This window comes from Cygnus olor, chromosome 1, assembly GCF_009769625.2.
Source record: "Cygnus olor isolate bCygOlo1 chromosome 1, bCygOlo1.pri.v2, whole genome shotgun sequence".
Lineage (NCBI taxonomy): Eukaryota > Metazoa > Chordata > Aves > Anseriformes > Anatidae > Cygnus > Cygnus olor.
In genome coordinates this window covers 23,188,701-23,332,879 of record NC_049169.1, presented here as the reverse complement: position 1 = coordinate 23,332,879, position 144,179 = coordinate 23,188,701, and the positions used below count along the sequence as shown (strand labels likewise).

Sequence of the window (144,179 nt, the reverse complement as noted above, 5' to 3'; positions counted from 1 at the left end):
GCCGGGGAAGGCGGGGGGGGGGGGGGGTCGCCTGTTCGCCTTTCAGAGGAGGCGGCCCCCACTCTGAGCTGGGCTGGGGGCAGCCCGCATGGCCGCCCGGCTGCGGGATGCTCTCTGCTCGCCGCCTCCCGGGGCAGAGCCGGAAAGTTGTGGCGCCGTCTCCGCCGCGCCGAGTTAATAATGTAGCGGCTGCGGAGCCGGGAGGACCCCCCTCGGCGCTCCGCCCTTTCCCGGGACCGCTGCCTCCTCGCCCCGTGCCGCCTCTTTACAGCCTGCCGCCGCTGCGGACAGCCGCCGGCTCCATTGGCGAGGAGAGGTCTCCGGTGGGAGACACCTCCCCTCTCCCCGGGTAATCGCCAGCGCTAATTCCTCCTCCTCCGGCAGCCTCGGGGGAAAAACAGGTTGCTGCACGGGGCTCGGGCTGTTCAGCGGCTTTGCAAAACTCCGACCGAGATAAATCACGCAAACGCTCGCACGGCGGCAAAGTTGCTGTCGGCGGTGCCGGGCTCCGGGGGGGCACAGCCCGGGGAGAGACTCCTTGGGATGCTCCCACCCGGCAGCAGTTCCCGTCTGGCCAAGCTCTGCCCGGCTCGGTTCGGCTCGGTTCAGCCCGGCTCGGTTCGGCTCGGTTCAGCCCCGTTCGGCTGCCGGGTATGCGGGCGCGGCGATCCCGCAGTGCTCAAGCGCCGCCCGGCGGTGCTGCGGGTCCGGTCCGGCCGCGCGGGGACAACGGGACCCAAGGGGGGCGAGGAGGGGAACCCTCGGGAAGGCAGCTGGAGCCTGACCTCCCGAGAGCATCTTGCTGGGGTGCAGAGGGCGGCTTTCCCCCCGGGGAACCAAGCGCAGGGGTTGCCACTGATGGAGACGGTGCTGGAAACATCACCCCCGCGGCTGAGCGGCATCAGAAGCGGCCCCGGATATTTTCAGTGCCTGGAGAGAATGCTCCGTGTTTCTCTCCTGTTCCACGTGTTTTTAAATGGTTTCTTTTTTTTGTTTTTGTACTGTCTGGTAAACTTTGCAGCACTTTCTTCTTGCTGCTCTGATTTTTGTTTAATTCGGGTGACTTCATAGCTTAACAAATTTGAATGCACAAAACATTTTGTTGTAAATAGCCTTAAGGATCCTCTGTCACTCTAGTTTCTAATTTAAGAGGCTTTGTGTAGCTTATTCCCAACAGGTTTAAAAGTTTAAAACTTTCCCCATAAAGCAGTTTGAGAAGCATTCATCTATATCTTTTTATAATTATTATTTTATTTTTTTCCCAGCTTAAGCTATTTGATTTAGAGATCACAAACTTAGACAAAGCTGCCAGAGCTCTGCGTTTCAGGGCCTGAAATCAGGACTGTGGATATAATAGTCCTCTAAACTCTTCTCTTGTGGGCCAGTCTTTAAAGTCTTTAGATCCCAAGCATGTGGGATGTGCTTGCAGGTTAGTGCTCTGACTTTTTGTGTTGATGATCAACAAAGAAAACCACGTGAATCTGCAGAAGTAGAAAATACCCTTCATGTACACACTGAAGCCAACCTGTCAGATGCAATAAAAGAGACAAGACTGCTGCCACTTTTTCTCAGTGGGGTAGAGTCAAACTGTAGTGTCGAAAGGATCCTTTCGTATGAATTGTTTGTTCTTGTTTGTATAGACACAGCTGCACAAAGTCACCCAACTGGCAGAAGGGTAGGCTTTGGGTAGAGTACTCGCTAGGTTGACCTTGCCATCAGCAGAGAGAGAAAAATGCCATCCTGAGATCCTTTATCCCTCAGAAATGTCAAATGTGTGGTATAAATTGATGTCTGGAGATGCCACTCGTGCACTGTCCAACCTAGAAGGGACTTAGAAAATTATTTTTGTTTGAAAAATGGACCTTTCTGTGTCTAAAATTAGTGAGTCCTGTCCACTCAAACCCAGGTGTCATGCCATTCCACGGGGGTATGGCAGTTGCACAAAACACTCAGAACACAAAGGTCTTCCTATTCCTGAAACTGTTCTCTCGCACATGGAGCTGGGTGTAATTGTGGGAAGCTTAGGGTGTTTCTAAGTGTACGAGAACAACTGTAATAAATTTGGCACTGCTGTGCTGAACGTTCCTTAATGTAAGTTAAGCAATTTTATTCTTGTTCTTCCTTAGCAATATAAGTGTCGTCTCATGCAGTTAAATAGTCAAACTAATTTTCAGGCTTCCTAATAAATAATATTGTTCATCTAACAAAAATATCTATGAAAAAAAAAAGGCAGGAAAATAAGAGAATGGTAAATGTTAGGTTTTTTTTTTTTTTTTTTTTTTTTTTTTTTTTTTTTCCTTATTTTTTCCTCCCATTTGATTCTTTGGAGCTCAGCTGGTCTATAAAAGGAGTTAATGATGATAATGAGCTTACATTTACTGCGCCTTTCTTCCTGAAGAGTCCCAAAGGGCATTACAAACAGATATGATAAATTCACTGCTTGTTCTTAAAGGATACTGAGGAATATTGCTTCTGGCTTTTATATGGAAGGAGCAGACAGCAGTTAGCAGACATATTGCCCTTCTGCATACTCCTGGAAGAAATATGGATCCTGAAGAAGAAGGTTAAGCAGTGTTTGGTTTACGTCACTGATCCTTTAATGGTGAGATAAGAACTGAGTCCTGCATAGGTTTTCCAGTGTCAGCAGTCTATCTGCCTTATAAGAGAAAATTGATTTCTGAACACAAAAAAGGCCTCATAAATTATTGTTCTCTGCTTACTATTTTGTCACATTTCTCCTACTTCATTAATATTTGGGTTGTTACAAAGAACAGCACATGCAAAAAAAGATTTGGGTTTTGTAGCCTGTAGCCATACAACCCTGCCTGAAATGGAGGATCTTGTCGTATTTATATAGGAGTGATGGAAGTGTTCTTCTGGGCTTTTGTCTTGTTAAAACATTTACATAAAAGGGAGTCAGAGGAATGATATTCCCTAGAGGTTTCTTATCTCATTGAGGCATAGTTTTGTGTAGAGTTAAGACTGACATACTGTCTCTGCACCTTACCATAATTACTTAATTCTGCCAGTCTAGAAAGGCCCTCTTTTGATGGCTTTAAGAAGAATTACTTTGCTGTTATGATAATCCCCTGCTTATTATTGCTGCCCTGTAAGATACTGAAAGTTAGCATATGAAGGTTTGGCTTTCCCAGTTTCTTTGATCTCAAATATTTAATCAAAAAATTGCTGCAATCTCTATAATTTCCAGTTTGTTTGCTTGTATTTTTGTTTGTTTGTTTTGCGTATGTCCTGTGTCTTTCCAATCAGTTATTTCTTATGATAAGATATTCCTTTAGGATAAAGCTCCTGCTCTGTCATATTGTGGTGCTGCCTCCAGTTCAGTCAGGCTTTCACAACTCGTAGTGTGCTCTTCTTCTGAAGGAGTTATACATGTTTTGACAATCTTTCTACCCATTCATGCATCAGCCTAGAAATAGTCTCATGAACCACAAGCAGACAATTATGTTTATAACATATTAAAAAACAACAACAACATTTTTTCACTGCTAGATGAGGGAACTAAAACTAAAATTTGGAGATGTTTTTGCAGCCAAAAGCTATAATAAGAAATCTGATAAACATGTTCCTACATAAAATAAATAAATAAATAAATAAATAAGGAATTGGAAAGTTTTCCAAGCATTCATTCTTCTTTGTTGGTGTTCTACAACATTTCAACTATGATAAAGAAATCAATAGGCTTTCAGTGCTTGCAGTGTGGGGTGTTGGTTTCCTTTTTGACACTTCCAATACTCATTAACAAAATGAGTGATACCCCTTGCCTGAATGTTACTGAGCTGCAGTAAGAAGGGATTAGTGTTGCCCTTTCTAGCCCTCCTCAGGGTTCATATTCAACAGTTTATCAATGAAGAAGGCAAAGAGCAAATTACCAAATACAGTTTTTGTTCTTTGATTTTAAACTACAATATGCTCAGACGCCTTACACTACACTCTCCTTGCTCATTTAGGCAAGTGTAGTAGGATAACATTTTTCCTTGCTTTTGATAAACTGATCTGTTGACACTGTCCTCTTACATCTCACTGGGTTTTGATGTGTATCACTTTGTCAGAAACATCAGTATTCAGAGATAATTTATTTCTGTGATCCAGTATCATTGGGACTTTTTTTCAGACAGACCAAAATCCCCTAATCAATGAAAGGCTTTTGTCGTGGAACTCAGTTGCTTATATGGCCGAACCAGACTCAGTGATAGTGAATAAATGTTGAAAACTTTAAAGTTGAAATTCAAAAAGGAATTTAAAGTTTAATGATAATATTGGGTATTTCTTGTAATTACTGGTGTGATTCTGTATTTCTTGAGGTCCTTTAGGAAAACTTATGATGACTCTTGGGTATAGATTGCTATTTCTTTCTAGTTCCACATTTTAAATTATAATACTCTTCCTTTTAGCCTTTCTCTTCCTCTGAAGTTTGAATTTTGTTTTAAAAGTTAAGCACTATATGCTCGTATCGCATAGTACAAATAGATTTATTTTTAAGGTTATTCTTGTTTTAAGACATGATTACCAGCAACTTTTCTGTTATTGTTAGCAATTGTTAGCAATAAAAAGAAAAGTGATCTATATTACATGGAAAACTAAAGTGTGATTGGTACTTGAATTACTGCTTTTCAGTCCTATTTTATTCAAATGACAGAACGATATACAGAATATCTAACAACATTCATTGTTGGAGACAGATGGAGTCAATAATATTTTAAAGGTGAATTACTTGGAGAATAGGTTATATTTATATAATCTGAAGTCAGGGGAAAAGAGTATCTATTAGTGGTGAATATCCTTGATAGACCATGAGGGTGAAACCATGAGTCATGTCCATCCGCATCTAATCATTCTGTTTCAGGCTGTCATGTTTAGCATCATCCCTTTTACCTGTGATCATCTTCACAAGTTTCTGTGCAGGAAGTATTCAAACAGATAAAAGATCAGTAATCTACAGTACTAGAGGTGAGATGTGAAGACTTTTTTTTTCTTTGCCTAGCTATGAAATTCAAATTCTTTTCAGAACAAAAACTTTCCTTTTTTAGAGTTCATTCAAGATTTTTGTTCTGCAATTGACAAACGATGTAGAGAGGCGATAAAAGTCTTATGAGTACAGGTTGAACCCTTATGGATTTATTATTTTTTTTAATAGTAGCTGGTGTCAGCTTTCAATATAGCAGATTTTCTACAATATCCACCATACTGAAATTCTTTTGATTATCGTATTCTAGAGAATTCATAGAAGTTTTTGCTTGTTTTGCTAGTTGCTTTATATAAAATGAATTTTCCTATTCTTTCTAGTCTTTTTACTTTCCTTATGCAGAAAAATGGCCACGGTTCTCCTCACTTTCTTGGTCTCCAGGTCTGAATATTTCAACTCATTTGGATTTGAATCATAAGCCCTCAAAACCACAACCTGGCATTCATGTTTTCAAGTCACTCTGCCCTTGTGATACAGATAATCATCAGTTAGGTTAGTCACTATTTGCATTGGTTTATTATTTAATATAAACGTGAAGTTCAAAGGAAATTAAAAGTCATGAACTGTGTGAACTTCTAAGCTGTGCTCCATAAATTAAAAAAAGAAATGTGAAGCCATAATAAATGTTTCAGAGCTGGTCTGGGAAACCCAATGGAAGAATGAGAGCTCCACCATTTCCAGTCAAACTGGAAACTCCAAGGAAGGAGTAGTTCATAGGCCCAAAAGGTTTTGGAAGCACTGCTGTCCTTGGGATGGCCCAGATGGCCCAGTGCTTCTTCCACCACCATGTGCGTTCCAGCCCAGATGGTGTTAGCAGTGGTTATCTCTTTCATTAGCTATGTGTAGTAAAGAAGAGATGACACATTGTTATCAAGCATGTGAAATCATTTTCTTCATTTAGTTCTCAATTTTTTTTATTGTCTTCAGTGCATTTCATATAGTGACCATTCTTCTGATGGTTCCGATGTAGCAATGATTGCATTAGCTAATTAGCAAGAGAGTGAGAAGAGAGAGAGAGAATGGGTAAAGAATTGTACAGTGTGAATGCAGGTTTGAGTAAGAGAAAAGGAGGCATGATAGGCAGTGTGCGTGTGGCAGTTGGTGGTGGGGTCAAGGAGTATGTATGTCTCAGGGTGGCAGAGGCAGTTGAATTGCATCAATGTGTTAGCTTTGAACAGCCAGTGCAGCTATAAAGAGAAATGAAGAAAGTGAGGGGAAGAGGTACAGCAGACAAGAAGGCTCCGGAAAAAAAAAAATTAAAAAAAAAAATTAAAAATCATCATCAGTGAGGAAGAAGGAATTCTCTGGAGAGAATACGAGGAAAAGAAAGACAGTTTAAGGAATAAAATGGAGCAGGAGGGCCTACAGAGATGGTGTAGAAGCAACCTCACCCCTGGAGAGCATGGAGGAGACAATCTGTTGTTATCTTCCAGTGCTGTGGTCTTCTCTCCCTCCTTTGTGGCCCTTGAGCTTTTTCTCAAGTTTGAAATGCTAAAATGTACTTGCTTGTAAACACTTAAAACATTATGTTTGCTCCATGCATTGAGGGTTTTCTTCCTTCCTGTTGCACATAAGGCTACTAAATATGCAGCCCAAGCATACATTAGGTTTTGTGTCTAACAAAGTGCACTCCAAACCCTCATATGTATGCTGCCTTTCATTCCTAAAGGTGAGTTTAGGTCACTGTTTTGCCTACGCAAGATATTTGGTTTTCTGTTGTGGGCTGTCCTTTCACTAATGCAGTACCTTAGTAGCTTGATGCTGTCTTTTTAGGGTTTTTTTTCTTTCTCTCTCTCTCTCTTTTTTTTTTAGACCTCAGTTTGTTGTTTTCTGCCTGTGGTTTTTTGATTTTTTTTTTTTTTTGCCAGTTTAGAGTTGCTCCAACTGTAGTTTCATCTGCACAGATCATTTACACTTTATTTACCTTTCCTTGCAGCTTTTTAATGAAGTTATTAGAACAAGACACAACTTTATACCTTGCAGGAGACCCACTGCCTACCTCCCCACAATTTAGTGCAATCCACTGCCCTTTCTCATCAGCCTGTGTTTGTGATCCTTCAACCTGTTTTCAATTTACATGACAGTGCTTATGTCCAAAGCAATTTTAATTCATTTTGGGAGATTTAGTGAGACACTGTATTAAATCCTTTATTAAAATCATGCTGTGTATCTTTCATCCAGGATTTCTGCAGTTCTATCAAAAAAGCAATCACGTTTCCTTGGCACAACATGTTCCTTATGAACCCATGCTGCTTATTGCTTATTGTTCTATTATCCTTTGAATCTTTAGTGAAGTGTTTTTTTTTTGTTGTTGTTTTGTTTTCTTTATTTTCTTTTTCCCCTAAGCACTTGTTCTGTTCTTTCGCATAACAGAATATACTTGAAATTAGACTCTTGTTTAATAAACCACTCTTCTTTCCTCTATTGATGTTTGAGGCTATACTTGCTATACTATGTAACTTTTTAGAAATAATTTTCAAGGGCTTAGTATTTTCAGTGTGTACTCAGGGGTGCCCTTAACCTGGGCTATTTGGCAAGATGTTACTGTTTTCCTTACTTCTGTGCTACTTACAGCATATTTTTTTATTACTGATTTTCTATCAAAACTTCTGCTTTCAGTAAGGACAAATAATAAGTACATGTATCTGGGAGTCACGATTTTTGCTTGCCTCACTCCTATCAAATTAGCCCTACTTTCAGACTATGTTTGCATTTATTTTATAAGTTTTAACAATTCTCTTGGGTATCATTAACTTCCTGGCTTTGTCCTGAAAGCCACTGAGCACTTTGGCGATGCTCTAACAAAATGTGTAAGAATGTATTTACTTTCCATCACCAAAAACATTTGACTTTGAATGACGAAAAGTATTCCCAATGAATGATTCTTTGGAAATGACTCTTTGGGAATATTTATAGATCCGGGTTCAACACAAGATTTTATGCTTTGCTCTTGCTCATACGAATTCTCTTCTCCAGTTCTTTTCCTGAATACCAGCCTACTCTGTATATTTTGTTTACTTTCTTCTTTATAAGTAAATACTTTGCCTTGGGGAGAAGAGTTATTTAAAACTCTATGATAGATTTCATATGCATTCTCCCTTTTGTGTCATCTTTGTTCAAAGTTATGCACAGATCCAAAGTCTGTTAAAGTCAGAGAGATTATTCTTAATCACTGCAATGAATTTGGATCAGGCCCTTAGTTGTCAAATCTCATATTTTCTTTAGTTTGGGGTCCTCTTTTCTATTCTTTTCATTTCTCTCTCTCTTTTTTTTTTTTTCTTCTTCCTTACTCTCCTGCTTTTATATCCCATTGTAAATTGATATCTTCTGAAGGTTTACAATTACTACTACAGATCTACTAAGTGCATCTCATCAGCTGGAATGTTATTTTTAGTGAATTTTCATGTTTTTCCCTTATGAGGGACTATTACCTCTTTTAGATGTAGCTTGATTTTCTATATTTGCATAATTTTCTGTATTTGTTTTACAGGCTGAAATTCTTGCCTTCTATAGCATTGTTCCAATTTGCCAGCATCTGTTAATGAGGACATAGTATAAATCCACTTGTAATGTCAGAAGGTCATTGAGGAGAAGAGGCTGTCAGGGACGCCAGCTCTTCTGTCACTGGTCTTATGAATCACAGATGTCCTGGACCACACAAGGCTTCTGAGAGCATTGGTAAATGCTGCTTGTGCTCATGTTATATTAAGCTGTGCTTTTTTCTACCTAAATAGCATCATCACTATTTCTGCTTAGGTGGAAACCTCAGCCTGCTGCATGGGCTAATATATTCTTCCCTTAAAATTGTCAGTGAATACCCTACTTTAAGCACACACCATCTCTGTCAAATGAAGTATAATCAGAAGGCACCTGTTACCTGTGCCCATCAATAGATTGCAGGATGCTTTTTTACAAGACAGGATATCTTCACATTGAGAGTGCTGTCGTTCTCCATACCAGAAATATCTTCACTTGAGTGAATGACCAGTAAAATGGGCCAAATTTTTGACTGTAGCTGTTCTATGCTAATTAAGCCAAAGACACAGGGATGGAGTAAAAGCAATCTGCCTTTTAACTACTCTGATTCTAGAGCTTCTAAACACTGCTTTTTGATTCAGGGATGCTCACACAAGTGTGCTGTGTACCAGTATCTGCAGCCCTCTTTCTTCCTTGGGGGGTGTCACAGAGCCATCCTAAATAGTGTTTGGCAATCAACAATTTTCTTAAATCAAGAAAAATCTCACTTGTCTTGTTTTATCTGCTTTTTAATATATACTTCGTGGTATAAAGGGACCAGGAAAACAAGGACAAAGATCTGGTTTGGTGGCTATAAAGAGCATTAGAAATGTATTATTGACCTCCCAAAGAACTTAATTCCATTGGAGCATGAAGAACCTATTCCTCTGGCTGGAAGAAGAAACGGCTGGAAGAAGTGTTTAAAATTGCCTTAAAATACAAATAAAATACAAAAATACAAAAAATACAAATAAGCCAAAATACATCAAATAATCTAAAATCCCTTATATATATATATATTTATATATATGTATATATATATACAAAACTATGATTCAAAAGAAAGCTAATAGCATTTATATTTCTCTCTAGTTTTCCTTGCAGGGTGTAAGTTAAGAATTATTTTAGTTTAATTTATGAAACAAACATTATCTGTTGATATGCTCATTTTTTGCTCTTAGCAGCCATTGTTAAACTGTATTTCATCTGGGTGCTGGCAAAAAAAAAGGCAAAGGAGAACTAGCTTGCTGCAGAGTCAGACACATATGCATGTGCATACTTGCATCATATATCTTCAGCCTGGCTAACTTGTACTTTACTGTGAGTGAAGATTTCTGTCTTGTCCCCTCTGACATTAAAAAAGTAATAGACATCAGGAGTGGTTTATGTGAAGAACTTAAAAAATATATTTAATGAATATTTTAGACTGGCAAGGGCTGTGCATTTGTGTTTGTGAGGATTCTGATGCTTTTTTTTTTTTTTTTTCTTCAATACAGCCTCATAGGTTAGCTCAAGCCACCCACTTGAGCATTGCTTAAAACAAGGAGTTGCTCTTTCTTAACCACTGGCAGGGAAGGCTTTAGCTGGAGCCAGGAAGCAGAGCACAACCCAAACTGCCAGCTTGTTAGCAGGAGGATCCTGCCTTCATTGAAGGCTTTGGATTAATGACTTCAGACAGACAGATGTGAGACTCTTAGGCCATGTGTGGGGGAGAGGGGTTCTCTTTGGAGGGCCCTGGAGTACTCTTGGTGGTAATATTCCCTGAAAAATGCAAGGCAGTAACAGAGCAGCTGTGAAGGGAGGCTGGCAAAATGGAAGGAAGAATATAAATATTGCAGATGTCTATGTGGGGATGTAATGCACAGCAGCTACTCTGAGTCCATCCAAAAACCCTGTGCTTTCTTTATGTTCGCTGTATAAATTTTGAGCTAAAATGGGTTTCCAACATCTGCGTACAGTAACGTTACCAATGTATGGTTGTTAATGGCAATGATCTGAGTTTCCCATGAGCCTTTGCTGCAGGAGAATGGATATCTTTGGGGTAGAAAATTTTATAAAACACCAGATCTGTCACAGCAAATCCGTCAGGATTATTTCCTGCACACTAGCTTTCCTGCTATGCTATCAAAAATAAATAATATAAAGTAAAATTTAAACATCTTCATCAAGCACTTATAAATTAGGGTATACCCTCCGGGGCACAAGTCACAGTATGTGCATTTTATAATAAAATATTTACATATTCTGGGACAGCTGTATAGTAGAAGAGAGTATGATATTAAGCAGCATTTGGAATGTAATTGTGCACATAGAAGAGCAAATAGAAATGTTACAGAGTATTTCATAGTGTGGTTATAAAAATATTATGGGAATATAAAAATGCATAACACTAACATCCTGAAATCTAGTTATAGATTTTCTCTTTTACAGATTGCATAGTCCAATTTAATATTCATTTTATTTGTATAATAATGTATGTTGTAAATACACGTATGCACATATGCTGTTCTACACAAACACATGCTAAGCCACACGTTTGCTAAAGTATATTTATCACACTTTTTGTTTTGTGTTGTATATTCCTATTAAAATCAAGAAAGTAGAGTCATATTTTCCCTTTAAATTCATAACTCCAGAAATGGATAAATGGGAACAGATGTGATGTAGAAGGAACTTTATTCTGGAAGACTGTCATAACAGTATTAAGCTCTCCAGCTGACTTCATATTCAATGGTAGAAACTTTGAACAGTGGGTGGTGTATGAGCACAGAGGCACACCAGTTTAGAGCACAGCAAGTAGTTCTTAAATATAGCCAAAGTAAAGGCTGGTGGAAGATTTAGAAATAATAATCAGCAGCTGATGCAATAAATAAATAAATAAATAAAAATGCTGGCTGGACATAATGTGTCACAACAGCCCATCACATTGAGATAATGTACAGCTGCAATGACGTCAACTGCCCTATGAAGAGTCCTGTGATGGGGTCTTAGAATAATTCAACTGAATAAAAATAATAAAACAGGCTCTGTTAGCATATGCAGCATGGTGATAGGCTAGGATTTTTGAGTATTCTTTCAAGATAGATGACTTCTGCCAAGAGCATGGGTCTGCTCACGTTTTGGGGATGAATAACTGCTGATTCATTCAGTTAGCAGTATCTTTCAAAATTTCCCATAGAGCAAGCCCTGCATCTACAAGGCCAGAAGAATACATCCTGCTTCATCAGCATAATGATGATTTTCCATCCTCTGTATAGTAATAATCTCACTAAGAGATTTTGTATTTTAAGCATGAGAAGTAGCAAAGAAAGAGAGCCTTGAAAGGTGCCACATTTCAGATTCTTTTACCCTGACACATAATTACCGAGAAAAGCCAGTTATCTGCCCCCGTTTTTTAGACAGCTAGAAGAGGACGATCTTGTGGGTAAGGCCTTGGGAGATACAAGCTCAGTAACTTGTTCTGAGAAAACATTTTAGTGTGCCCTTGAGCAAATGCTTCAACTGGCCACTCTTCAGTACCCCTTACTGATAGATCACTGTTAATGGTCTTCTAATTGGCTTGATATTTCTAGGATCTTTGGGTTGTTAGTAGGCTTCAGCAAAACACCTATAAAGTGTCAAACACTTAATGTTCCAATGCTGTTTGGGCCTTTGTGCATTACTAAACTGCACATAACAAACAGTGAGTTAGGCCACTGGAGAACAGCTTTGGAAACACCAGCAATTTCCTCTGGTTACTAAAATGAAATATTATTAGTTAGAAATATTATTTATTTTTAAAATTCCAGCCAAATCAAAGCAATATTAAACTTTTGTAGGGACAACGCAGGTAATGTCATCTGTAATTAATGCTGCCCTTAACTTTCATTTGAGGTTTTCATGTTCCTAGAAATTGGCCAACTGGGATTCAGCTTCAGGCTGATTTTTTAGTCTGTTTTCTTAGAAAATTTCTAGGTAGACTAAGTAAACAATCTATCGTTTTAATCATTATGAAGTGCTGACACCTGTTTCCTTTGGAAGCTTTCAAGCAGAAGCTTGAAACACATTGAAGAAAGGCAGAGAAAGAGGAGGTCTCTTTCTCTTGTTTCCTCAAAACGCTATTCCACTCAAGCTGTGTTTTATCTCTGTAAGATGCCTGGTGCACATCTTATTTTCACTGCAGATGCTCCAGCACTCTGACCAAGCCATACATGTGCCAGCACCAGTGTTTGTGCATTGAACCTGAGAGAACAGCATCAGAAAAGTTCAGAGTGCAGGACTTTTGCAGGAAAATCACCTAGAAGTGGGGGAACTGAGTGGAAGGGGACAGGAATGAGGATAAGGCTGAGAAAATGACAACTCATGAGTCTGGAGAAGGGGGTCATGGGGCGGAAGACTGGGATTTGACAGAGAAAAGAGGATATGTAGAAAACATGGATGGGATGCAGGAAGACTGGGAAGAGGCTGGGCAGAGGCTCCTAGGATCTGGAGCAGAGCTCAGAAATCCTGAATCTCAGCAGCCCTTTGCTGTTCATAATGTTACCCTCAACCCCCCTTTTAACTGGAAAGCATTATGGAGGATAATGGCTTTCTACTACTGCTTCAAAGCCAGAGAACTTTGCCAGGAGCATTATTATCTCCAGTCAAGGGTCTGTCAGGGGAATTCACCTTCCCCACTCTGAGCATTTTAGTCTCAGAAATATTGTGGATAGTATTCAGGGAATGTATAAGTCACATGCTCAGAAAGTAGCTGAATGAAGGCTACTTTCTCACTCTTAACCACCTACAGCCTGTGAATTATTGAGCTGCTTAATGTATTTACAGAGCAGGGAGTAAAACTAACCTGCTTTATTTTGGCATCAACCTTCTGCATTTCTTAAACACTCAAACTTATAGATTTGAAAAGATTCTTTCTGAATTGGGTCCACACCCAAATGTGCACTTCCAAAAATAACTGACTACCTAAATGACGACTACCCATCCATGGGTTTACCCAGCCATATGTTCCAACAGTTCATTTCTTATGGTATGCCATTTCTGGAGCTCTGAAGAGGAATCCTGACCTTTCTAAAAGAGGTCCCACTTTGGATATGGGGCCAGTTTATAGCACTCACATAGTATTGCTATTTGTGAGATTTCTGATCAGGAATTGCTGGGATCATAAGTTTTCAGACTTGCTTAAATCAAAACCTGTTCAACTGATTTTTCTTCAGCTTTCCAGACTCCCTGTGAGACAGAGCATGCAGAACAGAAGCCCCAAGGGAGCTTGAGAGAGAGTTCTGAGCAGTGCAGGTGACAGGCTTGAACAAAAGCCACCTGTCGCAGTTAAGAAGAAAAATCATTACAACATACACAGTATGGTGCAGCTCAAATGCAAAGTGAAGTGGAGAGGTGCACACACCTATGCTGAATGGCAATATGTTCAGGAGGAAGGTATGGTGGTGTAATTCATCACTTGCTACTCACAGACAAGGAAATCACCAGATGATGGTAAAGAAGTGGGGCCTGGTTGTCACTTCTCAGTCCCCAGCCACATGTTAAAAGGGAGATGGGACACCAGGCATAGAGGATAATTAAAATTAGAAAAAAAAAAAAAGAAAAAAAAAAAAAGATCTGCTGCAGTCCTATGCAAAACTTATACCAAGCTACAAGGGACAAAGAGGAGCTCCTAAGCCTTAACTCATCCTTGTACCTATGTGGTGACGCTGTATCCTCTTTCTCTAGTCAGCTCTATGAATTACACAAAAAAGGCTCAAGCATTTATGTTAGAAAGGTTCACACAAAATATGCTGCATTTAGAAATATTTCAGCCAGAAATATCATTTGCAGCCCTGCACAAACACAGAAGTATTCCAGAGGTGAATGTCCTCTTATTTTGCATTACTTATCATAGCATCATAGGACGGTTTAGATTGGAAGGGACCTTAAAGATCACCTAGTTCTGACCCCCCCAAGTTGGAACCATCAGTGTATCATTGGCAAAAGCCTGGACCAGGTTCCTACTGCACAGCAGGGGCGAGAGGAGCAGGAAGAGCTCTTGCCCTGAGAACTCTTGGGCCACGAACATCTGCTGCAAGCAGCAACCCCCCTGGACCCAGGAAGAGCTGTCTCAGAGTACCAGTTAAACCTGAAGGGCTACAGCAGTGCTGAGGGTCCACTGTCATTAGAGCCATGCGTGTACTGCAAAGGCAGCCTGGGCTCTTCTCTCTTGCTGGTGTTAGGGCAGGACCTTGAGGCACTGCAGGCCCCTCCTGGCAGGGCTGCGTTTGGAGTCCTCCCCTTGTGCACACAGACATGCACCCAGACACAGACACACGCTGTCTTGGGCAACCTGTCCCTGATGTACCCTCTCAGGAAATTACACTGTATGTCTGCTGGTAGCAAGAGCAAAAAATATCCATCATCAAATTTAGGGCAGGGCCGTGAAGGCTCGATTAGCGGCTTCCCCCAAAGGACTAGCAGCTCTCTGACCCCGTGCCTGCTGCATACAGCAAATACACACCAAAATGGCTTGTGAGCCATTGAAATGTGAGATCTTGCCCCTTCTAAGCAAAATGCCCTTCCATCTTGTCAATATACATTGCTAAAGATCTTTTTCTTCTGTCTCTCTGACTGGTATTCACAGGGAGAAAGAGAGGGGTGTGTCAGCACGAAGGAGAAACAGCAGGACCTTGGCAGCAGTGAGAGCTGGTTAAAAATCCAAGTGCTAACATCTCCTGCAGCCCCTCCATGGGGTGATTCGTTGGGTAAAATACCAGGGGACCTGCTGTTATTTTAGACACTAGCCTGTTAAATGAGTGACCACCTTATCAATCTAATTCATTATTGTGTCTGAGCACCTCTTTTTGATATATTTCCATCCACATGTTCTAGAACGCCTTTTATATCAGAATGACATAGACTAATAGCTTGGTAGATTATCCAAGCAAGCAGACAACAACTGAGAAAATTATTGGTGCCTATTAATGTGAGAATGCTCACTATTATGCTAATTGTATATTCACAAAAGAGCCAGGGGGCAAATACACTGTACCTTCACTTCACAAAGTGTTTCAGCTGACGATATTACTGATTAAATTTGAATTCACACTTTTCAAAATACTTGTGCTTGACAGCAAATTTCTAAAAATATATTTGGTGATGCATCTTGGTACCAACTGTTTGTGGTCTGCAGTAATTTGTTATCCTACAGAGTCATTGTCAAGTTGGATGACCCAGCTCAGTGTGGCAGGACTTTGAGGAATGGTAATGTCATTTCATTAACATGTGCTCTAGTGTTTTATTTTTAAGGCCAGTTATGACCACACACAAATACACACACACACACACAAATATGAATGCTGCATTGCCCCTGTAGAAATATGTCAATCATATTTCTGCAACTGGAACATTTTGTGTCACTCATGGATTCTGGTACATAGCTCTGTATAACTGAGACACCAAGTTCTTAGTTTTTCTTGCTGTTTTTCCCTGCTGTATATAATCACAAGAAGTGTAGGAGTGCCCTTTTTAATCCTGTTACTGGATTATTGCTATTTCTGATATCTTAACATATAGATGATGTAAGGAAAGAGCAGACAAAAAAGTCTTGTCCTAAGCTGCCATGTTGGGATACCAGTGTAGCATCTTCTCTAGAGCAGAGGGCTGGAGAAAGACCTTCAGAAAACCTCTAATTCATTCTCCAGCAATGAGGTGAGATAAATATTTGTTGTGTCCACTAGACACTTGTGTAGCTCATTTCTAAAATGCTTCAGCAAAGATCCCCAGCCTGTGTGGGAGCAACCTCAGAAAACACAGGATTCTTGTTTTATATTAATAAGTCAAAGGAACCTGTGCTGGATGGCTTGGAGATAAAGACCAAGTAAGGAGAGCAGTCCTGAGGCAAGATAATGTGCCTGCAGAAAATTCTTTCTACCTTACATGCATTTTTTTCTGAGGCTACAATAAGTTGGAAGGAGATATGATCACTCTCTTAACAAGCAACCAAGGATGTTCAAAGGCTATTGGAAGATGCTCCCACTTGCTGATCATTCTGCTAAATTTTCTACCTGATATGATTAGGCATGGCTGAAAAAAAATAAGTAAAACTAAAGCCTGATGTAAAATTACTATTAAAATGGGAAAGGGGGTCAACACATTCTTCTCTTTCCCTGGGATCATTGCAATTAATTCACAAGGGTTTTATAAATCCCTCAACAGCTTAGTCAGAATAAGAGTGAAAGTTTTTAGCCATTTCTGCTGAGATGTACTTTAAAAAGAGAAATGATGTTTCATGAGATACTTTGGCAGTTCTAAAAAAAATATACTCACCTCATTGTGAGATTGATGAAGTTGGAGTACCATTAGGAATAACCATCTCTGAATATCCTCTAAGGATGTTACTGTTATTACATTGAACACTCAGCAATCCAGCTGTAGCAGCATAAAAATTAAACTGATGAGCTGCAACTTAAGTATTTAACAATAAGATATCTAGTGAACTATTCAAATATGCTGCAGTTTAGCAATTCACAGGTGTAACTAACAGAGAATGCAACAACAAGTATGAGAGAGATTAGTGAGAAGCATGCAGTGTGAATGCTGGGGAGGGCATAATAGATGGCAGGAGAACTGAAGAAGCAAAGATAGATAATTACTGAAGGGACAAGAGATTGTGGTAGCTCTGAGGTTGACAGGTAGTAAAGCATTAAATGTCTGATCCAAAACCATTGAACTTGATGATACTGTACCCATAGCAGCCAATTTTCCTGTTATCTTTTAACAGCTAAGGTGCTTGCCCAGAAAGATGACTGTCCTCAGCCCAGTGCAGATTTTTTCTTCCTTCTTGTAGTCAGGAATGTAGAAGCTACAGGCACAAAACAAAGGGAGGAAAGAGCAGCTCCAGAACTAAGAGCTTAGATGCTCACCTTTTCCATAATAGGTTAGGGCCACGTACCTTCCACCAGGAAATAACAACCCTCTTTCAGTTCCCTCCAGATTCTCTCGGACACCTAACTCCTGCCTATGCCTTATCCTAGGGCAAGGACTCACCTAGGAAGCAAACAGACACAGATACCTTCTCTGCTCCCCAGGGAATTTTTTCACGTTGCATTGCCCAATCACTAAGAAATAATCCTGGGCAGCCTGTGCTGTAGAAGCCTGCTGGGAACCGAGCAGCAGTTGAGCAGCTTGCTGCCCATCCATCCTTTAGGAAGATGAAGTGCCTTTTGAGCATAATTTGCAATAGGAATCTTTATGTGGGTGGAAAAGGAAAATTATTTGTGACAGAGCATATGAGATGCTTTAGAAGCTGCACCCCAGAATGTGGAGCTGCAATTCTGTCTCAAGGGCTCCATTCAAAGATTAAGGTATTTGGTTTTGGCTTGAACTCAGTCCAGTACCTTTTCATTATAAATGGGCATTTCAAAGAGCCAGAAAACAACAACAAACAAACAAACAAAACAAAACAACAACAACAAAAAACATCAGAAATGAGAAAAGCATCTGACTTGTTGCTGATTGTTGCTGATCTGACACTTGTTGATACTATTTTTCATTGCCTCCAGGCTATTTTCCCTATTTTCACTCAGGGAAATAACTGTGAGTGAAATCAGAATCAATCTGTTCAAGTTTAGCCAACAGGATGCTTTTTTGCCATCATATTTAATTACTTGTCCATCTTCTGGAACCCCCAGACTGATGTATGCATATGATTATGTATCATATTGCTTTGACTGACAAGAGGAATAAACAGAACTTCAAATCAAGATCAAAAAAGAAAAAAGGGCCTAAACATATGTATTGGATAGCTTTGAAGCTCCTGAAGCTCCTTTTTTCCTGGTCAGTAAAAATCACAACAAAAAGTAAAATGCAAAAAAGTTTATTATAGTGTATTTGTCATAAAAATAAGTAAATTATTGCAATATCGAAGAAAGTGTACTGTGCCAAGAATGGCATATAAATATCACTTTTAAAATGCAAATATTGAACATGAATCTCTTTATTATTATTATTATTATTTATTTATTTATTTATTTATTTTAAACTCAGGAAGGCCCTTAAAATGCAAGGCTATATCAGAAATGTTTGTATATAAGTAATAAATAGTTTTAGAATGGTTAATAACGTTAGGTTCCTAGACAAGAGCAAAGGACAGCTATTTTTCTAGCCTGAAGATCCTCTCTGTGTAATAATGAGCACAATTCTCACATTTTTCTCCAACATCAATGTGTTTGCTATAGGCACAAACTGAGCTTTAAAGAGGATTTTGCAGACAATTTATACTGTAGCTGGTTTTTGCAGAAGAATTTGAACAGAAATAAGGTCTATTAACATCCATAAGTACAATTGCCCAAGAGAGAAAAAAACATAAAGAAGAGGAAGATGCCATTCAAAATGATGACAATCACTGTAAAAATTGTTCCTTCTCTGTTTTCTATAACAACCATCAGTTGGTATGAAAGTGAATTGTCTTCTTTATTACAATTATTTTGATCTATTTTGTGTCCATATTGGTTTGTTGAGATAAATTGGTGGACTTCTGGCACTTCCCTTCAGAAAGTAAGGGAAAAAAAAAAAAAAGAAAGAAAGAAAGAAAAAAAAGACAAGATTTTTAAAATTACATGAATATTACAGAGAAAAAAAAAAAAAAAAAAAAGATAACAGGGGAAGTTACCTTTCAGCCCTGCCAATTTCAGCAATGTTTTCCTGATTTGAAATTGCAGAGGTTCTATAAACCTCAGTCATGCTTGATTTTTTGCTTGACCTTTTGTATGAAGAGTCAGGTGAGAGGGAATCATCAGTCCCTATGAAAGTGTTAGACTAATGAACACAGTCTTGGGAAGGGAAAGCAAGGGTGTGAAGGGTGCTCTAAATTTAAGAATTTATTTTTCCATTCCCTTGACTCCCATCCAGAGGGTGTTCAGTGCTTTTTACAATGTTCAGCCAATACAATCTATCCTATTGTGGTTTTCAATTTACAGTGCAAATGATTGACTCATGTTGCTAGTTAATGTAGTGAATATGTTTCCACATGTTTCATCTGTGTGGTTTAGGCTGTATTGAAATCCCATCAGCTTGCAGTGCTGACTGTCATGCAGCATAAATAGAAGCTGCACAGAAATTTGAATTGGAAACTAAATGAAAGGGGGAAGAGATGATTTCAGCTGTCAATATCAATATTTACATATTTATTTATTTATTTTTATGCATACTTCTCACATTTTAAGTGCTAGTTTGGGGCTACATATGAATAAAAGAGGAAGCCATTTTTTGACTCAGATGTTGCTTCTCTGGGTACAGTACAAGCAGACAGACTGATGGAGACAGTCAGTGCTCAACCAGCATTGCCCGCTTTCTGACCTGCACAGAAGGCATGTGCTGTCTGCCCTGACCAGAGTCATGTGCTACTGGTCCTACAGATGAAGACACTACCAATAATACAGACAACTTCTTCACCACTTTGTGACTCTCCAACTCATAGTTAAGGGTCCCTAGTACAGTCTCCTGTTGGGATTCACCCCCTAACAGGACAAAAATCTGGGATAGAAACCTTTTACCAGATGCCAACAAATAGTGACAATTTGGTAGAAGAATTACATTTATTTCATTAATTACATTGCATTGCATTTGTATTGGCAGAAGAAGTTTGTGGCATTACCACTATCATATGTATGCAGACAAATTTATCTATAAACAGTCTGGAAGGCTCAGCTAAATACTCCTGTCTCAGTAGATGAAGTAGGGACGTAGAGGCAAAGAGAGTGGTTGGAATACGCTGTTAGACTGAAAATCTGCAGGAAAGAGCATTTCCTCTGTTCTTATCATCTCTATTTTTCTGTTTTATTCTTGACGGCAGAAAAAGACACAATATATATTTCATAAGTATCCTTAGCCTATCCTGCATAGCTGCACTTGCTCTGTGGTTCTCTTTAGCACACTAAATGCTTTCACACATCCACATCTTAAAATATGTAGGGAATAGCTCCCTCCCCTGCAAAATAGAAGGCATTACTGCAAGCCAGACGGAATCAATCTACTACCTATTCTTTAAGTGTTAAATGAAAAAAAAAAAAAAAAAAAAAAAAAACAGGGACCTGTTTAATTGGTCTACAGCAGCAAACTGCACTTGCTGATCCATTTGCACTGTATTTGCTATGTTAATGGCATGTAATTATAGTCAGACATCTAGGTTGTAACTTCATTTACAAATACAATAAGAGTGTTTAAGATGTACGATAAAAAGAGCTCATTAATGAAATTCTTCTCTAAGAATAAACAAACATTGCGCCTCTTAGACTTCTCTGGTTGGAGGGCTGATATGTTTTTCCAATAAAAAGGAGATAAAATAAATATCTGTTTCATAGTCAGCATGTAGCGAGAACAATGGTGTAAGAATACAAAATCTACAAGAACTACAGATGCTGGACCAGTCCACCTATCACACAATATTTTGTCTCAAAAAGTATTTGATGTTCAGTGCTTCAAGAACAGTGTAAGACAAGCATATTCAGAGAGAGATCTTTTCCTAAAAGGCCCACTTCCCTGTAAGATCAGGGCTTGATATTTTAGAATTAATTTTGATGAATTCTAACACTTCATGTGTTTGCAAGAATACAAATGAAGTAGTTTAACAGATTATGCACCTTCTGTAAGAGGTACGTCCTGTGGTCTTTCCTAAGAAGTAAAATAATTAATTTTTTCACCAAGGATGAGAAAAAGTATTTTAGAGATTATTTTATGTTTACATTTGCTCAACTGGTGTTTGGAAATATCCAAAGATATTGAGACCCCTGCAATACAAATAATAAATATAATGTGAGCATTGACCAAAGTCTCCCTTCCCCCCTACTGTTAAGATTATAAGTATGAAACTATGAGAAACACAGGAATGTATTTCAAATAAATTAAAATAATATCTACAATAATAAACTCTATCATTATCTGGCAGAATTATAAAGGTATTTTAACGTTCAGCTAATGGTGCCAAGGCAGGCTAAGACCAACAGCTGAGAGGAGGTTCTTATCAAAGTTATGATCTACAGGACCTGGCATTTTTTCTTTCTGTCCCGTAGGTCGCAACATATTTCAACATCTGTTCTTTTAAGGCACATCTGATCTTGGACTGCTGCAGATGTTAACAGGCATAGCATTCAGAGCCCATTTCTCCTCCCACAAGTGCTGATTACAGCACAAGTAGCCCACAGCTAAGTTCAGGTCCTCAGCGTGCTGTCTGAAGTGGCCAAGAACAAGCTTGTGAGGTACTAGCAAACCACTTACCTAAAACCATTCTGTTCCAGTTGTTTTCTGCATCCAAGCTTAGTCCCTCATATCAGAGACCTTCACAGAATTAGGAATTAAACCAGAAGTCTATAATTTTGAACATACTCCACTGATATCTAGGGAAGTTTTGCCATTAACTTCAAATAATGCCAGGATTAGATCCCAAACAACCAGAGCTCTGCTGTAAAAGGGCAGGTCCATCTGTGTGGCATGCAAATCTGTTCACATGAGAATCAAAATGCTTCCCTTCTGCTGCAGGGTAGGTAGAAGGAGTGAGACACTCAGATTTTAAAACTGAACAAAAAAGTTTATATGTTAACCTTAGTAAAAATTAATATTATATTAGTTTGCCTGATCCTATACATTTTGCCAGCCCACATTTGTAGAACAGACTATTAACCTTTCTGTATAGTACCTACTGAAGGGCCCATTATTTTTATTCCCATTATGTTTCTTTTGATATTGACAGTGTGATTGCAAAGGAGTATTTTCTTACTCTTAGAAATTTAAACACTGGTTCTCAAAACATCCTCCCTGGAGTTACACAAATGGGAATTGAGTCTGCTTTATTGGAAACAGTTAATAAATGCCAATTTCAGACCCTTTTGCTTGATTTTCCTAAGTGAATCTTCATAATGTTTATACACATCATTCTCAACATATGCTTAATATAAATGAGCAATCCACTAGTACCAAAAAAGTAAATCCAGACATATGCTGTTTTAATAAGAAGCTATTAAATCTGTCTGACAAAAGTGAATGTCAATCATTTTCCAGCATCTGATTTTCAAGATACCAAGGCATGTGTATAGGAAAAGCACACTGCTAAGCTTCTTGGTTTCAACCATGATTTATGGCCCAAGACTAGTAAATAGGAAATCTTCACTCTTGCAATTAGTAAAGCATATGAATTTATGAAGAAGTTGGCAGGAAAAAAATGATTAAAAAAAAAAAAAAAAAAGAAAAACCTGTAAAAAGTTGATGATGAACAAGTTTCATCTCTATTATCATTTTCCTGAGAACTGGACACTAGGCAGGGCACAAGATATAAAGCAGTTTAGGTCTCCATCTGTCACTGCTGGTACATAATATTCGCTGATACTTCTCTTTGCTTCCCAAAGAACTTTTCCAGATGACAAAGATGCACCAGAAATTAAGATCTGGCTACAATCATTACCAAAACGTCACTGCCATAAGAGACATACCCCTTCCTCTGCCAATTCTAATGGCAGAATTAGTAACATGGAATTGTTGATGCACTTTTCTTTCTTCCCTTTTCTGTTTTTATCCAGCAAATATTTTAAAATCCACAATTACTTTTTGGTGTCCTTGTACAACTGGTGGGTTGCACATCATATTTATGGAGTTTAAATTGTCAGCCACAATAAGGGGTGTAGCCTTACTTAGACTGATTATGCTGTCTCAGTTTCTTTCAAATGATGAACTGGCTGAGGGCACAATGTATATGTATATCTTCCAGTGCTGCATATCTGATTTTTCAGATATACCCCTTTAGCAAAAACAAAATAATGAGAATAGTTACTGATACAAGAAGCCAAACCCATTTTACAATACAAAGGCAGGATTTATTAGGAAGATTGAAAAGATGGATGACCATTTGGGTAATTAATAGATGAATAAATATACTACAGTCTTGTAAAACAATTAGACAATAATGTCTCATTAAGAATATTATCTTCTTTTGCACTATAAGACCCCATAGTAAACTATAATGGGATATGCGGAGACATTGTAAGCAATGTGAACTAAAAGAATAGTTTGTTCAGTCATCACAAATTTACAAAGGGAATTTTAAACAGGAATTTTTTCCTCCAGATATAAATGCAAGATAATTTCAAGTCAATTAACTGTAAAATCTGATAAGATATAGCCTTGTCTCTTCCATCTGATGAAAGTTGAGGAGTATAAGAAACAGCAGTGATGAAAAATCTCATTTGATGTGCCTTAGTGGTCCTGTGCCAGAGAGTTCATATTTACAATTTGTCAGGAATAGCCTGGAAGTAGAAACTGCTAAGCAATTTACTGTGGGCATAAATCCCACCAGGAGTCAAGCACAGGCAAACTTTTAGTGAAATCCAACACTTCTTGAAATTAATAGGAAAACATACCTCTTGATTTCAGCAGGTCCAGGAATGTGTTGACTGTATCATTCACCGGTTCATCAACCATTTTTTCCCTGATCTGTTGCTTTTTTTCATCCTGAATGTATCCACTATGAAACCTGCTTCCCGTTTCATGCTAGAAAGAGATGTGAAAAGAGGCTGTTTAAATTCAGAAGAGCAAAATGTTAAAAGTTTCATCTGATGGCCTACAGCCATGGTTTGATCCATCTAGTGTCTACAGCAGCGAGGTGAAGTGATTGCAGTGGGAAAACACCAGTCTTGGCTGCAAAGCAATCTTCATTCCTTGTGATCTTTGGAAATGAAAAAAGGCAAAACTGAAAGCAACAGGGTGAACAATACACCTGTGGTGCACTGCTTGATAAATCCTTCTCAGTGGACACTGAAAACTGAGGACTCTGTGCTGGGAACAGAAGGATTGGTGGGCTTGTATCATGACCACATTCAACTAAAAGTCGTATTTTAGTTGTTTTGTTGTTGACAACATCCAGAAAATCTCTAAATGTTTAAAGGGAAATATGTTATGGATTTGCAGTCTTTACTCTAGAAAGAGTTATGTGCAACGTTAAACTTAAATTGATTTTTGGTGTTTGAGCACTAGCCTGGATAGTGGGCCTAATTATTATCTGCAGTTACTTAAATAACGATATTGAATGCCTGTGTTGGAACAGTTCCCATCTTTATTTAGAATTATGTTTTGTGATGGAAACTCTTCTTGCACTTCTGAGAGATGCAGTTACTGGGGAATTGCAAACATCCAAGAAAATTCACTTTTGTTATTTAATCTGTGGTAGTTTTGCCTGCATACCCAGTTTAGAAACAAGTGAGGAAAACAGAATCTGAGCCATGGAGAAACCCATTGCTGATAAACATTTCTAATGGGAACATAAATCCTTGTTCACAAAGAGCTTAAACTTACCACCATCTTCTGATAATAAACCTGGTCTTTGGTTACCTTTTCCACTAGCTTTGCACAAAACAGCCTGGAAACTGGCCTGAACTGAGGCCCATCAGGAAATGCAAATCCACTACAGTCTAAATAACAACACCATTCTCCATCCTTTGTACAGAAGGTATTTTGGGACAGAAAATTTGCTCAGATGGAGCCTGGGAGGGCTATGGATATGTGCTTTATGTTCATGCAAGAAAACAGACCCACATATTAAAACATCGGTCAAATCAGAGAAGAAAAGTGTCTGTGTTACCCTGTCCAGCACTCCCTTGCTATCCTGAGAGTTGTTTGGCTACTACTTACATTTAGGGAAAAAATGTGCTTGGTTATTATATGCTTACTTCCTTTCAGAGTGAGGAAAAATAGACATAACTATGTGTGGCAGACTTCTCACCTAATCCTTCAGCTTCTGAGTACCTCAAGTTTCCAGTGAAGGCACACAAAACATTCTCATCACAAATGCATCTAAGAAAATATTCAGGGGTTGTGTGTTCAACAGAAGCAGTGACAGAATTTGGGTAAGGGTGCATCACATTTTCCTTACATTGTTGTGGTAGAATTTACTTTCTGAATGAGTCTCATTTAGATTTTTTTTTCTTTCCAAAAAACATTATGGATTTATAATAGCAGAAAAGGGTATAATTTCAGCCTCTGTGCTCTGAGTGATGTTCCTCTAATTTGCAATCACTTAATTAAGGTCTGACATCGCTCAGCTATTCTTTACACTTATGGTGGTTGGCCATCTGGGCTTCACTAATAAATAAGCACTTTAATGGCTGAACCACTTAATAAACTTTCAGTGAGAGAAGAGGGAAATTAAGTCAATTCTTTCATTATGAAAATATGCTATGCCATCTAATTGTTCAAAAGCAGATGTCACTCATATTCAATTAAGCTGTTTAATGACCTGCATGCTTATTACTAACTTGACTAAAGGTTTGACACAATTAAATATAAATGCTTGGTAAGAGTTTAGCTGTTCATGTTTCTGATTTTCACTATTTCCCCAAACTATCCACTTCAATCTGTGGGTTTTTACATTACAAATTTGTACTTTCTCATCTGAAATCAGGGTTTTTGAAAATAGTTAGCAAACGTATTTTTCTTATTTTAACTTCCAAATGTATAGTTTTAGTCTCACAAAGAATGTGTCAAATAATTAAAATGTGAGGCAATCAGCAATGATGTTGGTTAGACAGAGAGAAAAGTTCCCCAAGCAAGATATTTGTTTAGTGATTTAGCTTTTTTCATTAGTGACAGATTGGAAGAGATATTAAGGCTGCTTTTTTTTTTTCCTAAACAACTTCTTTTAATAGGCCAAGTTTTATAACATGTGAATGAAATCTACTTATATATATATAAATTCCTCCTGATTAATTAAGAAAGAAAAAAAAAGGGAAGGAAAAAAAGAAAAACATGCAATGCATGGAATATGCACTGATTATTAAACTACTATTCATCACATTTTTTTTTATAATGTGTTTCCCTCTGTCTTGTTCATCTCATCCTCCTGACTTCTTCAATTAGCTAATTAGTACTTATTGTTTACACAAAATTCAGCATGGATTATCTCAATTATGAACTTAAATCAGAGTTGCAGATTTCATGGACATAAATGCATTGTGAAGTGGCTCTCACAGTGTTTCCTGGCAGAAATAATGAAATTGTATTGATTAGCTGTAGGTGATCCTGGCTATGAAGTCGTACAGACTTTATGAATGAAAGAAACTTTACGAATGTTGTGCCTCCCACAACAATGTGTGCATGATAATTACTGCCATTCTGCATAACTTAACCTCACAGTATTGTGTCCAAATCCTTTTCTTAACCTTGCCATGGGCACTAAGGTCATTTATAGGCGGTCAAAAAATGTTTATTTGTAGGAATGGTCTAGACATTGCCTAGGCATGGTCTAGGCTGGTCCTGCCTGGGGTAGGAGAAGGACTAGAAGGCCTTTTAAAATCTGATTTGCCATTGGATTCACAGTAGCCATCTATTTATTGTAAGCAAATTAAATTTTTCAGAGGTGCTGAAAATTTCAAAATGGTTACTTAAAAAACAAAAACAAAAACAAAAAAAACACATTTCATCCCTAATGCAGATGTCATGGGTGGAGGGCTTCTTGATAAGGGGTGGGAAGCCAAGCCCTGAGATATTCATCGTCAGTGATCTCTTTATTTCCAGACTCCATGATGGGAAGCAGATAACCTGGGAGCCCTGGAGGCCCAGAGCCACCCACATGCTGATGCAGCCCTAGAGCTTTAAACCCTGAGAGCTCAGGCACTTCAGCATCTGGTACTTCAGCCAGCTGGCAAGCCTCCAGCTGAACACTGTCTGCGCTCCAGCAGGCAGCCTTCAATGGGATGAGTTTCTGCAAAATATTTGTGTTTAGATATAATTATCATTTCCATTTTACTAAGGAATTTTTAGCCTGCTCTTGCCACATCAGAGCCCATTTTTTGTGCTGGGTCAACAGCCCACAGCAGCACTTCTTCTGCCCATTTCTCTGTCTCTGTGGGAGTGTGGGGCTACATATAATGTGCTGCTCTAGCCTCTAATTGTTAGGTGTGTCTGTGTGTTTCAGAAATGGCCAAAGGTACCCTTTGAGTAAGGGCTTTGCCATATGGGTGTTCAAGGCCACTGCATTCGTTTTTGGAACCATCTGTAAAGAGTTTAGACTGGCACTCACCTCACCTGTGCTCTTCCATGTTCAGAAGTCATCCATCTCTGTTAGGAAGTAGGCACATTTATTTCCTATCCATCAACTAAAAATAAACTTGTAATTATGAGGATTTTACAGTTCAGACAGGGCTAAAATCTGTGATGTAGAAAATATTTTAGGTTGCTCTGGAGGAAAATACCGATATATTAATTCAGATACATATGAAAGAACATAGCCAATCTCAACTCACTGACAACTAAGCTTTTTTGGAAGAAGAAACACAAACAAGTTTTATCCACTTGTAATGTTGTTCTCTTTTCTTCCATCTCTTCTCCTTTCTCTATTGCGTACAACTTTCAGTTAGGTTCACTGCGGATTAGTCAATACAATCCTATTGGATTATTCTAGTGCACTTCTTAATGCTTCTTAAGAAAGTCGCTTTTCTCTCCTCCCTCATCTGGGACTCATCTGGGTGAAATCTCACTCTGCCTTCTTCAGAGTACAGTAAGTACAACAAGCGTCTTTTCACAGGGCAAAAGGCTACCCACATCTTTAAAAGGATGAAGCTCTCTGCACTAAGTGCTGCAACTACTCATCAGAGGAATCAGTCTTTCACTTGTGTTGTTTCATAGGAACAGGTAAGCTTGTCCTGCTAGCGCTCAGTGCTGAACATCCATGTCAGTGTGGTCAGTACAGTTCGGGGCTTGGTATGGTGATTCACTGTGCTAACATAGTCCTGTAGCTTTTGGCCCACTCAGAGAATAGGTGGTATATAGCATGTGAAGTACTGTAAAACACTGTGTTTTTTCAATCTGAAGAGAAGGGCTGATATTATCTAAGAATCTTATTTCTGAAAACCACTCTGAAATTAACAAAGACAATTTTGAAACTTGAGCAGATCTCCAATCTTCCTCTAATACAAAAGATCTGAAGAACTAATCATGAGTCAAAACAGAAAGTAAGTACAAATATTTGTGGTACCTTACCCAAGGCTTACCCTGCCCATTTGGTCTTTCTAGCCATGGCTACCTGTCACCATATGTTCATCAGTGAATCCAGTTTAAGAGGTGACATCCCCCATTTCCACCAGTTAGTTATTACTGTTGTTCCTTCTTAGTCCTGGTAAAACAATGTTTTGTGTGACTGTTCCCACAGCTGCACTTGTGGGAACACAGACTAAAGTGATCACATTTTATTTCTTTTTAAGGAAATTTTGTTTTAAGCCAAGCCATTTAAAATTTTTTTTGGAGAATGGCTATGATCAAATCCAGAAGAGACAATTTTTTTTTTGAGAGGGAATGTAGGGGAAAACAGCAGGGTACAAATATAACTATGGAAGTGAATTTTCTGCCACAGAAATATCTGTCTGTGTGGAGAGAGGGTTGTTTCCCCCCCCCACACACACAGCAATCCACTGAAATTTAAAAATTGAAATATTCCACTTAAGCTCTCTTTTTATCAGTTTTTCTTTTAATGGACAAATTCTAAAAAATCAGAAAAATTCGCAGAACAGGACAGGAAGTAAGAACCGTAAGGCACTTGGCTTCTGGAAGCAAGAAATAATCTACAAAGCTTATTTCTGAGCTACATCAGGGAGCTGATCAGCCAGATCATGCAACCCTACTGCTACCAACATGACGGAGGGCTTGGGAACTTATGACCAGGACTGATTTTGGTGGCAGCATGGACTTCCTTGGGTTTAAATGATTTATGGAATTGCATCTTTAAAAAGAATTGTGTCTGTGCGAATCCTAATGCCTAGGCCTTCCAGGGAGAGGTTAGAGAGCATCAGTTGTTTTTAGGGTCCAGTGGTGACAACTCAGGGTATCAGCAGTGATGTGTGCGAGCACAGAAGCAAACTGGATTCACAGAACCCTGATGAAATTTGGAGAACTATCTAACCCTAAGCATCAACTAAGCACTGTATGTGTGGGATCCTTGAACCCACTTCCCAGACCAGAAAGTCTGCTACACTTCCACAAAATCAGTTCTCAGTTTAGGGCAGCATTTCAGAATGCAGTGAGATAAGTAGAGGCAGCTCCACTGAGTTTAATATCAAACCAGAGTTGTCAGCTCCTCTTGCATTCAGGTGCACCAATTCCATCTAGGTTCTTTGTTACAGATGAAGGAATTTCAAATGAATTTCTGGACGAGCACTAAACCTATTAAATATATACACACAAACACCTTTTTCCCAAAAAGGTAGAATGTAACGGACAGCTTATTTGCTAAGGGTAAAGTCTGGAAGAGGATTTAGAGAAATTCTTTTCTGTGTACCAAACCAATGCACAATAAATTAGACAGTTTCATATATAATAATTGATTTTCCATACTGGAAAGAACTGAGCTCTAGCCCCTTGCCAATTAAATAAGTTTGAAAGGTATTTTGTCTGTACTCATATAATATCCTTACTCGCTTTCCCATGATGGTTTCGGTGACTGTGACACTCTAAAAAGATTAACATCATAATCATTCAAGTTTTTCTCTGTGTTCACATGAAATTTTGTTGCTACGGCCAAATGTCTAATCAGCAATCAGCTGGAACATTCTGAAGCCAACACTAAATCTTCACTATTAAGTACAATAGTTTTAAGTCTTCATTCTATTATCTAGAAAGAACCATACATGGTGAACTGATTCACGAGTTATCTGACCTATCTGTAGTGTAATTGCTTTGTAATCATCATAATTATACAGGGGATGAATAAGGCCCATTGGGTTTTAAGAAGCAACAAGAAGACTGATTTCTGTATTTCCAGAGATAAAATGTTCAAGACGTGATCATTCATCAGGATTCAAAGGGCTATGTCAATCTCAACTCAAATGCTATGAGTGCTGGCATAAAAACATCTTTAATTTGCTTGAAAATGAAGAACAGCACTGTAAACCTTGGGCAAACTTCCAAAAATTGATTCCTGCTTGACTTGGATGTACACAAAGTATGATCAAAAAGTTGTAAAAATTCAGTTCTTAGTTGCTTCTCAGACCAACAGAGCATTATGCACAATATCAAGACTTTTGTATATAACCCCAGAACGTAAGAGCTCAAGGATCACCTTCAACTTCTAAGGGAGTCAGAAGACTTTGCAGGTAGTGAGTTTATGTTACATTTTCTATTAGATAATAGGCTAAGGTCTCAGACTAATATATTCGTATGATCATGTCAATGTAAAAGGTGATCACAAATAGCAGCTACCACCAATACACTATTCATGACAGTTCGAGTCAGTATGCTGAAATTGTTGAACAGTAATCTTTTGCCTGAATTTGAACAAATTCTGACAGTGGCACAATGTATTATATTCAGAAATCTGGATCCTGGTCTTTCCTTATAGGCATTAAGTGCAAATGTACAGTTAATTGAATCCATGAATTGCAGTAACACTGAAGACTCAAGTACATATTCATACACATTTAAACAAATGAACAGGAAAAAAACAAGCCAGCAGAAAGACCTGTAGTGATTTATCTTCAGAAGCTGAAGTGCTGAGGTTAAACAGATCGTTAACATTTGTATACCACCTGCCATCTTAATAGACTTAGCCCATAATAGGATGCAAGACTTAGTATGAATTGCTGTTGTATCTGATCCCATAAAACTCAAATTTGTGTGGCACTCGGACATAAGCAATAAAAGCTTGATTCTTCAAGATAAGCAAAATCAGTCTGACTCAGAAAGGACAGAATATGCTTAACATCTTTCTTGAACTAGGCCCAATGTCTGACTTTGTTAAATCTGAAGGAAACCACCTTTTGATGTACTTATATATGGAGTTTTAAATCAACACCTCTTTTTTATTATGTATTTTAACACTGCATTTTTTTACATTGCATTTTTGCATAAGTATTACAGGGTAATTCTCATGCAAAAAGCTACCTACTGCAAACTTAAAGCAATATCTAGTAGCTTAACACAATTTGGAAATGTTTTTGAAATTAAATAGGATGTACATATAGTGTTTTTAAAATGATATTTAACATATGTCATAGCCATGAGTTTTTTCTATTTCTCTCAGAAGTGTTAAGTGATGAACATAAATTAGACTTGTTTTTCTCCACACACATGAGCTTTCCTGGTATAGTTTTAGCACAAAGGAAAGGGCTATTTCATACTGTGTGTATGACGTCTAATTGCTTTGAGCCTGTTTCCTTAGGAAAAGGAATAACTCAGTAATGCTTTGGAGCACTGAATGAAAGCTTCTAACAAATTAATGATGCAACACCCTAGCCAGCTTTCCAGAAGACAAGCTGAACAGCTCTCCAAAAAGTGCTTCAAGAATGTAGTTACTTTCTTAAGTGGCAGATGAGCAATATTTGAAATCTTGACTATCTATCTTTAGCAAAACTAAGAACAGAAAACAGATCTCTTGCAGTCAGTGGACTTGAAATGGAATGCTGCCCCTTCAGGGAAAACGAGCACAGTGAGCTGGCCTGTAGCAACGCAAGTTTGTTAATTATACTGTTATCTTGACATCCTTTCTTTCACATCCCTCCCTTTCATCTGTTTAATTTGTGTGTTGTATCCGATCATAAACATGCACAATCTATGACAAGGATTGTCTCCATATGGCTGTCTGTGAGGGGCATAACACAAAGGATTCACAACTCTGGCTGTGGTCCCTGGCTTGACTACCTTAAAAAATAATGTGTATTAGATGTTTTCTGTCCATGGAGATCAAATAGCAAATATTTCAGATGCACTTCTAACAAGATAACATGATTGTTTAGGCTGAGGTCTTACTCTTTTAAGTAAATTACAATGAAATATGTACTGATTGTCTGAAGGGAATTTTTATGACTAAGCCTTGTTCCCTTACAGCTCGTTGTGTCAGAATTTATTTTTTCATTCTTATTCTGTGTGTGATCTTCTCAGTTAAGTCTGAAGTATGAATATAGTGAATTAAAGTGCTCTTCTATCACTGTGATGATGCTAGTAAAAACAAAACAAAGCAAAACAAACAGAGCTGTGAATGTCTATTTCAGATATTAGCAATTTCTTCAGATACTGAGAAACAGTAACTGAAACCTGACCACTCATTTCATTCATCTGTTCTAAACAAATATCTGAATTTACTGATACGTCTTGAAGCTAAGAAGCTCACTGGTTCACAAAGCTCTATCTCAAGTGGCTGCAAAAGATAATAATTGAATAAAAAGGACTGGACTGTCCAGAAGTTAGACACTGCCTCAAGAAATATAGGCTTTGACTTTGGATTTTACCTAGGTGGACAGATGGCTAGCCAAATGAATGAGCCCATGGCAAAACTTAAAATATGTGTTGTAGTTTTGTTGGACGATTACGCAGAAGAATTCCATGAAGTCTTACTGGGACTGTATCTATCTGCAAATAATGATAAAATCCAAGTTAAGAGAAAGCTGTGGAGAATTTTCTAATGAATTCTTTAGCACATTTATAAATGAAATATTTCATTTCAGTGAGTATGTATACCTTTGGGGCTGTGATAGTTTCAGTACCACTAAAAGAAGAAATGTGATAATCATTTGCTCAATTATTTGAAGCCCTTTCCTTCCACTAGCACATTGCCTAGTAGTAGATGAGTTAGCAGATAATAGTGCCACTGCACAAAGTACAGCTGGGTAGAAGTGGCAACAGATTGTCTAATTTCTAAGGGCTTGATTTAGCCTTAAAAATATCACTCTGGTTCTGCACTGTACAAGACAGATGGGTTATTTGCACAATTAGGCCTTAAGTTCTTCTCTTGATTAAAATGTCCAAGTCCTTCATTGCCAACTACCATTTAAGTTGTGTGCGTCTATTACAGGGAAGAATAAACTTTTAAGTATTTAATAATGTGTTTTTCAGTTGATAAAAAAGAGTAGGGTAGAAAATTGCACATTTCTGTCCCACATTATTTCTGCACTTAATTTGAGAAATCAAGCCCTTTATGGATCACGACCAAATATATTTCTGTTTACTGAAACCTCATTTCTCGTTAAGAGTCTGGCTCTGCTCTATCAGTGAACAGACTAGAATTTTTGAATTAACAGCTTTCTGACATTGTTTATTACACTGTCAATTTTCATGCAGTTCTCTTTAACTAAAATCAGAACATCTGAGCCAGCAATAGCAAGATGTCAGTATCTTATCAGCTTGGGAGCCTGGGCTCTGCCTGTATAAAACGCCTTCTACACTGCCAGAGGTACAGAAGGGAACATATGGATGAAAAAGAAAATTACATCCATCAGCCTTTAATACCCTTGGTCACCTGCATCCCTAAGGATGAGTAAATAGGCTTCACAGACTGCCTGTAAGCTTGCTCCTATGGCTACAGAGTTTAGACAACATGCTGTGCTGTGTGTGCATGCCCAGGTGCTGGCAGCAGGGCTGCCAGGCTCCTGTGTAAGGATATACCCTGTCCGCCACTCTAGTCTGCAATGAAATACAATGGGATACTGGGTATGCTTCTTGAAAATAATTCTACTACCTTTGATCCCATCCATTACAGCACCTCATTCTCTACTGTCATCTAAAAAAAATTAGCTTATCTACACTGAAACAGTGCCAGGTGACAATTGTTTTCCTCTACTCCCTATGCAAAGATCAGAAATATAATTTCTAAATCAAGATTTTTTTTTGTTTTTATTTAACTCAGAATAAATTTCTTTTACAACCAAATAAAACCTGGAACTAAGCACAAATTGTAAAGGAAGAATTTAAGGGGCTATATTGCCACATTACCACCTGGCATTATGCATATTTGTCAATGCATATTTTGGAACTGTGCAGAGACTATTGTAAACCAAGATTCAATATACTGCCTTTATTTTGAACTTTTCAAGTGCTCTTCATTAGATCATGACCAACAGTTGCATTTTTTTTAATATTCCACCTTGCTGAATGGATTTAATGAAAAACAGGGAAGTACTGGTATGTTCTAAGAGCAATGGTGTTTTGCACCAAGGAGGTGCCACTTCTTTCAGGATCTCCGTAAGAAAGGCACCAACACTCAAAGCTAGTTACATGGTTTATTGAGCTAAGAATGGAAATTACAGAAACGATTACAGCAATCTGAAGTCTCTCCTGTAGCCCAGAACTACAGAATCAGACAAGCCCCTCCTGGTGGACCATGGCATGCTGCAGAGACCGTGTCCTTGGTGAGGTTCATCAACTGTTCTTCAGTCTTGCTCACAAGATGCAGCTTGCTTCTCTTCTTTTCTGTAAAGAATAGAATGAAATTACCTGAAAACCAGTGTTAAAAATAAACCCAGGGCACAGGATGGGAGGTGCAGGGCAGTCCCTGTGGCCGAGGGGCAGCCTTTCTCTCTGGCAAGCCAAATGGCCCGTGGTAGCCAGCCCCAGAGAAGGGGCCCTCAGCCCCGCCCCCCCAACCCTCCTCCTTGTCCACATGTGGGCATCTTCCAGGCCACTCCCAACACAGCCGCCTTTGACCACGTGTGGGCCACCCCATCACAAAAGCTTGCTGAGGTCACAGTGGCCACCACTGCCCCGCCTTTGCTGCGGGCCCTATAAAACAGGGCCCCTGCAGCTGGCCCACCACTCGCTGAGCATCGCTCTGACTGCCAGCTTGTGCGGCAGGAAGAAGACTAGAAGCAGCAAGGCGAGTGGCAGGCCTCCTTGGTGTGCGAGGACAGCGATGCAGTCCGGTGAAGCACCAAGAAGGAATGAACCTGAGCAGAAGGAGATGTGTTGTGGGTGGAGGGATAGCGCCGGTGGCACAAGAGACACCAATGCCCAACAGACCTCTGGCGCCCAGCCCACAGACAGATACAGGTGGTATCACTGGCACCGCAATGATGTGGGGAACAGGCCGGCCCCTCAAACACCCAGCAACAGGGGGCCTAGGCCTTACCATAGGAGCAATGGTGATATAGGGCGAAGGCAGGAACATCAGGCAGACAGCCGCAGGGAGCAGAGGCGTGCCCATAGTCTGGGGCACAGTGCGGGACCCAGTAATGGCCGTAAACCAGACGGCAGCGTCGGACCCATGCATGAAAATCAAGCTGACAGTGGCATGGGACCAAGGTGTGGAACTGGACAACCCCCTGGTTCAGCACCCTGGCCTAAAAACATTCCCGATGGAAGACATCCCGTTTGGGCAGTTCTGGGCAAAGACTGGCTTAGCCTTCTGCCCAGCACTGTGGAGCCCATGGAGCTGGATCCACCAGATGTGGAGGAACAGATGGAAGTGGATCCACCTTGGCCAGAAGAGAGCTGGGACTACTGTGGCATGTCTTTGTGCTCTGCCATCCGAGAGCACCAACAGCATCGCAGGAGTGCCCAGCGAGCCCCCTACTCGTTGCTCAGGCTCCATCACAAGCATTAGCTTGGAGCCACCAAACACCACGGACATCCTGCAGGCTTACCTGCAAGATGTCCTGGCAATAAACAGCTCTTAAACAGCTCTTGCCAATTCTCAGGGGTTGTGTGAGTGCTTTTCTCTCTCTTTTTTTTTTTTTTTTTTCTTTTGGGGTGGGGGCTGGAGAATGGAATGGGCTAAAATTGCGCCAGGGGAGGTTTAGGTTGGATATTAGGAAAAACTTCTTTTCCAAAAGGGTTGTTAGAAATGGGCTGCCCAGGGAAGTGGTTAAGTCACCATCCCTGCAGGTCTTGAAAAGACGCTTAGATGTAGAGATGCGTTTAGATGTGATATGGTTTAGTGGAGGACTTGTTAGTGTTAGGTCAGAGGTCGGACTAGGTGATCTTGAAGGTCTCTTCCAACCTAGGTGATTCTGTGATACAAATGCAAAAAGCACTGACGGCTGCTGCATTTGGAATCCAGACCTCATTTTGAAGAGTCCCTTGTACAGTACATTCCAGTGCTCTCACCTCAGTAAAGATATAGTTCCCAGACAGGTGCATATAGTATTTGAAGTACACAAGACAATGCACTATACATACATTTATTGAATACATATTGAATACATGCAACTTGGTTACTTATGCATCGATTAAGCATACCCTGATTAATAATACTGTTGTATAGAGCAAGTTGCGTGGCATCCATGGTACAGAGGCATACACCAGAGTAATCATGGATCACTCTGCTGATAAGCACTCACAGGCTATTCGGGGTGCACCTACATACATGGGAAGGCAGCAAGCATGCATATCATTAACTCCTTGTACAACAGTCTTCCAGTTGCATTACTACAGATAGGAAAAACTGCATGGAGTAGTTGTTAATGAACATTGGTGGCTTTTCTTATCACCTGTAGTGGTCAGGATCCCAAAGCGATTACAGTCTCCAGTTCTTTGCTGACACAGATAGCTAGACTTCAGTTCCTATAAAACAACTAGCTGACAGCCTTGCTGGATAGACTAAGCTGGAAAATCCAAATGTTGGTTGGACTGGATTGGGAACCTAAATAAACTGACTGCCAGAAGAAATGCCTACAGAATGAAACATTTAGGGAAGACAAGTCAATTTTCAATAAGAAAACAGCAATTTTCAGTGCAGTGTCTCTTGTGGGCTCTCTAATCTAAGTAGTTTCATTATGCTTTTTGTCATAGTGAATTTTTATTTGTTATTTGGTTTAAGTTTCAGACCAGAATTCTCTACCAAAGCTGAATTACCGAAAGCAGAATATATCACTGTCACATTTCCCTCTGCTTTAGCTTTCCTTGTGTCAGTTTCAACTGGAATTGATTTCCAATTCTGATTTGCTCTGCTGCATTTGCTCTTGACAGGAGTATTTGGTACAGCTCTATGCTTTCCTGACACATATTAGCCAATGACCTCTATTTAAAATGAGGTTATGAGTAGTTTTGCTGTAGCCACTAAGAAATGAGTTAAGAATTCCCTGCCCTATCATATCAGATCAGCCACCTCTTTACCCAGATTGAAAAGTAGGCCAAAGACATTCCCGTTTTTCCAGGTCTTAAAGAACAGATAAATGAGCTTTGAAAACTATTGCTATTTTTACAATGATTTGGTAAGCTTGCTGTGACAAGGTACACTTCGTATCATTGTGTAATTACCAGAAAAAATGATCTGATGTGAGCAGGCCCCTGTCCTTGGAGAAATGCAAGAATGTATCCAGTTAATAAGGGATTGGTATTTTTGCAAGATTTTTTCTCCCATTTGGTTTTTAGAAGAAAAACAACCTGATCTCTCCCAGGTCAAATAGAAACAATTTCCAGGAACAATGCCAGAGGCATTGAACAAGTTTGCAAATAAGACAGTGAAATAGTAGTCTAGTTAATCACTTGCATGCAGATTGGAATAATATTCCAAAAGTTAATCATTACCAAAATCATACAGCTCATGGCAGGCAACAGCTCTGCATCAAGATTTTCAAGTTGCAGTATCTGATTTTTTTTTAAAAAGTGCATTGTTAGATAATTAATGGACACTCCTTGATCTTAACTGTCCTTCAAGGTTTCATGAACAACTTCTGACTTTTCCCACGCCCTCAAACAAAACTTTTGAAGATTCCTTTTTTTTTTTTTTTTTTTTTCCAAGCAAGGACCCAAGCAGCAGCACAATGATAATAAATGAATGACCCTAGTGGAAAATCATGCTGCATCCTTCTCCGTTACTTGTGTATCACTAGTTGCTTTACCTTCTGTTGCCCACCTTGACAAAACACAGCACACAGTGGAAGAGTAATTGAAGCCAAATGCCTTACCTTTAAGACAACCGTAGCTTTATGAGCAGCATGACCTTACGCACATCACTACACATATGTGCTAGGGCACCCGAGCACAGTGAGACCACAGGTGGCATGTCAAGATGATCTTTGACATTTCTTTAAGTTGTGCACTTATGTCAAACTCAGTCACTGCAACTCCTCCAACTTTTTATGGGGTTTTGCACCTTTAGCACAGTAAATGGTGACAGAAGTTTCCTTCAAGCTGGGGTATCGTATTAAAGTACAGTTATGCCAGGGTAAAAGCATTAGATGCTGCTCTCTGGTGCACACCCTTTATCCCTCCCCATTAAAAGCAATAACCCCCCACCCAACTAATACACACCCTGCCTGTGACTAGTCATATTTGTCACTTGAAACATTGATTCAGAGCGGCTCTGAGTTGCTTCAGGAGCCATTTGCAGAGAGAAAGAAGAAATAAAGACTGTACTTAAGTCTGTTTAATCAGCAGATTTTATTGTTCATTTCTGCTGCTCTTCTAGTCACAAAATTCAAGCAACATTTCTAACCTGCTATCATTCAAAGAATTCATTTCAATGAAGTAACACCATAATTCAGATTCATAACTCCATAATTCAAGTCTACCTGATAGTCTTTGAGCCAGTCTTCAGAAATGTGGACTGCATTGTGAAGATGTAGCCAGCACCTCACAAAACTGTATTTTAATCAGTGGTAGTTCACATGCTGTACACATACAGAAGGTATGGAACAAATTTCTGCTCAAAATTTTGCACATGTAATATAACAGTTATGAGATAAAATATTCACACACACACCCCTAGAGTGTCTATTTCCATACTGACCATATTTCCCCCTAGCTTACTAACAAAATTCAAATTAAAGCAAGTATCTACTAAATGGAGATTTATTCCTAGACTTTCACTTTGCTGGGTTTATGAAGAAGACAAATTGCAGATAGGGCAGCAGTCTCATGGAGTTACCATATAGCGGAGTTTTATCAGAAAAAAAGGAAAAATACATGATAATGTCTTTCTGGGGTGCAGGAAGTTCTGTATTCCAATCATGTCTTTGCTGTAGATAGGCTCATTAATTATAACATAATTCTGCCCTACTTTTATAAAGCACTTAAGACCTGGTAATCCTTCATCAGGTGGATGTTTCCACAAACTGCATTTCTTTCTGGAGATTTCATATATAAGAAATGATGTGAACAGGGTCTGTAGCTATCAGTCTCGTAAAGCCTCCTTACAATCACTTCTTGCCTTTGCTGCTGTCCTCTGAAACTGTTTCCTTTTCTTCCCCATTGCTACTGAATGTTTCCAATCCTTACATTTCCAATTCATTGTTCAGTACACTTGCAACAATGCTTATTTGAAGAAAATTTCAAGCAAGCATTAACTTCAATGCTCCTCCCATTCTACCCTGACCTGAACTTAAACATATCATTTTAAAAAATATATTTTTATTTAACTACTCCATGCTCCTTGTTGCAGTATCACAGTTCATGCTGGCCTCTCATATTTTAACACGATAAATCTACTGTGATGTAAAACACTGTGGTTCAATGAAGAGCTAAGCACTCATCTCTACTAAAACTCTCTTCCTTCTGTTGCTAACTTAAGGCTCTTAGCCTGGGCTCCACTGTTTTGTTTTTTTTTTTTTTTCCCAATCCCATTTCCTGCTGCTCTGTAGCCAAAGGATTAGCATTAAGCACAGCATTTCAGTCTTGTCTGTGAATCTCTGTATCCCATAACAGCAGAAGCTGATGAGAAAGTTCAATCACCACTGAGCAGCAGGATCACTTACCAGAAATGCCACCTTCTTTCTGTAACGTATGTTGTTATTGTACATTCTTTTCAGTTGGAGTTTCAAAATTTAATTAATTAAATTGAACTGACTGGAAAGACTTCCAACCATAAGTGTTTAAACCACCTTAAAACAAGGACTTCAGGAGTCAAGCATATGGGAATCCCTCAAAATACTGTTCCACATTTATTTTGCTTTCTTGCCTTTTTTTTTTCCCCTGAAGTCTCTCCTTAATTACAATTTTATCATTTCTATGCACTCACCTGTGCAATTAATTGGTGGTGGTGAGGGGTGATGAGTTCATGTTTCCTTAGTGCTTTTTTGTATTTTTCTTATTTTCCTTCATACTTCCTCCAAAGACGGAACTTGCACTTGCCAGTGGTGATGTTGCTGTGTGATATATACTTTGTTTTCCGTGCATATTTGTCATTTACTCCACAGTTCTAGCAAAAAAAAATAATGTTTTTATGCAGTTACCCTGTATGCTGTGATGTGCATAGGTGGAGGAAGATGAGACATGAGAAAGATATGCCTGGACTGTTTCACTGGTTCTGAGTGCGCAGATATTAATCTGATCTGTTGTTTCAATTCTGGAGTGTTTTTGAATATATATAAAAAAAATACCGAAACAGGTCAGAAACTATTAAAAACAGACATATGGTATTTTAGTAATATTTTAGAAACTTAAATCACATATTTAAGAAATCGACCATGGGAAATGTGACTTTTACTTCTATTACAGAAGGTTGCTAATAATGGCTAAGAGTAACTGCTCTCTGAAATGCACAGCTTCCAGAAACCTCTCTCTGTTGATGTTCAAAGTCCAGCAGGACACAGCAATCTCAAGATTTTCAACCATCATTCAGCCATTCACAGGTCTCAGTGTTGATGAGAACAGGTAAATTAAAGGTCAGTGTCCCATCTCAATGACTTCCATCGCTCCATATAAAGGCTACCAATGAAGCAGACATTTTCAACTCTGTGCATGAATTCTTTTTTCTATACAGTGATCTCTAGTATTGTAAAACACATTAATGTTTCACTACTAATTAAAATTATTTCTATGAATTATATTTGGAAAGAGAATTAAATGTACATGTTTCAATCAACAAACTATACAAACACTCAATGCATTTTGTTGGAGGAAGGCTATTCATGACTAAGTTTTCACTGTCTTATGAACTAGGAACTAGAATTCAAATACAAAAAACACAGTATTTGGAAAAATCTTTAATAAACGTTTTAATACAATATTCAACAGCAGAAAAGCGTCAGTTTTCTGACAGGCATCTCAGACACAGGATGTGATGAAAAGACTTATTTACAATAAAATGTACATTATCAATATCTGTTATCAGTTGTTAACAAAAATTTAAAAATCAAAATATATTCAAAAGTTTTCATGCACTATATACAAGAAAAGCAAAAAAGATTGCCTTCAATTTAAATCCTAACTTCTGAAATCACTGGGATCCTGCCGGTGTCTAAAGTTTTATAATATCCTTTATAATTATTTTTTCTTCTTATGTGTCTGTTCACAGATTCGGGCAATGTTTGATAAGTCAGTACTGCTCTTTGGTAAACTGCTAGCCCCATTCCAAAGTTGAGTTTTTCCCTAGCTTTTGAAGTAAATATGCAATAACCACCCTTTAATATTCGTTCTCCCCATACACTGATCAATAAAGAACACATTCTCAAGATTTATGGCATGTAAACTCACTATAAATTTTTAGAGTATCAGAAAATATGTAGACTAAATTTTAAATTGACAAATTGTATAATCTAGTAAGCATCCCATAAAAATTAAAAAAGAAAGTGTCATCTACTATCAAAATAATAATCTACTTACAAGTATTGCATCTTGCTTCTGAACTCCCTTAAAAAACAGCTGTTGTAAATATTAAGTGATTTTTCTCTGATGGGAAGCATTTGATTTGACAGGGATTTCTACATTAATTACCACTGAGGAAACATGTCCCGAATTTGTCCTATGTACTTCTGAATGCAAAGTAAAACCATCAAGTAATTTTCCTACTCGAGCAGTATTTTCAAGCCATGACATCACTATATTGGTTTGGTTTCTCTAAATTTAGTCATACAATCTCATTATGAAAGATAGAAAAGTCAGATACGGGCACTGTAATCTGACAGAAAACTTACCCCGGTATGTGAGAGCCTTTGAAAACACAGCTAGGTAATAAACATGATAACAACGCTGGTCCCCAATAGGGCCACCTTAAAAAATCATTACAATCTAGTGAATACCAATATTCAGTTTACAATTTTCCTTCAGCTTACTTTCATGACTTGACTTTAACTTTAGTGATAATCATTACATGATCATATTTGTTACACCACCAAAACGCTTGTAGAAAATAGTTTGAAAGTTTACTGAACAGCTCCTATTCCGTATCTCTACTGACAATGCTTATTTTAATATAGAAATGAACTATGCAGCATCATTCTGACTGCATTTTCTAAGTAAAATTCACCAGTTTAAAGTAACCTCATCACTGCCTTTTTGAAAGATAGCAGGATACTAGATTGCTTCCAATTGCTTACCACGTCCAACTGCACTCAGATCACAAGGCTGTGTGCCAGGAATATAGTAAATACATCAAAACAAAACTCCCATTCACCTTAACTCAATACAGAAACTAAAACTTAATGCACACAGGCTGAATTCCTAAGAAAGGAACATAGGTTTTATTATACAGTCTCCAATCCAAAAAAAAAAAAAAAAAAATTCTTACTGAATTACTTTCTACTAGTAACACATTACTATACAACATCTTCAGCAACCGTAGTGTCAAAAATTTGGTAATAAACTTGCTGTTTCTTCCCATCTGTGATGTTATAGGACTTGATGAAGCATTCCAGCCACGGCAAGTCATCTACAAATCAAAACCAAATTATGACTTAATATTCATTTCTAACTTTTATAGAAGTAGAACTTAACTAGGATCTAAACATGTAAAATATTTAAAGAGAATAAAAATCAATTACTAATTTGAAATTAAAATTCATAACTAGTATTCCAGTTTGTGTGTTAAAATTTACTGCACCATCTGAAATGGTATTCAGTGACAATCAGCCGCCCAGACCACTCCCACCCCCACACCACTTGGTTGCAGTTGTACAACAGTGTAGCATAAAGACCTCCTAATAATAAAAACTCATCTCAATGATACTAAGACTAATGAAATTGGTCTCTAAAGGGAATCCTTTACACCCTTTACAGTAGGACAGTCTTTTAAAAGTAAAGACTCTGGTATGGTTGTCATCGATATCCATGTACTTTGTGGAGTATGCTCCTGAGGTTGAAGCTGTGGCTACCTTGGATGTGTGTGGTTTGGGCATAGATAATTTCTGCCACAGCAGAAATACTGTATGAAAATCTCTTTGACTGAATCTGGATTGAAGCTTTTTTGCTTAATTTCCATGGATGTTTCCTGTAGCAAGGGATGCTCTAAATCAGTATGTGCATTCAGAAGAAGAATCTCACCCACAGCATGAGCAATACACCGAATTTCCTTTCAGTTTACCCTAATGTGCTGTGACATTCAGTGCAGTTCCGGCAAACTTCTGTATGAATACAATCAACATGTTAGTGCATACCTAAACACGACTGTATTCACACACCACTGCATGCCACATGAAAATTTACTGAACCATTACTTTTCTTGCTGCTCAAAAGGGTCTTCTATTATTCTTCTACTATTGAAGAAATACATAAAAGCAAATTAATTGGAACTCCCCTTACAGACTCCCTGAATTTCTTGGTTCAGAGTTTTACCCATGCATAAGTTCAATTCTAAGACTTTGCATATGTAATAGCAGACAGAAAGACCCTTTCCCTTCTCCCCCCCCTTTAAAATAACATCAACCTAACCTAATTTTCTTCCTGGAGGACAAAGTGTATTCATGGTCATCTGCATCTTTTGCTGAAGAAAATTATTACTTAAGATTTCAGAGGCAGGAATTTGGAAGAACTTCTCCTGAAAGAGAACAGAAATTATAAAGTGTTGGAAGAAGGGTAAGAAACCATTAGCCAGAATCATGACTGCTTGTCCTTTTAAAGAACTTAAATTATCCAGAGAGTTAAAAGAAGAAAAACATGATTTTTAACAGGAAGACAACAAACTGTCAGAAAAAATAGTAGCCTGTGTTTCAGTATTCCTTAGTATTCAGGGACTACAGCCACGCAGAAAACACTATATATATTACTAACACACCTGCATATATGTGTGTACATGCAATTGGCAAGTATATCTCATAAATCTCCATTATCAGACAATGTTAAGGTGAGAGAGGACAGTCAGCCCTTTGAAAACAATGGGGCATTGCAATTTGGCTTCATACTTTCATACCTGAAAGGGAGTTCAAGTGGAATTCTCTTCCACTTTTTGAAAGTTTAAAAACAATGGAGAAGGGCTCATGATGCAGGATGCGTTTCTGCATGGAAGAATAAAATACAAATGGAGCAAGGAAATGTTAAATAAACCTCTTTGTATTTTTATTTTTTTTTAAACTATATACAGTAACATCACTGACAAAGCTCCCATTTATTTTTTCCAAGCTTGTTACCTAATCTTGTACCTCTCAGGGCTATTCACCTTATAACTTCCAAAATGAGTTCAAATTTTTGATGGGAATTTCTCCTTTAAAAAAAAATAAACAGAGAATAATCTACTTTTTGTGTAATTTTTGTATAAGACATTTAACAGAACTGATTGGTAGTTAGCAGATAATCCTGTAGCAAAACTGACACACACACACAACTACTTTTTCCTCTCACTCCAAGTTCTTCTGACTATTCACCTTTTCAATGTTTTCCTTCAATGATTACATGAAGAAGAAAGAAAAGAACTGAGAGCATTCCTATAAAAGTGTGACTGGAAGCTGGTGTAAAGTTGTACTTTAAAGTAGCTCGGTTCCATTTCAGGTGATGCTAAAGGACCAGAGTTCAGGCTTGGAATGTATTGGTTGCCTTTGAAGTTACCACCAGCAGGAATGGCAGCTGGCACTTCAGAAAGAACCGCTGGTTCTTTTTCCTGCGGCTGAGCTATAGTACTGAGCAATATCTGATAAGAATCCAGGCTACTCTGAAGTAAAGATTTCTGGAATTCTGAATCAAGAGTTGGTTTAAAATCTTTTTCCCCACCTCCCTTTTGCAGTTTAGTTTCTGTATATGAAAAGACAATGGACAGCAGAAGAAGAAGATGACTAGTTCAAATGAGGATTGCAGTCTTTGACATCCTTTGCTGCTAATACACTGTGGTATTTAAGAAAACATTTTTTTTCCCATTATTATTTTTACTTAGAGTCTTAAAATTAAACAAGGAAAATCATTCTCTTCAAAGTCACATTCAACATTGTTTAGTAAAACAATATATAAATTTAGTTCAATAGATATCTAATAGCATTTAATAGTACTATGTATTAAACTGCAGGGGAAAAAAATCCCACTGTTTCTGTCACACTTTGAAGAAAATTGTAAGTCCTAAGTGGCACTACACTAACTCATTTCCACTTGGGCAGATGCGTTAACTCCAGTTGCGTATTCTGAGATCCTAATATTCCCAGCTATGAATTACTGGAATAAGAAAACACACAGATGCACTTATATAAAGACAAAGTTAGAATGTAATGCCAAGTTCTTCTCACTTCTTTACCAAATTCTTCTCACTTTTTTGATTGCTTTACCTTTTCAAAATGGTCAATCGACCATCTCAAAATCTATGCCAATACCTAAAATGTGTGTGCATGTGTATGTTTAAAAAAGTATAGACTGACATATATTTTTGTTGCACAGAACAATATATTTAAAGGAGCAAACTCACTAAGGCAGATTGCTAGACTAGTATCATCTTCTGCCCTAGACTGGAGATATAAGAAGCAATGACAATCTCTTTTCAGTCAGAAATCCTTCACCTTCAGTTCTACAGACAATTCTTACTCAAACCATCTTTGTGCATCAAACTGGTAATCTAATAATAAAGCTTATGAATTAGGGTAAAAGGAGAGCAACAACAAAAAATCGTGAAGAGTAGTTACTGGTAGTTTACTGTCAAAATGGGAGACCATCTGACATTGATTATGCAGTGGACTGTCCTAAGTCTGGTGCTTTTGAGGATTTTTCATGTGACATGCTTTATGGAATAACAAATAGGTCTACTATGTTTACAGGAAAAACAACACTGAGGGAACTGCAAGTATACAGGAGGGAAGAATATATTTTTTTCACAAACTGGAAGGGCATTAAGACAGAAACAAACAAAACAACAACAAAAACTTTTCACTACATACTTATATAACATACTGGATTTAAGCAAGTCGAATCAACTGCACAAAGAATGTAAAATAATTTCTTAAAGCTGAGGTTCTGCTCAGAAATGAAGGGAGTATACCAAGCACGAATGAGGAAGCAAGAAATTCAGTGATCACCATTATAGTTACAGACAGATGCATTATCTGACAATGACTCATGCTAGGGTACTGGGCTAGCACTTCAGGGAAAATGTGGGCCAGCTGAAAAGAACCCAGAACAACACTGAGAATGATCAGAGTTTACAAAGAACTCTGATATGGAAAAAAAAAGATAAAAACTCTTACACGTTTGTGTTTTATATGTGCATAACACCATTATATGTGTTTTTTCAGTCTTCAGAAGGAAAACTCATTCAGTGTGTAGTGACAAGAAAAGTATGTGTTCTTCAGTGTCTCAGTGGCCTTTAGTTGCTTCAGAGAAGACTGAAAGATTAATTAGGTTAGCAAAGCAGTGGAATAAACTGCTTCAGGAATCAAAGACTTAGCTGTATGGCTATAGCTACAGCCTAGGATCTGGGGAAGGAAGGCCTCTTCTACTTCATATGGAAAAAAAAACACAAACCAGGAATTACTAAATGGATAACTAATATTAGATTCTACTAGGAGTTAAAGAAGTCATGAGATTTTGAACTAACTGAGAAGCTACCTGTGTAAATCCTGAAACTCATTCACACAGCATTCAGGCTCCATAATTTAACACCGCCAATAAAAGTGAAATTACGCCATGTATAAAAGTCTATGGAAAGATAAAATTATCTCCTAGCTCCAGCTTTGTTATTCTATACTTTGATATTTTATTGAAAAATTACTAAAAATTGCATTCTGTGCATCTTCATTGATGCACAGTACCAATAACATTATAACACTTGTAATGGTCACCATAAAACAATGCAGGTAACTTAGAACAAATACTTCTATATATACGCATTTGCTATATATATACGCATTTGCTATTCTAGTAACAAATAAACTCCAAATGCACATGATCCATATAGTCTGCCTTTACCGAGGTTTACTTACATAATCAAAAAGGTATGCATTTAGTGCTCCTGTTCCATCAACCAGTGTAAACTTCATAATAAACACATACTGGAGTAGTTCAATACCTAAAACTGAAGAAAAAAATGGACCTGTTTTATGTAGTGAATATGCAAGACAAACCATAACAACTGGAACTGACACTATCCCTCCTTTAATAGTAACTTACTTTGAATACTGTAATTAAAAGCATAAGTCAATAGGCCAAAAAATAAAGGCTCTCTGTTCATACTTTGAGAGCACATTGCAATTTGCCTGGAAACTTTAACAAGTGAGGCTCTACAAATACAGAGATGTTTTAGAATACTCTTACCCCAATAAAAGAAAATATTTGCTTAGATCAGGGATCCTATCTTTTGGTAGGGTCCTCCTACTCTTATTCTCTTATTCATGGAAGATTAAGAGAGTTGCTCTTAATTCAGTGGTAAAACAGTATTCCACCTGAAAACATATCTTCTGAAGAAAATGCTTTTTTTTTTATATGACATAGTAAAAGTTACCAGGTAAACCCTTACTCAGAAGAATTTTACTGGCAGTTCTGAAAATAATCCATTTTAAGTAAGTGACTATATTCATTATCTCGCTAGTAACAGCAACCATTATCCTGCAAGCACCTTAAACTTACAAAGTTACTGCAACTCAGCATCAATCTTTTCTGGGCACATTTACTTAAATTGGCTAGCCATTTTATGTTTTATCTGATATACTTGCTGGTTATCATTTAATCTGAAAATACAGATGATGAAAGAATAATATACATAAAATAACGTAAATGCTGCAAAGCATTTAATTAACAATGCTTTCATTTTGAGGATTGCATGTCAGTCATAGCTGCTGCAATACAGTTTGCTATGTTTTTATATTTATTTAACCGAATGACAGTTTAAGATAAACACTGTATTGCTTGAATACTTTTTTCTTTTATGAAGTATTTATCAAGCTTAGATACTGTTAGACATTCCAACTTAATATATAAGAACATGAATTAATATGCATGAAAACATGCTTTTATTTTTCCTTAATGTGTTATGAAGTTTTAAGCTCCATTTTCCCTTCAGCATTTTTATGTGTTGACTACATGAAGTAACAGAGGGAAAACACAAAGCAAGAACACACAGATTATTGTGTATTTCCTCTTATCTATTACTTCTTTCAGACTCTGCAATATGCTTAGCATGACATGGCTTGCAGATGAAAAGTTTAACTTCATTAATCATTAAATAAGATTTGCTTTAGTCAGGTCACAAAAACTGCACGTTACTAATTTCTAATACTGCAAGCATGTACACAGCTTAAAAAATGACATCTGTATTGATGCAACCAAAGATTAATTACATCTGCACTATGACAAGCTTTACTAGTGACAACTATGGTAAAATAAACTATTCAACATATAGGATATTTAATTCATACTAGAAAAAAAGGAAATATTTAATTTCAGTTTGTAAAAGGTGAATAAATTTTACAGCTTTGTACTCAAAGGTAGCCATAATTTATATGCCTTCTATACAAAACTGCAACCTGCAAACCAAGCTATTTTGTATACACACTTAAGAATCAGGACACAAAACACTTTTAGGACAGTAGCACATCAGCTGACCTTGTGCTATTTCGGTTGGTTCCCATGATGGTCGTGGTTCTGCTGCCAGGGAACTTAGATTCTTAATAGGCTTTGGAGTTGAACACTGCTTGCACCTAGCATTGAAAACGAGATGGTAAGACCAACCAAGCACAGAAAGGTTAATACTAGAGGCCTTCTGCACAGATCAGAAATCATTCAGATTTCCTTACTCAATGGGAGCACAAAAGTATTTCTATTGCTGCTTTCAACAACTATTTCACTGGACTCACAAGCTTTAGACTACATCAAAATCCTTAATGCCGCTTTTGAATCATCCCTGAGAAGAAATATCACCACTGAGTTATTCAGCAATACAAACAACATCTCATTTTGTAATAGCAAGAATTAATCTGAACTTACAGCATCCTCTAAAAACAGAACAGGGTTAGAAGAGAAATTTGGCTTTACCTATGTTCAAACATTAATTGAGCTATTAAAGCTATCTCTTGATTTAATGCTGACATATTTACATATCATTATGAATTTTACACAATGTGACATAGTAAGTAAATGCTGCAAGTGGATGAAAATATTGAAAAATTTCCAAAAGTTCTTCTCATTTTCCTCAAGAAGCAAAATACCAGAATAGCTATTTTTTCCAAATTAAGCTTCTGTGCTAGCATGTTACAGTTAGAAATCAAATTAAACATGCATTATCTATTTGAGCTACATGTCAAAAGTCAACAGGCCTAATTCCGTCCAAGGGATATGAAGCCAAACTCAATGAAGTTAATTTTATTTATTTCAAAAAGTTGTGAACAGCCACATTTGGAAAGGTCAAAACAATATATGGTAAATGACATCTGTATTCATTTTATCAGGCCCTTATGGGAGGGCATTAGGGTTCACATAAAATATGCAATATTTCTGCATAGATTTTTTTAATTTATTTTTTTACTGCCTACAGGCCTGAAGTAGTGCAACACATAGCTCTGCTTGAAGTTATTAGGACTGCCAAGAAGGAGGACTTAGTAGCTTGCATGAGGTAAACTGGTATTTCTGAGTTTTCTGACCTGTATGCTGCTGTGCAGTACTGGGAAAACATACTGCTGCTAGCACTCATTGAACAGGAATACAGTATTCCAAGTCACAGCACAGACAGCAGACCTAGATGAGTGTACCACATTCCACAGCTCTGGGAACTGTGGAATTCAGACACCTGTTGAAGTTGTTCCTACAGCTACTGTCATCCACAAATAGGCAAGGTATTTTGCAGTGTTGTGGATCTCAATATACAGCAAATGGTGAGAAAAGGTCGTCCAAAAATCAAGCTTTCCCAACACTAGGAATTAGAGAGAGAACAAGACTTGGATCGACAGCCTGAATTCATTTTCTGGGGTCTGTGTTATCTATGTGGAAAAAAAAAAACAGCTTACAATTTTAAAGCAACATACGTTTTGATCTTAGTCTACTGAGTAAGACCAGAAAATGGTATTTGACTGTCCAGAAAATAGGAGATTTGGACTCAAAATGAAGATTTAGGCATTCTGCAGCCTGAAGAGGCTTATATGCACATTTCTGCCTATGTAGTCAACGCTGTAAACACAGACCAAAGGCAAGACTGAAGCTGGGTTGCTGTGTAATTAAAGGTGTATGTTTTATAGTGCAAGTGAGCAAGATACCCAACTACAGTTCAGTCAAAAGGATGCTTTTATACATCCTTTGTATCAAAGATTCTTTGGACACATTATTACTTGAGCACTGTCGTGTTTATTACTGAAGGAAATGATCTCCATTTAATACTGCAACTCTTAACGTATTAATAAATACACATTTAACCTACCCATAATATTTTACTTTTCCTTGTAAAAGAAAAGGAGCTGAAAGATCTAATAATTCAAGATCATTCTTTGTGGATCTCACAGGAATAACACATTTAAATCTTCTTGTAAGCTTCCAGATTTCTTTTGATGTTCCACCTATTAAAAACAGAAAAATGTTTTCTTAAACTGTAATCAAGAATAAATTGAACAAGTTATGTTTCCTGGCTGCCTGGATGTTCGTTTCAGAACTTCCACTATAAACTAAAACCCATTATGGGAAAAAAAAAGGAAAAAAGGTCCATTATCTTCTCACTACCTCAACATCAAACTCAATAAAAAAAAAAAAAAAGATGGACATTTATTAGAGCAGATGTCTTAATATCTTCCTTAGAGTTATCATGGTAACCATGAAGCTCTATTTAGTTAAAATCACTTCCATATAATTTCTACTGTGATTTCACTAGTAATTGTCTTAAAAAAAAAAAAAAAAGAATAAAGAAAATGTGCAAATTCATCTTAGTAACTGGTTTTCCAGCTTCTAAGTGGCAAAAACCTATTAATTTTCAATCATCAGTTTATGAAAAAGTACCAATTTAAACACATCACATTTGACAGGAAGCCTGACCAGCACAGAACAGTGAACAAACCCTTCCCTCAACTGGCTAGCAATGCTGTGCCTGATGCACCCCAGGGTACAGTTGGCCCTTTTGGCTGCCAGGCCATGCTGCTAGCTTATATTCAACTTGTTGTCAACCAAAAACCCTAGATACCTATCCGTGGGATCTAGGAAAGGGATCTCTCCAGCATCTTGTGCCCCAGTCTGTGTGTGTACCCAAGACTCCTCCACCCCAGGTGCAGAATCTAACACTTGCTCTTTTTAAACTTTATGCGGTTGGTGACTGCCAAGCCCTCTAGTCTGTCAAGATCTCTCTGCAAGGCCTCTCTACACTTGAGGGAGTCAGCAGTTCCTCCTTATTTATTTGGAAATAGCAGTTCTACAAAAATATACTTTTTAATCAACTACCGAACAACACATAATAAAAGTGAGCAAACAAATATTTTCTACAACTGTTTATCACTAACTCTAATTAAGACCTTTCAAAGATTTTATGACAAGCTATTATGGCACCGGGACGTAAAATATTTAATGTATATATTTGTAACTTGTATTGCAGATGTAACTAGAGAAGAAATCAATAAAGGTGCATATCAATAAAGGTGCACTGGTGATACAAAAATGCACAATAACGTGAAACATCCTCAATGAGCAACCGATAAAAAAAGTTTAAGGAAAAAAGACAGATATATCTGAAAATAGCTTCTCCAAAGGTCCTCCAAGTCCAGTGATGTAGTTAAAGCCTCTCATATGCAGCCTAACTCTCATCAAAGGAATAAATATACTGAAAAAGGAATAAATATACTGAATTCAGGGTAGTTTTAACTATGGCATTGCTAAAAGGCCTCCAGACTTTCAACTTTGCTCTAATATGAAGTTGCATCAAGTGAATGTATTCTGGCTCCTATGAGACTAGCATAAAACATACAGAATTACCAGGGGTTATGTGAAATCACTGTGATTCATATCATTAAAAATAATGAGAATATGCAAGGAGCAATAATCTACGTGTTAACTAACATTTCACTCTTCAGTTCAACTGATCTGCAGCAATGGTCATAGATTTCCCTCACTCCCTATGAAGGCTCACCTAAAAATTCTGTCCATTATCCAACTATTTCCTCAATCCCAGTGCAATAGGTGCCAAACACAAGACAAGAAGTTCTTGCTTCAGTATAATGAACATAGGGAAGAACAGAGTCTCATGTTAGACAAGAGAAATTTGCTTGTGTTTAACAAGCAAACAGAAACTTGACCGTGCCTGTCTATTAATTGTCATAATGCATTTCGCCTTGGAGTTTGGTCTGTATCTGGAAAAGTATTAGGAAGATTTCTAGGGAGACTTCAAAATCTTAACCTCCAAAAACTTATAAGATGAAAGTGAAACTAGCACATGGCTTGGAAAGGGTTCATGATCAACGTCCTGGGAAAAAAAGGAGCTAAAATACTGCCTATGCTCCAACATGAAGCACGTATTTCCACATGCACAGATACTTAGTTGCTGCCATTTTAATATCTGAAAAAGAACAAGTTGTTTTAGTTATTTTAAAAGAACACAGTAGAAATATTTTATTATTTCTTTTTTTTTTCCCTACAAAGATATGATTGGATTACACACACACACAAATCCAGTTTGGAACATCTCAGAGACATAAACCTGCTATCAGAATTAGTCAAACATAAAACATAGCAGGAAACAGAAGTGGTTTGCTATTGACCCTGATGCAAAGGACCACCTGACTCACATTTACTTATTCACACCAATACTTCAGGAAAATTAAGGACTTTGTTTTGTACTGAGAATTTATTATTCTTATTCTATCAAAAATATTCCTTATTTGGATTCTTGCTAAATTGCTTTGTTTAAACTTTAGTGGATATTTCTCTTCCCTGAAGAAAATCTGATTAAAAAAACAACATGCTGCAAGAAGCTCTATTTGTCTGAAACAACACTGACATCCAGAGGCTGACAAAGTTAAATGTAAGCTTCTATCATACGACTTCCAAACCTTTACAATATCAAGACTAAAAATTATTTTTAGAAGGCTCAGCCAGACTTCAAATGTGACCCGAAAAATCAGTAAGCACAGCTGGAAAACAACATAGCCAGATATTAATTTCAGGAGAACCACCAACAAACTTACTGGTATAGCTTAGAATAGGTAGAAGAAGCACCTGACCAATCTTATGAGCCTTCAAAGATTACATTTTCCTCTGTGGCTACAACATTAACAAAGTTCCAGATGAGTTTTCCTTTTTCTAGGAAATGCCTTTGATTATTACTACTTACACTGAATGTAAATTGAACATATCTTAACTTTGTTTTATTATTTATATATACACCCAGAGCAAACACTGGGCCTTAAGAAGTGATATATTTGTATTTTATTTATCTTACCTTCTATCATAAGCAAAGTATCTTCAGGATATAGAAGCATTTCATCGTGCTTTACAAAATGAATAGTTATTTTCCTTTGTTTCTGGTCTTGTGTTGTCCACATTACAGATTCATACCAGGACGTACTGTGTAATTCTGGGTTTGGGGGAGTAACTGCAGAGCCTTGCAAAATTAAGTCAAAGGCATCTCCATCTGGAACTTCTTGCCTAAAACCATTTCCAAAATTAATATGTAAATGCTAACAGCAATCTAGCAACAAGGAAGACAGAACTCTGAATAAATATTAAAAGTCATGAGACTTAAAGTATATACAGGAAAATATATATTTACATCAATTTAGGCATTAAGAGCTATACAGCAAATTATATTAAGAAAATTCATTTCCATTTTAACAAATATATGGAGTAATGTAAGCTTACCTATGAGCAAAGGCAGGCTAGTGGCTTTGTTCACACATGTAAATCCATGGAAAAATGAATAACAGATTTAAGGGATTTCAGTTGGGCCTTAAAAAAGCCACACACCGTTGCACACCGTTTTAGAGGAATTAAATGACCTTCCAACCTCATACAAATTCCAGTTTTATGTTCCTGCCTATTTTACTTTGTGTATTTTGGAGAAAGAAAAAAGAAGTGCAAAAGAAGAATTGCTTCACATATGCATTGTAAAAGCAAAATCTGCAACTCTGCGTCACAGAGGTTTTTTTCTGTTGTATTAGAGAGCACCATTCATACATTTCCAGTTGTCACCCACAGGGAAATAATGCAAGGAATTCAAATTTTAACAGCAAAAATTTTACCAGGAAAAGAGCCAACAGGTGGTACAGAAAGAAAAAAAAAACATTAGGATGTTTTCTCCTAAGCAAGACAGACCTGCCTGGGCAGAGCTTGGGCTATTTCATAAATATTGGAAGAAAGTAGATAGCAACCTTCAGAGTAGAGTTAAAGAGAATATACCAACAACTCCTGCAGCTTACTTTGATGATTTATCTTTCAAACCCAAGAGCAGCTTGCTTTAACCAGTGAATAGAACAATTCCTGCCTATAAAGCCCAAACTTTGATATTCTTCTGCTATAACTATAAAATTGATACACAAAAGTCTTGTTGAATCTGAACTTTCTTTTCATGAGCACACTGCTGCTGTTCATGTGAACTCTTTCCGTTTGTGTTCCTGGATAACTATTTTAAATGGAAAAGTTAAACTTCTGGCCTCTATAGCCTGTAGATTTCCTGCACAGGCAGGAATGGAACAAATTGGTTTCAGGAAAATGAAACCCGAGGGTTGTAATCTCTTTAGTGTGGGTATACAAATAAAACTATTTCCATTTATATCAATAACAGAAAAAGGGAACATTACTCCCATCTACAAAAAAGGGCAAAGAGGACACAGGGAACTAAGGGCTGTACAGCCTCATCTCTATCTCTAGGAAGAAGATGGAGCAGATAATCCCGGAAACCATTTCCAGGTACATGAAGGGCAAGAAAATCAATCAGCATGGATTCACCAACGGGAAATCATACTTGACCAAATTCATAAGTTTCTACGATGAAATGACCAGTCTGGTAGATGAGGGAAGAGCCGCAGATGTTGTCCACCTGAACTTTAGTAAGGCTTTTGACAATAAGTCCCATAATATCTTCATAGATGAGCTGCTGATGAGTAGGCTGAATGGGCAGACAGTGAGGAAACAGCTGGGCCCAGAGGATGGTGATCAGTGGCGCAAAGAGTGCAAAGTGTAACTGGAGGCCAGTAACTAGCCGAGTACCCCAGGGGTCAATATGGGATCCAGTCCTGTTTAACACCTTCATTAGTTATCTGAATGATGAGTGCAGCCCCAGCAAGTTTGCTGACGACTGGAGAGGGTGGCAGATACACCAGAGGGTCATGCTGTCATCCAAGAGAACCTCAACAGGTTGAAGAAATGGTCTGACAGGGAAGTTCACAGGGACTTTGGGGAAGTATAAAGTCTTGCATAGGGGGAGGAACAAGCCCACGCACCAGTATATGCTGGGGGATACCCAGCTCAAAAGCAGCTCTGCAGAACAGGATCCGGGGGTCCCAGTAGACACTAAGTTGAAAATGAGTCAGCAGTGCGCCCTCACCACAAACAGGGTTAATGGCAGCCTGGGCTGCATTAGGCAAAGTATTGCCAGCAGGTTGAGGGAAGTTATCCTTACCTTCTACTCTGCAGAGGTGAGGCCACAGCTGGAGTACTGTGTCCAGTTCTGGGCTCCCCAGTAAACAAGAAAGAGTTGGACATAACATAGTCCAACAAACGACCACAAAAATGATTAAGGAACTGGAGTATCTCTCTTATAAGGAAAGGCTGAGATTTATTTATTTATTTATTTTTGATCCTGGAGAAGAGAAGGCTCAAGGGGGATCTCATCAATGCATATAAATACCCGAGGGGCAGAGAGGACAAAGCCAGACTCTTTTCAGTGGTGTCCAGCAGCAGGACAAGAGGTAAAGGGCACAAACTGAAACACAACAGGTTCTGTCTGAGCATCAGGAAACACTTTGGTGGCTGAGCAATGGAACAGGTTGCCTAGAAAGGTTGCGGAGTCTCCCTCCTTGGAAATATTCACAAGCCACGTGGACATAGTCTAAGTGGTCATGCTTGAGCAGGGAGGCTGGACCATATGACCTCCAGAAGATCCTTCCAATCTCAATCATTCTGAGAATATTTTGCTATTTAGAGGGAATCTTTCAAAGTCTGAAAAAAACAAAAATACACCTCTCACTAGGGCTTTATGTATGAAGAATTATAAGCATCTTACTGCAGAAAGTTAAAGGTTCAAATTCACATTGAACTTTGTTCAGTCAAGCTCTTCAGTACATGCTAAAACAGGAAACAACTTCTTTGCCACAGCAGAATATGTAAGAATCACATTTCCATCTCTGGCCTTTTAATTCACTCAACTCAAGCTGCAGTATTGTATTTCACTGATTCCTTTCACCTGACATACAATGTTGAGAACAGAGAAGCTAAATTTCTGGAAAATCACTGCAAGTAGTCCCATCACTGCTGCAGGATGGTAGCAGTAGCAGTAGTAAGAATACTCTAACTGAAGCCTTGCAAATCTTTCTGGTTGAAAGTCTGCCCTAATTATGAGGCAAAAAGATGGCAGCAATACGTGAAACAGCAGGAGACTCAAACAGGAATGGAGAATCTAACAAGTCAAGAATTTATATAAAGTCAAGTAAAATTGTGGGATAAGGATAAAGCTCAAAAGGAACAAACAAAATCCTACCAATTCTACAGGCTTATACAGAGTTGGCAAATATATCTGAAAAAGTGGCAGAGAGAGTTGGTAATTATTTCCTTTTTATACTTGGTAATAAAGATCAAGTACTTCTATGTTTTGAAGATGATGAAGCACTACTTCTTCTTACATTAGCAACCAAGATAATATTATAACAACATCTGATGAGAAATACTGTTAAAGGAGCAAGCATACTACTTTGCACCCAAAAGCACCAGGAAAAGCTAGTATGGGCATTTTCTTGTCTCAGTGACTTTCATTTATAATAAATTTTGATTATATAAAAAAATCCAAAAGGATAGGAGAATGCTAACATGCCATCACTTAAAGAAGGAAACAGTTTACAGCAGTTTAACATAAAGCCGTTTGCTCAGGACTGATGCGAGGCTAACCCACGTAAAAAAAAAAAAGTGATACAGGATTCAGATAATCATGAATAGCACTAAAATGCATGTCACTTTATATTTTAATTGAAAATAGGCTGTGTCAAAGAAACTTTCCCCCATTTTAGAGAGATTACAGTAGAAATGGCTGTTTTTAGGTGAGATCATTTAATCAAACATTATTTGATACAACGAGAAACCACATTACAAGGGAAATAACAATCATAAAATTGGTGAGCAAATTGACTTGAGTCAGAAAAAAGACAAAAATAGTGAGATGAATGTTATTTCCCTGGTATTTTTGGATCAAGAAAAGATGGCTCCTCTGGAAGATTCACTTTATCCAAAGACATAATAATGCTGACCATAATTTAGAGACTATGATTCTATGACTATCACACCCTTTTGCACATCCTATTTTAAATTTGCAAGACAGAACCAAGTACTTAAATACAACGTCAGTGTAAGAAATGCTCACTGTCAAATTTGAAAGTAAAGAAAAATTGTTTTGAAAGTGCAAAAAGGATCCTGTAACTGTAACCCATCTGATGATTTCAAATTTTCTTATTACCAGTGAGCTTCAAATCTTTGCTCAAAATGAAATACATTTAAATTCAGCTCATTTTACACAAAAAGAAGATAAAAATACACTGAAAATCTAGACATCCTAAAACACATAGAACAATTTCTAAATTACTTTTACTGTGTAAAGCACTTACAAAGAATTGCATTTGGAACAATGAAGTTTAATAGACTGATAGAGCTTCTGGGGTTTAAAAGTTCTCAGCTTTGCTCTAATGCGATACTGTTGAGGAGCTCTGCTGTTCCGAATAGTTTTCAGTACCGTGTTACTCAAATCCTGATGATCTGTCAATACTGCAAAACAACAAAAAAAAGCCACACATACCTATTAAACAACACAGCATTTGGAATATGCGGAATGGCCACTGCAGGTATGCATTTTCTCTTAATTCTCTCCTTATCTTTCCCCTCGAAGTTGCAGCCTCAGTTTTATTAATACAACATGCTACTGCAGCCTTTAAGATAAGGCTGTGGGACCACGGTGTAGAAACTCTACATATGGAAATAAAATGCCTACTTGTTTTATTCCTTTATAAATAAAAACAATTCATAAACTTAGAATCTTACAATAGTTCTTACTGTAATAAGTAATAGACATTACTTCAACATTTGAGCTGATGTCTCAAAAACAGCTTTTGTTCTTTAGTAGAAATAAACTTTATTTTGTCATCAAAATGTTCCTTACCTGTAACAGATAATTGCTGACATCTCTGTGACTCAAGATCTGAAATCAAGAAAAATTTCCTAATTATTTTCCTTCCTTTTCTTCTTTACCATGTGGACATACAAAACCAGATAGACACACAAATACACAACAAAAAGTTGAACACATAAAATTAACTCTGATTTTTCATAGTGTATAGAATGAATGATAACTGCTGATATAAACTGTATTTATCCCTTTACAATCTTTCTGGACAAGAATACAGACATTATTCTAAAAAAAATATGGACTGCCTGGTCCCTCCTCTGAACAGCCTCTACTACACATACACAGTGCAGTAAATCCATTCAAAATTCTTTCTAAGTATTCTACTGATGGCTAAGTAATGTAGGATTTTAAAAGCCAGAAGCAAAGATGCAGACTGTGTTCAACCAGCTTTAGAGTTTAATTAACTTTCAGTTATTTTTATTCTAAGATAAAAATACCATTAAAAGAATTAATATAGGATCTGGAGAACTGTCCGTAAGATACTACTTTTCCATGGCACCATACTTTCCAACTCTCCCACTAACATAACTTTTCCACGTGATGGATTTGGAAAGTCTCCTCAGCAAGCAGCTGTGTAGTGGCATTTCCAGTGTCTGTCTTTAACAAACCTTCTGTTAGAGAGAGGGATTTATTATGACACTCAATTTTATAACCTAATATAGTACGATTAAGAACACAGCCTGTGTTTAATAATTTATTCACTACCTTCTATGAAAATATTTTTCAATGTATGTGAAAGGTTTCTACTATGAGATAGGACAGCGTAAGGTCAATTTCCAGTCTAATAAATCAAAAGAATTCTCTAACACTTTGTATGTGAAAGTAATATCACACATTAAGAGAAGCAGTAACTGTAACCTTATCTTGATCACTTATATATGTTAGAAGAAAGAGGAAATCAGTTTTCAGTTATTCTTACCTGCAATATTGTTAGAAGTGCTATCTAATTCCAGCGAAGACATGCTATCCATACTCTGACTGTCTGCCAGTTCCACAGATTCTAAGAATCTAAAAATAAATGGCTACGTATATTATAATCTAGTAGTCTCTCATGTGTATATATATATAGATATATGAATAAGAGACTATATATATGAAACTTACTGTTTATCAACATACAGGTATAATGTTCAGACATAAATTCTCCAGCAGAGATATAAAACTCAATTGAATCATAAGTTGCAGGACTGCATATTAATGATGCAGGTGACACTCCTTTCCAGAGCACTTCTGGAACTTTAAACACAACATAGTGCCAAAAGAAATTCTATATTCCTGATAAAGGAACAGGGACTTTGGTTACTTAGCTTTTCCTTGTGTATAAACTTGGTTCAGAAAAGTTTTATATTACATGCTTCATTTTAAACATCTTTTAAGACTCACTATTTGCAACTAACACATATGCATATGCTTAAAGTGTCCTAAAGCCAGTTGCTTAACTATGGCTTTTATCTCTAAAAATATATCACTATAAAACAGAGTAAGTATGTTAGAGTTGCCGATTCATTACAGCACTATAAAATAGAAATCTTAATTTTTCCAATTGAAAAAAAATACCTTTCATTTACTTATCCTCCCAAATACCTATTCTTCACATTAGCAGTGCTAAAGGTATATTCTGTTCCAGAGTTTCTGGGTCTTACATCCATTTACAATTCTAAACTGGTACAGTTGGAATGCTGTTTTCCAGAACCATCTAGGAAAAAAAAAAAGTAGAACTTACGTTTTTAGTTCTTTAACATCTGGGTGACTTTCTGGTAACACTCCTATTCCTCGACCGTAACAGGTGCCACCATGAAGATGGAATTCTACATGGGAAACATCTTCATTTTCAGCACTTGCTTGTTTTGTATGAATACTGTAAATTCGCAGAAAACTTCCAATCTTAAAAAAAAGAAAAGATTTGGTAACACAAAGTTAGCTATTTACTTGGAAAAATGTAGGCCTCATAAAGCGCTCTCCCTGTTTTACAGAATCACAGAATAGCTAAGCTTGGCAGGGACCTCTGGACATCGTCTCACCAACCACCCTGCTCAAAGCAGAGCAGATTGCTCAGGGCCTTGTCCAGCTGGGTTTTGAATATTTTCAAAGATGGATACTCCAAAACCTCTTGGGGTGACCTATGAGTTTTGCTTTATCAGACATTACTGGCAGCAAAGGCTGCATTCAGAACCAGCATAAGTCTTCTTACAAAATCTGATTCTCAAGCAGTCTTAAGAATACAGATCAAGGGAGCCAATGTATTCCTTTCCCGAGGGCACAGTTGTCTTCTATATTCTCTATGCAACCCTCAAGAGACTGATATGCTGCAACTTTGCCATGTATGATCATCCTCAGCAATTCACATCGTGTCCATCAACATGCATGGCATGTTATCTCTTTATGTATACAAATACATCTGCTTACACAGGTTTCTCTACTGTATCTCACTTTTACTTTACAGATAACATTTTTTCTATGCCAGAAGAAAAGGAAATGCATTAGAAATTCAAAGATTTTGAGACACGGATTCCAAAGTCTCCCAGATTTCCAGGGAGTACATGGAGTGTGTACTTCCTGTTTTGCTTATTTTGTGTTCTCTGGAAGTTTGGTCAAGTTACACAAATGGACTTACACAAGTCCCTATTCAGAAAGAAGTTACAGAGTGGAGACCACTGAACATATCTTTACAACTTTGTTTTTATTTCAGAATTTTACCCCCTTTATCCCTCTCTATCACCAACTCCATCCAAAAAGCTCCAAACCAATGTTCTAGAGGTAGATAATCTGGAGACTTCATTATATTGTTAATTTCCCTATGATGTGTCTTAAAGGCCTTTGAATCAAATTTACTAGCACCTAAATAATTTTTTTAAAGTCTAACCTAAGATTCAGTTGATAGATGGTAAGCTACATATATTCAATAACCTGGATTTATATTCACCCTAAGTATCTTTTAAATAGCACTATATAAATGATAAATTATTTTAAATGGAATTCCATTAACATTAATATTACAGCAGCCAGTCTGTTAAGCCTTATTTCAGCTTTAGCTCTAATTTTAGATACACTGATAGCCAGTGACAGAGTAACTTTAAACTGTAGAAACTCAAAAAAATCACAGAATCACAGAATGGCTTCTCTTGGAAGGGACCTTAGACCATCTAGTTCCGATCCCCCTGCCATAAGCAGGGACACCTCCCACTGTACCAGGTTGCTCAAAGTCCCATCTAACCTGGCCTTGAAAACTTCCAGGGATGGGGCATCCACAGCTTCTCTGGGCACAGCTTCTCTTGTGCCAGTGCCTGACCACCCTCTGAGTGAAGAATTTCCTCCTAACATCTGATCTACATCTCCGCTCTTTTAGTTTAAAACCTTTCCCCTTTGTCCTATCACTATCTGCCTGTGTAAAGAAAGTGTACCTATGAGACTGGATTGGCCAGGTTTTAAGACTACAAGTAGATAAACATCTGGATGCACAAAAGGACAGAGCAGCACCTTGATTCTGGAATCCTTCTGGAATCTGTATCAAGGAACAGCCTACGACTATATAATGCTGGTATCAAACTGCTTCTTTAAACAATAATAATGTATGAAAAAGGCAGCATATTTTCAAATTCGGGCACTTAGGACAAAGTTGCACTTCAGCCAGCACCTATTTTGCTTCTGCCATAGAGCTCCTACCAGAGTTTTAATTATCTGTATATTAGGGGCTGCTCATTTTGTCCATTGAAAGCATCTCACTGGTTTTACACAACTTACCATACGTGGTTACTGGCAATAACTAGTATCATCACTCTTTATATTTGCACAACCATTGAAATTACTGGTGATGGACTGTCAGTTGCTAGCAGGCTAGAAATGAGGTGCTTCTGAAGGTTTCATGTTGTTTCACACTCGACAGACAAAAACAGCTAACATTTAGATTATAAAGCAAGCAGCGTAACATCGGTTTACTGCTCTTTTATTGTATGTTTCCTCTAAATAAATGCTTCAAAAGCATTGCACCTAGGTTACATCGGTCTTCCTATCTTTACCTTCTGTAAGATATAGTTCACTTTTTAGATCTGGAAGGGGATTTTCCCCCCTTAAGGAGATCCACCCATCTGCTCTAAATCCAGTTAAGAACCTTAAGCCCATAAGCATTCTGCAGGAAAGAAAGTACTGGACGTAACATATATATGATACTGAATAATATATATATCATAGCACCACCACTTGCATTAACTGAATCCGTATCTAACCATAAATTCATAGCAACAAAATGCTTTCTGGAACAGGACTCAGTTATGGTAATGAACATCCTTTGCAGCTTTTTTTTTTTCCCCACTCCCAGAAGAGAAGCATTCCTTACAGCTGTATCAATACAATAATGCACAGCATCTCTGTCGATATGCTATAATGGCACTTCAAGAAAAATTCCCTGAATTTTTTAGGTCCTCCTTTCCTTTCTATTGCCCATCTCCAGCAGAACCAAACAAGCATGCAAGAAGGCCCACTGATACAAACAGGACAACTTGCACATTTAGATCGTGGCTTATCTGAAGCATTTTTATTTATATATTTATTTATTCTCTTTTCAGATGCTAAATTTCATTTAAGTATGTTCAATAAACAAAAATGCAAGGGACAGACATTATAAAACTAAACATAACTATGACAAATGCTTTTGGATAAACAGCCTTTAAGTTCTTAACTAAGTTCTGCCTATCAAATAACCTTATGTCAATATATTATTGTCAACCTACTTTTTTTTTTTTTTCCCAAGAGCAATTTGTATATGAGCAGGAAAAATTCTATTAGAATTGAAGTGGGTTTTGTTTTCTTTCAAAAACACTGTATGAAAAAAATAAATATTTAATGTTGCTAACGTGGTAGCGGAGAGCCAAGAAGGCAAGAATGTAAAATGTTGATTTTGCCTTCTAAAATTGTGTGCTGAAATTCATGCAAAGTCGAATGAATTACATATTTCAAGTGCAACACTCAACTTCCCCAAATTTACGATCAGTAAAAAAAAAATTGCTTTCTCCACATGCATTTTATTAGATCACTTCTGAAAACGCTATTATTTTTATATATTTTAATATCACTCATAACTGTACTACAGAGATGCATTATAATCAGCATTGCCAAATACTGAAAACATCAGGAAGATATAAATGTCAACATAAAATAACAGATCTGATTGTGCAAGACAGACTTGCAATTTCCATAAATTCCTTTGGGAGGCAGCATTGCTTACTCTTTACAGTGAAAAACTGCTGTGGGTGTTAAGGCTAAATATGTTACTGTATTTCTGTTGTTTACTGAATGCCTGTAGATCAAGTATACATTATATACTTGACTGAGACAAAATTATAATCTACATTAAAGCAAAAAAACATGATTTACAGAGCCATTATTCAAATTTAGTACAAAAGCAACTCTTGACAGAATTTTATTTATGAACTACCTACCTACCTCATTCAAAGCAAATTTATTTAAAATGAAATTAAAACAATAACACATTTCTGGCAACACTACAAAATACACTAACATCCTAATTGCAGTACAATTCAAATATGCCTATTTTAAAAACAGATAACAAAGCCAAAGAAAATTTTAAGACGTCACAGTTTCCTGTAACTAGACAGCTTCAAAATAAAACAACACTTTTTAGTATAGCGAATTCTTATAATTACTTCAAAACATAATGGGTTGCATTCATATTTAATACACTGATTATTTCTGAAAGGTCTTTTGTCAAGGTAGTTAAATATCTACGTTTGGACACAGACACTTGTGACAACAGCTTGTCTTTATCTACAGGAATCACTTAACCAAATCAATCTATGCTGACTTTTATGCCTATTTTATGGCTAATAATATTTAAAGTGATTTCTTTTTGATCATTTTCATATCAACACTCAAATTTTACTAAGTAAATTTTGCACAACTTTTTGCAAGTGACAAGAAGCACATACACAGTATTTAGGTGTGGTCCCAAGGACCTCGGGTTGCACCAAGGAAAAAAAAAAAAGCAACTTAAATCCATTAAACAGGTTGTGGGGTTGTTTTTTGTTCTTTTTAATTAATACAAGTGAAGAAAATACCACACAGGTCAAAGGAATACTACCCAAGCCTGAAAAGTATGAAACTAGATAATACAGCCAAGCAACTCGAAGTTACAGGTTAGAAATGTGACTCAGACAGACACTAGCACCATCAAAAAAGACTTGAGATTGTATACAGCCGGAAGAACAACAGAAAATATTCACATTTTGCACCTGAAGACATATAACAATAGTAAATGTCGAGACACTAAAGACTAGGACCTTGAGCGTGACCACACTTAACTATTTTGATTATACTAACTAGAAAATACATGGCAAAAAAGAAAAAAGATTATATTAACCCATGCGGGGAATGCACAGTACCACCTACCCACTGAATAACTGTATATGAAGGAAATCTCTAACCAGATGTGGACAGCTGGTCTCCTCTACTGTGCACTGATGGACCTCTGATGCTCATCATGGCATTCAGTATCGAGCAAAACACCCCAAATGGAGAAATCCATGTCACAGACTTTTTTTTTTTTTTTTTTTTTTTTTTTTGAGTTGTATGGTAAGGTTTGAGTGGATCCTGAGGACCTCTGGGAAATCTGGAAGAAGTGTGGATAACAACAAACTGCAACCTACAGGGAGCAACTGTACTCTGGAGAGCTAGCTGCAGACAGGGGTTCCTACAAAAACAGGAAAGCCTCACGCACCAAGGGTAGTCACAGGAAGAGGGAAATTCTGCAAAAATGAAGTGAACACCATTGTCTCTGCTTAGCTGTAGTTCTGTTTATGTTTCTATGCCCCAGGAAATAATCTATTTCGGAGATGAGATTTCTGAAAATTCTGTGTTCTGCTAAGGCAGCAAATGCTGAAAAGACACATTTTTTACCAGGGGAAGAAGGCCAGCAAATATAGGTTGCAAAAAGTCTATTTGCAGTATCAGCTGCAGCATCCCTTTGAAATTACTAAGTTCTCTTCACAGAGATTTGTAAATATTATTTGACTGGTGAAAAGGGATAAAATGCTCACATCTTCAATGTTCTCTGGACAGACAACACAAACAAGGAGCTTTTAACAAATGCCTTCAGCACAGGCTAGGATTTGCTATCAATTAACTGTAATAAGTCACACAGTTTCTCTAGACTGTGTAGTCGTTAATCAGAGCTTCCCTGTGTGAGCATTTACCTACAGATACAATTATAAATAAGATTTTTTATTTTTATTTTTTAGTCTGCCCTTCTTGGTAACGAGGCTGCATAAAGCAGATTGTTCCTACATAAAACATCATTTCAGAGCTGCAACTGTCATTGCAAATAATACATGACAACATGGGAGTGTAACCTAACAGCTCCTCAACAATTTACAATAAAAAGGCAATTTCCAAGCTCCTTTCAAATGCAGAAGAGATGGCTCAAAAATAGTGTGCTTTTATTGTTTCTGAAACCATAAACTGGCAGCTCATTTTGTACACAGTTTCTGTCCACACTGTTCTTGTGTTTACACTCACGAAGGTGCACATGCATACACTCAATTCCCTCCAGTTTAATACTTCCACATAAATTATTTTTTTTAAATATTTGCACAAGACCCTGTATGAAATAATAAAAAATATGCAGATTAATAAGCAGTATTTTAATTAATTTTCTTAGTGTGAGATGATCTCCACTAGTATTTAAAAATAAACCTTTTATTAAAGCTTCAATTTTATAAGGAGTCCCAAAAATCTAATTATCTTTAGATTTTTCTGTGAAACAAAATTAATCGCACAAATTGCAATGTAAACTCAATTAATCTTTCTGAAGTCTAATTACTAAGGTATCAGCATTTTTTCTTCAATAACTCTAAGACAATTCACTAAAAAGTGAGAGAAAAAAAAATAAAATTCTGAAGTTTAAATGACTGAAAGTATCGCAACTTTGGACATAGCCAGAAGGAGAAAAACACAGCCTGTGCTGCTCAGTAGGTCAAGACAGGTTTCTAAACAGTTTCCTTGGACATTAGAACCTCTGCTATGCAACGCAATATCCAACAAATGCACAGATGCTTTACAGGTAAGTAAGAAAGGGCATATAGGAAGGAAAGAAATGGGAAAAACTGATGAAGACATCCCATGTAGCACATATTCAACAGGAATTCCTGAATATATATGGGATTCATTATTTTTTAATTAATTTCATCAATTTTAATTAATATTCATCATTTCCCCCCCTTAATTTTCAAAACATAATGCTTCATTGGAACATCAGCTTTTATGCTTATTGATAGATGAGAACAGTTAGCAAAAGAAAAATTCTGGAAGATAACCTGTAAGTAATGAAATAATTCTGTAAGTTTTGTTATGAATTCTTACTTGAAGGAAAGTTACTTTGCTTTCTGTCATTTACTTATGACTGGGCACTATGCATTAAATCGATTTCATATCTGCTGATAGCTCCAGACAACAAATGTCTACCATTTGCACTTCTTTGCTGGTAAGCACTATCTTAAAAACAATGCTTGGATACAGAAGTAAAGACATAAAATGAAAGATGTAATTTTTGCTAATTTACTGTATTTAGAAGCAAGATGGCAGTATTGCTGAAGATCAAATGTTTAATTACGTTGTTTTCTCTAAGCATAATCAACATTACTGACCCACTAAATGAAGATAGCATTGCACATTGCAGAAGTTTATAGAACAGATAAAATCCTTTATTGACTTCAGAATTACAGGCCTTTATAATGGGACTACAAGTTTAACCCCACTTTATATCATTTAAAAAATACTTCTGAAGCACAGAATACATTTTCTGAATGCATTATGTCCACAGGATTGTATACGATACCATAATGTCTGTAAAGAACTGCTTAATTGGAAGATTTTTTTTTTTCATGGAAATTTTAGGGGTAATGAGGCTATTTTACACACAAAGGAATTTTGCATTCAAATCAAAGGTATGGGGAATACACTGAAAGATAAAGAATAATATTTGAAACTAATTTAGAGCAGAACTGAATTGATACATTCTCTGAAGTGAGTTTAAGTATAAAATAGGCCACAAAATGACAGCTAGAAACACCAAACTACATTACCTTGAGTGATTTTGCCAGTTGTACGTGGTTGTCATAAACTAGAATATCCACTGTTAGATTTCGCAGCCGATGAAGAAGAACTTTTTCTCCTTCCAGGTCTTTTGCTTCTATAGGTACCCTCCACGTTGGGTAGGGACATTTTGTGCCATCCCACACCTGCAATGAAAGTCAACCATTTCAGTATGCTCAAAAGATTTTAGATTGAGCATTTTAAATAATGTTTAGCTTTTTTTTTTATTCAAACAACAGATTAAAAAAAAAAGAGTCTAACAATAAGAAATCTTAACTCGAGTATATGTTCTAAAGTTCTTAAATGACTGAAATTAAATTTTATGGGACTTTTTTTTTTTCCTTTACAGAGTATAAAATAACCTCCACACAGAACACAATTAAATGTTAAAAACCTGGTTTTCTTAAAATTAAAAAAAAAAGTGCTAGCAAAACCTCAACTGTTTATCCAGCAAATACAACCATTAGAATTTACTGCATAACTGCCTATATTTCATATTTTAATCATTGCTGTTTTTTTTTTGAACACTCCAGCTCCAGAATGTGAAACCTCAGTACACAGCACATGCTCCATTAATTACTGATGATTTCCTACATCAGTCTACACTGCTAGTTATGCAGAACAGATCAGAAAAGCATCACTATTTAACATATACCTAATAACTAGGATTCTAAAAATTGGTTCCCTAAAGCTAAGTTCATGACATACACTTAAGTAGTGAAATATCAATAGAATTATATTTGAGCTACCAAAATTATGAAAAAAAAGATATAATATAATATATAATATATAAGATATAATATATATAAATATATAAGATATAATATAATATAATATAATAACAGACTTAGCACTTTGCAACCACAATCTTACTACTCAACAGTAAACTTTCAGTGCTGGCCCCTTACAATATATTCTGTAAGCTATAGTTTAGAATTCCTAAAGACACACTCTTCTCAAAGGCAACAACCGAAATAATGCTCTGAAATATTAGTACAGAAAAAATAATAATCTAGAAGCATTTGAGATTGTGAGACCAAATTCATTTCATAGAAACTCATGCATATTGGTCCAACAGAAGCTACTTTTAAGATAGTTCATGATACCACCTCTTTGGTATCATGAAAAAAGCACTGTGGGTGAGAACGGAGGGGTAAGGCAAAGACACCAAAGGTTAATTTTTAAAGGGTTTCTACCCCTTTCTGAATGCTTAACTGCTGTGGATCAAAGGACCCACAGGAAAAGATCTAAGCAGCAGCAAAGCCATGTGTAAATGCACCGAGAATAACTCATGGCTGAAATACTCATCCCAAATCAAGAGATAAAAGGGAAAACTGTTTACAGCAAAAATGACCCATAACATCAAATTAACGTTCTGAAATAAGAGTGTATTCTGAAGGACCCTGATAATGAGGTGGTACATGCTGCCACGGATTTAAAAGGGAAAAAAAAAGCCTATTATTTTCTGATCCTGTACCATGAAGTATTTAAAACCACCTTTGAATGAGATGCTACCCGTTGCTTGAATTAGCCAGGCTTTCCTAAAGCTGAGCTAGAGAAATACAGATTTAGTGTTTATGAAATTTAGCATTTATATTTAGTATTTATGAAAATAGTCACTTTGACAGAATGAAGAACTTTAAGTTTGTCAAGTTTCCTATATTTTTCAACTGGCTTTATTTGACATACTTGTAGTTCTACACTTAACAGATGGGATCTTACAAAATGATTGAAGTAACTTCAATGCGCCTCGTCAGGTCCAAGGTCGACTTATTTAGCTTTAGTCCTTTGCAAGACGAACTAATGCATCTGGTGTCAGGGCGTTTTTTGGAAGAATTTCTAAGCCCGTAGACTCTCTTGACAAAAAAAGTCCTTAGATAGATATGTGGTTTTGTCTTTTTAATTACACAAATAAGAGCACAGATATGTCAGGAGCTTACCAGCTTCACTCTACTTAAATTGTGGATGAAAATACAGTAGCTATGACTTCCTATTAATTTCTCTGTATCTGCTAATGCCACAGTTATGAACAGCTATCCTTGTGCCTTCATTCTTTCCAACAATAATCAGATGAACTCTGGATAAGAAACAGCAAATGGTTCCATTACCAGCCATAAACAGACTGGTATTACAGAATAGTTAGTGATGACCTCTGATCACCACGCAAGATGCTGAAATCGGAGAGATACGATGAAGCCTGCTGTCCTGACTCATTAAGTCTCTCAGCTGAATATGCTAATCGTATGACTTAGCTTAACACAGACAACTGACAGACAGAAGAAAAGAAGAATAGTAAAACTCTTATGAAAGGTATAAATGACTGCAGAATTTCTAGCATGAGGTCTCCATTGGTTTGAAAACAAAATTCTCAGAAAGAGGTAAGCACCTCCTTCCTACCTTTGTAAGGTAAGTTATTCAGTCTTCATGCTACATCAGACTGAGGTGCTGTGCTATGTCATTTACCAAGTGGAATATTAAAGGTTATGCTATGGGTGATGCACAAAATCACTCGAAGTCATTTTAGTTACATTTGAAACAATACCACACTACTTATTTGAGTTCAATGATTAAAATCCTCATTATGCTTTACTGTATTACCAACCACTAAAATAAGTGATACACTTGGAATGACGTTGCAAATTTAAATCAGTTATAAAAACTAAGAACAGAAATTTAATAGTAAATAATATTTAATGATCAATCCACTTGAGCCGGTGGTGTTTTGTTCCTTTGTTTAGTGAATCAACAAAATAACCAGACTTCTGTCTACAAGTTTTATAAAAGGCTTCTCTTACAGCATGACCAACATTTGATATACAAGGAAAGGACTCTGACCTGTTTGAAGGGAGCAAAAGCATATCAATGTTCATCTACCTTAGTTTTTGTAATGTATTTTAATGCAGATTAAAGTATTTAACATTTTCATGTGCTAAAAAAAAAAAAAAAAGACCCTGACAAGGAATCAGTATCAGAGAAACTGAACTAGTGCTATTGGTTTTCATTAAGCTTTTACTGTCCTGTCTAGACAATCCCCATCCCTCAAGTTATTCTCATTACTATACAAAATTGACAAAATAGACTTTAGAGCTTACAACACACAAAAGAAGGTAAATAAATATTAATAACTTAAGAAAGCACTTGCCTCTGTCCTTGCAAAGGGTCCTTCAGTGCTGAATATATACTTATTAATGAATGACAATTAGTCCACAAAGTTCTGAAATTTTACTGAGTATCATGACAACCATTTCACAAGATAGTTAAATGGAAATACTTTTAACAGCTGCAAAACATGTTACAGGATGACACTTAAGGTTTCTTTCTGTGTAGTGCATTCATTGCTCTGCATGAGAAAAAACTTTCCTACTTTAGTAAAGGAAAAATGCAATGTGCTATTTCAAAAAATATCATAGCAACATTTAATGCAGCAGTACCAAGGAATAATGTTATTTTCCATTTTACGACTTTATAATAGTCTGTTCATCACTCACATTTTAACAATCAACTTAAAATACTGAGAAGAAATACAGAGGTGTTTCAGAATAACATCAGGCTGATGCATAGGGAGCTAAGACAGGAAAAATATGGAGATCTAGTTTATACTTAGTTGATGTTAAGGATCACTCCATGGAAGGTACTTTCCGGTTGTGGGGCATTTCAACATTTTGTACTTTCATTAGGCACTGATCCCCAAAGTGCTTATACATAACTAAAAGAAGTTACCTAGAGCTCTAGAGAATGCTACATACTGCATTAATTATATCCTGTAGATCTAGAAAAACTAGAATTGCTACTGACTAAAAGACAAGGTTCAAATTCAAAACTAACAGTATTATTCAACTTTAAGAAATCCTACAACATTTACCTACATGTCTGTGAAAACTGCCATACATATGAATGCACCTTAAAACACTCTCTGAAGAAAAATTATATGAGCAACTTTAAAAAGAACTGGGATTTCTGTTTTGTTTTCATAGAAATAGAAGGGTAAAGGATCATACATTTCCTTAGCCTCTACATATTTATCCACATAACATTATAACAAATTCAAGGAAATAAATCTACCTTTAGAAGAAAAGAAGATCCATCCACTTGTGCCTTCCCCACCAGCTGGCAAGTGAGATCAAAGAACAGCATTGGTCGAACACCAGACAGTTTTGCTGCTGGTCCAGAGATGGAAAGATTACTGGCTGCCCAAATACGTAATTCTTCTACTGTTTTTTGTTCTTCATCCATGAAAGTATATACTTTACTAGAGGTTCGAGGAACTACTGGTGCTCCTACAGTTCCATCAAATGTCAAGGATGCAAATCCCGCACTGGTAATTCCCTGCATCTGTCCATTGTATTCTCTGATCTAGAACACGAAGAAAAAATGGTCATAATTCACTGTAATATTCTTATGCTTCTATTTTATCATGTGTATAAAGATTAGGTTATTGATCATTTTTGTTCCTGGTGCCAGTAGGTAAAAGGAGTCAAAATAAAAACAAAAAAGCAAATAAACACTAACAAGAAAACAGTGTATAAGCCAAAAATAAAATTTAACACTAACAATTTTTTGAGAGAGAGACTAATACCTCAACCTGTAAATATAAAGCATCAGTGCAAAGCGTTTTATTCATAAATCTCAAAATATTTGTGTAAGGAACACATTAGTATTGCTTTTACTGGCAGGGAAACTGAGGCCTGAGAAAAAATAATTTTTAAAGGTCTCACAGCAGAGCAATGACAGAGCAAACGTATTACAGATTCCTGTTTTCTGCCTCTCACAATAGATCCTGTTTCCTGATACTAAAAAATAGGTATTATCTTTCCCAGTTCCAGAAGTTACTTTTTTTTTTTTTTTTACGAAGTAAACAGAGAGCAGTTTTCATCCCTTTAATTACGGGTATAGCTTTCACTATTGCTCTGATGTCTACTGTTTTGCACATGGCAGGTCTCTTGTATCCTGCTGGTTTAGCTGTGTATCTGCTGCCATATCAACCATGGCATTCAAAGTCTGAAGCATTTCTTCAAGGATCTAGTCCAGTATTATTGTTCCCTGCACTTAAAAAAATAGAAACATATATTTACAAAATGTATGTATCACAGCCCTGCATGATGTAGTACCAAGAAATCTCAAACCTTGATTTTCAACCAGATGTTTTGATCTACCCTTTTTTAATTAAAAGTAGCTGACAAAAAAAAAAAAAGCAAAGCTTTTTCTTTTTTAATATAGCATTTATGAGACAAACTAGTTTGTCTCTACCACTCAATTTTCAAATGTTTGAAAATCCTACTGATTTAAAAACGCAGAATGTAAAGCTAACAAAAGTTCTAAACACTGCCCATGATTTAGGCCTAAATTTTATAACACACTGAGATTTAAAAAGCATGCAAATAAAACAAACATTTGGAATCCATAAACAAAGAAGTTCAAGCTTGGTAACAGGAACTCTAATCTCTGCTGCTTTGACATAAAATTTGTCTAGAGGCATAAATGAATTAAGAATCATCTCAGGCCTGACCAATGGAGCACATCAATTCATAGCTTTTCCTTAATTGTAACTCTGTAAAGATTAGTCTTTTAACCTTTAGGTTTAAATATTGAAAGTACAAGAAAGGTCAGGAATCAGGACAAAAGTCAGGACTAATTCGAAAAGCACAGTTTCATAACCAGTTCCTTCCAAGAATGAATTACAGAAGATCTGGAAAAAAAAAGTTCCACTATAACACAAAGACATTATCTGGGGCAAATTCATAGATCTACTTTAGTTGCAGCCACTGGCATTATATTCCATAGCTTCTCAAAATAGGTAATATCCAGAGGGGAAGAAAGCTCTCTTTCATCAATTTTACTCATTCATCCGTTATCAAATGATACTTCAAGCATATTATTAAGTATCTCGTCTGACATGTGAAATGTTTCTCAAAGTGTTTTTATTTCCAATTTACCTACTTCATTAATTTATTTAATTTCATCATTAATTCATTTCAATCATCATAAAAATATCTTGACTTTTTTTCTTAGAAAAAAATCTGTCCTGGACCGCTAGCCGATACATTTATGAAGGTTCTAAACCTTCCAGGAAAACAGCTCAAGAAACTACTTTGTCTCCGTTGGCTTCCATAATACTTTACCATACACTATTTTCCCCATCTTCCAAATATTTTAGCTCATGTTTTAAGCATTCCTGGGGCTGTTTGAACATACTGTACTTCTGACATCTCCTAGTACCTTCATTTAATGGCTTTGAAATCAGCCGTAATGTTAAGGAAGTTATAAAACAAGAAAGGAAATAAAATATTTAAGAAGGCAAATGTGAAGTGCCACGATGAGAAAATTACCGATGATTCAAAGCGAAACCAAATGTACTTAGGTATGGGTACATGGAAAAGACACTGAGTGGCCTCAAAGATAAAGAGCATTCAACAACATTACTTAGTGAACAACAGAAGAAACAAAAGAGTAAATGTCAAATGTGTTAGAAAGTACTTCAAAGCTAGGAAATTGTCAGACCCATAGAACAGTTGATTGTCAACAGAAATTCTCTGAACTTGTCCTTTAAAAATTAATCATTGTGATAGTGATGAGAAATCACTGGAGTGTAAATGAACAAAATTCATAGACAAATATTGATTCATTATGGCACTCCAAGTAAATTTCAGATCAAGTTAAGCAGTGATACTGTTAATGAGTTATATTTTCCACACACAATTTTCAAATGAGTTTAACTTAGGGAACAGAAATAATCTGAGACTTTTGTATAAAACGACAATTCCCCCCCAGTAGGTACTGTGCAATTTCTAGGTACTGTGTAGTTTCTAGAGGCCTTTAGGATTTATTTTTTCAAAGATGGGATGGGGCAGAAAGATATCACTTAAAAAGTTCCATGAGATTGATGGCAGCAGTAAATAAAGTTTGTTAAACAAAAGTGTCCTCTGAGACAGTAACAGAGCTGATAGGATGTATTTGACAGGGATGTTTATAACCTGTCTCCTCTCAACTGCACAATCACACTTTATGTGAGATACTAGTGAAAGAGAAAGTGAGCAAGGTCTCCTATGCACAATATACCTGCAAGAATTACAGTTGCTGTGGTGAGCAACTTAGTGCCCTCAGTTAAACACATGTATATATGCATACGCTATTGTGTCACGCAAACAGGAGTCTGCTGACATATAAGGAAGATAACTTACACAAATAAGCACTGACAAAAAACATGACACCTTCTCAGAGTCACAAACCTTCAGCAGCAAAAGCTTTATGAAGGTCTACACAGAACTACAGATGGCTGTACTGAAAAGACCATGGATACTGTCCAAGTACACTCCAGTCACAGAAACAGAAATTTTGGTTGGAAAGGACTTCAGGGACCAACAAGTCCCACCTTTTTCCCAGGTCAGGGCCGTTGTCAGCACTGTGTTGAGTCAGGCTTTGGCTAGTTGAGTCTTGAAAAATTTCAGGCATGGAGATTCCACAGCCTCCCTTGGACACCTGTCCTCCCTAGCCTCCCTAGATCACTCTCTTAGACAGCAACCATCCTTCAAAACACTCCCTTTGCCACCCTAGGACTTGACAACTCAAGATCTGTAAAGTTTCCCAGCATGGATTATGATATATTTTGACTGTATTGAATGTTTACAAAGATCTGTAGGAATTTGGGAAAAAAGCACCTGTACATGGATTACATTTCAAGTGAAACTCCAAACAAACAAAAAAAAAGAGACGGGACCTTGGGATATGTGCACAAGGAGAACCACAAAATCCCAATTAGTTCTTAATAAATGATGGCTATGAAAAAGGATTTCTTTCTAGAGATAGATAAAAATTTTACCTTATGCCAGGTACTGAAGGTGCCAAGTCCCAAATGGATGACACACTTCAATTCCCCCCATCCACTCATCACTTTACATAAAGTTTGAGATCACTGCACTTAAACTCGAAAAATGGTTAAGAACAGCTGGAGCAGAGACTTGATGAAAAAGCAAACAAGAAAAAGATATAGCCTCCATTGTGTCACAACAAAAAAAAGTTACTTCACTTATATATTTAGCCTATTTATGAAATTATAGAATAACTCAGGTTGGAAAAGACCTTTAAGATCATCTAATGCAACCTTTAACCTAGTACTGAAGTCTACCACTAAACCATACTACTAAGTTTCAAATTTACACCTTTCTTGAAGACCTCCAGGGATGGTGACTCAACCACTTCCCTGGGCAGCCTACTCCAGTGCTGCATAACCCTTTCAGTAAAGAAGTTTCTTCAAATTCCCAACCTAGACCTCCCCTGATGCAACTTGAGGCCACTTCCCCTCATCTTACCACCTGGTGCTTGGGAGAAAAGCCCAATACCCACCTTGCTGTAGCCTCCTTTAAGCCAATTGTAGAGTGTAATAAAGTCTCCCTTGAGAATCCTTTTCTCTAGTCTAACCAACCCCAGCTACTCATAAAACTTGTTCCCTAGACCCTTCACCAGCTTTGTTGCCCTTCTTTGGATGTTTCCCTCCACGTTAATAAAGGATGGAGATTCTTTAGGGCTCCTTTTCTTGTTTATTTATTTATAAAAATCTATTTACTTCTTTCTATTTTTAGCTGCACAAGTAGCCAACACAGAATGGAATGGCATCTAAGAGCCATTGGCCCAAGATTAACACAGGTTCCAGACCTGTTTGAATTCAACTACAGGGTTCACCCAATGAGTACTGCTTCCCACGTGACCAGTGATGGGTTATAAACAAAGGTTGCTTTTTCCTGTTAAATGTTATTATCTTATCTGTAGTTCTAAATCCCAAAAGATTTTTCTTAAAGTCTTTTAGGGTATGAATAGCCTCAACAATTTAATTCCGAAATTGGCTTTCTATTAAATGTGAGTTACTCCCTCGTACTATGGACTTAAGACAAAAATCAACGTCTTGGATCTATGATAATCTGTCAATCTCAAAGACTGTAACCACAGAGTACAAGACATCATATGTCCAGCACCACCTACAAGGATATTGATAACTAATCCCATCAATTTGTTCCTGTTCTAAAACTGCTGAAATTCTTGAGCTTTATTAGGAATTGCAAAGGGCAAGAAGAGTCTAAAAATTTAGCATATGACCTTTGGACATGTTTCTCACTAGCCCACTTCAGACTTGGGAACATCAGAATGACTTCAGTCCTACAATTTTTAAAACTAATCTGTAAATTTAAGCTTAAAATTAACCTGGAAGCATGAAATATTTGCCTTCCATTCTGAGACTCATGCAGTGCATAACAATGGGATGGGATGGAGTAGGAAAAACATGACCACACCCATGGAAGACATACTTCCAAGCTCCAACAAAGTTCCAGATTGAGCATTTGAATGATATATAAATCCCACACTGGAACATGCAAATAGGAATGTACTACAAAACCAAAAAAATAACAATTCCTTGAAATTGTTACTAATTTAATAACTTACTACTCAAGAACATGCTAGACAACTGAACCTGCATCTTAACATCAAATCAGATCCAGAGATTAATTTCTTCGTAAAAATTTTCAAGTTGTCACTGATTCTGTTTATATGAAAAACGTGTCCTGTCAGAGAGGCACACAAATGAATTTTGAGTATTTCCTTATATTTTGTAATGGTTTTCTCACATTAAGCGTAGTCATCACAGTCTAAACAAGTTCGGATAATATGGTGTGTTGATTACATTTTCTCATATTTTAATAACGTAATTCTAGTACACATGTACCTCCAGTTGTATTGAGACAGAGGTAGCAATAGAACAGAATCAATTTGAAGTAACTCAATAAATAACCTGTATGCTCATTTAAATTAAACCAGCTTGAACATGTTTAAACGTAATAACAAGAAAATGAGTTACAAAAACTGAAGGCACCGTCCGATGAGAAGTGAGGCAAGTCATATGGAAGCAAAATAAATTTTAATGAAGATATGAAAAATACACAGATATTAGGATCATAGAATTGTAATCCTAATATCCTAATTATATAAATATAATTATCCTCTACTATTCCTGAGAACTGATGTGCTCAAAATATGATTAACAGAAATTTCTGCAGTAATGTAACACAAATTAAAGAAAACAATTAACAATAATTTGTACGTTTCATTTACCAGTTCACATGTACATGTTATAATAATTTTTGTGAACAAAAACTGTATACACAAAGAATAAATATTTAAACTAGCCGAAATATTTTCTGTTTTGATAATTAAAAAAAATCAGGCATTGTGATACTGCTTTAGAAATATTCCTCACAGAAAGTGACACAGCATATTTGAGAAAACTCTGCTAAAGTAATAAATTAATGTATTTTGGAAAATTTCCTACATACTTAAGATATGATTAAGTAACTTGAAAAAAAATTAGAAAACATGCAAAATTCTAAGACATCTAATTGTTGAAGAACTCTATCACTATCTACAGTCAATACTTCTTGACATTATTTACTATAGGACAAATAATTGGTTTTTAATTTAACCTTCAACAAAACTTCAAAGTGAATTGAATGCTTTACATAATTTTTGAAAGGAAGCCAAAAGCAAGAATAATACTGGTATTTCCAAGAAAATGTTCATTTTCCAGTGTTAAAAAAGAAATTCACAATCACTTACTAAAAACGTAAATTATTGCCACTCTTCAGAGCAAGAATTTGATAACTGGATGTCACTGTCTCAAGCAATATGTTCTTTAACACATACTTTTTAACAAAAAGTCTCATATCTAACTTTGTCGAAATTTCTGTATTTGAACAGTATTTCCTCAGAAGGCATTAAGAGTCTGGCAGAAAAATTCTCCCTAAGTTTAACATTCACTATGTTCTATACCTAAGCTTCAGATTTTCCTCTGTCATAATACTTATCAACCTGGCAGCTATGGCCAGAGCCATCTAGGAACAAGGAGTGAGCATGTAACTGTGCCCCTCTGTCAGTGCTTTCCATATTGTACCAGATAGCAAGAGAAAGAACTAACTTTAACGGGGCAAACTAAATTAAACTAAAGGAAGGAATGCTTTGAGACATGGAAACCTCTAGCTAAGCACAGAGGTGAGACTGCTCCTGGAAATAATGGCAGACTGGTTTAAAAAAAAGGGCAAGTAACAGAGACAGGACAGAACCAGTAGGGATAATAATAAAAATAAAATAAAAAATGTGATCAATCCTTCTGTATTTATAAAGCCAAGCCTTAGATGCTTGATATTCAGATTCCCAAGTATAACTCTACTGTGGACAGGCAGACAGCTTAGAAACTCTCTAGCAAAACATACATCTTACTCTTGTAAACTCACTGGCCAACACAGAGGGAATAAACACCTATAGATGATGGCTATAAAGTACTCTTTCTCAAAGGAGCAATATGCTTATATTGTAAATCTAAACAGTCTAGAACAGCTGAATATGCATTTGATCACAAGGATTTTTTTTTCTTGCAGTTTTTCTTCATCTAACTGCAAAGTTAGACCGTTAAAATTATAAACCATAAGCATTTCGAAGTCCTGGAATGACACAGTTACCATTGTCTGTGCAAACACAATTCAGCTCATGGTGCACTTATTATGATACCACATTCCATTACCCTATTTTTCTACAGGACATTTTCCTATGCAGTGCATGACTTGATAAGTGCGGTGGTGATGAATTAGTGCTGTGTAATGAAGAAGCTGCCATCCTTAAAACTCCTGCTTCATTTGTTGCAGCAACTGGAGCCTAGGTACAAAACAAGCCAAGGCATGAAAGTAAAAGAAGATAACAGTAGCAATACTATGACAAAAAGTAGAGAATTAAGACTTTGATCTTTGTAATTGCATTGTTACAGTGATTGCATTACGCTAAGGAAGGCACATAAGGAAAGTCTATAATGAAAGGTCACTTATTTGGTGTTCATCTTCCAAGCATTCAACTTGAATCACACAGACTCTGAGTAGTAGAAGCACTGTGCACTGATTGCTGAATTAGATGTCAATGAATACAGTGTTTTGAAAACGTGAGGTGCTCAACAACAGTCTGTATTCTGGAAAAAGTGTCAGCAGAACACATCCCAGACAGCAACTCCGTGGGACAACTGAGGCAGAGTAAACTGAACAAGATGAACACCTAAACAAGAATATGCTTCATTTCAATCTCACTTTTGTCCAATCCACAAACATTAAATTAGAAGTAAAGTATCAATTCACTTCACTAGGAGTGTGGAAATAAATTCTTATTTGAGAATCACTCAGAGGTAATAAGCAATACTAGAGAAAAGTCAAAGAGGAAATGAACAATTCTATCATCATGGCAGGGTTTGTCTAATACAGAGAAGGCAGAACACAAGCCAAAACTCCAAGTCAAGTGAGGAGAGGAACTAGACGATTAGTTCACAGGCCTCATTTTTATAGTAGAGGGCAAAACAAATCCCCAGACTGTCATCTCTGCAGAGCACTGACTGTGGTTGAAGGCCCAAATATAGTACTGTAATTCAATAAGTATTACAATTCACGAGACATCATCGTAAGAGGTCACAAAAATGCATTTCAAGAAATATTAACAGAAATGTAATTAAAACTGGAAAATCAATCCTGTTACCAAGACACTTTAAATTTTTCATTGTATGGAACAAATACTGAGCAAATAAAATGAGACTCTACCCACAGTAATCCCAACAGAATATTCTCCTTTAAGTTATTATTAGCTCTGAACCATAGGACCTTGCCAACACCTGCATTACTATGAAAAGAAGTTATATATTAGCAGCTGAGAGCTTAGCAGGGAACAGTCATTTTTAAAATGTGTTTGCTATCCATATCAACTGCTTCAGAGTCTCTCAAAGCATATCTGGGACACAGAAATGTGAATACACACTGTAAGGACTATATATATATATTATATATATATATATACACACACACACACACACATATATATATATATATATATATCTGTTCTTACTGTTAAGCACAGTTCTGACAGACTATGGCCTCTGGTACCCTCGACTGCTTTTCATTCAGCAAACTAAGAGGGTGATAAGGCTTGAAGACAAATGAAGAGAGTGAATGAGGAATTGCAGACATTGTACTTAGAGCTCTAATTAGAGTTCATTTTTTTAAATTGAAAACGGTGTTACACAGCAATCACACATCCAGTTACACTAACTCCTTCCACTTCACTCTCAACACCAGGCACCAAGTTTCTGCGGCAGCTCAGCAGCTTTTTACCTGCTCAGATCAGGTAACAGAACTTGCAAAGTAACTGTTAGTCTGGTGTAGTCAACCCCCTCCAGAAAAAGACACCTATTTAAATTAAATGACTGCTGATTAAGATCATTTTAAGTTAGAAAGTAGTCAGACAATCTGTCAGCTTATGCATCTGAGGGGATATGGATTGTAGGCAGCTGGAAGTGTTAGGGCTGGCATTCACTTAAACATCTCAGCTACAATGGAAAAGAAATGCAGGGGGAACATTAACTGACCTTGGAACATATCTTTAAATATTAAAACAGTCTTGAAAAATGATGAAGTACAAGTTGAGAAGCATTTTAGAATGATCCTCAAAAATTTGTTCCGAAATCAGGTAAACAGCGAGGCTCTCTCTTACATCTGCTTTATCAATAGCTTGTACTAGGAAGTTTACACGAAAGATAAATAGTGGAGCTGAGACACTATTAGCCGTCCATAACAGAGATGCATTCATAACTTCCCTGAAGGTGGAAGTTTTTAACCTGTAGTCCCCACATCTCAAAAATAATCCATTATTAACCTACCACACGTGCAACTTTTCAATTCTTTTAAGCACCCTCCCTTCTACTTTCTCCTTTTTTCCATATATATATATATATTTTTTTTTTTGACTTCAGAAGCAAGAAAGACGTTTCTACCTCCCACTGAGTTTCAGAAACCAGTACGTCTTTCTAACGTTTATCCTATGGGATTCAGAAAGAATTTGAAATTAACTGTAACACTTTTCTGTCTGAAGTCAAATCAACGAACTTCCAAGACTGGCAACACACCTCAAGTACTGGATAAGCAACACAAGGTTCAAAATCTAAATATAGCTTAATTCCACTCTTATTATATACAAACATGACTTTAGGGAAGGTTAATACTAACCCAGAAGGGCTTAGCTAGTTTCTCTCTCAATTGTAAGTATTTATGATATACATTAATAACAAAGTCTCAAAATTGAAGACTGTTTGAAACTTAGCAAGCTCTTTCTAATAATGTCAGTGGCACAAATCTCCATCACCGGATAAACCTTGCCACTTTTTAAGTTTATTCTACAGCACATCAAAACTCACATACGGGTACTATTGATCTTTATCCCTTTCATCATTATTTTGTACAGTCCTAAATTGCCTCTAGAGTGTTTGAATATGTTTTTTCTTTTTTTTTTTTTTTTTTTAAAAGATCTTTTTCAGGACATTTTCTCCTTTCTGATTTATTTTAAGTACAACAAAAAAGATAATTATGTATTGTTATCTTGCACTTTAGTATGTAACATGATAAAATAATTTCTTTGCTATTACTCGTCACCTCTTTAGTAAGTATGGTCCAGCATTACAAGGCTAGCAGTCAGTGTCTCTGTACTGCAGTTCCTCTTTATAGACACAAGAAAAACATCCATCAGAAGCAATATCAGGGCTATTGACACAGTTTTCTTCAGGGACATTGATACAGATATACACCAGGTAAAGCACATAAACATCAAAGAAGCAGCTGGAACTGGGACACTACATCCCACTTACTTATATTACACTTAACTTCCACAGCTGGTCTAAAAACTGTTCCATGAGAGAAGCTCTGAAGTAATCTCTCAAATAATTCCATAATTTGAAGAGAAGTGAATTGTACATGTTTATGTCAGTTCAATTCTATTCATCTCCAAGTATTGCCACTTAATTTTTGCCAACTAGCTAAACAAATATTCAAACAAAACGAATATTATTTTGGAGTTGACATAACCACCTCTAGCACTTTTTTTTTTTTTTTAAAAAAAAGAGGGATACCAGATTAGTGCTTCTTTGTTGTTGCTGTTGTTCTAAAATTTGACAGTGGATTTCCAGTTTTGGTCCCTACCATAACCACAACTCAATTTTTACCATTTGACTGTTTCATCCAGTATCTCCATATGTGAAGTTCAGTATATGAAGAATTAAAATATCCCTGGAGCCCCGTAACTACAAAAAAACAAGCACATTAGAAACAACAAAAAAAAAATAGTACCTACCTTTATTCTATGAAATCGAACAATATCTCCGATTTTGTAAATTTTTGGTAGAGAATCCAGATTTCCATTAAAAAGAGTACATGTTAACTTCGCATTTGATTGGTCCACAAGCGTTACCACTGAGCAATAATCTGTAAAATATAGAAGTGTTTGAATGAGTAACAGACATGATGGAAGTTATTAGTACACTGATGTTAAAGTTGGGATGAGCAACCATATGGCCAAATTTTTTCTGCTATGATCTGTATAACTCTTCCGAAGTCAATATAGTTAAAGCCGTGTAACAACTGAAGTGTGGCCCATTTGGAAAAAAAAATTAGCCCAAATATCTGAAAATGAAATGGGTGATTAAGGACAGGTTTTTGAGCCAGGAAAACAGAAAGCTTCTTCTCTGTCTTCAACAAACATGCTATTTTTTTCAGATTTCAATTACAAAACAAGGTATGACAAAACATGTCAGAGCAAAACTGCCCAGAATAGGTCAGAATTTGCAGGTGACATAAAACAAAACTCCATTTCAGGTTACAGAAGCATGTGTGTTTCGATATTTCACAAATCGAAAATGAAGTGAGAGTGAATTGATTTTTCATGGTACAGTAGCTGGTTAATCTTCCTGAGAACTTTTCAAACAACCAATATCAACTCAGGTGTACGTTCAGAACCTGAAACATCTATAAATCTGGTCCTAGTTAATCAAGACAACAAGGTGTTTTTCTTTTGGATACTTAGTATACTAGCATTTACTGAAACTTACAGTTCAGGGCTAAAACACTACTTGTAAAGCAGATAAATAGAGCAATGACATCATAGCCTACTATTTTTAACTTGATATCAACTATTTACTATACATTTAGGTACACATAATTTTGGCTTGAAGAAAGTTAGCACAGATACTCAAGTAAAAATCACAATTTTTAGGCATTAAATTAACACTACTCAGTCATTACAAAAACTTCTACAGTTTGAACTCTAAATTTTGAAACGAAAGGGGAGTGGAGACAAGGAAGGGAAAAGGAGATGTGTCTGGAGTGAAGCTGAGCCTGGGAAAGGTGGAGGAAAGATGTTTTCCATAAATGTTTAAACATCTTCTTTCTTCTTCAACACCTGAATTGGTAATTAAATGTTTGTTAATTGGTAATGAATTAAATTCCCCAAGTGAAGTTTGTTTTGCCCACAACTCTAAAACAGAAAAAAAAAAAAAAAAGCAAACAAACAACTCCCCATAGCTATAATTCTACGAGGCAGTTAGCAATTATGGCACCAGAGTTTGCTTGCTCAGGAACTGAACAAAGATGTTGTAACACTAAAACAAAGTTGACAAAATCTCCATTGTTCATATTGTACAGGCACAGAAACGTAAATAAGTGTTACTAGACAGCTTTGGAAAAGAGAATACTATCAGTCTACTAAAACTGACAATTGTATTATCTAAAGCGTAGCAAGGCACAATTGCCATATGTAAACTCGCAGTGAAAGATTCCCCAAACCTGATGATGACGGATGTGTTAGACTAGATTAGAATACATGCTTGTATGTACACTGACTATGCCTTCAAAAGAAATATACTGCTGTTTCCAGCAAACATATCGTTAAATCTTACTATCATTTAAACTTAAAAGTTTAAATTCTGTAATGATTTGAATGGCAGAAGTGTTCAAAAAAAAAAAAAGAAATGCAGTGAAAGATTACTAAGAAAATACAAAATAATTTTCCTACAGAAATAAACACTGTGTAGTATTTCCAAAAAATTGATGTTTCTTCCTCTGAAATATTTTTACACACTTGATAAATTCTAATCTGTTGCACTTCAAAGATGCTAAGCATCATTCTTTTTCACACTACCACAAAAGACACAAGGTCAATTTCATGTATCACCTAATCTGACATGCTGTGCTAGGATAAGCAGATATGAATAAAGTATAGTCAACAGCTGACATGAAACTGCAAGCACGTACTACTGCAATACAAAGAGGGATTGTTTTGTTTCTCTGGGTAATAGCTGTTCAGATACACAGTGATAGGGGCAAAATAAAGAAGAAAAACATATTCACAGATTTACAACTCTGCGAAAACACGGGATAACACATTACGGTGCATTGATATAATCCAATGTAGAAATTTGAAGTAACCTAAAACCACATTGAAATTGTTGTTGCTCTTTGCTGCTGTGATTATATAACCTAGTCAGCTTCATACATGTGCAGCTGCCAATTTAAGGGGGAAAAAGTCACACTTGTATTTTCTGTGCAATTAGCATACTCAAAAGACCAATATTCTTCCCACCCAAAGTATTACAAAGTATTATACTTTACGCCTTCTACATAATACAGGCTCTCTACTTCTGTGATTACAAAATTCCATTCTTAACTATGACCTCAAAACATCACTTCTACAATAAACCTTATTAAAATAAAGGTCTTCAAAAACAAAGCATAAGATGGATTTTCTTTTAAGGAAATCCTCATCCAGCAAGTCCTTTTTGAAGGTGAAAAAATAAAGTCACCTGTCTTTCCTTTTCCAGCAGAAATGTGAAAATTACTTTCTGCTTTCCAAAGCAGAATTATAGTTCAGTGATTGAATTCACTTTTCTGCACAAATGGTAAGTCAAACTCGAAACAGAACTGCTGAATTTAAATCATGTCCCAGTGTCAGAAGAAACAATATAAGAAATGTCATTCTTTAAACTTTTTTTTTCCCCCTACAATATACCTTCTAACGAAGAAAAATCCCTCAGTTACCAAACTACAAAAAAAAACATTAATGGAAGTTTACATACTGGGGCCAATTTTCTTTTATTAGACAAATGTACTCCACTGATAACTTCTCTTAAGAGGGAAATTATCCATCAGTATCTTTTATTTGTAATAATTTGGTTTAAAAACATGACACTCAAGGGAGGCGAAAAGCAAAGCCCTCCTCCAGCCGCTCAGGCCCAGGACCATCCCGTCCAAATGATGGGGCCCAGCCCGGTGCCCAGGGACCCAGGGTCACTGCCCAGGCTGGGGGATACAGCGACTACTTTCCTCTTTGTGGGTCTGGCTGATAGCAAAGCTGAGCACCTATCCCAGAGACACACAGACAGACAAAGAGACCCCTTCCTTCCCTCCAGCTGGTAAAGACAGAAGTTCACTAGAGAAGGCTCACACACAGCACTCTCCTGGTTAACAACCCCCCCCCCCCCCCATTTGTGGACCCTTTTTATACCAGCCCTTTTCTACTAATCCCCCACCTCTTTATTCCTCCTGCTCCCCTTTTCCCCTGTACCCCTCATGGCTTTGCAGAGCTCTGCAGTTTCTGCACCCTCCCAGTCCAGGGCTCCTTGGTTCACAATCTTATCAGCTGCAAGGTTCACCCTTCCTGGATGTGACACCTGTAGCTTGTAAGCCCACCAATTACTGTGACTGGGAGGTTTGTTTCCTGTGATTTTGTCCCAGCTTAGAAATCCTCAACCAGAATATGGTATAATATAAATAAATAAATATTCCCGTATTCTCACATGCTTTCATAAATTAATGTGACTGACCAGACTTCACTGCCTCCTTTCCTTATTATCCCCTGTTGCTTTGCAAAAAGGCCCTAGACAAGATACCCTTAAAGAAGCAGACGCTCTCCTTCTACATACCCTTACAGACACAATAGATGTAAAGTTCAGCACATTTATCTACTATAAAGGAAAGTTTTTACACTTTAAAATGCTTTATCTTGCTTGATAAAACACCTCCCTATTTGGAGATATTTAAAAGCCATCCGGAGATGGTCCTGGGCAAGCAGATTCAGGTGGTCCTGCTTGAGCAGAAGTGTTGGACAAGATAAACTCCAGAGGTCCCTTTCCACCCCTGCCATTCCAGGATTCTTGAAGAACTCTCTTAACCATGAAAGGAAATATTGAACAATTCAGTTAATTTCTTCAGTATGATTAAGTGCTAACTGGCTTGGAGTTTCATGATAAAAACAAAAAATTCTAGTACTTCTGACTAAAGTCCTTAATGAAAAAAAGCCACATATACCTAAGATCAGATACACTAACTTTACATAGGATTAAGCATAAATGCTTTCTCTCTGTAATTATAAGAATCATTGAAGAGCCAAAATCTCAACTGTTATGACAACTCAGGGTCGCTCTTCAGATTCTAATTTTGTTTTTATAAAATGCCTTAGTATTTGCACTCTTCTTTGGACTGCTACATTAGTCATGAGAATGCTCAGAAAGTCAGCACCTCTGGACAGAGTATACATATCAGAAGAAAAATGAAGCTTCACTTACAGTTTTTTCAGTCATCATAAGAAAACCAGAATTGCTGCAAAAGCTTTGCAGATTAATAGCTACTTACATGATAGGAAAGCATTCAGTACTTATTGATTAAATACTCTTATTTTGGTTTTATTTAGGACTTCAGCAGTTCACAACAAATATGCTTGTAGAAACAATTTTTAACGTAGAAAGCACTGACTAAATTACAAATCCCATCTTGGGCAATTGCATATGCATTCATTATCTTTTAAGTTAAAAAAAGAAGCCGCTATCCTGGATCAATAACTTCCTCCCACAAAGAGATAAAAAAAAGTTGTTGGCAAGGAAGGACTTCAGAGATTGCCTTCTGCTTCTTACACTGCAATACTTAAAGATTTTAGTAGTAAACTACTCTCTTCAAAACTACACCAATCATTAATACTGTTTTCAAGTATTACTGAGGCCAATCAACACACAAAAGTCTTTTTATTAAAACTAAGAAGCTGAACCAGCTAATTTACCAAATATGTTCAACAAAACACAGGGAGGAAAATAAGGCATTCAAATGTACACACACCTGGGTTCGTGTAGATACACATGTACGTATGATGTATACGTACAGATATTACAGAAGTCCAAACAAACTCTAAATAATCAAACTGAAGATGTTTTATTGCAGCTTGTTATTTCTAACATGGCAATGCACTTAAGAGGTACTCACAAACATATAGCAACTATGAGATACATCTGGCTAAACAGATGCTTTAATGAGAGCATTTGCAAACTGTAGATCAAAGTAACTATCTTGAGATTTCTTTCTATTAACTATTTTTTCAACTGTTTAGTTTTTGATTTCATTTTTAACACTTCATTTTATTTAAAAAACTTTACTTTTAATTTTATATAAGAAATAGTGATTATTAAAAAAAGAAATGCATACAAAACAATGTGAACAGAAAGGAAGACTATTACTCTCAATTTGGACTCCAGAAGTGAAATTAATTTATTTATCTTTACAACAGTTTCCATTCTGTTCTGAAAAAAATTATACACATCCTGAAAAAAATTGATTTGGAAAAAAAACAACACAATACTTTAGAGTAAATAACAAAATTATTGCAGATTTAACTCTGAATCTCCTTCCCCACAAACTGACCATCAGATACCACAACAGTCTCTGATTCATTCGCAATAACGGCAATCAATATCACAAACATTTAATTACAGTCATATAAAATGACAAGACTGAATTTGCTACCACTTGCTTTCCGTGGGAACAAAAAGCAAAGTTTCAGCTTTAGGCTTTAATACATGTAAGAAAAAATATCTCATATCTAGGGGAATATCTATGTAGTGAATAAATATAATATATGAATAAAGCAGAATGGCTCCACTACCCATACTTCCAGCCAGGACCAGCTTAAAGCTATGTAATTCCATTAACACTGTGTCAGAAATAGAAGGTATTAGTGCAGGACTGTGCCAGATCTAATGCAACTAGAGAATTTTCTGACAAGAGCCATTTCATGCCCTGGCAACTCAGAGTAATCATCAAGCATTCTGCACCCTCTCAAGTAGGCACAACCCCAGACTGTGTTAAAAAAAAAAAAAACAACCTGAAATATTTAACTGAGTAGTGAATATTTTTACACTAAAACTGTTTTAAAGATTTTCATGATAAAGTAGCAAATGAATCACAACTGCAGCAAAAAATGACAGTAAGAAAAGCAGTTTACAAAACACTAGGGAAGAACCTTAAAGAGAGAAGTTCCTTAAAAACTTGCATCAATGCATGAAAAAATCCACCAGCACTCTAAGCTACCTGGCAATGCATGTAAAATATCAGCTATTACCACTCACTCAGAACCAAAGTCAAAGCTAAGCAGAAGCCCTGAGTTGTTTCTCTTGTTCACGGCACACTGGTAGCTACCACTATTAGACTTACTCCACTCAGTGGTAGTTGCGACTATTGGTGAGACTGTGTGCAATGCCATTCCCCTCTCCTGCTGGCTTTTACTGCCCAGTAGCATCCATTCCCAGATGGCATACAAGTTAAGTTTCTATGCTTTTATGAGGATGTGAAAGGATTCCAGAAAGATTATGAAAAATTCATAATTTTATATAGCAGACTCTCTATATATCAGCTATTTTTTCTCATGGTTGTTCTCTATCTTGCTTTCTGGAAGTTTAGCAACAGCAGAGTATGTTTTATCCCTTGAATCTAAATTATCACTAAATCATATTTAAAAACCCTGTATCAGCACTTCAAAAACACCCACACCTTCCAGGTGGTCTGATGGAACAATTCCTCAGAGGAATCTTTGTATTGTCAAACAAATCACTAAGCATAGTTAAAGGTTCACTGGAAAAGACAGTCATGTACTTTCCAGTGATAACTGAACTAAGTTTTCCTCTTGGCAAAGCAGGCAAGGTAATTGCTCTGTTCCATAAAGGAAGACTGACGGTCTTGTTTTAATTCTCCCAACTACCAGTACCTGATAGGATTATCTGTGATAGCATGGTGGAATGCTTCAACTGCTTTTTGTCTTGAACATGAAGCAACTCTTAAAAGGTAAATATAAACTCCACCGACCTCTTTGATGAAGATTTCTCATGGACTACTACAGGAACCAGCACCTCACGGGCAATCTGGAACACACTGCTCCTGGAGAAAGGACTTCCCCCAACAGCACACACACTTTTCCCCTTTTGGCTCACATATACTTGGAAAATCAGTTTGGGTTTTAATGCTACAAGTGTGTTCCTCCTGCCCCAATAATTTGTCTCAAATTGAAGTATACACATAAAACAAATTCAGTAACATGAGATCCTTTGTGTGGGAAGATAGCAGCCTGAATTTATTATTTGAAGTTATTTTATTTCATTTGCCTTAGAGAGCTATGCTTTCAAAGAACAGCATAATGTCTTACAAAGTCCCTTTAAAACAATCTTTCAGCTCTGTTTTTAAGTAAATCTACTGTGCTCATTTTACAGAGGTACTGCTTTACAATAATTTTGTCCAGCAACCACTAAGAGATATTACAAAAAAAAAAGCTGGCCTTTCAGTTGGTTTGCTGAGCTGAACAATTACTTAGATGTAGATATCAGAAAAGAAAAATTAGAAGGTTTATGAGAAGAGGGGAGGGAACCTGCCACAGATGGTACTGTAAATAAAACAAAATTATGAAAAAATCCAGGATGTACATAATACTGTTTCTCAAACAGTGCAAGCATGTAGCTCACAGCTCAAACAGCTGAATTTAATCAGACTGGGGGGCAAAGAGGAAAGTCTATTTTGTAAGGTTAGACTGCACCCATCTACCACTCAGCAAATGAGAACTACCTACATACAGGTCATAAATCTGAAAAAAATAACCACTGAATTAAAATGAACATTAAGATGTTTAAACGTAGTTTAGATTGAACAGAGATTCCTGTTTTCTAGATATATAATATAAAAAAATTATATAGATCTGCATTAATACTTCTTAATGTTGCGCAATCAACAACTGAGAGATTAGTCTCCAAATGCTTTCCTCCTTTCCTGCTACATGCCCCCCCCTCCCCCCAACAGGTTGAAATATAAAGTCATCAGACTTTCAACATGGTAGAATATTTTTTCTCATAGGCACTGCAAGGGATGATTTTAGAAGTGATAAAACAGCAAAACATGAAAACATTTGCTTCTTCCTATACAAATCAAAACTCAACTTTCATCTGAAAGATCTGCAATGTATTGCTTAGTATAATAACTTTAGTGTATCGAAAACTATGTATAATATGATAATCTTCATTTTTATTCAGTCTCAAGAGGAAAAAAATACATGCAGTATATTTGCTATAAAACAGATGGACCATTACTTGTTCAGTTCCCAACTTAATGACTATATCTATTTTTAAATGTTAATGTTTAAATTAGATTGCCCTATGTTCTTTGGATTTGTTTTTCTGTTTGTTTCACAGTTATTTTGGGAAATACTAGTTACCTTCTTAACATTTAGTAAGAATGCCAAGCAGAGCTGTTTTCTAGGAGTGAGTCTTGTCATCTGCTATAACAAGCAATGGGAATACATCTCAAAAAATAAATGTATCCGAAGCAAAGCATTGCTCCTCTTCAGACACCAGAGCATTGAGACAAATGCTACAAGTGTTATTGCTTCTCCTGACATGGTCAATGGAATGTAAAAATGCAGCTCCATTCCCAAATGCTATTCATTAGCTTGTGGACCCAGACAATCCAACATATTCTTGGAAAAAAAAAAAACTGTGTTACTCTGCATAACTTAATTATGACTGCTGACTGGTTCAGCGGCTGCCTTTAATACAGCCGACGCTCTGTGTAAGATAACCCAAAGTGCAGCACACACCTTTCTACATCTCCTATCCATTCTATGGGCAAGCATTAGGCCACACTTCAGCTCCAAGCACACTGAGCGCGCAAATTTCCTGTCAACAAGGTCAGTATATGTTTACTTAGAAGAATACTACATGCACCAAATGGAAGTAGTTAAACTAAGCCCACAATACAGACTATCAGTGTAGATAAATTGAACATACTGAAACCAGCATACATACACTGGCACAGGTCTCCCAGTTATTCCTCCCACTGATACACTGAAAAACAAACAAAGGCTGCAAGTTATTTAGCTTTCAAAAAGTGTGGCCATTAGTTGAACCTCAGCTGGACTTGGACCTTGCCTTTTAGGTGTGTGACCATGCTTGCATAGCCTTCTGTAATTCCACTCATGTTTCAAACGTCCTAACTGTAAGCAAACCTCTTTCTGGAAGCCACGTTACTGTTGGTATAGCATTGTACTCCCAAAAAGGGATTTAGTACCTCAGCTTGAGTGCTGCTGGCAGCTATTGAGCAAGGAAGGTCACACAGATCTCTTTGCAAAAGGTTTTGCAGACAAGCCACCAACTCTTGTTTCTGATTTTATGCTTACTTCTTAAATTTCTGTATTTAGGAGCCAAATTCAAGGCTATTGACATGATTCAAGAAACTACTGCATGCAAAATTAAGACATTGAAAATCAACAGTCATGATCATAAACAGCTCTTTTTTGTTCAATTAGAAATATTTAGAAGAAAAAGACTCTTTAAAGTGCACAGTAAAATTATAATAAGCAGAAAATACTTGGATCAATTCTTATTCAATTAACAAATTTATTGATTAATCAAATTCAACAAGAATATCACCTAGCTCTGTATTTACTGAACACCTAGCAAAATGTTACAATCTTTTAGCACAACTAGAACAATCGGTTAAGTGTTCACCTTGCAAAGAGGAATAATGATTCAGTTGTTGCACAGCCTCTACAAGTAACAAATATGGTGTCAACATATTTGTAGCATATCATAACTGTCAAAATCTAGAGGAAAAAATGTACAGTTACACAGCAATCCTTTGGCACAAAGACAGGTGCAAGGTTTTTGTATTTTCAGGTCCTTTTCACTGTTTTGTACTGTTACAATGAGCTTGATAAGTATCTTCTTCATTTGCTATCCACACCAGTCTGCCTAAAATGACTCAGATATCCCTTCCCTATTTGTTATTCCATTCCCTTGATGTCAGCTGAGAACCCTGGTTAAAGGATCACCAAAATCTGTTGTTCCAGTTCAATTTTAACAGAATTAACTATTTTATGAGAAAACAGTTCTGTTTGAAGGAAGAGACTTTAAATCTTTTAAATGTAGTACATACCTGTTCCTTTGCTTACATATGGAGGCTTGAAGAATTTCACAATACCATACAAGTTCACTATAGTTCCATCTTTAAGATGATTCAGAGGAGTATACACATATTTTGGTGCAACAGACTAGAAAGGCATGATAAAATTAAGGGACAGAAGAAAAAACATTATTCAAACATTCACCCAGAATTCTGTCTTCTAACACCATCCAGCCTTAAGTATGTTTTTAACTTGTCTTAATAAATAAAGGTTTTTTCTACCTTACTCACTTTAGACCTTCTAAATTTTATTTATTCATTCACAGGCAATGAAGCATACAAGACCTATATTTCCATTTCTTTTGTGATTGCATCTTTCTCACAGTAAACTAGCCAGTCAGTCAGTTCAAGCAAGCTCCAACATATGAAATAGGTGAATAGGTAAATGAAAGTCATTACAATAAAGAACTCTGGAAAGCAATTTTTTATTGATTTATCTTAACGCATCCATCCAAAGGACGTTTTAAAGCACGCACATAAATCTCTTTTTAATTTTTATCAGCAGTGTCTCTGCACAGAATCACTGATTTGGGGATCTCACCTCTCACAGCAATTGCATAAGTTTCTATTGTAACAGCCCATTTCTTGAAGGATTAAAGAAATTAAGGACTACTTTTTACTATTTAACTTTCCTCTCATCTTAAGATTAGAGAATACGATGATTAGCCCCATTTAAAAAACATAAGTTCTCCCAAACTGACTGAAAACTGTGTTTTTAATTCACTGTATTGTGGAAAAAAAATTCTCAGACAATTAAGACAAAACCAAGATGTGTTATCTTCAGCACTAAATCTTTAACCTTATGATAAAGGACAATTAAATTTCATATACCAAAATTTATGCCTTTAATATACTACTTCCTGAAGAATTTTAATTTAGATAGGCAAAGACTTGTTCCAAATAGTAATCAAAATAAATGTTAAAAACACAAAGTCTGATTTTAAAGCAAGAGAAGATCCACTTTTTTAAAAAAAAAAAAGGAGTAGCATACAAACTGTTTTGGAAAGGAAGGTACCTTTCTAACTCATATTTTCCTAAACCAACATGCAGCCTATTTTTAGATCTAGATGGAAACTATACCGCAGAAGTGCTACTTTTTCATATTTGATCTCTTTTTCCAGGCATAATATTTGCAAAATTAAAAGCTAAACAAATGACTGCTAGGACGGAAGTATGGATGTCAAATAAACAGGAAAGAAAAAGAATACTACACATTCTTATCTACATGCAGTTTGTCTTACGTGGGTTAAAAAAATCCCAAATATAAACTCACCACAGATGCAGTTTCTGAAGCAGTAGTTGTGCTTGGCTGAGCATAAATCTGAGGAGAAAAAACAGCAAACTCACTGATTACAGAAGTGAAGAGAGCACAAATATCGTAACAAGATTTGATATTGCTACAGCAAAGACTTAGAAAACAATACTAAAGCCACTTTTCCTATCGGAATCACCTCTGAAGCTAGCAAAATTTGATCCTACAAAAAAATCTGTTCTGATTACACTTAGTGAACACCTACTTTAAATAATACACACAGTTTCTCAAGTAGAAACCATTCTTGCACCCTTTACCTTGTGTGCACCATTGCACTGTATTATGGGCAAGAATGGTTTAAACAGCTCTAAGAAGGCCAAATTTCTGCACTCAGAAAGTAGAATTTTACCTCAGAGGCCAGAGATAATTTGGGTCTGGCACCACACTGGATCACTTCAGCATCATATTTTGACACAGTGTACTTCTCAGACATACTCTGTAATCTCAGTGTTATCTACTGCAAAACATTCTTCTCTACTGCAGGCTATTCTGCAGAGTATTATCAGTAGGGACAGAACTCCCATCAAGGCCTTTCAGAATCTTGGGCAGAAAGGAGAACACTCATTCCCACACATCAGCAAGATAACACAGATGTTTTTTTCAGCTACACCACTTTCACAAAATGGATGGAGTCAGGTATTATAAAACTGTGCACACATGAATGTGTCCTGTCTGGTTCCTGATGGACATGCTACAATAATCTGCAGTACTTCAAATTCTAACAAATATTTTCTCTATAGTAAAGCAAAACTCTAATGAAGGTGTTTATTAAAAAATAAAAAAAATGGGCACCCACGTACATAAATGGCTGATCCAGCTTCTTCCGACACCTCCAGGTGACAACCATGTCTACCATCTTCTCTTGCTGTAGGTGATTTTGCCAACTTAAATCCAGCAACTATACAGGTGTCCTAAGGAGACAGGGTGATTAACAGATGTGAAGTGCTGTACATACTCTTTTAAAAGAGGATGTGATGTCTTATCTCACTCTAAAATCTTAAGACTTACGGTAAGATTTAAACAAATTCCAAATGCTGCCTTTAAGTTTCTCTATTAAGTTCTTCTACCCATGAAATTCATATTTCTAACCAACCTCAGCTAGCTTTTTTTTTTTTTTTTTAATTCTGCTAAAATATTTGAATTGTTCATGCTACTATTACTGGCAAAAGCTAGAGGGGAAGAGTCACACTGACTAAAGCAAGAAAATGGTTACCCTTTAAATATACTGAAGTCTGACTCCTTGCATAAGATTAACTAAACTAAAAAAGTAGTCACATTTCTGACTAATACTGGTAAGACATTCCTTTCTTGGTTGTTGTTACTGCATTACAGCTACACTTTGAAGAGATTCTCCTTAAAAATATTTTCAAATTGGTTGAATTGACATCTTCCAATTTAATCCTTAAGGGTCAACTAAGTTAGTAAATCACTAGATTGCTGGTAGGAAAAGAGACACAAACTGCTCTGGTATCACTCTTGAGCTTCCAGCACAAGCAGCAGTTTCATTTGCTGCTGCTTGGGTATAAAATACCTTAGACACCACTAAGTGAAGAAGAACAGGGAGGATTTAAGCACCTGTAGCAGATCACCTTTAGTAGTAACTTCACCCCAAAAATAAAGGGAGAAGAAGGATGAAGGAAAACACATTTAGGAAGTAGACATGCTAAGAAAGGTGTTTGAGCAAGAAAAAATACAATGCTGGGAACTCTTACACAATGTAAAGCTCTTTTAAAGTCAGCTGCTTATGTACCAAAACAGGATGGAAGGGTTGTTCGTACATGATCCATTCCCATAAACCCTTTCATGCTCATGCAAACACACCTGAGAACAATCATATTAGACCTGAAGCCCTTTTCCTATTTGACCTTCTACCAAAAGCACTTTCAGCAGTTTTTAATGAATGACTTTTGTTTGTGTGTTTGATTATAACAAATAAAAGAGTTTTCTGATTAAAGCTGACAGTTTTTGTCGAATATTGCACTACGATATCTCTTTTTGCTATTTCAGCAGTCTGATAATGCCACTCTGAATGATTTAAGATCCAAAGCATTAAAATTTTCTGCAAGAAAAAGAAAGGCTGCTGGTTTAAGTGATACTAATATATTTAGTTATTAAAGGATTTGGAAAAAAAATGCAAGAAAAATAAGCTTGAACAGAGCATTTAATATACAGCAAAACTACATAGGGCATGGTGATTTTCTGGTAGTGTCATAAATGGGTACAGAATGTGTATTTTGACTAGAAGATAATATGCAAGTCACCTAACTGTAAGGTGTACTCAGAGCTTAGAATCATAGAATCATTAAGGTTGGAAGAGACCTCCAAGATCATCCGGTCCAACCATCACCCTACTACCAATGTCACTCACTAAACCATGTCCCTAAGCACCAGGTCCAACTAAATGGGTCAAAACAATTAGATGACTTAATATTCCCTGCACCCGAAACATGCCACCCTGCAAACATACATTAAAGTTGTTTCATTCTTTTCAGATACAGATAAAAACATAGAAACACAACCTTCAGCTCAGCTACTTTACAGAAAACACGTGCAGTACACATCTTTCCCCTCTCTACTGCTGATGCTATTCATGGTGTTCCTTCAACAGTGGAATCAACCTTCAAATAAAAAGCTATCCATTATTCCTGCTTCAGCATTTTATTAGATTACAGGCTGCACCAGATTCAGAAACTTAGCTGCTGAGTCAGGACTGGAGAGCTGACTTTACTTGTCTTGTACTTCTTTCTCAGAAGGAACTTTAGATTTACACAGACTCAAGTGTTTACACAGCTTGATAATAGAAACTTTTCTGTGAATAACAGAGATTATTGGTGATGGCAACTCTTACATAACATGCAATGCAAAACATGACATTCAATAAATACCTATGAAAGGTCTGTAATTTCAAAAGAAGTGGTAAGACGGCACTATCCTCAAAATCTAGTTTTAAGGATAAAAAGAACAGATGTATTCTCAGATTTGTCATTAATTCTTGGTCAAGTCTGACAGGCTGTGAATTGCAGTTTCTAAACATGAACAAAATTTACATAAGCCTTGCACAGTGTTTTGAAATTTAGGACTGTATGCAGTGTGAAGGTTCAGGTTATCGGGGAAGACCACTGACTTTAGTGCTGGCTTTCTAAGGGTTGCTGCCTGTGGGTTGTGGTTTCCTGTTCAGCTCTCTGGGACTGATCTAATTGTTACTCAAGGCTTTGCTCATGATTTGTATTTTAATCAGGACAATAAAAATCATTAGTTCTATATAGTTAAAATCATTCTGCAGATTGTATATTTAGCAAATTAATTCAAGAACTTCCCATCCTGGTATAAAGACTGACACTTCTTACTTCATACATATCTGAGGTTTGTAAAAGTAGGACTTTCTGTCTCAAACCAACTGAACTGATTTTGCTGATATTCAAGGCACATTTCTCTCTTCTGCATGGCATATGACAAACAGTAAAACAAGGCTTTGATTCACAGCACAATCTGATTTAGAATTGAACGCTCTCTGACCTGCACACATTACCCAAGCCCCTTGGTATTGTTTCCTCAAACTCACACAAGTCTGAAATTGGCCATGCATCAATTTCAAGGTCAAATTAATAGCACAATATCTGTACACGTTCCACTAAACGAATCTAGGTAATTTTTATTCCTTACTGTTAAATTCATTTGAAAGAATTCTATTTGTGAAATCTCTCATTCACGACCACTGTGTTCCTGAATTTTCCTTCATATAACCTATTCTGACTGCCAAGATACTAGCTGCAAACAGAGGAAGATGTCCTGTAGATTTATTTCTTTTTTGCTCTTCCACAGACTTTCTATTAAATAGATTACACAGTACAGATAACATGTACTTCCCAAGACCCACCGCCATGCTACCTGTCAGAACAAGCACCTTTTGCTGGAAAATATTTCTTAGACTCAGCAATTTCTTAAAAACAAAGCTTTATCCCATTCAGTTCATGACAAGATCAATTACCTGCTGATAGAAACCACATGGTAAATTATGTCAGAAAAAACCCTTGAAGTGCAAGGAATTGCATTGTTGATTAAAACTTCTGAAGAATTTTACAGATTCATTAAAAATACAATAAGCATTTTTGAATATTTTAACTCATATATTATGTGACTGAAAACAAGACAAGGTCAGAATGACAGAGAAAAAGAAGGATCGACAAATATGTATGCCAGCATCATTCATTTCCAAGGGAAGATTTCACATATATTTCACAACTACTTACTAAACATTCATAATACTGGTATTTTTGGGGGCCAGCCTTTTCATAGACTATGTCAGTCTCTCTTATACGTTCTGTAACTTTCAAACCTCCTTAGTGACTTCAGCTCATTTATCAAAAGTTTGAAAAGTCTCAAAAAGACAGTTTTGGAAAAAAAAGGGCAATACTAAACTTTTTCTTGGGTAAGGCACTTTCGCTTTTTAATTGAAAAACAATTTCATTTGAAAAAGTAGTCAATGTATAACATCGCCTACATTTGAGGATCGTCTAAGCGATAACTAAATGCTTAGTTCCTTCTCTCTAAACTATATGTATTTACAGGAAAACAACTAAAAAAGTCATTATTATTATTAAGCTATATTAATTTAGTAAGATTAACACAGAGGAAAAAACAAGTTTCAGAAGTTTTCACTGTCTGAAAGTATACAAGCATCTAATTATAGAAAAAAATACTATAGGTTACTACATAGTATATAAACACATCAGCTCTAATTATAGGTGTAGTTCTTGAAATTTGCAGCATCAGTCCCATGTGTCTCCAGAGCTGACATATGCATCTTTGAAGCCAGTACAATTCAGAGTGCAAGCTACTATCCAAAAACTGAAAGATCACTCCAAAGGAGTGAAAATCGATCTTTCCTTCTCTAAAAAAAAAAAAAAGATAAGAAAAGAAAAAGAAGAAAACAAGAGCTGAGAAACGAGCAAAAATCATTATTTATCCTTAGGTAGAATTACATTAAAAGAGCAGGCTTTTCTCTGAACTGAAACTAAAAGATCCCATAAATTCAAAGCAATTTGGACTTTCGATGATATTTTGATGTAGGGCCCTAACATCTGAATGTTTTATCTTTCAGCATGTAGATCAACAGAGTTCAGGTGTACTAGACTGGATATTAGGAAAAAAGCTCTTCACTGAGAGGGTGATCAGGCACTGGAACAAGCTCCCCAGGGAAGTGTTCTTAACACCAGGTATGCCATTCAAGAAGCATTTGGACAACGCCTTCAGACATATGGTCTGATTTTTGAGTGATCCTGTGTGAAGCCAGGAGTTGGACTCGATGGTCCTCATGGGTCCCTTCCAACTCAGGATATCACAATTCTATGATCTGAACTGAAAAGCCTAGACAGAATTTTAACTAAGCCATTTCTATTTCCATGTTTGAGAAGGCTTTTAAATTTTGCTCATAAAAATATATCTAAAAACCTGAAAACAACACTCAATTTTCTTCACTAAATAATTCTCCATTTTCAGTGTGAATTTATATCACAAACAATAAAGCACTAACATGACTGTATAATGTACCGTATACTTCAAGTCGATATCTGGCTAACATTGAAACGTCAGCAAACTGACAGGCAATCTAATCAAAATTATTAACTTGAGGTAATTGTTTTCAGCTTCTTTTCCCTCTTTAGTTGCAGCACTCTCTCACTGAAACTCATAGGCTGACTTGCCAATGTCCCTTACCCTGCAGCTATCAAACCAAGATGCATCTCTAACGAAGCAAGATGCCAGCACCCAGACAATAAAGAAAACTATGCAGTTTTGAGTTATTTAAAAAAAAAAAGTTTTTAGTGTAATTATCTTAAATCAATTTAATTTTAAGGTCTACCTTATCAAATTGCAATAGACTTTTAACTTATGAACATAAAAGGATAGCTTCTCTATCATCGACATTCATGATCCTTTACTTGTTAAGTAAAGGAAACAGCACTGAAAAACAAAAAGAACTGCTTTATTTCAATGTTATTGTCCAAACGAATTTACACAAGCAAATACTTTTTTCTAGTTTGTATTTATAGATTTTAACTGACTAAACAGACTATTTCTAATTTTGGTGATAGCTATACAAAAAGAAAATAAGAAAGCAACATACATCTGTGGAAAACAAACTCTAAAATAAGAAAAATAAATATATTTTACCCCATTACGTATAACTTTTGCACAATCATCTGCCATTTTTCCATATATCAAAATATTGATGCTGTCAATCCTTGCACACAAGTTATCTAGAGAAAAAAAAAAAATCCAATTACCATAAATTCTTCAAAGCAAAACTGTAACAGGAAGATGTTTCCAAAATAAATTCATCTTCAGAACTTAACACTTCATTCCAATTTATTTACAAGCAGCAAATCATTTAAAATAGCTGTTAAACTGTTTCTGTGTGCTAACTATAGGTAAATCAGCAAAATATTCTTTAATAGATGACCATTTTATATGGGCACATATTCTGCATCAGTGTACATTAAGCAGAAATGACACAGATTTCCACTTGAACAATTCAGTGCATAATATTAGAAAGGAAATATTAACTAGTCACATTTGATTTTTTTGCATTAACACAGAACTGGATTAAATAGAGATAATCCTCCAGGACACATGCATATCAAGTAAGTAGTCTTCCAGGAGGACCAAAGCAGAAATCAAGTTGTTATTTTAGAAGATTTTCCTAGCTGTTATTGTTACAGAAATAACACTAATGATTTAGATGTGCAAATTTATTTTTTGATGCTCTGGAGAACATGCAGAAGCTCTCAGCCTTCTTGAACAGTCATTTGAAATTAACAAGACTCATGAAGTTTTGCTTTTATCCTTGGGAACTCTGAAGCCAGCAGGGAGCCAGCCCTCCAGTCCCATCAACATCATTCACCTCTAGTGACACTAATCACAAGCGGCACTGCCAGGTAGGATCTGCACCCCCTAGCCTGCAGTTTGGCCATAGTCACAGAATTTGTAGAATCAGGAAGGTTCAAAAGGGGCAAGTGATGATTCCCTAACAAGTGTAAGGAAGGAGCTGAGAAAAAAGGTGAAAGAAATGGGAAGTCCAACATTAATTTGGACTCCTGACTAATGACATCCTTCTACTTCCTGGTAGGAAGGAAAGATAAGCTTTGGACTTAAGAAGGAGAGATTTTTTTTAAACTACCATTTATTACATGATGAACAACTTCAGTCTTCCAACACAGCAATGTGTCTATTGATATTTGAATACCTGAGTAATGAGCTGAAAATCTTTCTTTGAACAGCTTAGTTTAAAGAAATACAATATATATGTTTTACTGCTAACCAACATACTGACCCATATTAAACGTACAATGACATAGTATATACTGGACAACTAAGTGTATATATTTCTTAGTCCTTCTTTATGATAAGAAGCTTAAAAATACTCTATTAAAACTACCCATAGCTAATGAATTTCCTGAACAGTATTTTAAAAGATTCTGCAACAAGAAGTCTACTGAAAAATACAGAGACCATATTGCTCACAGGTAACTTATCTGGTGTAAGTTTAAAATAATCCAGTTGTGGGGGGAATGAACATTTCTAGACATTATTTCAAGTCTAAACATTTTCTGAACACAAAGCAGGTACTAGCGGTGTAATAGCATTATGTCAAAAAAAAAGTGTTGAGAAGTCCAGGGAATAAAAAAAGCAAATGGAGTACCTTGAAGAACAATCTTGAAAAAGTCTGTCCCATCTCCAAGTTTTGTTAGTGGGTAGGAAAGAATAACAACTCCCTAAAAATAAAAATAAATATATATATATATACATATATATATAAACTAGGACTATATACCTGTATGTTACTGAAACACTGATAACAACTGAAATCTCTATGAGCTAAAAGAAGAAAAGGTAGAATTAAAATAAGAGCAAAATACCAACTGAATTCTTAAAAAAATAAAAAATAAAAAGAACTTGCTCAAGAAGAGCAATATTCTTGGGATATACAGGAAATTCCATGCATGAAATAGTATAGGTCAAAACTACTTAGATGCTACAGATTACATGGTAAGCTTAGACTGCACAATGAAATAATAGATATGGAGGTACATTTTACTACTTACACCACAAAGGCTAAAATGTAGCTAAAATGGGTCGGGCAATCAAAATCTTAAAGATGAAGCAATTCCTCAAAAATTACTGGCAAAAGGTTACAACATAAATATATATAGAAAAAAACAGTTGAGAGATAAAAGACACATAAGAAGATACTGTGTCATAAGAATAAAGAATAAGAATACATAAGTACATAAGAATAAACTGTGGAAATAAAAAAATGTACATCTGGAATTACAAAACAGCATCAAAAAGCCTGGAAACTGCAGCAATATAAAAATTAATCAATAGTATGCTCTAAAAGATTCAAAGGTTCTATTAAATACATAAAATATATTTTATTATATGTATGATACATATTAATGTATTATTAAAATGAAGTTCCAAGTTACACTGAAGCAAAATTGCTGCAATTTTACATAGGTTAACATCTCCTTGGAACTATTTTGGTTTGCCTGTTTTCAGAAACATGGCATCTCACCAGTAAAGCTTCTTCTTCAATGTTAACAAAAATGTTAGTCCAATGTATTCCTACCCAGTAAGGCAGGTAAAAAAACTGTCATTTTCAGGGATAAAAGCATAGAAATTGGTTCAATAAAGAAAAACACAGGAATTTGAAAACTGAGTCTATGAACCATTTAAGAGAACTATAAAACAGCACAGTAAAAAATAAATAAATAAAAGGGCTCTTATAAAGACACAGCAGAGGCAGTCATCTATAAATGCACAAAAGCAACATTAAGAGGACAGTCAGGTAAATCACTGTGATGTTATAACAAACATTCTTTAGGAAACTTGATTTAAATGTTAGTAAACACTTCTTAAACCAAATTAGGATAAAATATACAGCACTGAGTTGTTATTGTAGATGCTTTTCAGAACAAAATTAGTCCTACAACAACATATTAACAGAGAAGGAATCCAAATAAAAGTGAACTTTTTACTGCTTTATAAAGAATTACGTAACATCCATAAATCCTCCTTTTCCAACCTGAAGCATAGTTTAATTTTATTACACTAAGAAAAAGCTATATTGAATTGTATTTAATATTTACTATATTTATTACTTCTAAGACAATAGTAATATTTCATTTAGACCAAAACAAAGGTCAAAAATCTATAACTACGTGTTTTTAGCAGTTAAACTCCTATGTGAGACTGAAGTATCAAATACATATTTTAACAATCAGCATCTGTAGAATAATGTTTTGAGATCTGTCAGCGAATACACAGATTTTCCACTCATTCACAAAAATCACAACTTTGTTTAAAATCGCAAGTAGTATATACATTTTTTCTTGAGACTGTTTGTCTTGAACTGTATTCACAAGTAAAACAAATTCTATAGATTTGCTCTTATAATTAATTCTTTGTAATAAAGCAGTCACCTCAGGAACACAATATTCACCTCTATTTTTTCTTATTAAAGAAATTTCAATCCACACAAATACTATTTGAAGAACACGATACGTTTATGAGATAGGGACTCTACTTTCTGACCATTTTTACTTTCCATGTTTCCTTCTGCATCCCACTACCTTCAAATCATTTCTCAGATTTTGGGACCCCAACCTTCACTAGAATAACATGCCCCCACTACTTGCCTTGGTATCCCAAACACCTACTCTCTAGTCCTCTTTCTCATCAGAAATACTACTCATTTTTCTCAATATACCTAAAACTCTTGGGCTCCGAATTTTCACAAAACCTGCTCCAAGTCACTTTTTTCCCCACAAATCCTGCACTGCACACCAAGACCATAGACAAACTTCTTCCAAAAGCCTCCCCATTCCATCTACCACTAGACTAACCCTCAAACTGTCTTTGTGCAATTCATCTAGTGAATCTGGCTCCCTCCTTGCCAGTCTAGTTCCTCAGTCTGGTCCAAGAGCTGATTTGACAGTAGCAACAGTGCTCTGGGACATCACAGCACATTTTTCAGGTTTGGTTCAGCTGCCAAAGTCCAAAGGATAATGAAATAACAGGAGGTGGCATCAGGTTCAGTCAGGGCACAGCCTGACTGAGGATGTATGGACTTTCGTTGTGCTGTGTTCCCACATTTAATGGGGAACATAAATTTAAATTAAACTTTATAATCTTCAGAGGGATGCTAGAAACAAAAAACTTTCAGAAGAGCAAAAGGAAAACACTTCATAAAATCCTCCTCTTCCCTTCCTTCTTTCTCAAAGCATGACCTGACTTTTGGCAGCTCTGGAATAACAGCATGCCACCACTAAGATAACCTAACATCAGTGCAGCCTAACATTTTCTTCAAGCTCTGTCTGCGGAACTGGATTCTCCAACATATTTAATGGTGCATTAGCACAAGCTTTATCAGCTCTCCAGTTGTACTGGTTTTATGCCAAGCTGCTTTAGTCACCTACTAATCCATATTGGCAGCAGCATGAAGTTTTCTTAATATAAGACAAAATTCTGAGAAAGATTCTGTACACTTTCTCTTTCAGCAATTAGCTATAAAACCACACGTATGCTTTAAATCATAGTATGTTAATAATCATCCTGCTTTCCTACTGGAAACATTTGCTTCGGCAGAAACCTTTTCTAATTCAGAATCTGCTTCCGTCTGCTTCAGCATTTCCTTTGTGAACAAGAATCCCTGTTCTTCAGTGTCAGAGGGTGCTTGCAGAAATAGCTCTTTAAAAACAGAAAAGCCTACATGCCCTGCAGGTGCACGGGGACAGAAAGCTACACCCCGAGGAATAAAAACCCTGCTTATAAGCACCACTGGATGTTAATTCCATTTGTTCATTTACAAGACCTAAGGGGTCATTCTCCCTCATTTATGTCATCAAATCACCTCCTATCACACTCTAGTCTACTTCCAAAAAGGGCAGATTTGCTCCTTTATGCTTTACTTCTGGCATCTCCTTGACACCAGAATGAACCAGTCCAGGGAAGAAGAGCAGCTGAAAACTACCCTGGTAATATGGATAGTTTCCCACCAGTTTATTTCTCTCAATTGAGTCATCGCAGAGTCAGATAAGCACTAACGCTACTGGGAATATACAGGTGGGGAAGCAAAATGTTCTTTTTGGATGCAGAAAATCATGATGTCACTTCTGTTCATACTTTTAAAACATTTGCATCATTTTTTAAGGATGCAAGCCACCTAAGGTTTTCTCCAGAATTTGCTTTTATTTTTAACAGTCAGAAAGCAAGCCTGGGATGATGCTGATTTCTAGCTTCTTAAATGCCAGGGATGGTAAACAGGATTTTCAGCACCATGCACACAAAAAAATTAAACAGGTTAAAAAAAGAAAACCCTCAAGAATCGGCACTGCATTTTACAGAGTATATGTGGTTTAGGAATGAAAAAATATACTGCTGCATTATACTAGTACACTAGGACTGTACTTCGAATATATACCAAAATATATTTGGGAGTACTGGAAAATATATAACGCGCAATTGATACTGATTAAAAAAATTAATCACGTCTTGATGCATATAGTTGCCAGAGATCTCTTTTCATAAAACTGGCTACTGAATTGCTTCATACAAGAAAGAAAAACCGTTTCAAAATACATCACTGAGAAATCTGATCTTTAGCAGGATGGTGGTGCTTATTACTATTTAAAAAATAAATAACCTCCCTCAAACCTTTAATTTTCAGCACAGTCTTCTGCATAGTAAAGTATTTTTATATGGGTACATAAAGAAAAATATATCAAAGAAATATATTTATATAAGAAAACCTCTTACAAAATTTAAACCTGCTCATGTAAGAGGAAGGGGCAGAAATGGAGACCAATGGAATCATTAGCAACAATGCAACTAAATCCAACAGTGTCATAATTCTACATTACTTAAAGCTATGCAACAGACGTACATAAACACAGAGCACCAGTAAGTCACAAACTGAGTCAAAATATGTAGACCCCTTACAAATAAAGCAGGAACTATTTCAAAGCAAAATTTCTTTGTCAGTAAGTTACCTGGAAGTATTTGTTGGTATGATCCAAGCCTGCGTGCAAATGTTTTAAATCCTCCCTCTGCAAGTGGCTTGGTAGTGGAGGCTCAGATTTTCCTTTAATGATCTTCAGCAGCTGAACAGGCATGGTTGCTTTATCTAAACAAAAATGAGAAACGGACTCCTGAAGCTACTCAGCTTGTTCAAACTAAGAGTTACTAGAAGATGCAATTTATTCAGAAGGGGAAAATCTATTTCATAACACAAGAGTTTTATTATACAAAACTAAAAATCTTCAGAAGGATTGGCCTCATCTCTCAGTACTATGAACATCAGGAAGAGAGAACATAACATTTGGTTGGTGATAGACCTCCATTGTAACTTTTTATTTGGAAAACATTTCATTGTGCTGGAAATGGCAACAAAATACTACTTTATACATGATTAAAAACAACTGGTGAATGTAAAAGATAAACAGTACGAATGCTTTATGTACAGAAATGCACATTAGAAAACAAAGATGGACTTTGAATGGCAAAACCAAAGCAGAATCTTGTTGCCAAGTGAAAAGCAGAAGTGCAACTACAGCTGGATCAGCAACAGTATATCAGCAATATAGAGAAGAAGATCCACAGGAGACGCATTACGTTTGCATGACTGATTTTCAAAGCAGTTTGTGCAACTGGCAAGATTTCCTTGTCCCTCAACCCCCTCCCAAAATTAAAACAAACAAATGAACAAACATCCCAGAAGATTTAAGATCAGAAAATAGCTAAGTCATTGCATGTTAACTGACTATGCTTACCAAGCTCTTCATAGCAAGCACACAAGACTACCTGAAGGAGTAAAAGGTCCTTATAATAATGGGGAGCTGTTAACGGTCGTCACGCAACAGATCCCTGAGCTGACAACTCCTATCCATGTTGCTGCCCAAATCACAGATAGGCTGCCTCGACAGCTATTACCTACATGACTCCAACGTGTGAAGCAACGATCAGTGGCATTAATTGTATCAGCCTCCTCAGATCTCCAGAACCACACCTGGTGCTCTTGGAAGGCACCAGCTGGGATAACAGTTCCTAAGGGAAGAATATAGTCAAAGCAGTCATGTAAGCCAGCCTCCACACCTTCTGAAATAAGACTCACATTAAAAACTTCTACCTTGTATGTGGCTTATCATATGGGCCAACATATATTAATCTTCATAATAAAGAGACCCCTTCCTCAGCACAGGTTGTAGGTAAACAGTCACTACATTCTGTATAAGACACTTTGACTGCTTCAAAATAAAGTATCTGTTCAACCTAAGGTAAACGTAATATGCTTATGTAGACTTTACTCGATACATTGAACAACATTTTTTAAAGAAAAAAATAGTAAGAAAATAAGATGGGCCTCTAAAAATGCTAAACACTGCACCGCAAGAAAAAAGCTAAGAAATGTATGACTTCAGCTTCTATCGTTTGTCCTCACTGTGCTTGAAGTCGATGATACAAATTCTTGGTGATGTTATTATTATGATAATAAGAATGGGAGAGAGGGAGAAGAGTCTATTGTAGCAAAGTTACACATAAAAAAAGATACAAAAATGATATAGCAATAAGTAGTTTTTGCTATGTTTTCTCATTACGTGGTCATCTCATTCTTTTTGACTTAGGGTATTTGTTGGTTTTGTTGTTGTTGTTTTTTTCCTGTTGCAAATTTTCTGTTTAAAGTGTTATCTGCAGAAAAGTCACAGCACTTTCAATCTTCAATTTTCAGTAAGTTTTAATAAACTACGCAAGAATACTTTCTATTTTCTAAAAAACCCATTTGGCAAGATTATAGCCATAGTCCTTATTTCAGACAGTTTCAGCAATCTTTATATGACAGTGAATAACACACACAAAAAAGTATTTCCTACTTTGGAAGGAACACAAAACCTGGTGTGCTACTAACTAAAAGCTTAAAATACGTTATCCTTTCAGTTCAGAGTGCTTATTCGATGTTAAGGAGACTGAATTCTTACAACGTATTCCCTTAAAATTAAATGGAAATGGGATGCCATCGCCCAAACAATTCCTAACATTTCCTGAGGGGAAAGACCAGTAGATGGCAAGTTATAAACATAAGCCAATGAATACAGGAGCAAACACCCAGAAATATTAAAGATATTCTTTAAAATAAACAAACAAAAAAACCAGGTTCTTCACCTCACTGTCACTCCAGTACCCAAAGCTATCTGATTCCACTTACTGACTATTTCTCTGGTACTGAACGGCTCCATTCTTCCTCCTTCCTGAGGAAACTCTCCAGCAGCCTATTCTTGTCTAATAGACAATTTGTTAACAATAGTTAACCCTTCAGTAGCAACATCGGCTTTTTTCTTAACATTTAAGAAAGCAGTAATAACAAAACAGCCTCTGGTTTCTTCTGGTTTCCTATTGCATCTAGGAAACCAAGTATGCATTTAAAAGCAAAATACATCGTAGAGAGTCTGATAACTATGGTATCTCATGGGGAAAACACTAGTGTCTGACTTGAGTGTCTAATTTAAATCTGTAGCTTAGACTTTGAAAACCAGTCCCACATCTACTTCAGACAACTAAGCATCCACTTGAAATCAGGAGACTCAGTAACAGGAGAGTAACAAGGCCACAGTGCCATGCATCTCACTCGCTCACAATATATATTCCCCTACTTTGCAACTTCTTTCTCTGTAGCTTCCTCCCCAGTGCCCACGAAACAAGGAGGCTTTGTATCATTCAGAAGATGACAACATTACAAGGCCACCAGGTACAGCACCAGATTCAGGTTTCAGTTCCTACTTGAGCCAGAGGGGCAAAACCCAGGTGCAAAGAGGCACACGCGCTGCCCTCTCTGTAGACTGCTTTAACTACTGAGCTACGAGGGTTCACAAGTCCTGTGCAACACCTCTGATGACCTCTGATGACTCTGATCTGTATGTTTTCAAACACGAACCAAGACAACGTTGTCATTACCTGACTAGGATTTTAAGCCTATAGTGAAAATGGCAACTAAAACTCTTAAAAAGCTTTTCAGTCAAAAGTATCTACTTCACACTACCTTCTAGCAGCCTGAGAGGCCGATCTATTTCATCTAGAAACAGTCAACTTCAAAGTTAATCAGCGATGTTGCTCTTCATCAAGCAACATCAGAATGAGCTAGGGAGACGTACAACATAATGAATTAACACTTCTTAAATTTCTCTCTGTTACGGTACTTGAGCAATTACATAAATGTTTCCGTGTTGTTGTTTTCCCAGAGACATATAAAAGCAAGACATGTTTTGTTACAATACAAAGACCACTGTTAAAATAAAGAAAAGGTATTCAGGTTTAAAAACTCAACTCTCTCTACCCTCAAATTCTACAGCCCCCTTGCTTTCATTTAAAAAAAAAAAAAAGCCTTCACTGTTTATTTCAATGGGCTGAATATTCTGCACGTCTTCAGTATTATGAAGGAAAATTTCTGAAAAAGAGACGTATACAAGCTGATGCAGTGGGACATGCCCATATTATTTACACTACTTTCTTAACATATGCTCCCACAATTAGGTAATTCATGTAAATAACATACAAATAGAAAACAAGTTGTTGTTTTTCCAGACCTTAAGTTTCTATACATATAAAAATAAGGTCACGTATTTTATCTGCTAAACACTGAAGTTCCCAGATTTTTGTTCTCTGCAATTAAAACACAAAGACGTGGGTGTATATATACACACACACACTGCAGCTCCAAGAGCTACAAAAGCAAGTTTTCAACACAGAAGCAATGCAAGCCCTGGCTTCCCAAATCTAGGTGCAAATATCTTTAGTGCTGTCCTTGGCATTCATACCTATTGTGAACATCAGCTAAGTGAAAATAAGTCTGTCGAGTATCTCCATTGCTCTCAAAAGGCTGTCTGCATAACACCAACAAGAATCACTCCAGTTTGAATCTGCTGCTCAAGAATTCTCTAAGTGGCATAAACAGAGCTACTCATAAGGAAGGGGGCGAGGAGGCTGTAAGAAAGGTAGACAGCATCACGGGACACTCTTTGACTAGCAGAAAAACGGGATGGCTGCAAAACACACACATAGAGGAAAGTAGGCAGTGAACTGAAAACACCTATTGCCTTCCAATAGCTAAAAGTGACAAAAGTACAGAGATAGAGCGACCAAAAAGCTTAATAATTTTACTAATCAAAGAACTATTCAAAAGGTTACATCTTGTATGCAAACCCAGAAAAAGTGGTAACTATCACTTTTTTAAGCAAGTGAGAAGTAACTGAGGATAGCTATGGGCTCAACATGCATGCGCTGCTCTGCCCTATAATTAATTTTCTACCTATTAATTTTCTAGACTTTACATTTGTGACAGGGGAGCAGACTACTCCACTACTACAACCCACTAGTTCCATCTTAATCATCCAGGGAATATTAACATGTATTCCAAAAGCATAAAAAAAAATAACGTGGTACACCAGAAAACAATTGCCTAGTAGAAGCAGCTTTGAACAAAGGTTACGCTTCAACAAAAATAAACAGTTATTCTAGAAATTTGTTCTTCTGGAATGAGGACATATTCCACCAAAATAATGCAATCACAGCATGCCTCTACCTCGAGGTCCAGAAAGAAGAGAAAGAAATTCCTATATTTTAATACTATTAATAATAATATGAAGAAGGACTTTAACTCATTCTTCTCACCTGCAACCTAAGACTGTAAACATCTAAGACCTGAATTAGGGAGCTAAGAAATTGTCTGGTGTACAACAAAAGCTGTCAGGTTCAGTCTTTTCATTGGTTCAGACAGAAATCAAAATAATTAGCTTTTTCTTTTAGTTGCAGCACACCCCAGAAACAACCTTAAAATTAAAAAAGAAAAAAAAAATCATAATTTGTATTTGGAAAACTCACACCAGAACTGAAACTCTTGGATTAGCTGTATCATACCTTAATGCACATTGAAAATCATTAAAACACCACAAGCTGCAGCTACAATTGTAGTTAACACCATACAGCCACAAACAATACAAAACTGCTGACCTGAACGCCAGCACAACATGAGTGAGACACAGGAACAACAGAGAAGTAAGAAATGTTTTTCCTAAGAAAGGCACATACGAAAGGCAAATTTGTTCTTACAATCAAGATAATTCATCACCATTTCTCCCCTTCTTCCACACCTCTTTAAGCAACATGAAATAGCAAATTTTGGACTGTAATTATCATTAAAAAGGGGTAGAAAGTTTCTACAAGTTTTCAGCACAAAAAGCTGTAGGTCACAAGCTCAGTACACAAAAATGTTCTCATATGCTGCCAACATTAAATTAAAGGTACCAACATGCCTTAATAGTCAAAAGCCCCAGGGAACATTCTACCACTGCAAAACATCTTATTAGCAGTGACAGACAGGTCAAGTCAACCTCCTGTTACAAGCAGGAATCACTCCACGTACATTCTGGATATACAAGTTGCTGAATTCTTTTGTACAATTCTTTTTGAGCAAGGAGAATGCCTGGGATTCAATGAAGATCAACTAAATTTTCACAGTTGATAGTAAGTCAGAAATAACATAGTTCACCAGTAATGGAATGACGACCCATTGACCTCATATCTCTAAGTAAATACAAGGAGTAAGTAATGTAAAGACAGTCACAGTTAATGTCCTGTTTCTTTACCCCAGATCAAGAGAAACAAGCATTTCCTGCAAGAGAAGACAGAGAGACCACAAAGCAAGACTTTTCCCCATTGCATTTATTTGCTGAATGGGTCCAACATATTTGTCTTTCGTGTCCAGTTCTCTGAAATATCACAATTCTGTTATTTCCTTCAAAGGGGGACTCAAAACACATACTTAAACAGAAAAACTAAGCCCCTAATAGGATCCTAAATTATAAATAATAAGATGTAAAACAAACTTTATCACTTTTTATTCATACTGTGAAGTCATAAACCATAAATATCCGCAGCTGGAAGGGACCCACAAGAATCATCGAGTTCAACTCCTGGCTCCACACAGGACCACCCAAAAATCAGACCCTGTGTCTGAGAGCACTGTTCAAACACTTCTTGAGCTCCAGCAGGCTCAGTGCTGTGACCACTGCCCTGGGGAGCCTGTCCCAGTGCCCGACCACCCTCTGGGTGCAGAACCTTTCCCTAACACCCAGCCTGACCCTCCCCTGTCCCAGCTCCATGCCGTTCCCTCGGGTCCTGTCGCTGTCCCCAGAGAGCAGAGCTCAGCGCCTGCCCCTCCGCCCCCCTCGTGAGGGAGCTGCAGGCCGCCATGAGGCCTCCCCTCAGCCTGCTCTGCTCTGGGCTGAACAAACCAGGAGATGTCAAACTCTCCTCATACGTCTTCACCTCTAGGCCTTTCGCTATCTTCATAGCCCTCCTTTGGAGGCTCTCCAATAGTTTTATGTCCTTCTTATACTGTGGCACACAGAACTGCACACAGTACTCGAGGTGAGGCTGCATAGCACAGAGCAGAGCAGGACAATCCCTTCCCTCGCCTGGCTGGCAGTGCTGGGCCTGATGCACCCCAGGGTACAGCTGGCCCTCCTGGCTGCCAGGGCACACTGCTGACTCAGCTTCAACTTTGGAGTCAACAGCTCCTCGCAATTTAGTGTCACCCGCAAACTTACCTAGAGTACTTTCAAGTACCTCCTGTACAAAATTCAGAAATGACATACTATAGACAATACAACTACACTCTAAACACCGCAAGTCTGAAGAATTCAATTGCCATTAATCCTGAAAAGAACAAGACTGAAAATTAAATACATTAATATTCTCCATCTTGACTCCAGAATTAACTTCCTGAAGGAGGAAATTGAAGCTGGATCTGTTTTACCATACATAATAGTACATCAATCCAGTTCACCGGATAGTACACAATTACTTTTTTTCCTGGATTACACAGATACACCTAATATTTAACCTTTGTTCAAGCCAAACATATGCACTACTGGCTCCTAACTTCGGCTATCTCTAAAACTTAGGGATTGTTCCTATGTACCCTCCTCGAGTACACAATTCTTCTTCCATAACTAGTAAGAGATTAGCTCTGGAGCAGAAGAAAAGAAATCCCAAGAAGCAAGACGTAACTTAGAAAGATTATTTCTTTCTCTATAACCAAGAAATATTTCACTGACATATGAAAACGCCATAAAGAGAATTAATGTTTTGGGATAAGGAAGCTGCAGCAAAGGCATGAGGAGATTTGTTATTTATTAAAGCATATGCTCCTTGCAGTGAGGTACTGAAAGTCATTCTCCAAATCAGAGAATAAACACATGGCTGTGCAGATCTGGGGAGGAAATCTCACCAAAATGTCATAAAGAATGAAGGAACAACCATGAACACCAGGATCTAATTGATGTGGACAGTTAAAATGCCACTATAAACACTCAAGAAGATGAAAATATGTAGCTTGGACATTTTTAGACACAGTCTAGTAACTTGTAATGTCACTGAGAGTTCCTTGAGGGAAAAATACAACAGCTAACTAAAACAAAAGGAAAAAGCAAGTCAGAAGTGTGACACATTTTATCCCCTTGGCCATCAGACTTCAGCTTGATGCTGGTACAGGTTCTCAGGTGCAAGTCTCTGGCAGTAAGTCCTAGGCCATTTTTACTCTAACAGAGCTGGTGTTTGCCATCACTAGCATACAACTAGAATTCTTAAAAATAAATAAATATTAACTCCTTTACTTTATTCACATCAGATTATATTCAGATTATATCTGATATCAGATTATTCACCAATCAGATTGTTTAAAAATAGCAACAAACAAATGTGACCTGAGGAAAATGGATTCTTATGCTGCCATTTACCTAAAAAACACTGCAGCTCTAGAAAGCAGCCACTCACTGCAATATGAACAGACCTCAAGAAAACAGGGCAGCAGGTCCATTCCCGATGTGACCTGTAATTATTTCAGAGGCAATCCAGCAAGTGCAAGAAGCTGAGATGTTTAATAGCAAGAGCTTAGTATTAGATTAGATGTGTTAGGAACTAAAACTTTGCTTTCTGTGCACTCAGTGCTTAAGTAGTTTAAGTACTACCAGGAGAAGATAAAACAGAATATATTTATTATATATAGGACATATATATAATACTATATATATACACAGTGCGCATACACAGTATATGTATACATATACACACTGCTAAGCCCTAAAGCATTGGGTTTGTCAAAGCGGGGGCTGAATTTCCGCAGCAGAGACGGGGAGCGGGTATGTCGGGGAGGGAAGCTGCGCACGGTGACAGCCGGTGCCGCACCGGGCAGCGGAGCCCCCGCGATGCCCTCCTGGCGCCGCCCGCCGCCCTCCCCCTGCTCCCGCGGAGCCCCGCTCCACGCCCCGCCGGTACCTGCCCGCCAGAGCGGCGCGGCACCGTCCGCCGCCAGCACCACTTCCGCCCGGCCCGCCGCAAACACTTCCGCCCGGCTTTCTCGCCTGCTCGCACTGAGCGCATGCCTAGAGTACCGCGCGTGCGCACTGGTAGCGCTGAGCGGCGGTGCGAGTATGCGCTGTGTGGAGGCGTGAAGGCGTTGCCCTCAGCTGGTGCCCGCGAGGGGGCGGGCAGGGCGGAAAGGGTTGCAAGGGTGACGGGGGCATTTGAGCTTTCTCCATGGTGAGGGAGATGTGGCCTTGGCTCCCTTCTCTCCGCTTCCGCGCCGGGGAGGGCAGTCGTGTGTGCCTCCACTGCTGTCCTTCGGTTGTTTCTCCTCATGTAGTGACTCAGGAAGTCCCACAATAAAACATTTTATCCTTTCCCTACGTTTGAATCTTTTCCTCCACAGCATCCTCACCCTTTCCCTTTTGGATCTGTTTTTAGTCAAGCCACCTGAAGTATTATAGTTGCACTTTACAAGATGTTTCAAAAATTGGAACTTAAATCCATCCATATTCGAGAATCTCTGCAGGGGGATTCGCTACCGTTTATGTTTAACACTCATTGCTGACAACCTGTTCTGAAACATTTTTTTTTTCCTTTGGTCATCACTGTTCTCCATAAATTTTAATCCTATACCTTCCACTGGACGTTAATGTAACGTGCTTGGTTATAAGCAAAAATACTATTTGGACATTGCCATTACAGGATTGATTATTTTCATTTATTATTTTTACTATGTGGAAAAAAATAGTAAATAGTGTGCTTAATGGTGCTAAGTCTTTCCTGGCTATTTATAGTCCTCTGATTTTATCCAGTTACTTCTAAAATGAAAACACTTTCTGGTGACTGTGTATGGCAAATTGGAGCTGACTGGATGAAGAATTTCCATAATAACTTTTTATGTCCCAGTTCACGTACGGACAGCCAAAAACTCCAACTTTTTATATGTGTTTTGGTGCAAAGCAAACAAAATAGGTTCTCCATCTCTGTCTGGTGAGCTAAACTGTTATCTTGCAAACAGTGTGGAAAGCAGTCAGAGCTAAGGTGGAGCTGGGAATTTAAACATGACTGATTGCCTGGAGGATGAATGATCTGGGCATCTGAAAAGCCAGTCACAGCAGAGTTGATAGGCTGAGATCAGTGTCACTTGCTCAAGTCTCTTGTTTCTATCAAAAGTTTTGGAGAAAACAACTCTGTTCTTTAGACTATTAAGTTCTGTCAAGCAAGCATTTCTGGTGGAATACTTTATGTTTTATGACCTCTATTTTGAAATCTACATATTCAAAACAACACTTTTGATCATAATTAAAAATGCATTAGGAAAAAAAACTTGCTAAAGCACTGAAGGATACAATCAAGAATAGAACATTTTTAAAGCTCCTTATTGGTGAGACAAAAAGCATCTGGAAACTGAAAATGCAAAGTGAGGGAATTCTGTTTTAACCTGCTGTTGTGCTTCTTATTGCTGTTGTGTTTCTGTTTTCACGTCTGTAAAAGATCTGCTTAGCAATTACAATCATTGTGAAGTGAAAGAGTGGAAAGTGTATATATTACAGATAAACTAAAATCATTTGAAAGCATTGAGTTGTATTCCTGAGTAATTTAAATCATTATTTATCTTCTTATTTTAATTCTTCCATCTTTTACTGCTTCTGTTCCTAGCTACCTTTTCTACATTTGCTATTACTTTTTTAATAAAGTCACCTCAAACCTGAGGAATCTGAGTTTTGTGTGTGCTGTCCTGCACACAATCAAAGGAGAAAAATGAAGGAGAAGCTGTACATAACCAGAATTTTGATGAAATAAGTTAGATCCCGACAGTATGTGTCAACAAAATAGTTTCTGGGTCTGTCATAGGGTTATCCTGAAATCTGATTTCTAATACTGTTTTGTCAGTGATAAGCATCTTACTCTTCAGTTATTCATTTGTCTTCAAGAAATTATCCAGTTTCTGCAGTAGATTATTACAGTCAATATGAGAAGCTAGATGAACACTATATTTAATTACATTAAATCAGAATGTGATTTTTAATGTTCTAGTAAGTATATGCAGTATGTTCTTGTGTTACTTGAAGTAATCATGAAATGTTCTGCAATTTATATGTATCATAGTAGCAAATAATACCTCTGCAGAGGAAAAAGCAAAGTAAGAATTCTGTTCATGGTGTGACTTTAAGTAAATCATGTTCAAAGCTTTCACTACTAAATGAAAATTCATAAATAACAGCATGGCAGCCTTATCATTCTTGATCTTGTGTATTGAAAGGTGGGATTGCTAAGAGTCTACAGGTAACTGGTGCCCATGCTTATAACAAGTTCAGGAATTCTTGAAAGCCCCCAAAACAACTGAAATGCTAATCCAACCGAAAATAATGAAAACTTTCCATTCGATTCAGCAAGATCAAAACTTCACCCTGTGCATCCGAAAGATGTGTAGCACAAGACATTAAATCAAACATTTCAGAAGTAGAAGCCTTAAATTCATACCTAGTTACAGAAGATCCTGGAGACTGTTCTATTAACAAGATGAAAAACTAAGTATGGATTTAGGAAACTGGCCTCAAGCTTATATTTTTTTTTTTTCAAATTTTTGGAGCCAGTTGAAAATGCTGGGCAATGTTTTCAAATGTGTTTTTAAACACGTGTTGCAATGACAGTCAAGTCCATAAGCAATATTGAAAATGTTACCTGTCCAACTTTACTTTGTTCCAGTGTCTTGTAATACAATAGCGGGAGAATTGTGCTATAGGAATACAGGCTCTCTCAATTATAGCAGCAGTCTCTCTATGTTTTTGAAGTTGAGCATGAGACATTTCATAGGCTGCCGATACAATGTTAAACATGAAGTATATACTCAGATTATAAATAATGCAGCTCTCAAAAAGGATCAGCTTTCATTTCATTTGAGAGCTACTGTAAAAGAGCAGAATAATCAAAACTGTTTCTATATGCTTCCATAGCTAAATGGAGCCCATTTCTGCTCCTTTAACTCTTGCTTTTGACGGCAGCACTTGATTTTGTAGTAGATTTTTATGGACATAAGCCAAATTCTGACAGTTATGGGCCACAGATCATTTGTAGTACATCTGAAATTATATGTTAAAAGTTAGAGTTGATAGGCTAATAGAGGTTAAAAATTCAAATTTATTAAAATGACTAAGCTGATGACTGTATAAGTATTTAATAATTTCTAGTGATTTCCAAGAAAGCATTTTGACTAATCACATCTTTATAAACATTGTTCATGTGCAATGAATCAATAAGGAATCATGGTTCTCATTACAAAGTGCTGTGTTTTAATGATTTTCCTTGTCTAAAGGCCAGTCAGATCCATGAGTTTTTATTATCACTGCTGGCAAGCCTGAAATGCAAAGTCCAGAATTAGAGAGTGTTTTGAAATAAGTGTATGAGAAGTATTAAAATAAGTAATCCTTCATTATTTGTATTATATTACTGTTCTGTGTAATTTAAGCTCACTTATATTATAGTTTATGTGGAAATAATAATAATAATAAAAAACAACATATATATAATGGGTATTTAATGGTTACGTTATGGTAATTTAAGAAATAAGATTTGCAGAGAAAAGATAATCGCTTTTATTAAACCAAATGCTATAGGGTAGGGATTGATATGTCATTAGATAGCAATGAAACACTTCCAGAGATTATTGCTGGCATTTCAGCAGCTGTCTCACAGTGCGAAATCATGACTGACTCCCTGGATAGAAGAAGCCAGCTTCAAATAACTCACTGATGAAGCACTGGGTGAGATAGTTTTCTCCTACATCGACAGGGTGAGATAAAGAAATGGGAGATGATCCAGGAAACAGCAAGAGACTGAATGTGAGCAGGAGTGTGAGGAAGGTCTCCATTATTCTGATTCTGGAGACATCTCTGCTTGTGGCAATTCCATGGTTCAGCAACTCTAAAAAAGTCTGAAAATCTCCAAGTTTTCCTGTAAAGAAGGTGGTGTATGATATATGGAGTCTCTCAGAAAGGAATGGTTCTTGTGCCTCCTGGCTACTTCAAAACTTAAGGAGGTTTTGAGCATTAAGAAGACAGATGGTAACAGCATATGAAGAGTTATTGTAGTTGGTGTAAATTTTGGAACCTGACCCAAAGCTGTTTGAAGTTAATGTTAGTCTTTCTATTGATTTCAAAGTTTTTCTATCCATTGAATCATTAGAGATACTGCAATTTAGACTTTTGTTTGCCAGTATTAAATCTGCTTCTTTGTTTGAAATTAGGCATTTTTCTTTTCAAAATTTAATACACTCATTAAGTGTGTTTGCACTGTGTCTGTGTTCTTAGCTAATTTGCTTAGCAATAGGATTTTATTTTCTAATGAGGCAGCTTTCTGTAGAAACGAACAATAATGGATATTTGTTATCTCTTTGCATAGTAGCTGTTCTATATTTAAGTTAAATGTTCCCTGGCTCAAAGAATGTTGGAATATTGCTCTTTATTTTAACATCTCACCTGTTTGTCTAGCTCAAGAGGTTTGTGCGTTCTTCACTGATGCTTAAAGGTTTATGCTGGCTAAGAAGGCTACTGCAAAAGTAATTTAATTTACATATTTTACTACTGAGTTGATGTGTTAGTATAACGCATATCCTTGGACTGAGATAATGAAAGGAAACCCCAACATTTTAAAAGCATAGGATCTTTTTTATTGCAAACGCAGGAATAAAGATAGGAATATCTGTATAACAGAATAAAACCAAAAAATGCAATGTTCATACATGCAAGGTAATGAAAATGAAGATGGTATCACTAAAGTGTTAAAAAATTTAAGTGCTTGTGCTTAATATCACAGCATTTTTTCTATGTACATTTATTGTGTGTGAATTTTGTTAAGTGTGCTTCAGATGTAGACAACAGCAGATGGGAACCTAGGCATATATTTTCAAGAAAGTCATTAAAAGAGCTTATTAAAGGGTGCAGTTGTGTGAGCACAGATAAATAGAATTATTTCTACAAGAGCTATTTAAGTATTGCCTGTAAAATAGTAAAATGTTTCTTGCTCTGTTATTTTCATTAACTGATGCAATTGCTGTCCTATGATATACACTAAACCCTGAGAATTATTATTTTTTGAAGTACAATTCTTTATGAACTTTTTTTTTTTTTTTTTTTTTTTAATCTGAGTTCTTCAGTTTCAGGAACGAGTGTCTAACTATGGTTATATGCCTGATCATGCAGGCATCATCGTCTTCACTGTGAAAATCTATGAAGTAGAATACTTTCGTGTTTAGCAGTGCAACAGAGAATAAAAGAGCCAGTCTCCATCTCAACAGGTTTACAGTCAAAATAAAATGAGACTATTAGAACTGAAGTTAATTTATAATGTGTTGAGATACTTATTTTAAAATGAAATTATACCTCAGGAAGGAAGAGGAGACGGCAAGAGATGTTGCTGGGAAGCCTATTCCTGTTACGTAAATTACTTAGCTTTCACAGGTGTGATGATGGTGCTGATTTTCTAGATATTACTGCATTCTCCAGCCTAGAAGAAAACTTGAATATAAATGACTTGTGATTTAAGGAAACCCATATATATCAAATAACCCGAAAGTCCAAAAAGACATTCGTTCCTTTTCTTCAAAAATCTTTAGCTCTGGGGACTCAATTCTGATTCTTCTAACTTCATGGATTATACTGGGATTATTCAAAATTATATCCCTTTTTTTTTTTCCTACTTTTTTCATGTTTAATTCTTACTTCGACTTTGCGTACATGTTTTTTAAAAATGTGGGGTTTTCGGCTTTAAGTAAGAAAAATAGTAAAAGGAAAAGTAAAATCAAAATTAAGTAAATAAAGGAGAAAAAGGATCTGTAGTTTAAACGGAATGACTTTATCACTAGTCATGTTTACCTCCTTTGCTGAGGTATCCTGAATACTTTCTAAGATATCCTTAATTCTCAATTATCTCAAACAGCCTTAAGTGGTTATGGATAGCCTGAAACTAGAGCATCTAGCATCCAGTGTTATTAACCTTTTCAGTTTCAGTGTTCTGTGGAAAACTGAACAGAAGTTGTTCTATGATGAATGACTGACCTTATTTTAAAATTTTTGTAACTTTAAAGATGTTTGTCTTATTTTTCAAATTATTTTCATCTGTTTATTTTCTTAGGCTAATTTTTGAAGCTTCTGTATTATTGAAAAACAGCAACAGCATTTTCCAAAACATGGTAAACACAAACTTTTTTTTTTCTTTTTAATACATTTGGAAATAGCCAAAGTATTCAAACTGAGGCCTTTTGGTTTTTGACTCTCATTGAAATGAAAAAATGCTCCTCAACAAAGAAGTACAGGAAGGACTTCTGACCTCTATGATAACATATGATATAGCAATTTAGGGATGATCTTGCACTCATCTGTACTTCTAGAGTTTGCTTAATTTAGGAGTGTTTGTGATTTCATCCATTACTGGCCACATTTTTTTTAAGTAGGCCTGCGTGGTCCTCAGTGTTTACTATGCACTTAGCAAGATTTAAATCTACCTGGAATTTTGTGGAAATAAGGATTCTTCAGCTGTGTTAGGATCTCTTTTTACCAGACTACTGAAGGTTGAGAGGTACTGCAACTCAATTTCCATAACAGTGTCAGACAGATATTCAGGACGTCTAGAATTATGAGAATGCACTGGTATGTTCTGACAGGCTTGTCAATAGAGTTGTTGCTGTGGTCTCCAAAATACAACACACCTGAGAAGCATGGTAAGCTGAAGAAAGACTCTCAAATAATATCATATCTTGAGGGTGTTGAGTCCTTGTTACAGTAGAAAAGCATTTTGTCAATTTGAAGAAAATGATTTGAAAAAATAAGATGCAGTCAACAGAGACAAGTAAAAGATAGTGCACTTAAGCAAAAATAGTCAACTGCATAAATACATGTGGGTAAACAGCCAGCTAAGTGGCAGCTCTTTAGAGAAAAATAAGAGTGAATCACAAGCTGAGAGTGAGTCAGCCATGTCATTCTGTTCCGAAAAATAACAAATGACATAAACAACCTGTAAGAGACATAGAGTAACCTTTCTGTTCCAGACCTCTGATAAGCTGAAGTAATGTGTTCAATTTCTGTCATAAAACTTCAAGAAAAACATAGGTCAGTTGGAAAAAGTTTAGAGGACCCCAGCGAGAATGATGAAAGGCTTAGAAAACATGACCTCCAAAGATGGATGGAAAGACCTGGGGTTATTTAGCTTAAAGTCAAGGGAACGTTTTTTTTCTCCTGTGGAGTTATGTGGTATACAAAAAATAGAAACAGAAGAAATAATTGTTTCTGTGTGTCCATGGTACATAGGAGAGGAAGTAATAAGCTTAAATTCCAAGATGAATGTTCCATATTAAATAGTCAGGTAGACTTTCTGACAAAAAAAAAAAAAAAAAAAAGTGTTGAGGCATGGAATAATTTTCCCAAAATCTGCATTAATAATGGATTTTTTTGGACCAGGTTAATAAAATATTTAGTTTAAATAGCTGATCTGTCTCAGAGTAGATGTATGGATAAGATATTTTCTTAAGGTCACTTCAACTCTACTTTTTTATGGTTCTCTAAAATGTGATATGAAACTTTTCAAATTTATTCACTTTTTAAATCTGTATTTTTCTCACATAGCTTTATTCTAAGCTGTTTGCGTGAACCCAAAGAAGAAAAGGTCAGAAGTCTTTTCCTATGCAGACTGTGAAATAAATATTTAGAATTAGTTGCCTTTTGAGGCTTAGTATGTGTTCATTGCATTTGTTTGGATGTGGTTAATACACGCTTAAAAGCTGTCATTTAGCTTTATTTTACACAATCTTGCATGATTGTTCATTGCCACATTTTCATGCCACATTGGTTCTTTGTTCTTTTTTGTATATTGACAGTGTCATTCAGTTTCACGGCTTGTGTGTTTTAATATTATTGGTTTAATTGTTGTCTTTTTGTATCCCATAAAAATATAGGAAGAAATGCTAAGTGGTTTCAAAAATAAATTTTCAAATTTATTTGATAATTGAATTTATAGCAAAAAGAAATAACTATTGTAAACAGTGTTTCCTGATATATCATAATTACACCTGTGTTCATCTGAATTGACTAAAACTAGGTGCTCAACCAAGCATCTACTTATTTTGAAAAATTACAGTTGGATGCTGCATTTGCACTGAATATGGACAAGTGTTCGCGATACTGATTTCTACATCTTTAAGGAAGCAGTCAAGCCTGAAGAAGCACAATAGAACACTAAATTTGGGGTTTGCAACCCTTGCCAACACAAATAGTCTTTTCTTAGAGGAAAAGGTTGATTTATTTGCACGTAATTGTTAATGTTGATATAATTTATAGCTCTAGAGATTATGTTCAGGGTGATCTAGACATATTTTAAGAGACATTTCTTCAGGAACGCCCATTAGGAAAAGTCATATAGGTCACACTTGTCTCAACCTTGGTGAATATGAGGTGTTATTTGCTTTTTTCATGTGATATTTTCTGTGATTCTGTTCACAGGACAACATTATAATTGATCAAACACTACATGTCTAAATATGTCTTATCACATGCCAAGCTATTTCTAAAATACCTAGAACAGTGAATATTGTAGGAGTTTCGCCTACTCTGAGACCTAGGTGGATTCTTCAAAACAAAGTTAATTTCTTAAGAACAGGGACTGCTGAAGATGTCAGCAACATTACCAAAAAAATAACTATTGAAAAAGACTGTGGTGAGTTGGCCCCAGCTGGCAGCCAAGCACCCACCCAGCCAGTCACTGACTCTCCCCACCCTCAGCCTGAAAGGGGGAGAAAATGGAAAGAACAGGAGCAAGGCGGCTCGTGGGTCAAGATCAAGACAGGGAGATAGATCACGTACCAATTACTGTGCTGGGCAACACAGACTTGATTCATTGCCAGTTAATGTAAATATTTAATTACTGTTTCTAGTATTGTGAAACAAAATCAAAATAAGAAGCATGCATTTAAACACTTATTGAGAACACACCCCTCCTTTTCTCCGTCTTGACTTCACAGTGGAGACCTCTCCTTCCCCCTGGTTGTTGCTGCAGGTTATGCTCAGTATATCCACTGAGGCAATGAAGGGTACAGAAAGGATTGCAGTCAATGTATAGCGGTTTGTTACTCCTTCCTTCTTGCTCTTCTCCTGTGCTCTAGTGTGGGTCTCCATCCCTTCAGAAACATATTTTCTCTAGGGAACCTGCTTTGGCAGAGGGGTTGGACCCAATGATCTCTCGAGGTCCCTTCCAACCCCTACAATTCTGTTTCTAATATCCGCACCACCAGGAAGTACCTCTTGCCCCTCTGACCTTGGTGTTCTCGTCCTGCTCCCCTTTGATTTCTCCTCCTTTCTCTCTTCCCTCATTCTCTCCTCATCTGTCTGGCATGTTCTGCACTTTCTTAAATATGTTTTCACAGAGGTACCACCAACTTCACTGATGGGCTCAGCTTTGGCCTCTGTGGCTTTTAATTTAAATAAATAATATATTAAATATTTATTATATTAGTCTGATTTACCTGATATTCGACAGACCTTGCTACGCATTAACAAAGATAATTTATCATTTGTATTGACATCCAGCTCTAAATCTCTCTCTGTGTGGGCAAATTTTATTATTATTTATTATGTTTATTACTGTAGCAAATAAGAACTAAAACCACATTGTGCTGAAGAGAACAACAGCTACTGACAGGCTTTCAACCTGTAGAAGATAAGAGAATGGCAGAATAAGAAGGGCAGTGATGTAAAATGATCAGCCCAATGAGATGTAATTTTAAAACAGCAGCAAATAAAGCATTGCCAAGGTTGCTGGTCCAATTTCTTAGTGAGTTATCTGTCCATTTTCCTGTTGGTCTGACAGAAACCAGTCTCCACATATGAGAAAAAGTCAGGAGGGAAAAAAAAGCCAGAAGGCATGAACTGTGGTAGACAAGATTGAAAAAAATAAATAAATAAATAAATAAGGAAGTGTAAGTCATTAACTTCATTGGAGAAATGTCCAGTAACCATTCCAGAGGATTCAAATTTCCTGCAGATAGTGTATTTGGCTAAATGATATTGGAAATCACAAAATGAGATCGTTTCAGGGAAAAAAAAAAGAATGCAGTAGTGATTAAAGATAATTACTCTGTAAATGTCTTCAGGCTCTGAAAATTCCAACCCTGCTTATGAACTCTGCCTTTTAACTCACCTAACTCTCTTCGTAGTAGTTTCAAGAAACTCTTGGGATCAGAAGAAAAAAACCACTGAGACAAGGGATTCTGTATTCTGTGGGTAAGTGCCATGGCCTCAATGGAAAGGGCTTTCTGCATTTTGGCACATCTCATGGGGGGAAGATGCAGAAATGAGAATCATGAAGATCATAGGCAAGATGATAGTGACATTGATGAATTGGTAGTCTGTTTTCTACCACAATTTTACTCTAAACATAATAATCACTGGAATATAGAGTGATTTTCCACATAATGTGCTTGCAAAACAAAGTATCACTCACTGTTCAGAATATTAAAAATCTTCCTTTCATACAGATGTCAGAAATCAGATTGTTTTGGAAATGTTTATCAATACCACCTAAGATGATGACCCATGGCAGAGCACAGCTTCCACTGATGCAGCAGTGTTGAGCATAAGCATCCGAGAACAGATTTAGGCCTTCTATATAAAGTGACATTTCAGAAATTAATGGACATTTATGGAAAGTCATGAACAGTCCTTTTATGAATTACTTAACTGACATATGCATGTCTACATAGAAATCCAGTCAAAGGTAATATGAAGAAATTAAATGGAAAATGGTATGGACAATGAATAGGGGAAAAAAAAAAAAAAAGCAGCTATGAAAAACAGTAAAAGAGACATTTAACATTTTACTCTCCCTAAGGGCATAAACTAAGATGATTAAGAACATGCAGAAAGGGGAGACTAACAATTAGGTCTTAGGTTTATTGATTACTTAAGCAGAACTGTCCCCCAGTAGATGTTAATATTTTATAAGGCTCACATAAAAGCCAAAGGATGTCATCTATTGGTGGGTCTTGTGAGACATCAGAGTTCATGTAGTGAGGCTATGAACCTAACATAATGTTTTTCCTTTAAATCAATGGAAAAATAATGATATTCTTTTTAATACTGTTGAAAATTGTTCATGATTTTCCTTCAGGATTTTAAAGTGCATAGATGTAACATGCATGGTAAAGCTTACCAAGTCTGCATATGCTGGTCTGAGTCCTAACTTCCTTTTTATTTTTTTCCCAAGCAGACATGGAAAGGAAAGAAAGGTGAAATTTGTCTCTGCGGTTTGAAACTGTGTGCGCTTAAGGAGATTTATAATTATGCTGAGCAATACTTAACTGTTCTTATTTGTTTCCAGGAAGACTTGGAGGCTGTAATTACTTTTAAGTTTGAAATTGAATTATATAGACTTGAGTTATGAATTTAGATGTTGACCTCAGTTATTTCACTCCTGCCATGCTGAAATATCAGCTGAGTTGGCTTCTTGGCTGAGCCAGTAAGTTGGCTGAAATATTTCCTGGGAAATTTCCTGGAAAAGGAAGCCTTGGTGACATACAGCTGGTATAGATAGCTTGATGTTTCTCTTTGAGTGATCAATCCCTCTGAATAAAAATGGCCACTGAAAGAGAGGCCCTACTGGGAAAGCTAAAGCCCACTTGGAGTTGAACCTGGCAAGAGACATGAGGGGCAACACGAAAGACTTCTATGGATAAGTGAGCAGCAAAAGTAAGACTAAGGAAAATGAAGGCCTATTGCTGAATGGGACAGGAGTAACAAAAGACAGAGAAATGGCTTAGGTACTCAATGCCTCCTTTATTGGTCTTTATTGGTGAGAACTACCTTTAGGAATTCCAGGTCCTGAGACGAGTGAGACCAGAAAGTCTGGAGCAAGGAAGACCTGCCCTTAGTGGAAGAGGACTGCTGGCCATGTGCTCCATGGGATCTGGTGGGATGCACCTATGAGTGCTGAGGTAGGATGGAGATGGAGCAAATCCTGCTGGAAAACATTTCCAAACATGTAAAGGACAGAAGGGTTGTTCAGAATAGTTAGCATGGATTTTTGAAGGGGGAAATTGTACTTAACCAGCCTGATAACCTTCTATGATGGATGACTTGCTTGCTTGCTGAATGAGCAGAGAGAAGTTTATCTTGACTTTAGTAGGGCTACCACCTCTATTTCTCATAACATTTTCAGAGACAACAGATTAAGTACAGGCTAGATAAGTGGACTAAAGTACAGCTGAGTACCTGAGTACAAGAAAAGGATTGTTATCAGCAAGACAAAGTCCTGCTGGAGGACAGTTGTTAGTGGTGTACCCCAGGAATTCATAGTGGGTCCAGTGCAGCGTAACACCTTCATTAATGGCCTGGACGACAACATAGAGTGCACCCTCAGTAAGTTTGAATATACCACAAAAACTGGGAGGAGTGGCTGTGTGTTGTCTCTCCTTCAGAGAGACCTTCACAGGCTAGAGAAATGGGCCAACAAGAACCCAAGCGACAAGCAAGTGAATTCACGAAAGGAGCTTCACCTGTGATAACGGAACTAGTCCATGAGAGAGCCTGTCCCTTACCACTGGATGTGAAAGAAGCCTACATAGTTCAGGCTCTTATGCCTGAAGTTGCACTTTGCAAATCTGCATCTTTTAAGTGGTCAGCTTCTAGAGTCCTAGCACATAAAATCAGTCTGACAGGAAGGATGATTTCTTGAGTTGATCCTATGACAACTGGTTCTCAAGAAATGGAAAACAGCTGAAATGACGTTTCCTCACCATTGTCGCTGTTTCTCTTCTGTGTAGCACTACCCAGTGCTTGTCCAACCAATGTCCTGACAGCTTGTCAAATGTCTCCTTGGAAATAGCTTTCACACAATTTACTTCATCAAACAATCTGTCTTTATGTTCCAGTTCAAGCTTGACAAATTTGTCAGTTTCTCCCATCTTTTCACAGTTCATAAAGTCAACATTTCTGTGAAGCAACCAATTCTGAGAGACCTTCAAGGAAACCCCTGGTGATTGCTTCAAGTGTGACTAATTTAGAAATAGTGCAAGTTATTTTCAAACCTTAACAAAAGAAAGGAGCTTGGGAGGTAGCAGGAGGGCTTCATTAATAATTATCTAACAACAGTTGCCATGCAGCAAAGATTTATTTCAGAAAATCTTACTGGTCTAGGAAAAGTGATTCAGGAAGCTTCCCTTGAGGAAGTGTTTGGTCCATGTTTGTAAGCTCTTACAGTGTGTGTTAGAAAAATTAAGAGAATACAATCTTTCTCTTTAAACACTTGGACAGGCAAGAACAAAACAAAACACAACACCAACACTTGTTTTGCTGACTGGATAAACAATTTGAGTCCGGCATTACTCGAGTATTGTTATCCTTCTGAAGTTGTGTGTGCAGAGAAGTTTTCAACTTAATAGCTTTCATTATATTTTTTTCCCTACAGCAGAGAACAGGGTATTAAACTGTTGCAATACACAGAGCAGTAAGGCAAGAAAAGGTAAGTTAGATCTTAAAAGTTCTCTCCCCTGCTTTATGTTCATATGTGATTTATGTTATTTTAGTCAAATTGATTTTTGCAATGTTTAAACTGTTGCCAAGTTATAAGAAGCAAAACTATCTAAATTACCAGGCAAAAAGAAGAGGAAGAATAAAAATGCAAACACATAAAACAATTCTGATACACATAAAACAATTCTGATTGTATTTTGGAGTTCCAAAGTAGAGTTAAGTTTCATTGACATCACTAAGCTTTATCAAATGATATAACCTATTAACAGTAGCACTGCATGATGCGATGTAGAAATTTAGAGGGATTCCTTTTTTTTTTTTTTTCTGTTTTCTGTATGGATTTAATCTCTTGCATGAAGTGGAGAGATTAGTTCAGCTTTTTGAAAACTGCATTGGCTTTTTTTTTTTTTTTTGAATAACAATAACAGACTGAACAAAGACAAAGCAGATTTGTTGCTTAGCAGAGCAACATATATGGTGTCCCTACAGAGAACAAGAAGTGGTCTTTCAGTGCTGGCCAAAGCAGCAGGACTCTTTCAGTTGTTGGCAGAAGTATGAGCTTTAGATTACTTGGACATGTGGGCAGGAACGTGTAATTGATATTCACAAAGTCACAAAAGTCCTTGAAGGATTTATGGAACAAACAGGACTAGAAAAGTGACTTTCAATCTTTTACAGAATTGATTCTGCATCACAGCCTAGGCACTAACCAGCACGCTTGGCTCTGCTGTGGCAGTTATATGTCAGAGAGCCCAGGGTAATAACAAAATCCTTTTGTTCTTGCTACATGCATGCAAACATTACTGCAGGTAGTTTGATTTGTGCTACCACACCTGACATTTTCTCTGTCAGCAGAGAAAGCTACCAAATTTGACAAATCGAACCACTCTTGATCAAAACACTTTTCTGGAAATCATTTTGACTGTTTCACCTGGCAGGCTTGTAAATTCCCAAAGCCTGATGTTCTTTGAGATGAAAAATGCTGCAAGATATGAGGATGATTTTTGACTTTCTTTGGGTCCTAGATACTTGTTCCAGCCTGCAATTTGCGAAACAGTTTGTTCACAAAGCCTTCAATGATTTCTTGTACCTTGAGGCAAAGTTCACTCTGTTAATCACCTGAAAAATGCTACGGGAAATGATCATTGCCAGTTTTAACCAACAAGAGCCATGCCATTCTCCTTCTCTATTTTCTGTTACCAAGAAAGAGTAGTATGAAAGATCCAATTTACTTTTTCTGAATGCAGTCTTAGTAACACTGGGTCGTAAGAGATCAGATGGAGTTTTACTGAGATCAAGTAAAAACTAAGGGAAAAGGAAGATGAGATACCTGACAATTATGCTAGTAAATTACATTTGCTGAGAATATTCCTGGTTCCTGAGTCCAGCTGGCACAGAAAAGCCTGCTCCTAACCAGTGCTATCCTGGGAAATAGGCTGGCTGCATGCAAACTACCTATTGGCAGCCCTCACTGGAACTTCCTAATTCCAGAAACATACCCAGAAAGTCTTCAGTGAGTGGCACATGACAAAATCATGTGAAAAACACCCTAAACGCTTGCTAGCATAGGCAGTTGTGTTCCACCACTGAGAAAAAGCACTACATGTTGCATGAAGAGCTAGCAGTGTGTCTCTAATATCAGGATTGCATGAAATATACATTTATAAATATATAAATATATTTAAAAATGTACATAATACTATATATAAATAAAATGCATAAAATAAATAAACATATGAAAAAGAAATACCGTAATGGCCACATAAGGTGGCAACAGTTCTTGTGGCTTCCTGTGTACATTGCAGTCTCAAACTCTGTTTGTTCTAGAGAGTGGTTCATCTTAATTCAATTTTACATCATGTCATTACAATGACCACAAAATAAAAATTGAAGTAAGGGTCAACTCTCTTAAAAGGAAGTTGTGAGTTGGGCTTCTCTGTTCCAGTGGAAGTTCATCTAAGAAAGAATAGAACTACCCCCCTCGCCTCCAAATTTTCCTCAGGTTTAAAAAATGTAATTTATGGACTTCCATGCTGTAAAATTGTGATTTTCCTCGAGGAAAAACATCACGATTTTATTAAGGAGCTGCAGTAAATTATTACAAGCCCTTTTGGCTAGCCTACTTTTTTGTTTGTTTGTTTTCATTTGTTTTCTTTTTTCCTAAACCAGATTTTGTGCCCAAAAAGTAATTGGCAGGTGTTCATCATAAAGATGGATCCAGCTCAAAACATCCAGAGCAACAACTAGCTATTGAAATGGAAGAACCTATTCTTTTCCCTTTGGATTTTACTATTTTAAAAAAACTCCATATAGCTATATTAAAAAATAGTCAGACACTACACTAAGATCAATGAGTAGCTATATGAACCCAAACAGCTTCCCTTTATTTCCGGTGAACGATGCTCAAAGACAAATTTATGTTTCTATGACCCTTGAAAACCAGGAGCCAGTTCAGCTTCTCTTATGAGTAAGAGTAGCTTGAGGTTATCCAAATTTACACAGCAAATCCACTACTCCAGCACTCAACCTGTTTTGCCAATACTATGATTGCTCTTGGGACCTTGTTTCACTGTTGCTGGTACCATTGTAGCTGTGGTATTGTAAAGGTAAATGACATATAGTACAAATTCAGAGTACCAATAGTTGTATAATTGAAATAACTGGTAGAGTTGGAGGAAAGAGGATTGTTTTAAATGTTAATCTGTTATTGGGCAGCTATTAGCATATTTCTGCCACAGACTGGAGAAAAGTTGGGGGAGGACAGAGAGAAGGAAGCAGAACAGATAAACAGAAAAATCTCACTACATAGCTTGCATTGTCATGAATTTTTGTCAGCTGAAGCTCTACCACAGCTATTTGCAACACTTCAGTGCTATATGGATGTCAAGTGAAGCTGTTAATCCTGATCCGGCCATTTATTTAGCTTGTTTAACACCATTCAGAGTGGTTCAATGATGTTTCTGAGAACACTGCAATGATCCATCTCAGCCCCACGGGATGTGACACTGTTTACTTATCAGTTGTGTAATGTTCTTTCATTCTCAATTCATGGATTCAGTGAAGAATAAGTATCTATCATTTATTTATTTATATTGCATAACTTGTTACTGCCAGTAATAAAATTAATCATTTTCTTTTTAAAATCCAGCAGGTACATTTGATTCTAAGACCTGACAATTGCACATCCTGAATGCAGGGTATGCAAAAAATAGCCAAACAAACAAAGAAACATACAGACAAAAAAACACGGTGATAGCAAAAACACCAATTATTTCAAATGCCAAGCTTCATCATTTATGAATTGGATTATAGAACAGAAAGCAAGGGACTAGAATCAGTAAGCAAAAAGATCTCTTTTAGCTACACTTCTAGGTTTTTATGCCTTCTAAATTTAACTAACACTAATCATGGGTGAAACAGGCGGGTTGGGCAGTGGTGGTGTATCAGGAGGGAAATGCAAAATGTATGGTTTGTGTACTTTATATCTTCCAGGAGCTGGTTGGCATTGTAATCCAAGTACTATTTTTTACAATACCGGGATCAATACTGAAAATGGGAGAAGTAATAAGCAGCTTCCCATAAAGTCAGAACACCATCTACCAAATAATAAATAGGCTCAACCAGTGCTGTGTTTTCTGGAATGCTACTAATCCACAAGGACCTATTAAATTATTTCTTTGGTTTTATGGGTCTATCTACAGTCATTTACTTTTCCTTCACAGTCAGTTACCCAAGGTAATTCTAACTCTAATGAGACTGAGATGTTTTGCTAAAGAAGTAGGAGGACAACTTAGAGGCCCTGCTGAGAGTGTTTTCCTCTAGCTAGCAGTGAAAGTCTTTTCTGCTGAGGCTCCTGAACAAATTTGTGAAATGGCTGTCAGGGCCCAGAGGGCACTTTTTAGGCCTTAGTGCCCTGACAGTCCTCACCCAGGTCTCCCACCCACCCATCCTCGCCATGGCCCCGTTTCACCTCAGGCCTGGGCCCATGGTCCTCACCCCTGCTGGACTATTCATCTACCTCTCTCCATTCCTGTTCACTGATGTTCCTGAGCTGTTGATTAGATTTCCTGGACTGATGTTACGCCTTTGTCTGGTCCATTGGACTGTGGGTGGGACTTCTTTCGATGCGTCTCTTTGCTCTGCTCACCCTGCTCAGACACTGTGGGTCTGTGCCCTGATGGTGAGGACACTGTGATGCCTCACTGTGGTTAACCTCAGCTGTGGATTGCCCTCCCCATGGAGCAACCTGCCACTTGCTGCTCCCCGGCAGTAGTTTTGGCAAGGAATGGGGCTTAGTCTTGGGGACCTTTGACAATCCAGTGGCTGTTTCAGTCATGTAAATCAAAATTCAATAGGTTGCATGGCCTACAGCATCCTTGGAGGTCTGCTCATATCCCCAGAGCACCTGGGCTCCCAGTGCACAGTTCAGCCACGTCATTGGGGCTTAGGGATCTGGACTGGAACAGTTCTCAAATCCCACTTCTGTCATTTCATTTTAAGATGAAAACCCTGCTGAATTCTAAGATGAAAACCCTGGTGAATTCTGTTCCAATGGCCTATTAATCCTGTGATTTACCGTTCCAAAATGATTTATCCTAATTATCAAATGCCTCAAAAAAGGCATCTATAGGAAGTTAGCACCCACTAATATCAGTGACAAATCCCTGTGGTTTCAACAGGAACATAGGCTGATTTTTTTTTATGCTTTTGGGGACTTCACCTGTGCTAGCAGTCATGTAATCTGTTGGTTTAAATGATCAACCAGATGGCAGCGGAAGCAGAGAGTTTTCTGAATAATCTGCCCTGGGTCTGCAGGAGAACCTTAATTTGGTTGGAATTAGTGTGAAGGTGAATGTGCACATGTATTCTTTAACCAAACTCTCTATGTGCAACAATATATGTAGCATGAGGAAAAAAAAAAAAAAAAAAAGGACTTCAGCATGAAAGGTAAGCATGGAGTCATCCTTCAACAGAGCTATTTTTAGAAGATAAAATCAAACAGGCAAAGCTAATGAAAGGAGCAAACAGACTTTAAGACAGGTGTTTTATTGCATTTCTTTGTTGAAAGGCAAGAACAAATATGTAAATTTTGCACGTTGTCCTTTTGCTTTGATGCTATTTTTGTATTTCTGCCCTTTCTGTTTAAATACTTAAGCATCACTTCCCTCACAGCATCAGTCTCATTTGCTATTAGCTTAAATATCCTCCTTTGAGACAATAAGCTGAAAGGTTCTATAGAAAATCAGTGATCCTAGCCAGATTGTATAGAATAATGATTAATCATAAATAATAATTAAATTTTGAGAGAAGTAGTTCTCCTCAGACTAGGGGCTGGAAATGTTACTTGATGCTAATGTTCTTCAATTGTTGTTTTGTTTCTTAATTACCTCTGAAAAAATAGGCAAATCTTTCTTGCTCTCTCATCATAAGTATATTGCACATAGGGGCCCACTTCACACAAAGCATGAGAATGCAAAATTAGCATTTTAAAATCCCTGCTTTAACCATTTTATTATAGACACTGTCTATACCTTAAAATATTGCAGCTTCTCTTTGGAAATATAGTATATAGAAATAAAATATGTAAAAGCTTCCATCATCTGGCTTATGAGGGCTAGCTAAAGTTTTAAATGTTATTTAAACATAGATTTTTATTACTTCATTTGATCTGTAGTGTCATATTTTAGAACATTACCAATAATGCCATCATTCATTTTAATAGAACTCAGTGCCATAGGTGTTTTTGTTTGTTTGTTTTTCTTTTTGGCTTTATTTTGTTCCTGACTCATTTCTATTAGTTTCAGCAATCAGAAATTTTTCAAAATGAAAAATTTTCATTCCAATTTTTCACGTAGATCATGTTAAAATAAGGTTGTGTTAGATTATTGTTTTGTTTTGGTTTGGTTTGGTTTGGTTTGGTTTTTGAAGCAATAAAAGCTCTGACTCAGAACCTTATAGCATTGACTGAAAGCATCCTGAAAAATCAAATCACTGAAGTCCATTTCTTTATTTTTGGTTGTTGCAAACAAAAGAATAAACAAAACAGGTGGACAAGAATTTCACAGCCTGAGGAGACGAAACAAATATTTGAACAAGGAGAGCAGAGGGAACATCTCAGCCTTGCCTTAACTCTATTAACAAGTTTCAGTTTCCTTGTTTCTGTTGTTCTTTAAATGTACTTCCCATTCCACCTCATCCTGGCCCTATAGAATTGAGGAAAGCCAGCTAGAAGGAATAAGTTTTTTAAATTCTTATTGTCGTATGTCAGCATAGGTTTTATTTTATTCCCCACCCCTTAGCCTCCTCCCACAGTCCAGTGATCACCAGAGAACTCTATAGTTACAAGGCATGCTTGAGGTCAAGACAGAAACCCAAGTCAACAAGGCCACGATCAACAAGGTACAAGGCCATCCAGAGCATACCTGTGTTATAGTTCAGTCAAGGATGAAAAGCAATGGCCTGCGCGTAAATGCAGCTTGTGAGCCAATGTGCATAGGGTGCATGGTTAGAAAAGCCAGTTGAAGCTTCTTACTGCTCTTTCTCACAATTTAGTTGTCTTCAAAGAAGTCTGAACCAGGGTCTCAAAGCTATGCCAATAGCTAACTTTGACAAAGGCAGCAGATCCTTGGCAAAGAAGTTACAGAGAATGACAGTGGTCAGAGAAATTAAAGCCTGCTAGTGCACTTAATTGCCGCTTGGAGGCGGTGGTTGGACTAGAAGACTTCCAAAGATCCTTTCAAACATTAATTATGATTCCATGATTTGTGAGTCAAGTCATCCTTCCTCTTCAAATAGATTTAATGTTTGTTAGAGTAAGTATGTTCACAGCCTGTCTTTGTTGAAGACAGTTTAATTGGTGAGATATTAGAAGATGCTGTGGTTTAACCCGGCAGGCGGCTAAGCACCACGCAGCCGTTCACTCACCCCACCTACACCCAGCGGGATGGGGGAGAGAATCGGGTAAAAAAAAAAGTGAAAGCTCATGGGTTGAGATAGAAACAGTTTAATAGGACAGAAAAGGAAGGGAAATAATGATGATGATGATGATGATAGAATGTGATGCAAATGCAATTGCTCACAACCCACAGAGCAATGCCCAATTCATCATTGAGTAGCAGTCCCCCCAACCCTGGCCATCCACCTGATATTAACTGTTGAGCATGACACTTTCTGATATGGAATGTCTCTTTGGCTGGTCTGGGCCAGCTGTCCTGGCTGTGTCCCCTCCTGGCTTCTTGCGCACCCCCAGCCTCCTCTCTGTCAGGGATGCACAAGAAGCTTGGTTCTGTGTAAGAACTGCTCTGCAAGAACTGAAACATCAGTGAGTGATCAGTATTATTCTCATCCTAAATCCAAAACACAGCACCATACCAGCTACTAGAAAGAAAATTAATTCTGTCACAGCCAAAACCAAGGCACACTTTAATATTTTTCATATATCCAAAAAGACATAGATCAAATTTTCTTTACATCCATATATTTCACAACATTATTCAGTCCTAATACTTCTCCATAGAATGTAAATAAGCTGTCCTAGGAAGATGAAACAGCATTCTGCTTTAAATCCCTTTCCCCTGCTGTTAGAAACATCTAGATAATTAGTGAAGCCTGTCTCTTTATTGGACAAAGAGACATGTTTTGAAATGATAGACAGCTTTTCTGTTCACACTTCTACCACCGTCATTGCAGTTCCAAAATGAAGTGGTTTTTAATCAATAGCTTGCAGAATAGTTGCTGGTGGTTTGCCAGCTTGCTGCCCCTCTCACTGGTTTTGTCAATACCTTTCCTACCAAGTCTGTTAACAACCAACGGTCTCTAAACAGCACAAAGTCAGAGGGGTTAATGTTCTTTCTTGCATTCAGTAACAACATGCATCTTATCATCTAGTACAACTGAAAGGCATACAAACCTAACACATGGGCTATCAATAAAATACTGTCATCTTATACTAGCTACAGTTTGTAAGATCCCAAGTTCCTGAAAACTCACTCTGCATGGAGATTTTTTTTTTCAAATATAATATCATTTCTATCTTTTTAATTTAGTCCTCTTCAGTAACTACTGTATTTCATCACTTAACTCAGAAATTGGATGCCTTAGGGCTTGACTTTATCATGCACTAATAAAAAGAAGAGAAACAGACCTTTAAAAATAATTGCCAAAATAGAGTCTGTCAGCAAACATTAGATTCAGCTGTGGCACTGGCTTGAAAAGGTTATTTTGCTTTAGAATACATTAAGCATTTATTAGATTCACCTCAGGTAAACATTCAGTTGTTTACATATCTGCAAATTTGTATAGACACACTTGTAAATGAATTTAGAAATGAACATCACATTCAAAAATGCATACCTTCCTTATCTCTGGTTTGGAAAATAAATAATCAAAGAGTTGCATTAGCAATTGGCCAGGGATATAAAGCTAAGGTATTTGGAGAACACGACCCGTTTTCTTAATCTGTCTTTGACTTTTGTAATAAAACGTGCTACTACTCATTTGATTTGTTTTGTCTTCTTTCTGCCTGAGACACTTCTCCTCCACAAGCAGAGCAGGTTGGCTTAGGGGAACGTTTTATGAAAGTAAAATAAATCCTTTCTTCATACTTACCAGTAAGAGTAGATGACCTAAACCCATAAGAAATGTTGGTGCTACCATCAAATATCATCAAAAGAGATTAGTGAAAGTGAAGGTCTCAAAAAACTCTATTTTTTAAAATGTTACTGAGGGAGGGTAAGATTCAGATGATTTTCTTTGGCAACCAAAAACCTTGTTTTCTGACGGAATGTAGACATGTTGCTGGAACATGCGACGTAAAACGTCCCCTAGGACTAGTCACTTAATTTGGTGTCAATATTTTGAACTCAGTCTCCTGTTTATGCATAGAAGCACTCCAGCCTGGGGAAAAAAGTGCCTAGCTCATAACTGGAGCCCCTGGATTATCCAGTGAACAGAAAGGCTCAGAGCACAGCAAATCCACAGAAAAAGTGAATGAGACAGAAATGAACACTCAAATGCTGTATATGGAGCCCGGATTCGAGCCTGAGTTCTCAGGACTATTTCAATCTTCTGCATAATGAAAATGAATAAATAGTCATAGGATTTGAGACAGTCTCCATATTTAAAGCAGATTCTAGACCTTGATACAAATTCCTCAATGCTTTTTTCCAGTGCTTGACTCAGATAGTTTTATCTGCTCTATCACTTCTCCCTGTAGCATTATTTACTTAGTGTTTCCTCAGCACTTTTATTTCTAGCTATCTTTAATAATAGATATCTTTCAGAAACTGTTTTATTATTCTTTTCTGTCTACTACATATAAAATATATGGCTTTTATGTCCTATGGCAGTAATTCAGATTCTCCTGTTTTGTTCCTTGGAACAATGCACAAGCTTTCTGAGCTTTTTACTGTCCACACCAAATTTTCCGAATAGATTAGGTTTCCTTCTATCAAGGATTGTGTTTCTACATAGTGCCTTTTTTCCTATAAATCTTACAATTTTCCTCCTCTTGTGGTCTTTCTCTTCACCGTATCTTTGATTGCCTGTTTTTCCTTTTCCTTTGTACTGAAATGAGGAAGGGACACTACATGATTTTTTACTAATTTCTTCAGTAATTCAGTAATTGAAAGCTTGCCTTACCCATGTATTTTCCCAGCTACTTGCATAGAATTCATCAGCTGAGAGGATTAATCTTTAAAAAAAAAAAAATCTCCCAATGCTAATCCATCCCCAGCTTTTCACATGATTGAACCATCTTTTCATTTGTGTTATACTGTCCTTATTTCGCTAGCAAAAAATCTCCTTGGCCTGCACATCCATAAACATCTTCTGCAGATTTCTGTAATCCTCCATGCACTCTTCCAGTGGGATACTAGCAATCATTCACTGTAGTGTAAAGGGAAGTCAGGACAGCTGCTGTGGTTGCCTTCCCAGCCTCTCATCTACATCTCATGTCCTCAGTCATGGCAGGCAAGAAACAATTTTAGAAACATTGCAATGACAAGCTGATCAGTTATTTCTGAGTATGAAATTTCACTCACAGAGATATGCTTCTGCGATGTGTCAGTGTTCCTCCTGATCTCCTGTCCAGATTTCTTTCTGGCTACAGATCACCCAGCACTAAATACTTTTGGTGTGTGTATCTTATTGAGTGATTTCTTTTAACCTGTTTCTTTATTTTACCTTTCCCATGGATTACTAACACTGTCATTTAGGATTGTGCTCATGGAATTTTCTTGAAGCAAAATAAAAAACTATTCTAATATATTTTTTAACATTTAATGGTTTTAACATTAAAGCACAGAATGAAAATGTCTCAGTGTTCCCCAGAGGCAATAGCTTTATCCTTTGTTTAGGTTCCATTATAATGATCAGCTTCTTTTTTAGGTACAGAAGACTGGAGTGTACATCACATTATGAATATATGTGATCTAATACAGTGATAAAAATCTTTTATATTCAGACACTCGTGTCTAGAAGACTAAAGCTTATTCAGCATGTAAACACTGTGAAAAAGTAAGCTTCTGTCCTTTAAATTATAATCTGTATGATATGAAACTCCCTGGTGCCTGCATCATATCGTTGCAAATAAACAATGCAATACTGTAAAAAATAGTAGTGCCAGAACATTTTAATAAGTAGAGTATCCTCTGCTAAAGCAGTTAGAAATGGTGTCTTTCTTCTAATTAGAAGACCTTTTAGCCATTACAAAGAGTTATTAACTCTGTTCAGCCTCTTCTGAGTTTTATACAGGACTGCCATTGGGGTATCTTTCTGTTTATATTTGTTTATAGATGGGTATGTGATATCAGTAGGAACAATATTAAGACCTCTCATTCCTCAGCAGGTATACCTGAAGTTGTCATCTCTTTGCTTTTGTCAATTGTATCCCTTTTAAAACTTGTGAATCTGACCTATGATCAGATTTTAAGTCAAACTCTGTGGGATTTCAGTTTGTTAAAATGATTTACTTTTTGCACAGATACTTTTGGTAAATTAATATTTTTGGATATATGTTTAGAACAAAATCTATTAATATAAGCATTTGCACTGCCTTCTTTGTTGTGGTCTGTGTGCTCCTTGCATAAAGAGCAGGAAATAAAAGGAAAAGGAAATGACTGATCAAAGAAGCTGCTTTCAGCTTAGTGTGTAGGCTGTTTGTCTTTAAGCTGTCTAGTTTGCTCATGCTATCCCAAATCAACACAGAAACATTTACTGTTTTTTTTTTTTTTTTTTTTTTTTTTTTTTTTATGAAAGGGAAGAATAAATGAAAAATGTTACATGACAGTTTCACTGTATATAGTATTATACTGCTTTGACTCACCTCAGATGAACTAAATGGAAATTGCACTACAGTAGCTTAGGGAAGACTTCAGAAGATAGAAAGCACCTCCTGACAGCACTGGGCTTGAAATATGCATGACCACTCTTTTGAGAGTCTTCAGGCTTCTCAAATGAACATCATGAGTATTTTAGCAGGTACATCAGGTTAAAAGAGTAAGAAAAGGTTTTCAGCCCTTGTTGTAGTCTCTTACAGTAGCCAGGTCTTTTACATGTAGTGTGCATGTAGGGACAGAAGGGGCAATAACACTTAACCAGTGCTTTTTGCAGTTTCAAAACATTTCCTTTTTAAAACAAAACAAAAATAAAACAAGCAAACAAAACCCACCACCCTCTCTTTGTGAAATATCATCCCACGCTTTTCAAAACCCCAGTTGTTGGTCTTCTCCTCCCTCAGTGTTGTCAGAGCCAGGACCACATGATGCAGTAAAAGTTAAACTGGATTTCCAGACTCATGGTCATGAACTAGTACAATTTCATCCTAACTTCTGCTGTAACAAGTCTAAATACTATGTAGATCAGGCACAGAAAGCAATATCCAGCATACATTGCCCATGGGGTAACAAGAAAACAGAAAAAGAAATTATTCATAGCCCATGTCATCCTCATTGCTGAGTTGTGTTGACTGGTGCATTCATGTCAATAACATAACAAGCATTTCACATTTCATAGGTAAAGGGGTAGGTTTGTGATGTGGTTGTCACATAAAAAAAAAAAAAAGTACTGTATTCTGCTGCCTTCCCTTTTGGCAGCAAATTTTTGTGACAACAAAAATGATTTGACAGAGGGACTGGCATAAAAATAGCATCATGATGTCTCTGGGGTGGTTTTGGAAAACACTGTCTGAGATAATTTCAAAAAATCTTTTGGCTTATAAATTCCATCTTTAAGCTCACAGCATAAATGTAGTTAGTCCCATTTACGAGTATAAAACCCATTTAAGGTATAAAACCAGGTTAGAGAAAATGTAAGAAGCTTGTTCTGTGTTTGGCAGTGAGAACAAAGTACCTTTAACTACCGCTCCACACTGCTTGCATACAGAAATGCGTGACACTTGAAAAAGATGTCTCTCAATTTTCTTACCAGCTAGAAATTACTGCACGTTACTTTGAGGATTTAGTGGCAGAATAAATTAGATTAATGTACAGCCAACAGATTTGTGTTCCACTTTGAACTTCTGCAAATATTAAGGTGAACTAAAGCCAGAATTAAAAGTTTAATTTGCCTGGCTTACATTTCTAAAAGCAAGTATTTTAGTCTTTGTTGATAATACCTGCACAAAAGGACATACAGTAAGGTAATTAAGGTCTACTTTTAACAACAAAATATGTCACCTACTCTCCTTCAAGGATCCAGATGTTGTTCAGTAGCATTCCTTACTACATGTTACATTTTAAGCATTCAGAACAGTATTTTTTTATAAATTTGATATAACCACAAAACAATGGCTAGTGTTCATGGAGGGCCCTGCAATTTCAAAAATGGATGCTTGCCTGAAAGTAGATGGCTTGATGTTTCCTTGACAAGTATTGAAAAAATAAATTGAAAACATGTTATTTTTTCTAACACAGATTTGTGCATGTGAATTTTGTGGATAACTATTTGCTATTAGAATGGAAAATGGTATGAAGCAAACTTCATTGATGCTTTAATAGGATATGTCTCATCTATCTTTAGTTATCTGAAAATTACTTGTCTAGCCTAAGGTGTTTGTCTAGATGGCTCTCCAGTCAGTGGACATATTTTCAGAGTGTGGGACACTATAGCCAGAAATAGACTTCTATTACAGAATGAGATTAATTTCTCTCTAGCTGTGCTCATTTCTCTCGACAGGTTAGAGAACAATGACAAGCCCAGTCTAGGCACATAGTTAAGTGAAATAAATCCTGCTATTAAATGAGTGAAACTCACATTTGGTCAAACTAAAGGTAAAGATGAAATTTTAGCTTAATTAACTGACCTTCCAAAATGACTTTGAGAATATATATAATATTGTCCTGAGATATTTGTTCACCACAACCACTTATCAAAATTATTTCATGAATATGTGTTTAATGACCACTGAAAATGAAATTCAGTTTTTCTGTCAAATAGAAAGTAGGATCCATAAGTACAGTGAACTGAAAATGCTTAACAATGAAGGGCTGCAAAACTTCTGCACTAGCACATGTTGAGTAGCATGCTTCCACTTACTACAATCACGTGATGAGATCCAGTCCCATTAACTTCAAAGCAGATAACATTTTAGCCATGGAGACCATGCCATTATCCCCACTTTCCACCACAGAAGAAAAAAGCCTGTCAAAATGTACCTAAATTATGTCAAATTATACTCGGTCCTTTCTCAGTGAGAAGCAACAGCTGAAAGAGCATCAGTGCTTTGAAATAGGTGAGAACTGAGAAGACATCCTGAATCCTTGGTTTCAGGTCTCTTGATCCTTTTACACCGAAGGAGATAAAGATGGAAGACTGGAGGATCTGTTTTTCTCTCCTCTAAACAGCATTGTTTAATCATGGGACTGAAATAACCTGTTCTAGTTGGTAATAGACAGTTAACTAGACAGGAATTGTGTTATTATTGTAGCTTTCCAACATCTTTCCACTTAAACTGGGTAGCCTGCAGAGTAAGTAGGAGATGGCTTTATAGTTGTATATCTGCATGATACTAAGGAAACAGAGTGAAGAATATGGCCTTTTATATCCACATTTGTTACATCTTCCATTAAACTGAAATACTTTAAATGCATTTATAATACACATTTACTCTGTAAGGTTTTTTTTCTTCTTTTTTCAAAATAACAACATGGAGTAGGATTGACTAATCCAACTTGATATACCAGACAATGTTAAGAGATGCTGAGATAATAAGGGATGGTCTTTTTTAGTCTTTTTAACCCGTTACAAATGTTTTTTATCCTATTACAAATGTCATATTCAGTCAGGCAGTTTCCTTTTCCTGTAACTAAAACCAAATAGACCTCACCAGGTGGAGGAAAGGATAAAACAAAAGAGGCTGCAAGTTGTTTAACCCCTATTAGCACCTCAAATCGAAAGGAAGACTGCTTGGTGGCTATGCCCTTGGCTGCTTGCTCTAATTCTTGTTCTCCCACAAAGAAACGGTGCAAATAATTTTTCTGTTGTCCTCTAAATCTTTGTTTTAGCTTTATCACAAAAATGAAGTACCTCTGCATGTAGAAAAACTCTTTCTTAAAGAAATTAATAAATCTAGGATATGATGCTCAGAATTTACTGATTGCACTACAGTTCATGAAGATGAGCCATTTGGAGGCACTGAACTATTTGCATATGTGGAATCAGTTCTGCAGCATTGCTCTAATTCTCTCTCTCTCATTTTTTTTTTTATTTTGTTTTGTTTTACTTACTTATTTGTTTGTTTTCTCTCACTAGACCAATATTTTACAGCCTCCTCTGCCTCTGCCTGATGTGTCAAAATGCAGACACTATGTACTAATTGCTCTTATTATGACATTAAAAATCAAACTGCTGACTCCACAGCTGCAGAGGGGTCAACTCAGCAATCTCTAGTGGGTGAAGGATACATAAAAGGGATGAATATGGTGTCACATTTATTCCATAAGTGTCACAGTCTTTCCTCATAATTAAATCCATTGGGCATTCCTTTGTAAAAAAAAATACTTACAGTTAATTTTTATTACACACTTTTGGAACAAAAAGCAACATTGGTTGATTTCCTTTGAGTGACAGAGGAGGAAATTTAAAAATAAAATGTGACGTTAATGCCTCCCCTTCCCTTCCTTCCTGATCTTTTAAATGTAATAGCTTGATCCTTGTTACAACACTGTCCCACTGAGATGTTGCTGTTTGCACATAATAACGAGTTGCATGTTATCTATTTACTGTAGATAAATGTCAGAATGGAAAGAAAATGGGACATAAATGTAAAAGAGCAAACACTACAAAAAATGCAAGATAACATAGCAGGCTGTTTTTGCTGCTGTTTTAAAACAATGCATTTAAACAGATAGTCTTAGGCTGAAGAAGCAAAAACTGTAGGAGAGAAAATATAGAGACAAAAGCATATGTATAGATACCCTATAAATGAGATTCATACTGAAGACAGAACTTTCAAATTTATTTGTTTCAAATGATAACAAAATGTATGTCCAGAGGAATGAACTTTAAGAGAAATCAGAGCTAATAGCAGCATTGCTGGGACTGATTTGAACCCTGGCCTGTGGCTTTCTTCACCTGACCCACTTTCCTTTATTTGTAACATAACAACGAAGAGGAAGGGTCCAAGCTGGCTTCTAGTAGGACTGTTATCATGGACTTCAGTAGGCACAGGGGACAGTGTAATGGGATGGAAGATGAGAGTGTTTTCTCAAACATTTCCAGAGAAACATTAAGCATGTATCTACCAAAGAGAGATCCTCTGCTCAGTGGTTTCATTTTGTCCTGCAGTATGCTGGAATTTTGTGGCAGCGTCTTTACTTTTTGATGTCAAAGTCAGTGGAGTTATCATGAGGGTTCCTTTTGGGTAGCAGAGCAGCATTTGACTCCTTACTGTGATGCCTCTGGCTTATCAGCTCTGGAGTCTGGCTAATAACTGTCCTAGCAAACTAATCTGTGGATGGCAGCATGGAAATCCGTTTTCCTCGACCCTGCTTCATATTCCAGTGCGGCGTGGGAGAGTGGGGTGGAAGGCACGTACTCTTTGTATTACTTAAATGGCAGGCATGGAATGGAATTGTGTAAGTAGCCA

General features: G+C 36.9%; 2 protein-coding genes across 5 annotated transcripts in view; both read right to left on the bottom strand.

Moving 5' to 3' along the window:
- Positions 1–636, bottom strand: part of GPR37 (G protein-coupled receptor 37) — a 14,449-nt gene extending 13,813 nt beyond the window's left edge. Inside the window, exon 1 of the mRNA XM_040549673.1 lies at positions 1–636. This exon is cut by the window's left edge and continues 655 nt beyond it. The gene's annotated coding sequence lies outside the window, so the exon portion shown is untranslated.
- Positions 637–41,116: 40,480 nt separating this feature from the next.
- POT1 (protection of telomeres 1) lies at positions 41,117–114,666 on the bottom strand. 4 transcript variants are annotated; one of them, XM_040549640.1, is made up of 21 exons: positions 108,427–108,975; positions 107,157–107,270; positions 106,217–106,350; positions 101,866–101,938; positions 100,338–100,423; positions 94,967–95,077; positions 94,128–94,175; positions 92,828–92,942; positions 82,893–83,023; positions 71,769–72,059; positions 67,697–67,852; positions 60,328–60,488; positions 59,524–59,612; positions 58,578–58,616; positions 58,030–58,186; positions 53,661–53,866; positions 50,667–50,802; positions 48,863–48,957; positions 47,245–47,336; positions 43,787–43,892; positions 41,117–42,788 (listed from the first exon to the last, which is right to left on the bottom strand). In XM_040549640.1, exons 1-21 carry the CDS (start codon positions 108,455–108,457, stop codon positions 42,676–42,678), a joined length of 2,484 nt encoding a protein of 827 aa, XP_040405574.1. In that variant the 5' UTR covers positions 108,458–108,975; the 3' UTR covers positions 41,117–42,675. The 4 variants fall into 4 exon arrangements, with proteins under 4 accessions (XP_040405574.1, XP_040405601.1, XP_040405582.1 ...); XM_040549667.1 differs by lacking the exons at positions 107,157–107,270; positions 108,427–108,975 and adding an exon at positions 114,552–114,666; XM_040549648.1 differs by lacking the exons at positions 43,787–43,892; positions 107,157–107,270; positions 108,427–108,975 and adding an exon at positions 114,552–114,666.
- Positions 114,667–144,179: the final 29,513 nt, after the last annotated feature.

Excerpts from the sequence above, each read along its gene's own strand:
- POT1 (XM_040549640.1), bottom strand. The coding sequence starts at position 108,457 with ATGGAGCCGTTCAGTACCAGAGAAATAGTCA. Across the intron at positions 47,337-48,862 it reads ACCAACCGAAATAGCACAAG|TTTTAGGTATTGAACTACTC; the intron begins GTCAGCTGATGT and ends TTTTTTCTTCAG. Across the intron at positions 42,789-43,786 it reads TCCTCCAGGAAGAAAATTAG|ATGACTTGCCGTGGCTGGAA; the intron begins GTTAGGTTGATG and ends TTTGATTTGTAG.